The sequence below is a fragment of the Macrotis lagotis genome, chromosome 4 (genome assembly GCF_037893015.1).
Source record: "Macrotis lagotis isolate mMagLag1 chromosome 4, bilby.v1.9.chrom.fasta, whole genome shotgun sequence".
Taxonomy (NCBI): Eukaryota; Metazoa; Chordata; class Mammalia; order Peramelemorphia; family Peramelidae; genus Macrotis; species Macrotis lagotis.
In genome coordinates, this window is record NC_133661.1 from 201,672,139 (window position 1) to 201,800,635 (window position 128,497).

Genomic DNA, 128,497 nt, shown 5'->3' on the forward strand with positions numbered 1-128,497 from the left:
ACACAGCTAGGTAATTATTAAGTATCTGAGGTCATATTTGAACTCAGGTACTCTTGATTCCAAGGCGGGTGCTCTATCCACTGACACCTAGCCTCCCCTCCCACTGGATAATTTTAATATTTGAATGCAAAGACACACCAGAATGTAAGCAACAAGTGAGTGCCTCAAATAACTTTACCTAATACACTTAGCCTAGAATTTAAGGCTATACATATTTTGACTATCAACTTACTATTTCCAAACTCATTTAAATGCATTTCCCTTGACTATTCACTGCACTCTAGCCAATTCTCAATGACTTCAACCTTCTAGACTGTTCATTTGCCCAAACTTTCCTTCATTCCTGGGAGGCTCTTCTTTCATTTTACTTCAGTTTTAAAATAATATAGCAATAATAGTTTAGATGTATGTAGTGCTTTAAGGTTTTCAAAGTGGGAACTGGTGGTCAAGGACCTTGATCCAAATTTTTTTTTAGGCTTTCTTTTTTACAAGGCAATGGGGTTAAGTGACTTACCCAAGGTTACACAGCTAGGTAATTATTAAGTGTCTGAGGCTGGATATGAACTCAGATCCTCCTGACTCCAGGACTGGTGTTCTATTTACTGTGCAACCTAGCTGCCCCCACACTTAATCCAAATTTCTGCCTCTAACCTTTATTATATTAAACTTTGATCAATACTACTACTAATAATAATATAATGTTTGTCCTTCATTCTCAAAAGACCATGACATCAGGGAGGTGATTCCATGACAAGCATGAGTTAGATTTAAGTGAGAGAGGGCTGTGCTAAGTCACCAGCCTCATTTTCTCCTCTAAAACCATCTGAGTCCAGTTGCCAGATATTAATCAGGAAGACTGAAGATAGCCCTGGATGTGAGGCAATCAGGGTTAAAGAAGCCAAGATCAAAGTGGAGGGAGTGTTGGTGCAAGATCTTCTGTTTTCAGATGATGGTGCACTCAATGCAACCTCTAAAGCTGAGATGCAACAGCTGAGATGCTGTTGTGCTAATTTTGGTCTAACAACACTAAGAAAACACAGATGCTCCATCAGCCAGCACCACACAATCCATATGTGGAACCATTAATTACAGCAAATGTGGACAAGTTCACTTACCTTGGTAGTGTTTTTTCCAGGGAAGTACACATTGACAAAGAGGTTGACATATGCATTGCCAGAGCTAGCTCAGTATTTGGGAAGATCAGAAAGTGTGGGAGAGAAGAGCTATTAGACTGACAACCAAACTAAAGGTCTACAGAGCCATACTGTGCTGATCTTGTTGCTATATTCCTGTGAAACCCAGACAGTTTACCAGCACCATTTAAGGAAACTGAATCGCTTCCACTTAAATTGTCCTGGGAAGATTCTGAAGATCACCTGGGAGAAGATAGCAGACTCTGAGGTCCTTTCTCCAGCTAAACTGCCCAGCATTCCACTATTACTAGAGAGTGCAACTACAATGGGCTGGACATGTTAGAATGCCAGATATACACTTGTCAAAAAACTATTTTATGGAGAATTCACACAGAGCAATCCCTCCCAAGGGGGTCAGAAGAAGCGATACCAAGACACTCTGAAGGTCTCATTGAAGAACTTTAGAATTGATTGTACAGCATGGGAGACACTGGCACAGGACTGCCCAGCATGGTGTGCCCTTATCAGTGAGGGTGCTGCACTCTATGAGGAAGACAGAATTGAAACAGCTCATAGGAAATGTGGCATACATAAGTCTAGAGTGTTCTCCAGGTGTTCACATGGACTATTTGTGCCCAACCTGTGGTAGAACATTCCAAGCTCCTATTGGTCTGATCAGCCATAGTTGGATACACTGTAATTTTTCTCAAACATAAGTGATGTCATTTTGGTCTTTGATAATGAAGGACAAGAACCAACTAGACTCTGGTCAAGTAACTTGACACCTTGGGACTTCAGTTTCCTTATTTGTAATATGAGAGAGGTGGGGGTAGATGGGTAGGTCAATTTGGTTCTGAATAGATCAGTCTATAATATTCATAGCAATCCTGTGAATTAGATGTTATTAGCCCCGTTTCAGAAAAGAAGAAAATAAGTCAAAGGAAAGTTAAAAGATTTACTCAGGCTTCAGAAAAGTCTGGAAAGACTTGCATGAATTAATAGTAAGTGAAGTGAGCAGAACCAGAAGAACATTATAGACATTAACAGCAATACTGTGTGGTGATTAACTATGAAGAACTTAACTCCTCAGCAATTCAATGATAAGGACAATTGTTTGCAAGGCAAATGGGGTTAAGTGGCTTGCCCAAGGCCATACAGCTAGGTAATTACTAAGTGTCTGAGACCGGATTTGAACCCAGGTACCCCTGACTCCAAGGCTGGTGCTTTATCCACTACGCTACCTAGCCGCACCAATTTTTTTTTTAAGAAAGATTTATTTATTTTGAGTTTTACAATTTTTCCCCATTCTTGCTTCCCTCCCCCCACCCCCCACAGAAGGTAATCTGTTAGTCTTTTCATTGTTTCCATGGTATTCATTGATCTAAATTGAGTGTGATGAGAGAGAAATTATATCCTTAAGGAAGAAAAATAAAGTATAAGAGATAGCAAAATTAAATAATAAGATAATATTCCCCCCACCCTAAATTGAAGGTAATAGTCTTTGGTCTTTGTTCAAACTCCACAATTCTTTCTCTGGATATAGATGGTATTCTCCATGGCAGAAAGCTCCAAATTATCCCTGATTGTTGCACTGATGGAATGAGCAAGTCTATCAAGGTTGATCATCACCCCCCATGCCGCTGTTAGGGTGTACAATGTTTTGCTGGTTCTGCTCATCTCGCTCAGCATCAGTTCATGCAGATAAGGACAACATGTTATCCACATCCAGAGGGGGGGGAAAAACATGGGGTCTGAATGAAGGCTAAAGGATACATACTATTTTCACTTATGAAAATGTGTTTTATATTTTTTATTTTTCTCATTTTTTTCCTTTTAGTTCTGATTCTTCTTTCACAACATGATCAATATGAAATATGTTGAACATGATTGTTTTTATATAACCTATATCAGATTGTGGAAAGGGGGAAGGGAAGGGAGAGTTAGAAAATGTGGAACTCAAAAGCTTTTAAAAAATGAATGTTGAAAACTATCTTTGCATGTAATCGAAAAAATAAAATAGCATTAAAAAAATTTACTCAAGCTCATAGACCTTATCTAAAGTACAACTTGGATGCAGATCTTCTTGATTTAAAATTAGTCTTCAATCTATTAGATTATGCTTCTATGGCTAGTTTCTTGTTTTGGGGTTTGTTTGGTTTTTTTTTTGGATAGAAGTAAGTGACTTGCTCAGGGACACTCACATAGCTAGTGTCACATTTGAACTCAAGTCTATCACTCTGGGCAATGCCCCTATGGTCAGTTATTGAAACTTTTCTCCTTCAACTTCCAATTCAGATGCTACCTCTCAATTAATCTTTCCTAGGTCCATTTGGCAAAAGTGATTCTTCTCTTCTAGAATCTCATCCTTCTGTTTGACTTTCCTCAGTGTTAATGATGAGGACAGGGGCTAAATCAGTGATTTAATTGTTAGAGGAGAATTCCTTCTTCCACTCCATGCCCCTCAAGCCAAGTAGTCTCTACCAGTGCCTGTTAACACCTAATGGCTAAAGACTATGAACAGTTTTGAGCCTGGAGTTCAGAAGACTGGAGTTTTTTATTAGCTGTATGACCTGAGGCAAAACTTAATTTCTGCCTGCTCAATTGTCCCAGTTATAAAATGGAGATAATAATAGCCTCTACCTCATCTAATAGTTGTGAGGATCAAATGAGATAACATATGTTAAGTACTTTACAAACCTTAAGGCACTTATCTAAATGCTAACACTGAAATAATTTCTCAGGTTTACCCAGTAAATATGAGTTTGAGATGGGCCTTGAACTTTGTCTCCTAGAAGGTTTCTAATCACCTACCCACCTGCCAGGCTTGCAGTCAAAAAGATTCATCTCCATGAGTTCAAATACAGCCTTGGACATTTCCTGGCTTTATGACCCTGGGCAAGTCAGGGTGACCCTATTTACCTCAGTTTCCTCATACTGGTATTTTTGTGTGAAAACTTCAGTTGGAGTCACAAAGAATCAGACAGGACTGAATTGGCTGAACACTTTGCCAAGAAAATGCCAAATGGAATCAGGAAGATTTGAAAAGTTGTTAAGTATTGTGCTAAATCTCTCCTCTCTCAAGTAGCTCACTTTCTTATTTGGTTGACTTCATATAGGAGTTCATGATTTTTCTGTCTGGTATTTTAATTATTTATATACCTCTCTCATCTCCATGCCCCCAAACACCTGAAGGATAAGATCCTTTAGGACTGAATCTCTCCTACTACAATAGAAGGATTTAGCAATTCCATAAATCTCTAAATAAATAAATATTGGATGAATTTGAATTGTTGAGAATTCCTGCACTGAACTGCAGGATCCTTTGAATACATTTGCTTTCACATATTACATTTCTAAACTTGTCCATGTCATCTTTTTAAATGTTCATATTTTGCTTTCCTTTAATTTGAGGTTGGTGTTTGTAACTGCCTATTTCCTGAATAGGTGATAGTGGAAAAAAAAAGGGGCAAGAAATAACAGAATATATTCAGAGAAGAGGGAAAGAAACAGACAGGGTAGGACAAGTAGGGCAGCTAGTGGTCCAATGGATAAAACCTTGAACTTGGAGTCAGAAATCCTAAATTCAAATCCTGACTGAGACCTCTAGATACTTACTAGATGCATGAACTTGGGCAAGTCCCTTAACTTCCCTTAGCCTTATGGTTAAGAGAGTTGGATTAGATGGCCTCCAAAGTTCCTTCTAGCTCTAAATCTAAGCTATAAGAATGAAAAAAAAAGTAGATATGAGAAAGTTGAAAAGTAATGTGATAGAAGGAAGAGGGAGGAGGAATAGAAAAGAAAGGCTTTTCTTCAATCCCATTTGCCCCTGGGGTAGAACTATGATACTCCACTTATATTTACGCTCTCTGGATTGAATACTAAGCCCTAAAAATTTTCCTTCCCCTTACCTGTCAATCCTTCAATGGGAAAGACCATTGGACAAAATGCCTTCAATTCCAATCAGGGTTTAACTGCTAGCTAACTGTGGGATCTTTGAGCAAGGCTCATTTATCTCACTAGGCCTCAGTTTCCTCCTCTATAAAACTAGAGGATTAGATCTGGGCTCTCTTCTGGCTCTAACATTAAAAGATTTCCAGCATAATAGCTAGGACTGTAGGATTAATCCTTACTATTAGAATTTCACTCTATACAGCAGAGATAGTTGAAGATAGGAGGGCTCAAAAGACAACAATTAGGAATTCCTATTTCTCCATCATTGTTTTAAGAACTGTCAAAGAGGGAAAAGGCTTGGGAGCAGGTAAGATTAATCCTTCCTATTAGAATTTGCCTCTACAAGGCAGAGATAACTGAATATAGGAGGACTCAAAAGGGAACAATTAGGACTTCCTACTTCTCCATCATTGTTTTAAGACTTGTGAAAGAGGGAAAAGGCTTGGAAAGAAAATGTAGAGAAAGAGAAGATTGAGAAATATTAGAAGACTATCACCCACCTTTCCAGTACCCTCAGGAAGATATATTGCCATTATAATGCTCCAAAGCCCTACCCACCTTCCTTATCCTAGGTATTATTTCCCTTTCTGCCTAGGATCCAACCCATTCCAGTCCCAGAGCTAACTTTATCTGGGAAAAACTATATCTGTGAATAATTACAATGTGACAATGGCTTTCATATATACATTTGAGAGGTACAAGCTAAATTAGGTGACAGTTCAAAGAAAGGGTTCATTGGGGCAGCTAGGTGGTATAGTGGATAAAGCACCAGCCTTGGAGTCAGGAGTAGCTGAGTTCAAATCCTGTCTCAGACACTTAATAATTACCTAGCTGTGTGGCCTTGGGTAAGCCACTTAACCCCATTTGCCTGGCAAAAAAAAAAACAACCCTAAAAAAAGGGTTCATCTTCCACTGATAAAATCATGAAGGAGAGCCAAAATCCTATCAAATTTTCCTCTCCACAGGTATGTTCCCTCCACATATGAATTCTTCCTTTGCATCTTCAAGAGGATTCAGTTTGGAGGGATGAAACAAAGGTCTGACTGGTGGCAGGGCTGGTCACCTGGGCTAGTCAGTTTCCAGTATCATATAAACTTCTTGTGAATTACCCCCACATTATCATTCAGAGGTAACTTTGTAACCAAAGACAAGTTTTCAACATGTTCCCAGGCCCTTGGGACCCACCTGTAGTCAATTACTTTCTATAAAGACTATGACAATGACCACAAAGGAGATATTTTGTTGCTATTTAGAAGTGTCTGATTCTTCATGACCTCAAGGACCTCATGGATTGTAGCACACAGGCCCTTCTAATTCCAGTAGTCTGTCTACCCTCATATTTGTTGTCTCCTTGACATAAATCCATTTCATCCTCTGCCATCACCTTCTCTTTTGCCTTCAATCTTTCCTAAAACTGAGGGCTTTTCCAATGAGTCTTGTCTTTTCATGATGTGGCCAAAGTATTTAAGTTTGAGCTTCAGTATTTGTCCTTTCGAAGAGTAGTTTGGGGCGGCTAGGTGACCCAGTGGATAGAGCACTGGCCATGGAGGCAGGAGTACCTGGGTTCAAATCTGGCCTCAGACACTTAATAATTGCCTAGCTGTGTGACCTTGGGCAAGTCACTTAATTCCATTGCCTTAAATAAATAAAATTTAAAAAATAATAACAAAGAATAGTTTGAATTTCTTTAAGTGTTCACTGATTTGAACTCTGATGTCCAAAGGACTCTCAAAAATCTATTCCAGCAACTCAACTTAGAGTGTCAATTCACCTCTGTCAGTAAAGTGTTGTCTCTGTTTTTTAGTAAGCTCAGATTTGCCATAGCTTTCCCTCTAAGGAGTAATTGTCTTTAATTTCATGGCTACAGTAGCCATATGCAGTGATCTTTGAATCCAAGAGTACAACATAAATAGCATAAATATAGATGAGGGTCAGTATAGTACTATGGAAAGAGAAATGGATTTATAGCCAAAAGACCTGGATTCAAACCCCTTCCCTATTTATAACATGACTTCAAATAAGTCCTCTGAGTCTCAGTTTCTTGTCTGTAAAATGAAGAGGTTAGACTGGATGCCTACAGGTGACAAGTCTGTTTGAGATTGGACTGGGAAGAGCCTGGCTGTTGGCAGCAGCAGCAATAGCAATAGATGGAGGCCTTGCAGCCAACATCTATGGACTTTTTCATGATGGACCCTACTCAGGCTAATCCTAATATATAGAAAACTTCCTGGGTAACAGAGTCACTCCTCTACTTTGACTTCACATAGACGCTCTAGGGTCTAGATATCTCTCTTGGGGAACTTGAGAAGTTGGCTAGTGTGGCAAGGCCACTATGAGTCAAGAGGATCATCCACCTAAGCAATCTCTTTGTTATTATGAACCCCAACTGGGCTACAGGAACTCCATCTGCCCGTGAGATTATGACTCAGTAATATGATGATCTAAGATAACGATGAAAGACTTGAGATGAAAAATGCAATCCATACCCAAAGAAAGAACTTATGGAGTCTGAATATTGATCAAAGCGTACCTTTTAATTTTATTTTTCTTGGATTTTTTGGTCTGTTTTCTTTTACAATATAACTTATATAGAAATATACTTTGCAAGACATGTATAACCTAAATAAATAAATATTCTTCTCTCCATCCATTACAACTCTGTGGCCACTTGCCTACTAACCAAAATTTCTCAGAAGTACTTTACATATTCACAAGAAAAATGGCAGTATTGAACACCTAGGGGAAAAAAGGCGGAATGATTTCAAAAAAGATTTTTCCATCTTCTTTCTTTTTTTTTTTTGCCAGTTATCAGATACTTAGATAAGTAGAATACCCTAAATATAGTCAAGTGATTGTCAAAGAAGTGGATCAGTGGTTCAGTGCTGGCCCTAGAGTCAGGAAGATCTGTGCTATTCAAATCTGACTTCAGAACCTGGTCAAGTCACTTAATCTGTTTGCCTTAATGCACTAGAGAAGGAAATGGCAAATCATCTCTATATCTTTGCAATGAAAAACCATACAAGGTCACAGAGAATTGAACACACATGTAGGACAGCAACACACATAGGCATGGTAGATAGAATGCTGGCTTTCAGTTTAGAAAAATTTAATATAAATACAAATAAAAACTTAATACAAATTCTGATTCAGGTACTTGTGGTCCTTCACAAGCCATTTAATTTCTCATTTGTAAAATGGGAATAATAGTAACCTTCACCTTATAGAGTTTTAAGAGTCGAATGAGATGATTCTTGTAAAATACTTAAAAATGTGTATAAATATTAGATATTATTATTTACATATCCTTTACCAAAGCTTTTGATGATGTTGGCAAAATGGACAAATTTGAGTTAGATCCAAGTACAATTAAATGGATTTGAAAATGGACCTAAATAGATAGCTACTAATGTTTACTTATCAACTACTGTATTCTAGGATTAGGGAGGTGATAGTTTAGATGTATTTTTGTCCTGGTCAGATCACATCTAGAATATTGTATTTAATTGTCATTTGGTCATTTTGGGAAGGATGAAAGGATCACTGATTTAGACTCAAATGGTTCTTGAAGTAATAAATCAATAAATGGAAAGAACTCACAAGTTGGATACCCAAAAAGCTATAAAACTGTGAATATTCTCTGACGCAGTGATACTAGTAGTAGTACTTCTATATCCCCAAAGAGATCATAAAAAAGGATAAAGGATCTACAGGTACAAAAGTATTTCTAGCAGCTCTTTTTGTGGTAACAAAAAATGGGAAATCGAAGGAATGCTTGCCATTTGCAGGGTGGTTGACCAGGTTGTGGAACATGAAGGTAACATTCACTAAGTGACCAGTGAGGTAGATTTCAGAAAAGCCTGGACAGAGGTGCATGAACTGATGCTGAGTGAAGGTGAGCAGAACCAGGAGAACATTGTAACAGTAACAGCAGCACTACCTGATGATCAAGTCATCAATGATAATTCCAAAAGACTTGTGATGGGAAAAGCCACCCACAGCCAGAGAAAGAATGATGGAGTCTGAATGCAGATCCAGGCATAGTATTTTCACTTTAAAAATTTTTTTTGTGGTTTTTTTCTTTCTCATGATTTTTCCCTTTCCTGATTTTTCTTTTACAACATGGCTAATATGGAAATATGTTTAACATGATTGTACATATATGGATATCTATATCAGATTACTTTCTGTCTTAGGGTGGGGGGAAGAAGGGAGGAAGAGAAAAAAATTGAAACTCAAAGTTTTATGAGAATGCATGTTGAAAACTATCTTTACACGTAACTGATAAAATACTAATAACTAAAAAAAAGAAAATTACATGTTGGCAAAAGGAAAGAAGATTTTTTGAAATCATTCTGCCTTTTTTTCTTGTTCAGCACTGCCATTTTTCTTCTGGAGAAGCAAAGTACTTCTGAGAAATTTTATTTAGAAGGCAGATGAACACAGAGTTGTAATAGATGGAGAGAAGAATATTTATTTATTTAGGTTATACATGTCTTACAAAGTATATTTCTATATAAGTTATATTGTAAAAGAAAACAGACCAAAAAAAATAAAATTAAAAAGTAAGCTTTGATCAATATTCAGACTCCATCAGTTCTTTCTTTGGGTATGGATTGCATTTTTCATCACAAGTCCTTCATCATTATTTTAGATCATCATATTACTGAGATTAATTAAGTCATTCACAATTGATCATGTAATATTGCCAATACTGTGTACATTGTTCACCTGGTTCTACTCATTTCAATTTGCAACATTTTATGTAAGTCCAGGTTTTTCTGAGAGCATCCTGCTCATCATTTCTTATAGCACAATAGTATTCCAATACAATCATATACTACAACTTGTTCAGCCACTTCCCATTTGATGGGCATCTGGAGAGGATATTTAGGGTGATATAGTGCATAACAGGTTGAACTTCTAATCAAGAGATATGAATTGGAATCCTGTCTTAGGTATGATTTGCTTTAGGAAATTCTATTAACTACTTTCAGACTTAGTTTCCCCTTATGTAAAACAGCAATTTACAGTGTTGGTTTGAGAACAAAATGAAACAATTCATAAGAGCTGAAATTGATATAGTGCTTTAAGATTTACAAAGCTTTTTACATCATCTCATTGGAAAATCACTTTGAAAAGGGCTTTGTAATTGAACTATCAATATCAGTTTGGAGTCAAGAGGAAAAGGACTCAGTAAACCAAGTCTGATAATTCTTTCTTACATTCCTTCAAGGGCATTGTAAAAACAGGTTAGATCAGAGAACTTCAATTCAGGTAGTGTGATCAAGGAGATTCAGCACTAAACTTGGAATGGACTTGAGTTCAACTATTACTTTCTGCCTTAGTTTCCTCATTTCGACAGTTGAAATAATATACTTGGACACCTGTCTCCTAAGAAAGTTGGTGACACCAGTTAAGCACTTTATAAATTTCAATTTGCTCTATAAATGTGCTAGGGGAAATGGGGAATGGGGTGGGGGAGGGGAGGAAAATGAATAAACCTGGATCCCTGTCCATGATCATCTTCCATCAACTGCTTTATTGCCCTGTAGATAAGAGCATATTAGTGTTAGTGTAGTTCTGGTCAAGATGTATATGGAATTGCCATTTTTTTTTTTTTTACAAAAATGTAGTTGTTAAATATCTAATGATGATTCGCAGAATGTGGGATCATCTTGTTGGAAATTAGAAATAATATCATAATTAGAAGGGACCATTTATGATTTGCCAATGTACCCTTGGATGAGATACTGAGTTCCTGGCTTCCTTTTCAAGTTAGGCAAAAGTATTGCTGTTGTTCAGTCATGTCTTACGCTTTGTTGACTCCATTTGGGCTTTTCCTGGCAGAGACACTGGAGTGATTTGCCATTTCTTTCTTCTGCTCCCTTTACAGGCATGGAAACTGTAGTAAAAAAGGGTTGCCCAGAGTCACACAGCTAGTAATTAAATGAAGCTATATTAGAACTCAGGTCTTCCAGACTTCCATGGTGTAAAATAAAGAGAATGAATTAGAGGGGAAAAAAAAAACCAGGGAAAGGACTCTAATACTACTCCCTCTATCTTTGGTCTTTCAGACCTTCAAAAGTAGAACGTGTTCAGAAAGATTACCTCAGTTCAAACTGTTGCAAAATGGTAAAACAAATTGTTTTATATGTATACAGTGGGAAGCTATTATGCCAAAAGATATAACTAGAAAATGAAGCTTGGAAAGGTTGAGGAAGTGATAAGAACTGAGAGCACAATCAAAACAAGCACATTTGGTAAAAATAACAGAAGCAGCAACAAACTTCTGGAAAAAATACAAAAGGGGAAGTTGGGGGTCGCTAGGTGGCGCGGTGGATAGATCTGCTGGCCCCGGAGTTAAGAGGATCCGAGTTCAAATTCGATCTCAGACACTTGATACTTAACTGACCTTGGGCAAATCTCTTTAATCCCATTGCCTTGAAAAAATACAAAGAATTGTGAGGGGAACTTTCTGGTTACCCTTCTTTTAGATATACACAGTTTTCAGTAACAGGTAAATAACGTGATTCCTAGTTTCGTGTAGAACTATTCACTGTATTTCTTATTTGCAGATGTTAATTTTTTTATTATTATTAAATTTGAAATAAATTGACAATTTCTGAGAACACCAGACAAGTGGAGTTGAGGGAGTAATCTCTATTCCGAGGATTGTGGTATTGATGATGATGATGATGATGAAGTAAGCACAGACGACATAACTTTAATATATGTAAGTATGTATCTACTTATTTTCTATACATGTTACTGTTAAGTGACTTGAGCACTTGTAGTGGGCCAGGCAACGTGCTAAGGGGGAGGGGAAGGGCAGAGCAGAGATACAAAGCACAAACTACTTTCTAAGAACAGACATTCTTAATGGGGGAAGCAAACTGCAAATGACTACGGACATACAAAATACAGAGGGTGAATGCAAAGCAAGCTCCGAGGGAAGACACTCCAAAGCGAGGGGCGGAAGGGCCTGGGGATGGGAGGAGTACTGGGCGGCCCAGCGAGTTCCGGCCTCACCCCGCCCCAAGGAGTTCACACGTGCATGGAGAGGCAGCTTTGCGCCCGCGGCTCGGGTTCACAGGTCTCCCTACCTAGTTTTCCCGAAACTCAAAGGGCTCTCCCCAGAATAGAAGGCGCCTGCGGAGCCTCTGGCTGCTTTTCTCCTTGGAGCGGCGGCCCGGAGGCGGCGGCACGCGGGAACGCCGGAGAGCCGACTGCCCAGGCCGCCAGTCCCGCCCCTCGCGCCCCGCGCCTCCTCGGGCTCGCCTCGCACCCCCCGCCGCGTTCCGTCCGGTGAAGGGGGTGGATCTCACGGCGACAGCGGGGCGGGGCGAACGGCGTGCCTCGGAGGGCGGGGGCGGGGCCTGGCGGCGGAGAGGAGCGCGCATGCGCGGTCGCCTTTGTGTGGGTCGAGCGGCGGCGGCGGCGGTGGCGGTCGCACTGGCTGGCGGGCAAGAGGGGAGTCCGGGCGGCGGCGTCCGGCGCGGGAGCCGGGGTGCCACCATGGTCAAGAAGCGGAAAGGCCGCGTCGTGATCGACTCGGACACGGAGGACAGCGGCAGTGACGAGAACCTGGATCAGGTAAAGGGGCAGGCCGCGGCGGGGGCGGGAAGGAAAGGGCTAAGCGGGGGGCGGCCGGGCCGGGGCCGGAGCCGGGCCGGGGCCGGGGCCTCCACCTCCGAGCGCCTGGCCCTCCCTCACTCCTGCCGTTTCTCCTCTTCTACCCGCCCGAGCCCGTCCCCAGAGCTCCCGGGCCCGGAGCAGCCCGACCCGGGCCTGAAACCGGAGTCCGCGAGTACTTGGCGCCTGGGTGGTGGGGCGGGGACGGGAGCGAAGCGCCCCGGGGCACCGGGGGCTGAGGGGACTGGGGGAGGGGTCTGTGCCCGGGGCACCGGGGGGCGGGAGGGGAGGCCGGCCCCCGGCCCTCCCGGGGGATTCTGTGTCTGGCCCGGAGGAGAGAGTTAGGAAGTAGCGCTGCCGCTTCCTCCCGAGGCAGGGAGGTTTCACGAGTGGGAGTGAGCGTGTAAGGATCGCGTTGGGCAGGCCGGGGACTGGGGGAGCTAAGGACACACTCCGGGCTGCTTCTGGGCCGGGGTGGGGGGTCGAGGTTGTCCCCGTGCGTGTTTGCCGGGCAGAGATGAGATGGGGTTGCTTGCGTTCCCGAGAGTTTTGGAGACCAAGTCCAGGTTGGGAAGGCCCCCAAATGGGATGTCAAAACAAAGTTAACAGTAGCAAGAGAAGGAAGCAGGTCAGATACTGTTGTACAAGCCCTGGACAGTTTTGTAAGGTGGCCTGGAGGGCCTGTGGCAGAGGCCTGATGGGAGGACCTTTTTACTCAGGCATCCCAGAATCCTTTCCTACTTGGGGTTTATGCAAGAGACATTAAAAAACAACTTTTAGCCTAATGGCTTGAGAGTTAACCTGGGCCCGTTCTGTCCTTTGGAAAGTGCTGTGGGGAGGAAGCAGCCTCCCCTTAGGCACAGCTAAGCTGTAGTAGGAAGAGCATTTTCTGTGTTTTATTCATACGTGCTTAGAAGGAAAGGGATGTTGTTTTCTCTAGTGTGTTACCAAAATGTACATTGTAGAAGCTGGTCTTGAAGTAGAGGTGAACAGTTTGTTTTGTTGAGGCCCAAAGTCTTCTGTATCCAGATATTAGGAGAGGGAAGCTCAGGACTTAACAGGGGCCATTAAAGAGAGGGAAGAAGGACTTTTTGAGAACTGAAAGTGAGGGAATGAGAAAAAAAAATGAAGATAATTTTATTTGGAGACATAAATGGAAGGGAATCTCATACAAATAGATAAGAAGTCCTGTTTTTTACAAATTTTAGTTGTCTGCAGAAATTTGAAAAATGTTAGAAGATAGAACTTTAATTGGGAATTAGGAGGATTAAAGTTGTAATATTCTCAAGTTATAAAATAAGACTATTTGGTGTAGTGTTGGTAAAAGATTTAAACTCTCTGGGTGAAAGTAGCATAAAAAATGAAAAAGATGGTCCTAAGACATCTAAGTCCAGATACATGTGCTAGAAATCTGCTCTTTTGGTGAATGATAAGAGATACTTGGCGTGGGAGGGAAGGGAAGGAGCAGCAGTGGTCTAAAAGTTCAGTTCTATCTCACACACACAAATACATTTTATTTATTTTGCAAAGTCTTGAAAAGTTATTTGAAAGAATTAAGAATGTTGTAGTGGTACTGGTAGAGAGGTAAGACTTGTCCAGGACACTCAAAGGGGGGGGGTGGAACTTCACTTGAGCCAAAGATAACTTCATGATTTAGAAATTGAAGAGGCTTTAGAAATCTAACCTTATCCCCTCATTTTACAAATGAGGAAACCAAGACCCAGATAAGTAAAATGACTTGTCCATTTAATTCAATCTTCTCTTCTTCCATCAGTATTAACTTTTTAAAGATCAGTGCAGAATAAAATAAAAATTCATTTTCCCAGTACATGTTTCCACTAATATAAGTGCTAATGAGCAGTAAATCACTGAATTTTTTACAGTGTACCCCACAAAACATTCTTCAGAAAGGCTTTCAGGAAGGAAAGAGTCTGAATAATTACTTAGAGGAGTCCTGTGCAGTGCAGTTCAGAATTAACTTTTTAGCAGTTTAGTACTTTTCCTTACTTTTTATATTTTTGGCATACTGATTTTATTTGCTAAGATAATAGTTGAAATCTGTGTCCTGAGTGGCAGTTGTTTTGTGTCCTGATCCTTGTGGAAAAGTGTCCTGATCCCTGTGGGGGAAAAAACATGAAATACCATCAAGGATCAGAAATCTATGCTTCTTGAGTTGAGGCCCCTTTAGGTGAATATACTACTTCCACTTGCCCTATCTGCTCATTGCTAGGGTCCTCCAGTGTCTCCAACCAGTAACTGAGTATTTAGTTTCAGAGAGGAATTGTAAGTAAATGGAATTAAGAGGGAAAACCCATTCAACTTCCTTTCTTAGCTTGGATACCCCAAGGAATATCAAGTGTGAACATAGAAGTAACCTCACAAATGATGTTTGAACTTCTGGAGTTGTTGGTCCTTCTGTTACATCTCTAAGGTCAATTGAAGCTAAAGGAAGTTCTTTAGATAGAATCACATAATTGTAAAGGAGCCATTTTTTACTTTTTTTTTTTTTTTTAGGTTTTTGCAGGGCAATGGGGTTAAGTGGCTTGCCCAAGGCCACACAGCTAGGTAATTATTAAGTGTCTGAGACCAGATTTGAACCCAGGTACTCCTGACTCCAAGGCCGGTGCTTTATCCACTACACCTAGCCGCCCCCTTACTTCAGTTTCATCTCTCCTGTCTATTTCAAAGTTTAGGATTAAGCCAAAATAATCTGAAAAAGCTAAGATATGGGAGGTATGGTTTTCAGAAATCATTTGAAAACACTGTAAGCACAGAAACTCTAGAATCTGCCTTAGTTAGCAGTAATCAAGTAGTTATGTAGCCACATTTAAAATTAAGCAAATCTGTAAACTCTCTAGTTAGATTCTTTCAAAGAACTTTCCCACTTTGAATAAAAACCCATGACCTTTTACCTCTAGCTTCTAGCTATACCAAAATGGTGTGCCTCCCTTTCTGGCATGGCATTTTGGTTCCATGTCATTATGAAATAAATAGCATCAGAGGAGCTAGAAAAAAAGAAACATCACTTATATATTTTAGAGATGAGGGCTGTTTTTTGGTGGTGTTTTTATACATATGCTAAAAAAGTCTTTCCCAATCTTTTTGACTATGTATGAGACCTAAATTTCATAGTTCTCTATACACATTCTTATACCACTTGCAATGACCTCTCTAGGGCCTGCCCACCCCTTTCCAGGAGTCTGAAGCCCACAGGATGGAAACCCTTCCTAGACTTGGATTCATAAGTTTCTTATTTTCTTTATGGTTTTATTTAGTCTGTTTTTCTATACTCTTTGCTGCTGCAATGTGCCAGGCACTCTTGGGGGATGGGGATATAGATACGAAAGAGATAGGACCCTTCCCTCAAGGAGTTTATAACTTTCTTTAACTTCAATTACATTTACCTTTGAATTGACTCTTGAGTTTTTTAAGGAAGTTTTTCTTGGATACAGATACAAAAGAATCTTCTTGTCCCCTAGGAGCTTATAACTTCTAATAGCATTAATTTTTCTTTGAGAGACTAGGCCCATAAATATTTTTAAGAAACTATCTTATGGGATTATATGTTAAAATTGTTATTAAACTGAGGAAAAAACTAGAATATTTTAAAGTCATATTTCTTATTAAATATCTTTTTACTTTTTTGGAGAGCACATTTTGAAATGCAGTCTTAACTTATGGATGAGAAGTGTCTTGTTAGAAGTTTTACATTATAGTCTTTTTAAGATTTTATTTATTTTGAGTTACATTTTAGTCTTAATGTTTCATTAGTGCAGCCTATTTGTTAATTTCATTTAGTTTTTCTTAATAACAGTGGAGAGGGAGAAGGCAACTTGGGTTTTGATAGATAAATATTTGTTTGCTGTTATGGCTGTTTCCTACCTGGTTTGATTTAAAGGTAATTTGGAGTAGAGATGAGAGAATATATAGTTCTGTTTTTAATTCATACTTAGACTTTATTTTAGTACATGATTCCTAAACAGATTATTCTTTAATTAGGCTATATATGGGAGAAAGAAGGGTAACCAAAAAATAAAAAAATGGTAGTTGTCACTTATTTTTGTGTTTTTTCTCTTGGAGTTGCTGAACTAGAGACTGAGGATATAAAGACAAAAAATAAAAAAGCCTCTTGCCCTTTTCCTAGTGGTACAACATTTGCTCATATAAATAAATACAAGAGAAAACACTAACCAACTGGGCATTATTAGAAACAGCAAGGTAGCACCTGAACTCTATTTTAAAGGAAGCTATCAGTTCTATCGGGCAAATTCTTAGAAGAGCTTGTATTATAGGGGGAGGAGGAGTTTATAAATTCCAACAACAGTTAATTATACCCAAAAAATCCTTCATCATTTTTTTTGTTTTGTTTTTGTAAGGCAATAATAGGGTGAAGTGACTTGCCCAAGGTCACACATGGCTAGGTATTAAGTGTCTGAAACTGGATTTGAACTCAGGTCCTCTTGACTCCAGGGCAGTGCTCTACCTGCTGCACCACCTAGCTGCCCCAAATCCTTCATAATCTGACTACCTGCAACTAACCATCACCCTTTCAACATCTGGAAGTGTTATTTTCAAATCTGAGAACTACATTGATAAACTCTAAGGCTTTCACAAGACAACCACCAGGATGGTGAGGGGGCTGAAAGAAATTTAGCTGAAAGAATTGGCAGTTTTTATTCAGGAAAATTGAAGATGGGCGGGGAGAGATGGACATAATAGTTGTCTTCAGGTATTTGAAATATTATCTCCTGAAAGAAGGAATAGATTGTTCTGTTGACTGATCCCTGATACACCTCCCCCACCACTAGCACCTTGCTTATTTACTGCCAGGAGCAACACCATCCTCTCCTTCTAGGCCTTCAGTCTCACAGGCACATCTTTAATTCTCAGTATTTTTTATATTATTAATTTAAGGCAATGGGGCTAAGTGACTTGCTCAAGGTCACACAGCTAGACAATTAAGTGTCTTAGGTCAAATTTGAACTCAAGTCCTCCTGACTCCAGAGCCAGTGCTCTATCCACTATGCCACCTAGCTGCCCCCTCCTCACACATCTTTAATTCTCACCACCAATCCAATACTCCGCCCCCCCCCCCATCCAATGTCTTGCTGGTCTATTAATTTCACCTTTGCAATAACATCTCTGGTATTTGCCCCTTCTCTCTTTGATACTGCTATTACTAGTTCATTGCCTCATGCTGTAATTATTGAAATAGCCTTCTGATGGGTTGACCTGTCTGAAACTACCCCACCCACCCATTCCAATCCGTCCTCCATTTAGCTACTGAAGTGATTTTTCTGAAAGTGCAGGTTTTATCATGCCACACATAACTTCACATTTCTGGGCCATCCCTCCCACCCCAAATCCATTAACTGCAGTGGCTCTCTATTGCTTCCAGGATCAAATATAAACATTGTTTTGTTTTGTTTTTCATAACCTAGCCTCCTTTTTTTCCCAGTCTTCTTATACCTGGCCTCCTGACTATTCCCCCATAACAAAATGCATTTGTTTCTCTTCCCCCCCCAATGCCTGCACTTTACTTCCTATACACTGATTTATTTCCTTTAAAACCCAACTAAAATGCCTTCCCCTTTCCCTCTTAATTCTAGTGCCTTTCCACTATGTAATAGCTTGTGTTGAATATTTGTTTGCTTATTGTCTCATTAAATTGTGAGTTTCTTGAGGGCAGGGACTATCTTTTGCCTCTTTGTATCCCCAGTGTTTAGCATTAATAGTACCTGGTATATAACAGTGCCTTAATAAAGGTTTGCTGTTTATTGTTCTATTTTCTAATCCACAATGAAAAAAAAGATTGCATATGAAACTGTATATGTGAATACACAAAGAAGACAAAAAGAATTGTGCACAAAAAAGATAGTAAAATTTTCATATCTATAGTTTGTTTTTAAAAGTGCATATTAAATTTTAGTGATAAGAAAATTTCCATTTGATTCTGTATCACCTTTTGAACTTCATTTTCTGTGTATTTTTTCTCTCTTTAAAAATGTCACTTCACAGTGACTCAATCTCTACTCTTATCTGACCAATACTTGGTACAAAAAAGGCAAAGCAAATCAGCACATTGACTTAATTTCTGAAGTCTTTGTTATTGCTTTGAGTAGAATTCTGAAGTCTCTTAAAGTTTTACTATTGTGGTTACTGTAGAAATTGTTCTCCTGGTTTCACTTATTTTGCTCTATGTTCAGTTAAGTCTTAAGTATTGCTAAATTGTTCATATTTATCATTTCTTAAAGTACATTAATATTCCATTACATTTGTATGTCACTGTTTGGATACTTCCCAGTTGATGGGCATTTGTTTCCACTTTGCTGCTATCTCTTACTTTACTAGCTCCTTTAGTGTGAATTCTTTCTTTTTCTCAGAATTCCTTTTGATAACTTCTATTCTAAGTCACATAATTTAACTCTAAATTACTTACTATCTTGTTTCATGTATGTTCATTTGACTCACCAACAAGATTGTAAATACTTGAAAGTTTACAATTTGTTCAGTGTCAGGTCTAAATATTCTTGAGAAACCTTGTTTCCATAGAGACATTCATAGTGAATATATTTTAAAATACTGTTTTCTTTAGTGGTTAAAAGTGGTTTGTGTTTGAAATAGTAGAACCCACATCCCACTTTTTTATAGTCATGAAAAATTTGGGATGAAATTTGAAATTGTTTTGGGACCAAGAAATAAGTGGCTGCTAAGTATGGGAGATTGTTTGTAAATTAAATGTTTAAGTTACTTGCAAAAGATGAATAGAGGGGTGGCTAGGTGGTGCAGTGGATAAAGCACAGGCCCTGGAGTCAGGAGTACCTGGGTTCAAATGTGGTCTCAGACACTTTATAATTACCTAGCTGTGTGGCCTTGGGCAAGCCACTTAACCCCATTTGCCTTGCAAAAACCTTAAAAAAAAAGATGAATAGAAGACCTTGTAAAGTAAGGATGTTAAAATTTCATGTCTTCATATGCTTGAAGCTAAAGATTCTAAAAGATAAAAATGAGAAAGAAGTGTATTCTGAGCACAGAGGAGGGCTTTTTTCAAGGATACAGAAATGGGAGATGGCCTGCAAAAATTCAGAGAGCAATATATAGGCTAATTTGACTGACAAGCCTGAAAAAGGTGGTAAGAGATGACAGGGAAAACAGCACTTTGCTGTAAGTAGACTTCTTTCTGTCTTCATTGGTAGTCTTCTTGTCTTGCCATTTAATGATGAATGTGATTCATTAGTAATACTCAAGAAGCTGAGTGTGACCCCCTAGTCCACATCTTACTCCTTAGACTACTTAGCTAGAAAGAAGTTCCTGCACTTTCTTTAGAGCTTTAGTTTTTCTGTATGTTGTCTGTCTCTTAAAGACATGAATAAATCTTTGTAGATAAGGGATAGCCTGCTGCTGTTGGGTAAACCCAAGTGAGGGAAGTGCAAGGAGAACCCCTGAAGCACTATATGATTATGTCAGTTGAGAACTTCCTGGTACAGGAACTCCATCTGCCTGTGAGATTATGACCCATCTATGACTTAAAAGATAAAATCGGAGGGAATTGCATGGAGCCTGTAGAGATTCCGACTTGCCACCCTTTGGTAACTTGATTTTTAATATTTAAATGGAACCTCTTTGTAGCATGGAAGTGGGAGACATTTCTCTATTGGTGGCTAACCAGTAACAAATGTTTAGGGTATGTTAATATTTCAGAGGGAAATAAATTTAAAATAGAACTAGTGTTTCTTAAGAGACTATTGAAGTTTTGTGCTTGGAGCTCGGAGAAATAAAAGATGAAGATCATCTAAATCATGATAGATTTTTATCACATTTGTATATGCCTCCTGGGAAGGATAATTAACTGGTTGTCTTTTTTTCCTACTTTGTTTTCCAAGTTACTTGAATTATTTAGTTTAGCTGCTCATTTGTCAGTAATATTGAAAATTACTGAGAGAGCTAGGTCTGGAGTCAAGAAGACCTGAATTCAGATTCAGTCTCAGATAATTTGTGATGCCAAGCAAGTCACTTAATCATATGTCTGCCTCAGTTTCGTTACCTCAATTAAAGCAGGTATATGGTGAGAATATTTAGATGACTAATTTGGATCTGCAAAATAATGAACCATAGAACTTCAAAATTGAGAAAAACTTCATAAGCCATCTACTTCATGTTAATTTTATTTTTTTCAATTACATGCAAAGATAGTTTTGTAAGCTTTTGAGTTCCACATTTTTCTACCTACCTCCCTTCTGCCCCCCCTTTTCATAAAAGCAAGTAATCTGGTATAGGTTGTACATGTACAATTATGTTTAACACATTTCCATATTGGTCATGTTGTGAAAGAAGAATCAGAACTAAAGGGGGGAAAATACATGAAAACAAGATATAAAACAAGTTTTTAAAAGTGAAAATAGTATGCTTTGGTCTGCATTCAGATTCCATAGTTTTTTCTGTGGATATGAATGGCATTTTCTATAACAAGTTTTGTAGAATTATCTTTGGTCACTAAAGTTTAGTGACTGAGAGAAACTAAGTCCATCAGAGTTGATCATCTCACTGTGTTGCTGTTAATGTGTTCCATGTTCTCCTGATTTTGCTTACTTTACATCAGTTTATCCAAATCTTTCCAGACTTTCTTTTAAGGCAATGGGGACTTGCCCAAGGTCACGCAGCTTGGCAGTTATTAAGTGTCTGAGGGCAGATTTGAACTCAGGTCCTCCTGACTCCAGGACCCGTGCTCTATCCACTGCGCTACCTAGCTGCCCCCTTTCCAGACTTTTTGAAAAATATTGTAAATGTTAACTCCTGTTCTTAAAATTACCTTCATTTTAAAATATCTTTTCCTCTTCCTGTGCACATAAGGAGAGTCAACTGTTGTAGCAAAACATAAAAGAATAGAAAAAAATGAAACAATTCAGTAAAATTAAGCAAAACATTGAACTGATTACAATTAGTGTTCCATACCATGGTTCCCTACCTCTGCCGAGAAAATAGGGAGGTGCCTTTTCCTACCTCTTTGGGGCCAAGTTTCTCTTCATGATTCTACTGCCTTTTCAAGTATTTACACTATTCGTTTTCATTGTGGCCATTGTGTATGTTTTTTGTTTGTTCATGCCATACTTTGCATCAGTTCACATGTTTTCTGTTGCCTCTTCCAGTTCTTCTTAGTTGTTTTTTACAGCTTAGTTATATTCCATTAAATTTACATGCCACATTCTGTTTTACCTACTTTGTTCTAGTTCTTTGAACAAAGAGATGTTAGGGATATTTTAAGATATGGGGGGTGTGTGTTTCTTTTCTTTTTTGTAATTTACATCTAGGACACCACTGACACTTGCAGACTCCATGCCATCAAGGTGGCTTGGAGGCTCCAGTGAAAAGAAATCCACACCCCTTGAGCAGTCAGTCCGCTTTGGGATACTTCTTAATTGTTTGGAAGTTTTTCCTTATACCAGTCCTAACATTGCTCTTCTTTCTGCTCTCTGTGGCCAAACAGAACCAATATAATTCCTCTTCCAACAGACGAGCTTTCATATATTCTAAGATATCATGTATCACTTCTCTTCTACCAACACACCTCCTCTCTTCTCCAGGTTAAACTTTCAATTGATACTTAAGTGGCATGAACTTAAGGCCTAATGTCTTTGTGTGGTGCCTAGAACTGAATACAAGATTATTTGTTATCTAGTCAAAGCAGAGTAAAATGGCACTAATCTCCTTATTCCTGAAAGCTGTACATCTCCTAAAATCACTTGAAATGGGTTTAAGCTTTTTTGACTGCCATACCATTATTGATATATATTGATACCTTATAATCCACTAAACAATTAGGTATTTCTTAAATAAATTACTGTTTAACTTTGCTTCATCTTGTAAATTCCGTTTCTCAAGCCCCCACATGCAAGATTTACATATAGGGATAGGAACTAGTCTTGTGATTTCCCTAGCATGAGAAATTCCCCAAGTGAGCAATGTTTGGACATTCTCACAACTTTGAAAACAATGTCTAGATTCTTCATGTATATTCCTATTAAATTTACTCTTATTAGAATTAGCCTACGTTTTTAGTCTGTCACTTTGAACTTAACTCTGTTAACTCACCTTGATAGCTCTCCTCTCTCCACCTCCACGCCCCCCAGCTTTGTGCCATGTGCAAATTGGATAAAATTCCACATATGTCTTCATCCAAATCATTGATAAAAGTATTAAATAAGAGTCAATCATAGATCCCTGGGGAACACCACTGAAAAGAAACTTTGAAAATTGACATTGAATCATTCACGAATAATATTTGAATTCCACCATTCAGCCATTTCTAAATCCTAATTGTATTAATATCTAGCTTATATCACTTTTATATGATAATAATATGAGATATTTTATCAGACAGTTGCTATAATCTGTCTAACTTTCTTTTAGTCTAGCATGAAATCCTGTAGGGAGGAAAAAAAAGAAAATGGGTTTATTAAATGTTTTTGATAAGGTCTTTTCTAGATAGTCACTTTCTCTTTTATATGACTTTTCCCAGGAATTAAAGTCAAATCTATTGGCATATTGTTTGTAGTTTTCATTCTCTTCTCTTTTGTGCAAATGCATGGAGAGCGACTAAGTTCTCTTTTACTGTCTCCTTATCTTGGGTATCAATTCCCTTTTGACCATTTTGTTTTGTCCTTTATAGTCAAAAGTTATTTCCCGGGGCAGCTAGGTGGCACAGTGGATAGAGCACGGGCCCTGGAGTCAAGAGTACCTGGGTTCAAATCTGACCTCAGACAGTTAATAATTACCAAGCTGTGTGGCCTTGGGCAAGCCACTTAACCCCAATGCCTTGCAAAAACTACCCCCCCCCCCAAAAATGTTATTTCCCTTGATTGAGAAACAGAAGCAAAGTAAGAATCAAATAGCCTTATCCCTTCTTTGGTTCTTTTTTTTTTTCAATATACCTTAAAATGAACCCCTCCCCAAACTTCTTTTCCCTGTCTTCCTTTGCTGTCATATTGAGTTTCATCATTCTGTTTCTTTCCTTACAGGATCAAGTCATGCTTTATGTTTCTCCTTCTCTTAACTTTTATTTTCAATAAAAGATCAGATCATGAACACTAATAAATAAATTCATCAGTTTACTAAACAACCTAGTATTTGTGACATTGGAAAGAAGAGAATCTTGAAATCCTGTTTAATTAGTAGAAAAATAAAGTAGCTTCAAACTTTGATTTGTCAGTAAAGATAGCCCATTTGAAATGGAACTGACAGTTTATGAATCTCAAGTGTAGGACTTTATATGCCATGGGAATTTTTCTGACACAAGAAAACAAGAATTCATCTAAATCTGAAGCTCATGGTAGTTCTAGTTTGCTAAAGTTTCAGGTTGTGATAAGATTACCAGTCTTGGAGTCATAGTGACAGTTCTACTTAGACCAATGAGAGCAGTTTATTGTAAAGTTTGCTCTCCAGTAAGATGTTGTTTTATGGTTCTCAGAAGAGGTAGCTACTTATTTGGAGTAACTTCAGTTTGATTTACCCACTGCTTTTTCTTTTTTAAATATATAAGGATATACAAATAATTTAAGAGAAACTTGATAGAAAGTATTTCCAATAATTTGAAAACCCAAGAGCTCTGACATCATAGTTAGGTAGCACTTTCTATATTATATTCTTGGATTAGAAGTATTTAAATATGAATAGTTCAGGTAATGAATATATTTTGCCATTCAGAAATATTTTTTCTCTATTGAACAAAACTTATCATTCTTTTTTATTCCATCTAGGAGCTCTTATCCCTAGCCAAACGGAAACGTAGTGACTCCGAAGAGAAGGAGCAACCTGTTAGTCAGCCTGCGGCTTCTTCAGACTCTGAAACATCTGATAGTGATGATGAGGTAGGTTACAATGGTTGTGGTGGCAATGGAATCTATTAATTTTCACACAGTTCTTACTATCTGAGGTGTTTTTTTTTATAGTCATGTAATATATTCCTAAAATGGGAAGCATATTCTTAGAACTAGTAGAGTACTTTGGCAGAAAAGTTGACTGACTTGCTTATAAAGCAGGAAAGGAGGGATTTGAATCTGCATCCTCTGGCTTTGAAAATCTTCTGATTTGAAATTCCTGCAAATTTTTCCTAAGTATTCTCTTCTCCAGTTTAAACATTTCTAATTCCTTTAGCTTGTCCTCATGGGGGATTATCTAAAGGATAATTATTCTAGAATTCTTCCTCTAAACCCTATAGTTTATTCTTTTTAAAAGACAATACTAGAACTCTTCTATAAAACAGTGAATCCAAAACCCTGATAATACCATTCAGTATTATTTAGGCATACAGTATTTCACTAAGAAATAAATGATAACTTTTTTTTGAATCATTTTTTTTTAAGATTTTTTTGCAAGGCAAATGGGGTTAAGTGGCTTACTCAAGGCCACACAGCTAGGTAATTATTAAGTGTCTGAGACAGGATTTGAACCCAGGTACTCCTGACTCCAAGGCCAGTGTTTTATCCACTACGCCACCTAGCCACCCCTGAATCATCTTTTTTTTACTGAACCTCTCAGATCACTTTGGAGGAAGGAGGGGATAGAATTCTTTGGAGGAAGGAGGGGATAGAATTGCTTAAACGATACTTCCTATTTTCCCCTATAAAACTTCAAGCAGTTCTTTTTATTAGTTCATTTCCTGAAAGCTGTTTTAACTCTAGGCCCCAGAGATTGGAACAATATACTTTTTTATTTTAAAAATTCCATTAGAACAAGGTATTTGAAAGTATTTAGAATTTGTTATAATGGGATTTTACAATCAGTCCTATGTATATTCAGATAAAAACTGCATTCTGCTTCATTATAGTGTTCCATAATTTTGAATCATTTAACAAATAAAATTGTTTTTTATAGCAGTGAATGTTTCCTAAACTTAAATAAGAGTTATATCCTTTAAATTATTGTAATGGGGGCGGCTAGGGGGCATAGTGGATAAAGCACTGGCCTTGGAGTCAGGAATACCTGGGTTCAAATCTGGTCTCAGGCACTTAATAGGCCTCAGACACTTAATAATTACCTAGCTGTGTGGCCTTTAGCAAGCTACTTAACCCCATCTGCCTTGCAAAAAAAAAAAAACTAAAAAAAAAAAGAAAGATAATGAGATTTGAAAAATCAAATGTCATTATATTTTAATTCTATGGTAGTGGTTTTTTCTTGATATTTTTGCATGACATATTTGAAGTCTTTTTTAAAAAGTTATTTAAAAATACAATTTAGCAAACTATATTACCAAAGGAAAAGTGTAATTACCAAGGCAGGGTCTCCCTGGAAACTGTGACAGGGGCAAGGTAAAGCATCTAGCATGAACTCTACCTCTCATGTGTCTTATCTCCCGAAAAGCCTTATAGCTACCACACAAATGATGCTTGTGTGGTCTGTTTCTGTGTTTATTGTCAGTAGGAGGTGGGATTTTTTTCATCCCTTTAAGTTATAGGTGAACCAGTTAAAATCAGCACCCTTGGTTTGACCTCCACCAAAACAGGAAATGAAACTTCTTTTACTCTTTGGTCATATCAGACCTCTGACTTTGCTGAATTGTTTTTTTTTTTGTAGTAAAGATGTTGTCTGACCTGACCAGCCCTGCTTCTGTGTGACCTTGGGCAAGTCACTTAACCTTATTGCCCCCACCACCACCAAAAAAAGGAAAATTCATAACTAGGAAATGGAGTGACTTCTTAAAGGAATTTCAGGGAAATCCATGTTACCAGATCATGGTAAAGATCATCATCATGTAAGACCATCATGAGAAAGATCATTATGTAAGACTTGGAAATATTGGAAGGGATCAGGTTATATAGGGTTTTAAAAGCCAGACAATGAGTTTTATATTTTATAGTGAAGGCAATATGAAGTCACTGGAATTTATTGATTTATTGTGTTTGTGTGTGTTACTTAGACCAGCATCCTGTACCAAACCCTACTATGTCACTTTTTGAAAGGTTGCTTACCTTTGATCTAAGCCATTTACCTCTGATCTAATAGCTACTGATTTAACAAGCATATTTCAAAAATCAAGGATGTGTCTCAGTCTCTTAAACTATAAAATAAGAAAGATAACTCAAGAATTATTTTTTATTTAAGGTAATGGGGTTAAGCGACTTGCCCAGGGTCACACAGCTAGGCAACTATTAAATGTCTGAGGTCACATTTGAACTCCTCAGGTACTCCTGACTTCAGGGCTGGTGCTCTATCCACTGAGCCACCTAGCTGCCCCCAAGAATGACTTTTTACAGCCCTTTACAACTAGTGAGGTGCTAAATTATCTTTTTTAACACAAATTCTCCACATCCTTGGAAACTTTCTGGGAGGGAAACTTGGCTTCAAAAAGATTTAAAGTGATCTCTATCAGGAATCTATATACAGCAGAAACCTGGTTTCCAGATTTGAAAGCAGACAAGTTACCTACTAAAGTTCTCCTTTATACCTCTCGTTTGTGTATTCTAATTTATCTTCAAACCATCTTAGAAGAGTAGTTAGGCGTCAAAGGGTTAATGAATACTTTAGTGATTTCTTGCTATAGCATACAATAGTTAGATAATCATGGTTAGAATGGGCAATGAAGGGGAAAAGCAAAAATTGTTCAACATTCTTTGAGGATGAGTAGATGCAAAGGAAGCAAATGAAAATATATTTCAAAAGCATTAAGGCCTTAGTGTGTGCATGCATGCATGTGTGTGTCACAATATGCATAGATATTTTCAAGGAGGAAAGTTTGAGGATAATTATGAGAATTGACGTTAGAGAATGATAAATTTTTGTCTTGCTTTAGGTTCATTAGGCTATGTTTTTTTGTAAACATCTGAAAATACAAAATAGGAGTTCTAAGAAAGCCCCAAATCTCCCAAAATTTGTTTGTAACTAGTAAAGGTGGGGTCCTGGAGGCCACAATATTAGGCAGTTTGCTTAACTTTTTTATGGGAAGATTCTATAGGGGAGTCACTGGGAAGTGACTGTGCTACAACAAAATTTATCAGTTAAAACAATAGTGTAAGTGACAAGGAGGAAAAGAAAAAGTACAGGAGGATATACACTATTGTGGCTGAAAGGAAACTTGAAGCCTTCTCGTTCAGGGCTGAGAGAGAGAGAGAGAGAGAGAGAGAGAGAGAGAGAAGAGAGAGAGAGAGAGAGAGAGGCAGGCTGGCAGAGGTGGGTGACTGACCTAAGGAGCAGCCTGCTGATTTGTAGGCTCCAGTCCATGCAATATGTTGAAACTAAATTTACTTGGCATTAAAATACCAACCTCTTATGACTTCTTTTAAGCTGTGGTTCTTTGTCTTGTGAGCTAAAATAGGTGGATAAAGAACCAAACCTAGACTCTACTTTCATGCCCCTGGGACTTTCTATCAATTTCGACAATTTTAACTAAACAGTAAATAAAATTGAAAATATAAGCAGGGTGGACTCTAGGCAAAATGGCTCCCAGTATCTTATTTGAAGGGAAGAGAAATATAAAGAGACACTTTGATAGCAGAATCCTGTGATGGAAGCAACTGGCGAGATCTCTTTAATTTTTCTTCTTTTATGTCTTTGCTTCCTTATGGCCTTCTAGGCCCTTTCTTTTCTTTAGTTTTTTCCTCAGTTTTACATCTCCCAGAATCTGCCTTTTCCTCCTAATTGATTTACTATTATATTTCTGTCATCCATATCAGTTACAGGTGTCTACTAGTATTTGTGTTTTCTCTTTGTTATTGGCCTCAACATTTTTAGATTCAGTAAATCCTCAGTAATGTGACCTAATATGGAATGGGGTTAGGGGATAGTATGGAGTGTAATTGATGATAATTATAAGTAATAGATCATTATTTTAGCTTTGTAATAATTACAGTAACAATAACGTTGACCAAGGCAATATACTATAAAGTATAAGAATCTTCTAAGTACTTTAACACCCAGAACATTTATATTAACAGATTGAATGCAAATACAGCTCCAAAAAAGCATTTAGTGTAAAGTTTATCATTTATCCAGTTCCTATGAATGAGATAAGCCATATACATTTTTTTTAAATAGCTGATGGGGCAGCTAGGTAGCAGTGGATAAAACACCTGCCCTGGAGTCAGGAGTACCTGGGTTCAAATCCAGTCTCAGACACTTAATAATTACCTAGCTGTGTGGCCTCGGGCAAACCACTTAATCCCATTTGCCTTGCAAAAACCTAAAATAAAATAAAATAGCTGATGCTCCTTTAAGTATAGAAACTTTTGTTTCCATTGTTTCAAGAGTAAATATTGAGACTATAAAGCTTTTTGCCCCAGACTTGAAATAGCCATGAATTGGGGTACTTTTCCAGTTTTTACATCTAACTTTTATGTTTTTAACTATCTCTTTTCCACTGGCATGGCTTGCTATTATTGGTATGCTTGCCTCCCCTCAAATTTGTGAATCTCTTTATAGTCTGAAAGACAGATAATGAAGCTTATTAAAAAATATATAAAATAAGGGTGAATAACCTGATTGAAAATTTAGTCTTTCTTGATTAAAAAAGGGATATGCTAGAGTATCCAAATTCTGACAAAAATCTTATAAGTGTTTTGCATAATAGACTGCTTTATAGACCTCCTTAATGCTGTTAGTCTTGTTACAACAAATTCTAAACTGCTAAATCATATTTATGGTCTATACCAACCAGTTTAGCATTTAATGGGTTTTTAATCACTTGGGTTTCATTTACATTTGTCTTTTTCTCCAAATCTGTTATAGGTGTCTTCTAAAGGCTGATTTCATTACTTGTACTTTTCAGCTACTTCTGCCCTTTCAGAGCTCTGACCCATCCCTCCCAACCATAATTAAATTTCTATAAGTAGAATCAATAAATAATTATACTCTCTTTATTACCTTTGTAGGTAATAACATTTATCTATTAACTCCTTAGGACCTCCTCTAATTGAACACCCATTTTAGAGAAAGAAAAATTTTAAAGCACCAATAATGAACAAACCCAGAATTTGAAAGAGTAAACCATTAAGGGTGGCTATGGATAGAATTTTTTAAAATTTATTTTTATTAAAAATATTATTTGAGTTTTACAATTTCCCCCCCAATCTTACTTCCCCCCCCCCCCACTCCCCTACGGAAAGCAGTCTGTCAGTCTTTACTTTGTTTCCATGTTGTACCTTGATCCAAATTGAGTGTGATGAAAGAGAAATCATATCCTTAAAGAAGAGACAAGAAGTCTAAGAGGTAACAAGATCAGACAATAAGATATGTTTTTTCCTAAATTAAAGGGAATAGTCCTTGAACTTTGTTCAAACTCCACAGCTCCTTGTCTGGATACAGATGGCACTCTCCTTTGCAGACAGCCCAAAATTGTCCCTGATTGTTGCATTGATGGAATGAGCCAGTCCTTCAAGGCTGATCATCACTCCCATGTTGCTGTTAGGGTATACAATGTTTTTCTGGTTCTGCTCATCTCACTCAGCATCAGTTCACCCAAAATCCCTCCAGGCTTCCCTGAATTTCCATCCCTCCTGGTTTCTAATAGAACAATAGTGTTCCATGACATACATATACCACAGTTTGCTAAGCCATTCCCCAACTGAAGGACATTTACTGGATTTCCAATTCTTTGCCACCACAAACAGGGCTGCTATAAATATTTTTGTACAAGTGATGTTTTTACCCTTTTTCCTCATCTCTTCAGGGTATAGACCCAATAGTGGTATTGCTGGGTCAAAGGGTATGCACATTTTTGTTGCCCTTTGGGCGTAGTTCCAAGTAGCACTCCAGAAAGGTTGGATGAGTTCACAGCTCCCACCAACAGTGTAATAGTGTCCCAGATTTCCCACAACCCTTCCAACAATGATCATTATCCTTTCTGGTCATATTGGCCAATCTGAGAGGTGTGAGGTGGTACCTTAGAGAAGCTTTAATTTGCATTTCTCTAATAATTAATGATTTAGAGCAATTTTTCATATGGCTATGGATTGCTTTGATCTCCTCATCTGTAAATTGTTTTTGCATATCCTTTGACCATTTGTCAATTGGGGAATGGTTTTTTGTTTTTAAATATGACTCAGTTCTCTGTGTATTTTAGAAATGAGTCCTTTGTCAGAATTATTAGTTGTAAAGATTGTTTCCCAATTTATTACATTTCTTTTAATCTTGGTTACAGTGGTTTTTATCTGTGCAAAAGCTTTTTAATTTAATGTAATTGAAATCATCTAATTGGTTTTTGGTGATGTTCTCCAACTCTTCCTTAGTCATAAACTGTTCCCCTTTCCATAGATCTGAGAGGTAAACTAGTCCTTGATCTTCTAATTTGCTTACAGTATTGTTTTTTATAACCATTTGGATCTTATCTTGGTAAAGGGTGTTAGTCTAATCTAATTTTCTTCCATACTAACTTCCAATTATATGAATAGAATTTTTTAAGGACTTAAGTGTCCGAGACTGGATTTGAACCCAGGTACTCCTGACTCCAAGGCCAGTGCTTTATCCACTGTGCCATCTAGCTGTCCAGTAGTTTTTAATCTCAGATGATGTGAATGAGATAATTATAGTTTTGTTAAAAAAAATTCTGCAATATTCACAGTATGACTCTTTTTCATGATTACATGCACACACTGTGTATGTATAAACATGTATCATATTGTATACCCTCTTAGGAAGGAAGGAACAAAATTTATAACTCAAAATTTTTAAAAGTGAATGTTAAAATTTGTCTTTACATGGAAAAATAAGGAAAAATATAAATATAAAATATAAATATAAGGAATATTATATATAAATATATAAAATATAAATATATATATAATATATATAATATAATAATATAATATATATATAAATATATATATAAATATATAAAATATAAATATAAATATAAAAATAAGGAAAAAAAAGGAAGAAATCCTGCCAATACTGAGATACATGCCTTGAGAATGAAGTTTTAATCCAAAATGAACTGCCATTATATACCAAAACTGATAAACTTGGGGCACTAGGTGGCACAGTGGATAGAGCACCTGCCCTGGAGTCAGGAGTACCTGAGTTCAAATCCAGCCTCAGACACTTAATAATTATCTAGCTGTGTGGCCTTGGGCAAGCCACTTAACCCCACTGCCTTGCAAAAATCTTTTTAAAAAAACCTGACAAACTGATAGTTTTTATCCTGAGGTAGACATTTTGAAAATACAGATATAGGGTTGAAAGTGGTAGATACTAGTCATGAAATAAATCCATAACATTTTATTAAGGGATTTTTAGGGGATGTCTGAAGAATGTCCTTTTTGGTTATATTGTAGTAGAAAGCAGCTGTGATCTCTCATTGAATTCAGTCAGTCAGTCACTTAACATTTATTAAATCTTTCCTGTGTTCCAAGTACTTTGCTAAGCACTGGAAATACAAAGATAGGTATGCATGAGTACACTGGCAACTAGGAAGTACAGAGAGAAAAGAGAAGAGGACCCTACAGTCCTAGTGTGGACATTGAATCAGCAAAGGACATTAAAAGGAGCTGTTGGACTTGGAAAGAGTCTTTTCTCAAAAACCTGGAGAAGAGAGGTATTCAAGGAGAAGGAAAGGTGGACCACAGTATCCAAATCAGCAGAAAGATCAAAAGATAAGGATTGCCAAGTGACTATTAATAAGGATCTTTATGCAGAATATTTGTAATTTTGGTTTGTTTAAATACATACTTTATCTCTTCTTATGATTAGCTTCTCTCTTTTCCCTCCAGTTTTGTATGAGTTCTTCTTTTCAATTGCTAACAAAGCACTATTGAGTAAGTAGGCCACTTTCTGTTTCTTTCGAGGTCCTTCAGACTGGAAATGCAGTGCCTCTTGCCCAGTGATGGCAGGTTCCTTTCTAGATTGATTTCCCACCCTCTCACCTCAGGCTATCTTGGGCAAGGAAAACCTTCAAAACAGTGTTGTGCCATGTGACTTGCCCTTCACCTCAGAAGAAGAAAAGGTGGTAACCTTAATGGGTAGACAGCTGTTAGGACTGTCTCATGAGTTCAGGGAGCTATTTTAATGTTTCACTCCCAATCCTAATTATGCTTTTGGATTATACCAAACACAAACAGGAAGTTGGTGGGGAAAAGGAAGGAAAAGAGGGAGAAGTTGGCCTTGATAGTATGTGCACCAGTGTCCCCAACTGCTGTCTTTTTACTGTTTTTTCACTTGATCCTGCAGTATACTTGAGCTGCCATAGCTTCTATCTTTCTTGCCTTTTAATCATAGCCAGAATCTTCAGAAAAATAGCATACACCCTTTGACCCAGCAATACCACTACTGGGTCTATACCCTGAAGAGATGATGAAAAAGGGTAAAAACACCACTTGTACAAAAATATCCATAGCAGCCCTGTTTGTGGTGGCAAAGAATTGAAAATCAAGTAAATGTCCTTCAATTGGGGAATGGCTTAGCAAACTGTGGTATGTATATGTCATGGAACACTGTTTTTCTATTAGAAACCAGGGACAGGAATTCAGGGAAGCCTGGAGGGATTTGCATGAACTAATGCTGAATGAGATGAGCAGAACCAGAAAAACACTGTTACACCCTAACAGAAACATGGGGGTGATGATCAACCTTGATGGACTCACTCGTTCCATCAGAAAAAAAAAACAGATTTGTTATCTCTTAGATTTTTTATCTCTTAAAGATATGATTTCTCTCTCATCATACTCAATTTGGATCATGTACAACATGGAAACAAAAAAGAAAAAGAAAAATAGCATACAGTGCCTGCTCCCAATTCTTTAATATCATTTAATTTTTAAACCCCTTATAATTTATCTTCCAAAACCACTGCTCTAAAAACTCTTCTAGAAGTGATCTCTTAAATGCCAAACCCAGTGATCTTCTCTTCCCTCCTCCTCTTCTTTTTGAACCTTTGAACCTTTGACTATTCTGTCCTCTCTTGGACACTGTTTTCTACTAGTTCTGTTTGCCTATATGCTCATTCCTTCTTAACCATCTTTGCTAAACAACAACAACAATAATAATAATAATAAATATAGCTATCATTTAAATAATGTTTACCATGTTCCCAGTACTATGTAAGGTCTTTACAATTATTGCTTCATTTGAACCCTTGGAGCTAAGTGCTGTAATGATTCTCATTTTGCAGATGAGGAAACTGAGGGAAGCAGAGTTTGAGTGACTTTTCCAGGATCACACTGTAATTGAGGGAGGATGTGAATTCAGATCTTCTGAGTTCCAGGTTCAGTATTTTTATCCACTGTGCCACCTAGCTACCATCTAGATCAACATTCATCTCGTACTCCAAACATGGGTGTCTCTTAAGATTCTGTACTGAGCAGTGGATAGATAGAGCACTGACTCCAGAGTCAGGATGACCTGAGTTCAAATTTGGCCTCAGACAGTTAATAATTACCTAGCTGTGTGACCTTGGGCAAGTCACTCACCTCATTGCCTTGCAAAAAACCCCAAAATTCCTGTACTGAGACCTTTTTTTCGCCTCTTACTTATTCATTTATTAACCCCTTAATATATCTTTGCTAGGAAAATTATTATTTATATATACACAGTGCTAGTCACTCTTCTGAATTTAATTTTGAATGCTTTTTTTTTTTTTTTTTTTTGCAAGGCAGATGGGGTTAAGTGGCTTGCCCAAGGCCACACAGCTAGGTAATTATTAAGTTGAATGCTCTTTTTTAGCCAGGTATCCCATTAGTAGTTGGATCACACATCATATCCAAAACAGTCATCTTTTTCCCAAACTTCCATATTTCTTGTACCATCACTAAGGGCAGCTAGGTTGGCACAGTGAATAGAGCACTAGTCTTGAAACCAGGAGGATGGGAGTTCAAATCCAGCCTCAGACACTGAACATTTACTGACTGGGCAAGTCACTTAACTCTGATTACCTTTCATCCAGGGCCATCTCCAGTCCTCCAGTTTCATATCTGGCCACTGGACCCAGATGGCTATGGAGGAGAAAGTGAGGCCTGTGACTTTGCATAGACACACACACACACACACACACACACACACACACACACACATACATATCCAGTTCATGTGCTTGTCATGGTCTTCTTCAATAATGAAGGGCAAACATAATTCATCATTCTTCATTTATATTATTCACTCTTGTATTTTATCTTCCATACTCTGCATTTAGTTGTTGCTAAGTCATAACTCTCATGGTTATCATCAACTTGATGATTGTTGTCCTTCATAATTGAGGACCATGACATCATATGAATGATGACATAACTTGCATGTTATGTTGATTCATAATGAGAGAAGTTTTGCACAAAGACATCCTCTCACTGCCTCTTCCAGAACTGTCTTCACCCCATGCCCTGTAATAGGAAATAGGGTTTATGGTGATGACCTGGAATACAGTGGGAGACTTCAGCCTTTTAGATGGGGCTTTTCCCATATTATTGAGGTACCATGGCATTACCGTAATGCCAGGCAGTACAGTGAAGCTAAATTGTCTCTTGATGGCAGGGCGATTTTTTTTTTTTATGGCTCAGCCTTAATTCAGCTCTCATCATCCATTCCCTGAAATAAAAATGACTTCTTAATTGGCCTCCAATCTCCTCTTTCTAACCCTTCCACTTAGTTACCAAAATAATCTTTTTTTTTTTTTGGCAAGGCAAATAGGGTTAAGTGGCTTGCCTAAGGCCACACGGCTAGGTAATTATTATTAAGTGTCTGAGACCGGATTTGAACCCAGGTACTCCTGACTCCAGGGCCGGTGCTTTATCCACTGCGCCACCTAGCCACCCCCAAAATAATCTTCTTAAGGCAGAGAAATGACTGGGTACACATCACTGCTCAGAAACCTTGAGAGGCTCCCTGTTTGTTCTAAGATAATATACAGTTCCTTTCACTTTATATTCAAAGTCCTCCAAGGGGTTATCTCTACCTCTCCCATTTCAGCCTTATTTCACATTGTTCCTCTTCACAAACTCTGTTCTGACCGAACGGGACTACTAGTTGTTACCTGTTCTCAATATTCATTTCTACAGACTATGGTCTTGAAAATATATTTTTTTTTAGGTTTTTTGCAAGGCAAATGGGGTTAAGTGGCTTGCCCAAGGCCACACAGCTAGGTAATTATTAAATGTCTGAGACCAGATTTGAACCCAGGTACTCCTGACTCCAAGGCTGGTGCTTTATCCACTACGCCACCTAGCCGCCCCTTGAAAAATATTCTTGAAAAACATCCACTTCTCTTTCTGAGTATTTATCCTTCTTCAAAGATTAGCTCAAGTGCCAGCATCTTCCATGAAACCCTTCATAATCTTCCTACATAGAATCATAGGATTTAGAGCTGGATGGGGCCTTCTTGTTAGTCAGTTGTGTTTGACTTTTTGTGACCCTTGGATATGGCATACCAGTACTTTTCATAGGATTTTCCTTCTTTAGTGAATAAAGACAAAATGGATGAGTACTAGCCTTGGAATTAGGAGGGTCTGAGGGTCTGAGTTCATATTTGACCTCAAGCACTTACTAGCTGTGTGACCCTGGGCAAGTCACTTAACCCTTGCACCCAGGTACTATCTTCAATCACCCTGATTCTTATCTGACCACTGAACCCAGATGGCTCCAGAGGAGAAAGTGAGGCTGATGACTTAGCACAGCCCTATTCACTGAAATCCAGGTCCTCCTGACTCTAGGGCAGGTGCTCTGTCTACTGATCAATAAGCCTCTTGACCCTCAATTTTTTCATCTGCAGAACTGAAGTGATCCTGCCTTTTCCTTTTAAGGTTCTTGTGAGAATTAAATGAAATAATGCTTGTGAAAGTACTATTCCTCTGTAAAGCTGCAGAAGTAGTAGTAGTAGTAGTAGTCGTTGTCGTCGTCGTCCTGGGGCTTTCTTCATCAGTGAATACCCAGAATATTAAGATGACAAATCACTTTTGGTTTCTCAGTTCAGAACTTTACAGCCAAACTGTTCTAGGTGTTTATTTAGTATCAGTAAATACCAGTGTGCAATAGGTCAACTTGTGGAAATGCTTCATGATAATTGTTCTCACTTTCTCAGGCTAAGCCTGACCAACCACTCTTCAGTAGTCCTCTTCTCATTTACCTCTTAGCTTTTATTTTGGGGCCAGGTATGAAATGCAAAATGTTTTACCTATGTTGGACATCCAACCAGTCTTCATTTGGGCTACATGTTCTCAAATCAACAACAGAAGAGAATGTTAAAGGCACACAGCATCCTCAGTAGTTCAGGATTGCTGTTTCTCTTCCTAAAATTCCCTCCAGGATAGGAAGAAAAGAGCTTCCCTTCAGCCCAGCTTTTCCACTTGGGCTGCTGCTGAATTTTGAGTAAAACTTTATCATAAGTGACTTCAGTTTGTGCTAAGTATGACCTTGTCCTTCTTCATTCCTTCCTCTTTGCATTGCTGTCCCTATGCCCAGCAGGCACTCTCTTCTCCCTTTTTCTTAAAATCCCTGGTTTCTTTCAAAACTCAGCTCAGGTACCATCTTCTAAACCAGGCCTTCCTGAACTTTCTCACTTTCTCTACCCCTTTCCTCCCCAGCTTCCCTCTCAAATTATCCTGTATTTGTTTTAAATATATTGTGCACTTTTATGTATTTCATGTCTCCTCCAAAACAATGTCAGTTTCTTGAGAAAAGGGATTGTTTTATTTCTTTCTTCTACATCCTCAGGGTCTAGTACAGTGTTTGGCACACTGCAGGTACTTAATTCATGTTTTGTTCTCTTGGTTGAAACCATGCAACATTTTCTTTCTTCCTTTGGAAATTTGAATCCTTCTTTCATTTTTTCCCCCTCCTCCTTGCAGTGGACTGTTGGAGGCTCAAAAAATAAGAAAAAAGGAAAAACTGGGAAGATAGAGAAGAAGGGAACCATGAAAAAACAGACAAACAAAGCTGCTTCCTCGGGTAGTTCCGACAAAGATAGCTCAGCTGAGAGTTCAGCCCCTGAAGAAGGTAAGAGAAGATTCTCCAGGTCTAGTGGGTAAATTCGCTTCTCCACCTCAGTGTACTATAATTTCCACATTTTGTTATCTGTAGATGCTGAGTAAGTATGGTAGCAGAGCTCTCCTTTTCTTGATTACTCAAGACATGATAGGAAAAGTTCCCAAGGCTTCTCCCCCTTCTGTCCCTCTCCCCCCCCCCCCCCCCACTAAGCCAATCCCAGGAATTGCTCTAACTAGATTTTAATATGAAATTGCCAAGCTAGAATAATAATCTAAAATTTGCTTCAAAATACATTGCATTTTATAACTGATCCACAGACTTCATCTTGATAAATTGCTATTTAATGTATGCCTTTTTAAAATATCTACACATTGGTTAATTATTTTCTCTCTTCCTTTTCTATGCCACTCCTCTCCTGTTATGTTTTATTGTCTTTTAACTATGACTCATTGAGAATTCAAGTTTATTCTTTTGTGTTTAAATTTTCTTAACAGCAAATGGACAATCCTATACAGTGTCTGTGGTTTTATCAACTTCATTCAAATACATTATACTCTTTACATCTAGGATTTTGTTTCAGGTGAAGTGTCTGACTCCGACAGTAACAGCTCCTCCTCCAGCTCAGATTCGGATTCTTCCTCTGAGGATGAGGAATTCCATGATGGATATGGAGAAGACCTCATGGGAGATGAAGAAGATAGGGCCCGTTTAGAACAAATGACTGAAAAGGAGAGGGAACAGGAGCTGTTTAACAGGATAGAGAAGAGAGAGGTGCTGAAAAGAAGGTAAAAACCATGGTCTTGATTTTCTTTTGTTTTTCTCCTTCTCTTCCCCTGCCTTCAAACCCTACCTCCAAAGAGAAAGTAATTTTGGGAAATGTGACGGTTGCTATAGATTGTTTAGTCTGTGTACTAGTGATACTTTGAATTAGCTCTAACTCATAGGTTAGTTATGTTCTGGACCCTTGTCCTGCCAAGTCTGGGATAAAGACAAAGTGACATTCTTTCTGCATGGAATATGTCATAGCAATCTTTGATTTGTTCCTTATCTTCCCCTTGGACTTTTACTTTATTATAAATAATGTTCATCAAGATTCTTACACAATATTCTGTTTGGGATAGAAACTGATAGATATATTTGATTTGCTAAAGACAGTCATAAAATAATAAAACATATCTTTAATATTTCCAGATATCAGAAAAATTTAAAGCCCATTATTATATTATGGGACTCTTCTTGCTTTTGTAGCATTTACCAATTTTATCAATGACAGTGAATATATAGATGATCTGCTTATCAGATTTACAGATAACATAGAACTTTAAGCAGGAGTTGATGTACCCCACCCCACAAGTGATTCATGAATAGATTTCAAGGAGTTTGTAAACTTTTATGAGAGAGAAAAAAATAGATCCTTAATTTCAGTCTTTTCTAACTGGAATTTATCATTTCTTTTCATTATGATTGTGTGCAACAAGCATTATTCTGAGAAACCATCCATAGACTTCACTAGACTGCTGAAAAAGGGGTCTATGATACAAAAAAGAGATACCTAACAGGATAGATGAGTGTCATCTGAATCTTATTACTGTGATCATTTAATAGGAATAGATGCAACATTGTTTACTTAGGTTCTAAAAAGTCATCTTCAAGTACAAACTAAATGAGACCTGGTTAGAAAATAACATTCAATCAGGAATGACTTGGGGCAGCACTTTAATGAGCTCCATGTTCAGAATTGCATCCAAAAAAGCTATTGTATTGTTAAGCTACATTGGGAGACATAATGTCCAAGACTAAGAAAATGATCCCTCTCTACAAGTTTGAGCTTATCTATTATCTTGTGTTTAGTTATGCTCATTTTAGGAATGATGTTGACAAGCTGGAAATTATCCAGAGAAGGGCAGTAAGATGATGAAGATCCTTAAGACTGTACCATATGAAAATCTGTTGACCTGATTAGGAGTGTTTAACCCAGAAAAGATAAGACTATTATAGCTGTCTGAGAATAATTGACAAAAGTTGTTAAAAAAAAAAAAAAGGAAGACTTATGCTTGATAATAGGAAAAAGTTCTTATCAAGGTTATTAAGAAATGAAATGACTGTCCCAGGAAATATTAGTTTCTCCCTCATAGTTAGTTACAAGTAAAGGTCAGGTTTATTATGGAAGAGATTTGTGTTCAGGAACTGTATGAGCTGGAGAGATTTTTTACAACTTTTGAGATTTTCTGAGATTATTTAAAATGAACAAAATGATTCACAGTAGTTTGGTTTTACAATTTGACTTTTGAAATGCTTGCATTCTGAGGTTCAGTTAACAGTATTTTATTTTTTTTCCAGTTACAGGTAAAGATAGTTTTCAACATTCATTTTTATAAGATTTTAATTCCAAATTTTTCTCCCCTTCTTTTTCCTTCCCCCTTCCCAAGACAGCAAGTAATCTAAGATAGGTTATACATGTACAGTCATTTTCATTCTAAGCTGTAAGTGTATTCTTTCTCAAAAATTAAGTGTTTACCCTGATACTTTCCTGTTGTTTATCTATGGAATAGCTGACTGCCCTCTTGGCCCACTTTTCAGTATATTTAAGAGCCAGGGTGAAGTGTTTTTTATGTTAATTGAAAACTGATTGCAAATGCTTAGTTGATTCCATGTCCCCATTTTTGAATTTGAAAATATTTCTTTTCTCCTAGCAGGATGTTAAGACAAAATTAGATAATAATGAGATCATGGACTTAAAATAAATATAAGGAACTTCAAAAACTCATTTAGTTCATTTTAAGGGTGGCTAGGTGGCGCAATGGATAGAGCACCAGCCCTGGAGTCAGGAGTACCTGAGTTCAAATCTAGCTTCAGACACTTAATAATTACCTAGCTGTGTGGCCTTGGGCAAGCCACTTTTAACCCCATTGCCTTGCAAAAACCTAAAAGAAAAAAACCAAACAACTCATTTAGTTCATTTTAAGTACAGCTCTCTTATTTACTAATTTGAATAGAGCACAAGTCTTTTTCCACAGGTCTCCTTCCTATATCAAAATTTGAATTTCAGTCCATGAACATGTTTTATTAACTTTTATCTCTGTTTCATAGATTCTTTAAAATTCTTGAATTTTTTTACTAGGTTTGAAATAAAGAAGAAATTGAAAACAGCCAAGAAAAAGGAAAAGAAAGAAAAAAAGAAAAAACAAGAAGAAGAACAAGAGAAGAAAAAACTCACACAGATTCAAGAGTCCCAGGTAGGAAATTCATATATATTCTATGTCTATATTGTCATAGAAAGACAGTTGCTGAGAAACTTTTATTTAACAAGATTAATATTATGCTTGTGATATGTTCCATTTGGACCTGTTAAAATATTTTACATCAATTCTGTCTGGAGATATTTGTGGAGTTTTCTCTGGTGGTGGTGGTAGTGGTAGTTGTTTTCATCCCTATACATTATTATTTCTGACTTTGAAACTGTCCTTTAGGTTTCCCAGGATAAATCTAGGTATTGAGAAAGTATCATCAGAAGTCAAACATTTTTAAGTAATTTTTTAGGGGTGTGGAGAACATAGACACACATATTCTCATTGGTTTATTCTTTGTAGCTGCTTTTGCACTACAATGACAGGGTTGAGTAGTTGTGACAGATTATATGTGCGACTCTCATTGTATCACACTGCTGCTCAGTGTATTACAAATCCAAGTGACACAGTTATAACTCAACTGTGTTTCAATGTTATGAGGATTGTCATTCCATGACATTTTACTTTAATTTCTAATCCATATTCATCATGTCAAAACAGGAAAAGAAATGGAGGGCAATTTTTGTTGTTTTTTAAGTATATGGCCAATATTGAAATTTATATGGATGAGAAGAATCACTCTCAGTCACTATCACTAAATCCTGACTGGCTTTGGAAATTAGTTTTTGCTTCAAACTTGATGTATCTTAATGAATTAAATCTAAAATTAAACATCAGGGGCAGCTAGGTGGTGCAGTGAATAGAGCACTGGCCTTGGAGTCAGGAGTACTTGGGTTCAAATCCGACCTCAAGACACTTAATAATTACCTAGCCATGTGGCCTTGGGCAGGCCACTCAACCCCATTGCCTTGAAAAATCTAAAATAAAAAAATTAAATTAAACATCAAAATAATACAGTTATCCCTTCTACATTGCAACTTTCCCCATTGATGATGATATTTGCCCTTCATTCTCGAAGAAGACCATGACATCAGGGGGTGTGATACCATGACAAGCATATGAATTATATTTGAGTGGGGTGGGGGATGAGTGCTAAGTTACTGACCTCAGTTTCTCCTCCAGTGATCAGATGTGAATCAGGATGACTAGAGTTGGCTCTCCATGTAAGGCAGTCAGGGTTAAGTGACAAGTCCACAGGCACACAGTAACTGACTAGTGTCTGAGGCTGGGGTCAAACTCCTGGTCTCCTTGCTCCAAAGCCAGTGCTCTGTGCACTATATCACCTAGCTGCCCTTCCCCATTGTGGTTTGATATGTCATGAGTCAATCTGTGAAATGAAATGAAAATTTTGGAAAGTTTGTTAGAAGTTGCAGACAACACAGAAAATGTTTAGAAACTCAGAAATACATAAAACATAATGTATGGTGTTGTATAATATCAACATAGTTTATCTTTTAATACCATAATAATTCATATTCCTTCTCTAGTAAAAAAGGGAAGGTCAAAGAATTTTAAACAGATTTTCTGGAGCAAGGGGGTAATGCACCAATAAGCCCTGTGATATGGAAAGGATAACTGTAAACATGCAAAATTTTTGTTGAGGTAAAGTGAATTCAAAGAGAACTAATATTTGAATCAAAAGCAATGTTTTGAATTGCTTTTATACATTTCCCCGAGTGTCAAAAGTCAAAACAAAAAAGGCACTTCATTCTCACACAAATTTTCAATGAATATATTTTTTAAACTCAAACTGCAGTTCTAGCTGCAATTTTTGGACTTCAGGGCAAATGCAAAAGAAATTTCCACATTTCAAAATCCCTTTAACTGTGTAATTGAGGATTTTTTGCCTAATTTTCAATTGAAAATTATTCATCTGAGATGTAATGACTTGATAAGAGGCAAATATCAAAAAATCTAATAGCAACCTTTACATGCCTTTCAAAGTGAATATGCTTTATAAAATTATATGCTTATGGGTTGATATCAATATTTGACAATACTTGTCTCTTTGGAAAGATCTTTTTTAAGTTGAAGTATGTAAAAAATCTCTTTATGAATCAATATTGACATGAACTTTTGCAATCAGTTTTGATGATGGGAAACATTAATTTTGAACTACAAATAATTGGTTATTCCCAAATAAAGAATTCTGTCCTCCTTAGTATATCTGTATTGCAAATAAAAATAATAATGTTATTGTTATTATATTTTTTATTTTCTTAATAAACACTGAAAATTTGTTTTATCTCATACAAGTACCCATGTAGTTATCCTCCATTTTTCCTCTTGACTTGCAAAGCCTAAAATATTTACCAAATGACCCTTTATTCATTGAATCCTGACACAGATCTATTTTTCCATTCACTATAATAGTGAACATTATTGACACTCAGAAAGTCAGAACTAAACTAGCTTTCTGATTCAAGTTTCTGTTTGATTCTAGCTGTTTAGAAATCAGGAACACAAAAATGGCTTGTGAAATGCAAAAGAAATATTTATTACTCTACCTTGTTTGTTTACTTGGAGATGTGCTTTCCATTCAGATAAATTTTAAATTAAAAAAATAATAAATATAATTTATATAGTTTATAGTCTATAATTTCAAATACTATATATATTTTAAAGTAAAGGAATATGATTAATGCTATGTATGTGGAAATTATCCAATGAGATACTGATTTAAAAGCAAAAGACATGCTTATTTATCCCATCAATCTCCTAGGTCATGTCCCATAACAAGGAGCGTCGTTCAAAGCGGGATGAAAAACTAGACAAAAAGTCTCAGGCCATGGAAGAACTGAAAGCAGAGAGAGAAAAACGGAAGAATAGAACAGGTGAGACAGAATCATAGATGACTTTGAGCTTGATTTGACTGTTGGGTATGGCATCTAATATAATTTTCCATCAGTGCATCATTTCTAAGAGTCTAGTTAATTTCCCTTAGGTCCCCCAGATCCCAGATGAGATCCCAGCTATGGCCTTGAGACGCTTTGAAATGCTTACCTTACCTCATCTGTTGGTGCATTTCAAGTGTCTTGATTTCATCAAAAATAATGAGAAGAATACTAGTATGAGATGATCCATTTAAATTGTGTTACACAGAAACTTATTTTTTTATGACATTCATTAATGTAGATAATCCTCAATGCCTAGCACAATACCATAGAATCCTGAGAAAATAGGATCTGGACAATTTTGAGAATCTGCCTCTTACTTTAATTATGACATACTGCCCAAAACAGACATCTCTGCTCCCTTTCCCACTATGGTTTTCCATGAGTGACATTTCAGCCTCCAGTTATTATCAAGAACTAAGCCAACAATTCTCTTTTTCAGCTGAGCTGCTTGCCAAAAAACAGCCATTAAAAACAAGTGAAGTTTACTCTGATGATGAAGAGGAAGAAGAGGATGATAAGTCCAGTGAGAAGACTGATCGCTCATCTAGGACAACATCATCTGATGAAGAAGAGGAGTAAGTGGACAATATCTTAGTTTGATGGGCTCTAGTCAAGTGTGGCTGATAATGAGGAAGACCTACATGAACTTCCCAGTATGATGGAAATCTCTTGTTCCTGTGAATTTCCTATTTGAACTTCCTTAGTACATCTGAGCTGAGGTCTGCCCTTGGTCCTGGCATTCATACCCAAGGCACTTTGCCATCTGGCTACAGTAAATAAGATAACAGATTCTAAATCATTTTAAAAGTTTCTGTACTTTTCTGAGTCTATCATACCAACTTAGCACCTTCTTTTTCTCTTTTATGTTGGGGGGAGGTGGGTCCCTACCAGTGCTATGTATGGCAACTTATTCTTTCTTTACAACTCTTAATCAGGGATCCTTTTCCTAAAGCTTGCATTTTGGGGAAGAATTGCAGTTGTGTTTTTTTATTATTAGGCTAATAATCCTGAGCATATATTCTATTAAATTGAATTTATCTATTAGCACATTTTAACTTTTTTTGCACTTAATATATTATATTATATATTACATGTTATTTAATATATTATAGTTTGCATTATAATCTTGTCTCCCTTATTCTGTAATAAATTCCTTGAGGACAAGGACTATGCATATTTCAGTCTAGGTATCTCTGATGTCTAGTAAGGTGACTTAGATAGCATTGAACTGGAGTCAAAAAGATCTTAGTTCAAATCCAGTCTCAGATTGTATGACCTTGGGCATATCACTTCCACCCCTACTTGCCTCATTTTTGTCATCTGTAAAAATGGAGAAATTAAAACCTACCTCATAGTATTGTTATAAAATTCAGATTAGATAAATTTGTAAAGCACTTTGCAAAACTTAGTGTTACATCAATGCTAATTAGCTATTATTTTTAACAGTGCTTTTTGCATAATAGGCACTTTTTTCTTTGATTAAATTTAGGGATTTTGTATTCCTCAATTCTTTGTAATATATGATTAGAATGAATGCTTTTATCCATCCCAGGAAGGAAGAGGTCCCTCCAAAGTCACAGCCAGTTTCTCTGCCTGAAGAATTGAACCGAGTGCGGTTATCAAGGCATAAGCTGGAACGGTGGTGTCACATGCCTTTTTTCTCTAAGACAGTCACCGGATGCTTTGTACGAATTGGCATTGGGAACCACAACAGTAAACCTGTCTATCGGGTGAGCATTTGTTTCCTTGACTTCATGGGATCAAAAAGTAATATCAATATTCAGTGCCTGAAGAAAGTTGGGGCTTGTACAATGGTGATTTCTGAGAATAAGAGCTATACAGAATTATCCCAGTAACTGCTGTTACTGGATCAGAAGCTGTTCCAACATTTGTGCCTTAGTTGGAATGGATCTTTTTATTCCTTTGTTGTAATCATAAAATAGATTTCAGAGTTGTTTTATGCTGTAATGCCTTATGTTCCCTTCTATTGTTTAACCTTACATGTGAGCACAATAGAAAAAAATTGGCTTTAGATGTGTTCATAAATAAACTATAATAATATAAAATTATTGGGTATCCAAGAGAGATACCTCGGGACCTCTTGCTCTCTTGTTTTAACCCATGCAATCATTGAGGAAATCCCTCTCTGCTAGCCTAGGTACCACATATGACCCAAGGATAAATTCTTTAGAAATGTTTCTTTATCTTGAGGGCAAAGAAGAGGTTTATCTGAAGTGGACAATGACAATTTTGGCCTGGAAGGAAATAGAAATTTTTTTTTTCTTACTCAAAAACACTTGGAAGAGCAATGTACCGTAATGACTAGATGTCTGACTTTATAGTCAAAAAGACTGCATCTGTCCTTTAACATGTACAAAACTGTCACTACCCCATAAGTCATCTCTCTTAAGACTACATTTCAGACGAATTGCCACTCTGCATTAGTGAAGGCAGTTTTTATATAGTTTCCAATGAAATCATCAAAACTAAAATAATGAAAAATTTCCATATGATATAGATTGGGTGTCTGAGGCACCAAATGAATCACATCAGGAAAATAAAAATAGCATTAAATCTGAAATACTTGAGTCTCTAGAATTTGATACATTGGCCTAATTAGGTCCATTTCCCTTAAGTTTGTTTTCTGTTCATAATAATTTAGGGATCTAGCTCTATTTTGTTCCTGTCAGAATGCAATCAAGTTTCCTCTTTCTTAGTTTTATACATTAGAGAAATTACGTATCTAGAAATCTAGTTTATGTTTTTGACTGGTGCTTCCTTTGCTTAGGTTGCTGAAATCACTGGTGTTGTGGAGACAGCCAAGGTTTACCAGCTGGGAGGCACTAGGACTAACAAAGGATTGCAGTTGAGGTAAGGGAAAAAGGATTCTTTAAGGGGTTTCCTTCCCTTGTCACATTATACCTTCTGTCATTTGTTATGTTCAAACTGTTTAATGTTAGGGGCTAGAATTCAAGATAAGGTAATGAATAGTGTTAATATAGGCAAATGTTCGTATATGGGTGTGGTAGACGGCTTCTACTTTTCCTTGTCTATCATTCTAGAGATACATAAGAAAGTGCTTATCTACAGGTAGGGAAACTGAGAAATAGAGAAAAACTTGACTCATGGTGGCCAGCAAGTCATTAGTAAAGATTAGAAGTGATCCTCCCATTGCTTAGCTCAAAATCTTAATGTATTCTTATTTCCCTGACTGCATAAAAAGGACTAATATGGAGTGGGGTGAAGGAAATTTAGAACTTTAAGGAAAATGGTAGAATAATTCATCTTAAGAGAATCAAAACCAGTCAAGACTCCACAGGGTGGTCTCATTTGGCTGATGGATAAAGACAGGTACGGTAGGAGGATATTGTTCTTACTTCATTACCTATTTTAAAATGAGAAAAACAAGTATTGTCAACTTCTGCAGTATGCATCCAAGGAAGTACTTCACTTGAATTGATCTGAGTTTTTAATAATGAGGAATGGATTACTCTGCTGCTTCCCTTCTCTAACATACACATTAAGTATAAATCACAAGCCATATAAGACTGTTCATGTTATTTTTGGCCAGGTTTCACTGTAAATTTTCTTCCACTGGGGTGTACATACAACATGGAGGGGGAACTTCTTTACATCACATGAATGAATAAATGTTTGAAAGGAAAACGCACTTAATTGTGCTAGCTTCTGTCCTAAGTAAGGGCTGGGGGTGCCTGTTACATTCTGAGGCAGCTAGGTGGCACACTGGCCATGGAACAGGAGGGCCTGAATTCAAATTTAGCTTCAGATACTTAATAACTTACTTAGGTATGTGACCTTGGACAAGTCACACTTAACCCCATTGCCTTGCAAAAATCCAAAAGAAAAAGTTTATATTCTAATAAGATAACACATAATGACATTGTAGTTACATCTGATATAGGTTAGGTATGTGTAACATATTTCCATACTGATCATGTTGTGAAAGAAGAATCAGAATAAGGGGGCGGGGATCAAGAGAAGGAAAGAACAAGATAAATTTTAAAAAGTAAAAATAGTATGCTTTAGTCTACATTTGGACTATAGCTCTTTCTCTGAACCATCATTCAGTCTTAACTACTCTTTCTTTGTTCTTTTTTTTGTAATGTTATTTTGTTTTTTCAATTACATGCAAAGATGGTTTTAAACATTCATCTTCTTGTAAGTTTTTGAGTTTAACATTTTTCAGTGACAATAGTATGTTTTGGCTTGCATTCAGAGCATAGCTTTTTTTGTTTTTAGATTTTTACAAGGCAAACGGGGTTAAGTGGCTTGCCCAAGGCCACACAGCTAGGTAATTACTAAGTGTCTGAGATCGGATTTGAACCCAGGTAGTCCTGACTCCAGGGCCGGTGCTTTATCCACTGCGCCACCTAGCCACCGGAGCATAGCTTTTTCTACGGATGTGGATGGCATTTTCCATCACAAGTCTTTTAGAATTGTCTTTTATCACTAAAATGCTAAGCAAGCTAAGTCCATCATAGTTGATCTCTTACTCATGTTCAGGATATAAACAATTATACATGTACCCACATTCTGGTATTTTACTATTTGATACCCATTCCAACCTCCCTGTACCCTCCCAAAAGAAAATTCCTTTTCTGATATTAACATATTAAGTAATAACTTAATCATTCTGCTTGTTTCTGTGACTTTTTGAACTTCTTTTCTGTTTAATTGCTTTTATGGCATTTTTTTTTCACATTTTTCTGGTTAGTATAATTCTACTTCCTTTATGGACTTTATAAAAAAAATTGTTATTCTTTGAAATGCTTTATATTCGGGGCGGCTAGGTGGCGCAGTGGATAAAGCACCGGCCCTGGAGTCAGGAGTACCTGGGTTCAAATCTAGCTTCAGACATTTGATAATTATCTAGCTTGTGGCTTTGGGCAAGCCACTTAACCTCATTTGCTTTGCAAAAAAAACCCTAAAAAAATAAAAAAGATTTCTTGAAATAGGATGTCAAAACTTTTTTCAGTCATAGTATTCCATTAGTTCAATGATTCTTTTTATTTATTTGTTTATTTTGAATTAAAGATTTTATTTATTTTGACTTAACAATTTTTCCCCTAATCTTACTTCCCTCCCCCCCACCCCCACCCCCCACAGAAGGCAATTTGCCAGTCTTTACATTGTTTCCATGGTATAGTTCAGTGATTCTTAATATTTTTCTCCTTGATCTATTTTATAGGTGAGTTGTTTTTGCTATATTTTGCTGCTTTTTTCCCCAACTGTTCTTCATTTTAATATCTTGACTGCCTCCAGGACTCATTGATTTCTATTTGATCCATTTTCATTTTCAGGGAGTTTGTTGCTTGGACTAGATTTTTGTGCCAACCTACTAATTCCCTTTTCCCATTCTTTCTTCCATAGCTCTCATTTCTTTTCCAATTTTTTTCTTCAAGCACTCTCATTCCATTTATAAAACATCTTTTTTTTAAAAAACTTCATCTCTACAAGGAATCGTACTTGAGTATATGCTCAATCTATGGTTTTTCTCTGATATTTTGGAGACATTTTTGTCTTGAGGTTTCCTGCCATTATGATAGCTTATTATATGATTCTCTTTTTGTTCTTCCATCCTACTTCCTGTCTTTGGACCTGATAGATTCTGTGGAACTTCTGAAGAAAAGTTCTGAGCTGGTCTCAGTGTTGTTTTCTGAGTTATCAAGTATTTTGTTATTCCAGAATCTCAGGGACAGGCTGGAAAGCTTTCAGTCAGAGCCTACTCTGATTTGTTGTTCCCTGATCTGAGCTCTAGAAGTTCCTGACTTGTGTTTGGGTCTGAGCAAGCTTGATTTCACCCCCTTATCAGCCAGGTGGAAAGTCAGGTTGATTCACAGTGGCAGAATTGCAGACTTCCCTTTAGTCTGGAATTCTTGCCCTGGTTATTCCTTTACATGCAGAGATAGATTCTGGAAGTGATGCCCTGCTTCTCCTCAGTTTTATTGCTGATTTGGTATAGTTAGAAGAGGACTGGAATTAGAGTCCCTAGAATCTGGCTCACAATCCCAGAATTGACCCTTGTCACAATCAGTCTCTGAATCTTTATTTCCTTATCCTTAAAAGGAGGTGTTGAACTTGAATGCTAGTGATCCAGTTCTTAAATGATCTTGCTGTACATCAAATGCATTAGTAACCTGCCACAACTTGTCTCCATTTTCTTTGGATTCTTCAAAGTTTATGATGTTCCATAATTCACGGCTCTTTAGCATCACCAGAAAAATAGTAGATGTTAAAAAATGGGGTTTTGTGTCTAGAAATATTTTGCTATCAATAATAATAAAACCCCTTGCATTTAACTGGTTTGGTTTTTAAACACAAAACACATATTTCTTCGCTTGTCTTTTGCTTTCCTTTTCAGATTGCCAGTGCTTTCCTCAGTGGCACCTCCTCAGCCTAAGGCATTGTGTTAGGACTTTAGTGAAGCTATCTCTATCCTCTTATCTATCTGTGACTTTCTACCAACATCTATCTTTCTACTCAGAAATAAACGCATATACAATACAATCATTCTGTGCTGGTTGGGGAATGAATGAATAAATTGTAATTTACTAATGTAGTGGGGTATTGCTACACTATTAAAAATACTAGTAAAGGGGCAGCTAGGTGGCATAATGGATAGAGTAGCCAATAGAGCACCAGCCCTGGAGTCAGAAGGACCTGAGTTCAAATTTTACCTCAGACACTTAAATAACCTAGCTGTGTGACCTTGGGCAAGTCACTTAACCTGTTTGCCTTGCAAAAACAAACAAAAAACCCACTTTGTGGTAAAGAATAAGAAATTAGGAAAAAATACAAAATAAATAAGTTCTTGCTTTTTAGTGTAAGTATCTTATTTGAGTTTGATAATTTGACTTTTTCCCCTCCTATTTTTATTTGTTGAGATTATCATACCCCCCAACTGGGGGGTCTAACAAGAGACAAAACCACTTTCTTCTCCATTGTTTGTCCCATTCTGAAGGCAGGAAGGTACTAGGACTCTTTGTTCCACATTGACTGATAGAATTTGTCGGAGATTATATTAGGGCGACACGATCACCATTTATATTATGAATAGAGCTTTATTATTATTATTATTGTTATTGTTACTATTGTTGTTATTATTATTATTATTATTATTATTATTATTATTTGGTCTTAGGCATGGCAATGACCAGCGAGTGTTCCGCCTCGAGTTTGTTTCAAACCAAGAGTTCACAGAAAGTGAATTCATGAAATGGAAAGAAGCGGTAAGTTGATAGACTTTAGGTAACTCAAGATGTAACAGTCAAATTTAGAACCTTTCTTGACATTTTGTCTTTTTTTTCCCCTGGGGGCAATATTCAGATGTTTTCTGCTGGCATGCAACTGCCTACTTTGGATGAAATCAACAAGAAGGAAATGTCTATTAAAGAAGCTTTGAATTATAAATTCAATGATCAGGATATTGAAGAGGTGAGAAGCTGATAACCCCAGGGACTGGCAGTTCATCAGGGACCAATGTCTAATAAGGGTTAAGATTTTAGACTCTGCTCGATTTTGAGGTCTGACACTTAGCTATTTGTTTTCTTAATGAATGGGGGGAAGACCAAAAAGAAAGTCGAAGCCAAATTAAACAAACCCAGGGTTTGGGGGTGATCTGAGTGCCTGACTATTCTGCCATGATTTTCCATCTCCAAAGCATTTCCTGAAGTTCAATCCCATCATCTGCTCCCTATAGTTCTGCAGAGGTTTTTTTTTGTCATCTTCAGTTTTTGTAGTTTTCTCTTAGGCAGCAGCTAGCATTACAATCCTAGACCCACAGGATACTGCAGAGCTTATTGGTATACACTCCTTTTTCAGACTGTCCCTGAAACTTCTCCATAGCTCAGTCAGCACCAGCCTAACCCTTGGAATGAACTCTTTTTTCTGTGGGGCCTGGCTCAGCCCTAGGAAGAGAAGCTGCTTCCAGAAAGGACATTGTTTATCTCATCTGCAAAGATAATTTTAAAATAACAAGACTCTTACCTCATTCCTGATGTCTCCTCCTCTCCGGTACAGATTGTAAAAGAGAAAGAGAGATTCAGAAAAGCTCCACCCAACTATGCCATGAAAAAAACGCAGCTTCTGAAGGAGAAGGTAAGGGATAATTCTTAGGCTGAACCTTGGACTTCCAAGGTGTGTTAAGATACTATGGAGACAGAAACTACTGATGTTTTGTGGAATAAGGGGCTTGGGAAAGGTTCTGAATTTATTTGCTAAGCATTTAGCATATCCTGACTGCAAATGTAGATTCAGCTGAGTCCCTTTCACCTCCACAAATTAATCAAGGTCATTTTATCTATAAACATGTGTTCCTTCTCCTTTGCTCTGTTGAAATTCTGTACTCTCAAGTTTCATGCCTATGAAATCAACTCCTGAACTAGTTGGAGGTAATGCTGATCATTAGAACTAGCAACATAAAGTAGTATTGGCAAGCAGGGATAAATTGGATTTTCTTTATGTTTTCCAGTGGTAACATTAAAATCGTATGTGTGTCTGTCTGCTTGGCATTTCATCCTCCTTAAGAATTCGCTATAGGGATGTTGTTAACCATCTTGATCACTAGGTGGCCCCAAAGAGCCAAACATTTTTCAAAGTACTTCCGCTTTTGATTTTTAGATTGATAACACCCATCCTCCAATAGGTATTATTCTCTTGAATGTGCCTAAAGTGAGATAACATAATTTTTAATCTACCATAAATGAGGACTGTCAGACAATTGTGACTTTGTGTTTGCAGGCCATGGCAGAAGACTTGGGAGACCAAGACAAGGCAAAACAAATCCAAGATCAACTGAATGAGCTGGAGGAAAGGGCAGAAGCCCTAGATAGACAACGAACAAAGAATATTTCTGCCATCAGGTTAGTTCATGAATTAGTTACTACCTTTCCAAGGTCCCATAGGCCTTTGAGCCCAGAACAGAATCTTTAAAAGAATAATTTCCTCCTCCTTCTGCACACTATCTGGTTCTTTTTCTGAATCCAACACTTAGCTTTTGCTCACCATATTCTGATTTCTCCACAGCTACATCAACCAACGAAATCGAGAATGGAACATTGTCGAGTCTGAGAAAGCCCTTGTAGTGAGTATGGATAAGATGATGAATTTCATTTTTGCGATGCAGGTTCTTTTTGTCACTAGATACCTTGAGTGAGGAAATTCATGATAAAAGGAACCTTGGACCTTAGGGAACATAATTGGTATTTCTGACTCTTCTCAAACCAACATAAACTTAATGTGGGTAACAAGGGAAGGCCACAAGTTATTCTGCTTTGGTAATTATTGCTCTCCATTTCAGGCTGAAAGTCATAGCATGAAAAATCAACAGATGGACCCCTTCACCAGGCGGCAGTGCAAACCAACTATTGTCTCCAATGTAAGTGTAGGAGTCAAAGTCAAAGAAAGCTTTTCTTAGGATTTCAGTGCCCCTTGAAGATTAAAGGAGAGCAAGCCAGTTAGCATTTGTTTTTTTCTAAGAATCAGTATTTAAACATTTTCTACTATCTCTTAAGCCAAGGCTTCTGAAAGTCTATAGTAGAAGCAAAAGGGGTAGTTCCTCTGGGAATTAGTTAGAACTGGAATGTCAAGTTAGAACTAGAATGACAGTATAAGGTCTGGAAATCCTGTAGATTCAGTTATTTAGAACCTGATAGAATGTGACTTTGACCAAAAAAACTGATTTCTGCTGGGGGGGGCGGGGTTCCATTGAGGAAAACTCCAGGGTGTTGTGTTGGTGGTGGGTCATATAGAGTAAGGGAGTTGGAAGGGAGTGAGTGCTGAAGAACCTTAAATGTAATTTATTTTTGTCCTCAGTCCAGAGACCCTGCTGTTCAAGCTGCCATCCTGGCTCAGCTGAATGCAAAGTATGGCTCTGGTGCATTACCAGATGCTCCAAAGGAGATGAACAAGGCAAGTACTACCCGAGCAGCCTTCTGGTCAAGCAACTAGCTTAGACACACACATTTCCACCTAGTTTCCTATTTTAGTCACTACCTGGAGGAAAAGACTTTTGTTGAAGCTTCAAACTTGCCATCCTACCCATTGTTTTTGAAGTTAGTTTATTTTTCACTCCCTTTCTCAGTGCAGTCATTCCAGTTGAAGGAACAATTGAAATGCTGAATGTTGAGAGGAAGATACTTAAGAGTACTCTTGTCTGGAGTTCACTTACATGCCTCTCCTTTAAAGCTTCAGAGAAGTGACTTTCATGTCATTTCCCTGTATACACACACACACACACACACACACACATCTTGGCATTTCATCCTCCTTAAGAATTGGCTATGGGAGGGGTGGCTAGGTGGTGGCACAGTGGACAGAGCACCTGCCCTGGTGTCAGGAGGACCTGAGTTTAAATCCAGCCTCAGACACTTAATAATAATTACCTAGCTGTGGTGCCTTGGGCAAACCACTAAAACCCCATTGCCTTTCAACTATGGGGTCTCCCATATGCTGTCCTTTGAGAATGGGTAACTATCTGGGGAAGCATTGTGATTAAGCCAATCTTCTAGAGTACTTGAGTTAGAGCTGCTTTTCTCCTGCATGTCTTGCCAGAGGTCTTCAGTTTTTCTTTAGCCCTGTTCAATCTTCAGCCATCTGTCTACATTACAGGGTCAAGGAAAGGACAAAGACATCAATTCTAAGTCAGCCAGTGACCTCTCAGAGGACCTGTTCAAAGTACATGACTTTGATGTAAAGATTGACTTGCAAGTTCCCAGTTCAGGTAAGCCAGAGTGATGGACCTGGAGACCACCAGAATCTCAGCAAGCCTGTTTTAAGAGGGGGGGTGAGAGGGAGGGCCTAGTGGCAATGCTTAAAGACCTAAATGTATAGAACGTTTTGAATGGATGTAAGAAGGCAGCATATTTTTCTCATCTTAAAACTGTTTCCAAATCTGGAAAGACTTACTCATATGATCTCATGTAAAGTGAGGTGAGCAGAACCAGAAGAACATTGCAGTAACAGCAGTAAAGATGATTAACTGTGAAAGACTTGGCTCCTCTAATCAAGACAATGATACAAGATGGTTCCAAAAGACCTATGATGAAAAATGCTATACCTCCAAAGAGGGAACTGATTAACTCTGAATGCAGATTGAAGCATACTTTTTAAATCTTTTTTTAAAATTTTATTTTGTTTTCTTTTCCAACATGTTTGTTTTTATGACCTCACATGTATAGTCAAAATCAAAGTGCTTAACTTCTCAGAGGAGGGAGAGAGTAGGAAGCCAAAAACTTAAAAAGCAATTGTTTAAAACAAATTTTCACCATGTAATTAGGAATTATTTAATAAAATTTTAAAAATTTTAAGAGGGAAACTTTCCAGTCACTGAAAATTCTCATGATGTTCTCTCTGCACAGAATCAAAGACACTAGCCATCACCTCAAAGGCTCCCCCAGCCAAGGATGGTGCTCCGAGAAGGTCTCTGAACTTAGAAGATTATAAGAAAAGACGAGGACTTATTTGAGCAAGCCCAGCCTGCTGCTTCTGACCCTGCATGCACCATGATGATGTTCCTCTTCTCCTCTTCTCCCTTGGTTTGCCCTCTTTGGGCTGGAGCAGCAGGGGTGCTGGGAAGAGACTCTTTAAACTGCCAGTCATCTGTAACATAAAACCATTTACTGTATAGATCTCCCTCATCTGCCCACCCCCCTTCCCCCCTACTACCCCACACCTGTATGGATTCAAGCTCTCTTGGGTTTTATCCATATCTTTCAGTTTGCATTTTGCTTTTTTTTTTTATTTTGTCATCACCACAGTTCATTGGGCCACTCTGCCTATATTCAGTATTATAGCAGAGTCTGGATTTCTGCCAGAGCCTGTGGGTGGCAGCAGCAGCAGCCCTGGGCAAGCTTCTCCCTGCACCACCTTGGGTATGGCCATTGAGCTTGGCACCTGGCCCATGTTGGCAGGGATAGGGACTGGTCACCCACAGTCTTCCTTCTCTCTTCTACATCTTTATCCACCTCTGCAGAAGGGAGTTTTTGAAAACTGGTTTAGTTTCCAAAAAGTGTACATTTTAAGAGGGAGGTGTGTATGTTTTGTGTGTGTGTGTGTGTGTGTGTGTGTGTGTGTGTGTGTGTGTGTTTGCATATGTGTGTGTGGATTTTTTCCAGGTGTTTTTTTATCATTTTTAAGATGCAGTACTCTTTGTATCAGTCTGTTATGGTTCTTTACGGCTGTTTCAATTTCTATCAGCTGTATTTGAGCATCTGAAACTACAAGAAAGAAACTTATTAAATGTGATTCTTCTTATTAAACAGGCCTGGCTACTATAGCTGTGTGACTCCCTCCCTGATTCCCTGTCATCTCTATGAACTCAGAAGAATTCCCTAGTAAAGTTCTTACCCAGTGGATGGGGGAGGGATTGAAGTTGGGGGCAGAGTCCCAAGCCAGGGTTCAGGGGAGGGCAGTGAGACTTAATCCTTCACTGATCCATGGAATGCTGGATGTGGCTTCGTTGCCCTCAACCCCGTGCACACGTCTACTCTTTCTACACCCCATAACCCAAAGCTCCTAAAAACTGTTTTGCTTTTTGAGCAATTCTAATGTTAGCTTTTTAAAAAAAATGAAAAAATTATTTAACGTGAGTGGAAAGGACACAGAAGAGCAAATTGAAAAATATTACAAGCATGTGCATTACACATAAACGATATATATCAGATATACATATATGTGTACATGCATATATCTGTATCTCTTATGTATATCACATACATACGTGTGTACATATCTGATATATGTCGTGTGTGTGTGTTTGTCTTTATATAGTTGGTGCAGCTAATGTGATGCCAGCACAGGTGTGTGTGTGTGTCTGTGTGTCTGTGTGTCTGTCTTTATAGAATGTTTGAAAAGAGAGAAGCCGACTGCTTGATAATCATTCTCAGGTGTAAAGCTCCAAATGTAAATAAAAGTGGCATTTAACAAATTTTTCAGAACAAAGTACAGCTAAATATACTAAACCAATAACTAAGCTAAAGGAACAACTGAGGGCTTGATGATTTCTTTGGAGGGAATGGGTGGGGAGGGAGGGGAGATTGGTCATTCTGCTTTTCACCTCTCCAATCCCTGATTATCAACAGGGAGTTGGAGGAGGGACAGATGAAGAAAAGATCAGGGTTAAGTTATATTTAATCTTAAAAATGAAATGGATAGTTTTCCTGAGTTTATCAGATCCTCAGTGTTGTTTTAACTTAGTTTACATTTTTCCTTTTAAAAAAAAAATAAGCAGAGGATAATTTTAGAGTCCATTGCAATTGTGCAAAATTAGCAAATGGACTGTGTAAAACAGGGCTGCAAGCAGCCAGCAGCTCTGCTCTATTGTGTGAAGGAGAATTGATGGGTGTATTAAAAAAAAAAACCCAACTTATTTACTTGAATAGTCCATTGACTGAAACCCTTTGTGGACTATTGTGTAAATATGAATCACAGACTGTTAAACATTTTCTGGACTCTGTGCCTGAGTCACTGAGGCAACCGTGGCCTCCCATATAACTATGTATTTGGACTTTTTTTGTTTTTGTTTTTAAAAGAAGTGAATTTACAGAATCAACCAGAATTGCTGGAGTCATTTTGATCCACCATGTAGATCTGTATTTAGCAACATTTGGATTTGGAGAAGTGCGCCGATGATGTTACAGCTGTGTAATAAAATTTGTATTAAAAAAAAATAATTGCTATTTGCATCACAGTGTAGCTGGTTTGCCATCACCTCCCCACTTATCTACAGATGAAACCTTCAGCCAGAGACATTGAAGCACAGAGGGGCTCCTGTTTGGACTGACTGTAATATAGTTAGGAAAAAAAAAATCAACCAAAGAAGACTCGAGGGTGAACTCCACTAATCACCTGAATAGCCCACCTCTAGCCACCTCGGAATAGTTCAACCTCCCACCCGGAGACTGCTAACTCTTCTCCAGGCTCCTAACGAAGCAGGTGTATCACTTGATTCCAAAAAAACTGGCGTCACTGTCACAAAGCTGTGGTCTCAGGGGCTGTTCCCAGTTGTATTGGCCAGAGTGAGAAGCAATGGGGTCTGGCTCAGTTTGCACTGTGGTGCTTCTATGTTGATGGGAATGTTGGCTGAGGGGCTGGTTTACCCAAATTTTGTTTCTTCCAGGAAAGGTAACACCTTCCCTTCTGACCATGTGCTGAACTCATGATGTACAGATCTGAATGTCTGTCCGTCTTGCTTTTCCTCTTCTGACAGGTGTGGGGTAAAGCCTGGTTTCCCTTCAGAAGGGATGATTTTATTTGCTTTTGTTTGTGTGGAGTCCTGACTTGTCACTCAAACTGTACAGATATCTGTAAATAAACTTTATGCCCTGTTTTAACAAGGGGATCAGATTTAATCCGATGATTATATCCAAGTAACCAAGTCCATCACAGAGTTGGATCCTAAAAGCCTAAGAATTTGCCTCCCTTTTCATCTGTTGCCTCACTTCCCTTTGCTCTTGAGTCAAAGATAAGGGGCCTAGACCCTTTCCCATTCTTCTACCCGTAAGCTAAGAGCCACCCCAACTCTTTCCTCCTTCTCAAAACAGTAAGGTAGCTAGTTGACTTGGAAAATAGAATTGACTTTAGTCTGCAAAGGCTCTTCCTGGTGTAATGAGAGAGCATAAATATTGCTCCAGAAAGTCTAAGCCTTACAGGAAATGGCTCTCCAACTAAAATGTGCTGCCTTCCTCCTATGCTATGAGAGGACTCCAGTCCTACTAGCACACCTGTTTGCAGGGCCTCCATTTGAAAGAGGACAGCCCTTCCAGCCTTCAGGTGAACTAAGCACCAAGAAAGGCCAGTTGGCTACCAGCCATTACCTAGAGCTTACAGGATTTTGGCAAGTGCTACATGTAGCTTCAAAGAAGCCCTTGGAGGGAAGGACTTAGGCAGTAGTTCTAAAGACCCAATCCTATCTTAAAAGTAATAGTTTTGATACAATTCTACAGAATCCACTTAGTCTGAATTTATCCAGGAAGGGAGAGAATGGGGTTTCACCAACAGCCCTGGTGAGAGGTGAGTTAAGGTCACAGTGCCAGGGTCCCACCTAGCACTAGTATTGTTTCAATTACCTTCAGCTATATGAATTTAATTGATTACATTTCTTGGTATCAGGTTTTGTGTGCAAAAGTTCCTAGCCAGAGGGAAGGAATCCTTAGTCCAGGATTGAGACCTGTCTTGTGCTTTACCATCTTGCTCCAAAAAGAGCCCAGACAATTTTATAAGTTCCTGAAACCTTATTTTCTCTTTGGTGGACTCTTCCCTCCCATATATCTCTATCCTCAGCCCAAATGGGATAAGGAAGCTCGAGTCGATCCCTTCCCCTCCCTCTCTTGAAAAGGCTTGGCACTGCCCATCAGTGGAGGAGGAAGTTGGCAGAGCTGGGGGCCGAAGGTTACTTTTCCCAAGCATTGTTTTCAGCAGGGGTTCTGTAAACTTGGACCGGATCTGATTAATTTTAAGATGGGGTGGGGTGGAATGAAGATGGGAAGGGAGCAAGCTTCCCAGGTCCATGGGAGAGCTAGGCAGGCCCCCAATGTTAGTTCAGGTAGAAATAAAGATGAGAAGGGGAGACTGGTTCTGGACTAGACCCTATGCATAGAAGCAGCCCATGTTGCTGGTCCACACCTAGGAAAGTACACCATTAATCAAATCCAAGGGACCAAATTTTTAACATCCCAGAGGAATATGTAAGTAAGAAATAGAAAAATCAAAGTCAAAAATTTTAAAAATCCTTGGTAAGAATTCCTGTTCCTACTATGAAGATTAGGATTCCAGGGGCAGATAAAAAAGATCTAACTCAGAGACTCTGAAAACCAGAAGGAAGTCAAAAGTGGTTGGGGGTGGGGCGGCTAGGTGGCGAAGTGGATAAAGCACCAGCTCTGGAGTCAGGAGTACCTGGGTTCCCAATCCAGTCTCAGACACTTAATAATTACCTAGCTGTGTGGCCTTGGGCAAGTCACTTAACCCCATTTGCCTTGCAAAAAACGGGAAAAAAATGGTTGGGGGAATAGAAGGAAGAAATGTTGGGTTGAACATCTCAGAACAGGCTAATAGGTAGAAAGAACCTCCAAACATCTTGCCCAGCCCTTTCAGGTTTTGTTTTTTGTTTTTCCTTCAAGATAAGAAAGTGGCTTACCCAAAGTCACGTAGCATATAGTCACAGCTATACCTGGTTTTCATTTTGTTTACTTGTACTTCTCATCTCATCCCATCCCACTGACCTCACTGGCAGGATTGCTGGGAAGTGATTTATTTGGCTGCAGGCTAAAAAGACAAGTGTGTTGTAGGGGAAAGCTCTAGAGTTGGATTCAGATGCCCCCCTCTTGGGTTGAGTTTCATTTCTTTTTTTTTTTTTTTTGGCAAGACCATGGGATTAAGTGACTTACTTGCCCAAGATCACAGAGTTAAGTAAGTATGAGTATCTCAAGTCAAATTTGAACTCAGGTCCCGATTCCAGGGCCAATTCTCTATCCATTTGAGTTCCATTTCTACCACTTACTCTGTGACTTGAGAAGAATCACAATCTCTCTAGGTTTATTTCCTTATCTATCAAGTCATTTAACCCCGACTGCCTCAAACCTAGGGCCATCTCCGAGTCATCCTGGTCCATATCTAGTCACTGGCCCCAGATGGCTCTGGAGGAGAAAGTGAGGCTGGTGATTTAGCACAGTAAACCCTCACTCAAATCTTTTTCATTTGTTAATGGCATCACCTCCCTGGTGTCATAGTCTTCAAGAACGAAGGTCAAACTTCATAAAAAAAATGTTAGGGTCAAAGATCATAGATTCAGAGTTAGGATGGACTTCATTGTTATCTATTCCAAATTCCACCTCCTCATTTTTACATAGAAGGAAATGAGGGTCCAAATAAATTAAGCAATTTGGGAAAGGCTGAGGAGGGAGCTGAAAGCATGTCTCCCTATGCCACTACCTTAGGCTACCCCTTTTCGCTACTTCTATAAAAGAAATAGGCTAGATAATCTCTAAGGAGAAGCTGAAGCAGCTTATAACTAGGAGGATGGGGAGAGCTCTAGGAGACAAAAAAAGAAATCAATGAAGTTTCCCTTCCTGCCCAGATAGCTTGGACTGATAAATTTGAGGATTTGCACTGCATATGAGAGAGCAGAGTGGTAACCCTACCTAGCCCTGGAATAAATGCCAGCTTAGTGGGGAAGGGAAGCAGAGGGGCTGAACTGGCTGGGGAAGGCGGTGCTCAGCCAACTCCCAGGGAACTCATCCCATAATTTACTCCACGTTTTCAGGGGAGGCTTCCTTTTTGATTCCCGGATCACTTTTACTCACTAGCCTGATCCAAGAGCTTCCTCATCTTCTCTCTTGAGAATTTTCTTCTGCAGCTACTCTGACACCCTTTCAGGTGAGACTTGGGAAAGCTTCAGAAATTCTTTCCTGGGGATATCTGAACCTAGAGCTGTGACTGGGCTTTTTTTCCTCCTATCTGGGGCAAAAACAATTTGGAGAGAAGGATGGGAAAGGAGTCAGAGCATGAAGTCTTAAACTGCCCATGTAACTTAACTGGGAAGAGGGGGCATCCTGTTCTTCCTCATCTTCCAACTTCATCCTCTTCTGGTCCAAAATCTCACTCCTTCACTGTCTTCTGAACCACCTTTACCCTCACACTCCCCATCCTTTCCTTCTCACGCGGGGTGGGGGGGGGTGCTAAGACCTTGAATGCAGACACCAAAATCTCTTGCCATCTCCATATAGAAGCCAGGAGTCACAGCCCTCAGCATCTTTATCCCAGCTATGATTCTGCCTAGGCCCAAGGTTTAACCTTCATGCACTGCCCCTACTGAGGGGAGCAAGGGAAGGAAGGTGCTTAAGGGAAAGGAAATTAAGCCCTTGGGCTGAAATCCAGAAGGCAAGGATACAGCTATTAGATTTAATCTAGCCATGCTGTATGTTCCGTCTGTCCTTGGAACAATAACTAAGTCCTGAAGTCAACCCCAGCAGCCTGGAGAACCTGGCTTTCAAATTGGCCAAGAGTAAGGTGGGGTCTTGAGTGAAAGCTGGAATGCAAATGTGTATGTCAGAGCTTCCCAGTAAGATGTCAGCAATTTTTTTTTAGGTTTTTTGCAAGGCAAATGGGGTTAAGTGGCTTGCCCAAGGCCACACAACTAGGTAATTATCAAGTGTCTGAGACCGGATTTGAACCCAGGTACTCCTGACTCCAGGGCTGGTGCTTTATCCATTTCGCCACCTAGCTGCCCCAAGATTGTCTTTGAGGACAAGTCCTTATATCTCTAGCACTTAGCGTGAAATAAGTGGTTTGGTTTTTGCTTTTTATTTTTGTATTCCTAGGGAACAGTGTTGTATTCATAGATGTTTATTGATTTATTAATCAAGGCTGTTTGGATTGGATTGGATGGTGTACTCCCCGTGGTTGCCATTTGCCACCACACTTAGCCTCTAGGGAACTACTCTCTACTCCTCCAAACTGAGTGGGGTCTAAAAACTCCTCCTATCTTCAACTCAATGGCAATAAGAAGATTGACATTTGAGAGAGTCAGAAAGACAGACAGGAAAAGAGAGGAGCAGAGAAGAAAAGAGGAAAAATAAGAGTAAGAAGAGAAAAGAGAAAGGAGAGTGGGGAGAGAGAAGAAGAGAAAGAGGGAGAAGAGAAGAGGAAAGAGAAAGAGAAAATGAGGAGTGAAGAAGGAAAAGAAACAGAGAATATGAATGAGAAAATGAACAGGATAGCTTTTCAGAGCACTAGAACTTTATGTTGGGTAGTCACAGCTTGTCTTGGCAGTCAATTTGAGGAGGCTGTCTCTTATAATTCACCCCCCCAAAAAATCTACTGCTTCAGGACTACCCTCAATCCCCCCCAAATAAAGAATCAAACCCTCAAGATAATAAAACTTACTCAGTGATCTTGGGTTGTTGTGTGACCCTGATCAGGTCTGGTTTGAATTTCTCTTATGTAAAATGGGGATAACAATTCTTAGTGGACAGAGTTGTTGTAAAGATAAAATGAGATGTTGGGGAAGCTTTTAGAAACCTTAAAGAGCTATATAAATGTTAACTATTAGCTATAATTACTCTGTCCTTTCCCAGGTCATCATATTAAATTCACAGCAAACACCAAGCAGCCTTATTGCCCCCCACCATAGTAAAATGTAGATTAGATTGCAACTCTCCATATGTTCCTATAAAGCCTTATCGAATTAATATAGTGGTAAATGGGGGTGAAAGGTATGGGAAGGAAGGAGAAAAGAAAGTGACAAACTGCATCTGTTCTGAGCCAATGGACACCTCCCTCTGAAGGAGGGCAATGGACAGCCCTCTGAAGAAAGCATGAGGGAGTGGAGTGCTTGGGGCATGCATTGGTGGAGGAGTACCTGCCAATGAGGCATCTGTGCCAAGATGGATTTCAAATGCCAGATTCACCATTTAGTTCCTGTGTTACCTCATGTAAATCCATAACCTCTCTGAGTCTCAATTTCCTTATCTCTAAAATGAGGGAAATTGGCCTAGATAAGGTTCTTTCCTGTTCCCAACTGCAATTCCCCCTACCTGGAAAAAAAAAAAGAAGCCCCTAGACATCTGCCTGAGTTAGATAGCAGAAACTCTAGGGCACAAGGGATTGGGAGACAGTGGGGAGGGAAGGAAAGGGTAAGAATGGAAGCCCTGGAATTCCTGCAGCTCCATGGGAGTAGGGAGGGAAGGAGAATGCATGGAACTGACTCCCCAACTCTGGTCTTCCCAATTCCATCCTGTAGGCTTCCCAGAGCTCCTGAAAGCCAGGATGAACAAATTGTCCTATAAACTGTTCTTTGTTTTTGGCCTTTGTCTTCTGTTTCTCTGGACCTACTATTGCCAGATGGAGCCCCTCAATACTGGTAAGCAACTCGGGCAAAGGTGCAGTGGAGGGAAATGAGGGTCTAAAGTTGTATGTATAGCAACATATCTTTCTTTTCTTTTTTTGGAGGGATTGGGGTGAGGTGGTGTTTGGAATGGTAGATAATTGAACTCTTTTGTAAGAAAACCCCTTCTACTAATCAACCTATTTTTCTTTTTCTTTTTTAATTTATATTTTATTTTTTCCAATTACATGTAGTTTTCAACATTCATTTGTTCCACATTTTCCCTCCCTCCCTTCTCTCCCTCTTCCTCAAATAATCTCATAAAAATTATACATTATGTATATATTGGTTGAACATATCTCCATATTAGTCATATTGAGAAAGAAGAATCAGAACAAAAGGGGGAAAGAAAGAAAAAAGTAAAAGCGATTTTTAAAAAGTGAAAATGGTGTGCTTTGGTCTGCATTCAGACCAAAATACTTTCTCAGATTGTAGATGGCATTTTCCATCACAAGTCTTTTAGAATTTTCTTTTATCACTGAACTTCTGAGAAGAGCTAAATCTATCAGAGCTGATCATCTCACAATGTTGCTGTTAAAGTTTACACGTTCTGGTTCTGCTCACTTTGCTCAGCCTCAGTTTATGTTAAGTCTTTCTGAATTTTTCTGAAATCCAGTTGCTCATTTTTTTCTTACAAAATAGGACTCCATCACATTCATGTACCACAATGTGTTCGTCCCCTCGATTTCCAATTCTCTATCACTACAAAAAAGAACTGCTTTCAATATTTTTGTGCAAGTGGGCCTTTTCCCCTTTCCTTTTTTTATGAGACTATGAACTTCAATTACTTTCCCTTTTTTAGTGATTTCTTTAGATAGAGATATTGCTGAAACAAAGGTATGCACAGTTTTATGGCGGTTTGGTCATTGTTCTAAATTGCTGTTAATCGATTTACAATATTATAGTAGCTTGGAACTTAGTTACGGAGAAGTTAGTTGAGTGACTAGTCCAAGTGTCGCCCTGAGGATAGGAATGGGGGGTAAGGAGGGTTACACCTCCAAGATTCTGCAGCAAGATTGCTCAGTGATAAAGGAACTGTATTGGCCTCTGGTAAAAGCTGAAGGGTGTGGAATAATCCGGTTCTAGCTCACCCCCGCCCCCCATAAAAAGAGTAGCAGCCAGCGTTTATATAAGGCTTTCTTTTGGATTTTTTTTTTTTTTGCAAGGCAATGGGGTTAAATGGCTTGCCCAAGGCCACACAGCTAGGTCTTTATAAGTGTCTGGGGTGGGATTTGGACTCCTGACTCCAGGGCCGGTGCTGCCTTTCTATTATGGCGCTTTCAGAGGTTTTGCGGTGTTTTTAACTCGACAGCCCTGGGACCTGGGTGCGCGGGGAGGTTTGCTTCCTTGGCCGGGGCCGCCCGGCCGGCCGGGGTCCGGACTCACTCGGGCCGCCCGGACTCGGGCCGCGGTCCGGACTCGGGCCGCCCGGGCTCGGGCCGCGGCCCCTGACGCCCGCTTCCCTCCCCTCGCAGACGGCCCCGACGCCTGGGTGCGCTCGCAGCAGCGGCGGCGCGAGCGGCTGGCGGAGGCCTGCAGGAAGCTCGGGCTCGGGTCCAACCGCAGCGCCCCCCTGGCCGAGCCGGTGGCCCGGCAGCTGCTGCTGGAGCCCAACCACCGCCTGCTGTACTGCGAGGTGCCCAAGGCGGGCTGCTCCAACTGGCGGCGCGTGCTGCTGCTGCTGACCCTCAACCGCAGCCGGGCCGACCCGCGCGAGGTGCGGCCCGACCTGCTGCACCGCACCGGCCTGCTGCGGCGGCTCAACTCGGTCCGGCCGCAGGAGCGCGGCCTCGTGCTCGGCCGCTACCGGTCGCTGCTGGTCAGCCGCCACCCGCTGGAGCGCCTGGTCTCCGCCTACCGCGACAAGCTGCTGCACTCCGAGCCCTACTACAGGCACGTGGCGGCCGTCATGCGCGCGGCCGTCCGCGGGCGGCGGGCCCAGGACCAGCGCGGCAACCTCACCTTCTCCGAGTTCGTGACCTTCGTGCTGAGGCAGAAGCCCGAGGCCCTGGACGTGCACTGGAGGCCCGTGGAGCGGCTGTGCTCGCCCTGCCGCGTGGGCTACGGCCTGCTGCTGCACCACGAGAGCCTGAGCGCCGAGGCGGGGCGCGCGCTGGGCTCCCTGGGCATCTCCCTGCCCGGCAGCTTCCCCTCGGCCAAGGAGCACGCGCGCGAGCGGCGCACGGACCCCGGCCTCACCCGCCTCTACCTGCGCCAGCTCAGCCCGCAGCAGCTGAGCGGCCTCCACAGGCTCTACCACCTGGACTTCGCGCTCTTCGGGTACGAGCCCCTGGACCTGACGGCCCCCGGCGCCACGGGCCCTGGGGCCGCTCCCTAACCGGCTTTAGGCTTCCGCAAGGCCGTGGGGTTAAGTGGCTGCCCAGGGCCACACGGCTAGGTCATTATGAAGTGTCTGAGGCCGCCTTCGAACCCGGGTCCCCCTGACTCCAGGGTCCACCTAGCCGCCCCGAGTTTTTAGTATTTTTGATGTTAGTTTGCTAAGTTCCAGGCCCGGGCTGAGGGAGGGAGGAGGGGTGCAGAGCTAAAAGAAACCTCCCCCCAGAAGCCTACATGCGCCCGAGTATAAAAGAATAGGGACTCAGATGTAACTACGAAGTCAATGGGAAATAAAGGAAAAGCAAGTTTCATTGAGCAAAAACACTAAAAAAACAGGGGACGGGGGAATCTGGAAAGTCCTTTGTAGCAAGTAGAGTGCGAGCCTCCGTGATCCTGGTAGGAAGCTAGCGATACAAAGTAACAAGACCGGGAAGGTCATTCTTCCTGTGGAGGAGCAGCCAGGAGGCCCCTGAGGCTGGGCCACGAAGCCCACCTCCAAGGGCTGGAGCGCCCCCCTCACGTGGGGGAATTGCTTTTCTGTGATTCAGTCAGTGACTCAAATCACTTAACACAGGTTTGTAAATCTGCTCGGGTGGGGACCGCAGGGAGGAGTCTTAAAACCCTCAATGATGTCACACACCCCTTTCTCCAGGCTGTTATAATCCTGTTCGGTCCACGTTTGTAGAGAAAAGTTTATTTACTATCCATTGCAGGAATGTCCTCTGGGAGGAGTAAAGAGTTTCTGTCAGCTTTCTTGGGTTAGCTTCCTTCCTTCCTTCCCTCTCTCTCTCCTCCATTCCTTCCTTCTGTTCCTCCTTTCTTTCTCCCCTCCCTCCCTCTGTCCTTTCTTCCTCATTTTTTCCTTCACTCTCTCCTTCTCTCCTTCCTCCCTCCTTCTTTCCTTCTTTCTTTCCTTCCACTCTTCCTTCCCAAACCTTGCTTTTGGGTTACCAATTATGTCTTTACATCCCGTTCCTTTGGTAACTTCTCACCTGAACTTTCACTGGCCCGGCTGATTTTTTTTTTTTCAAGGCAATGGAGTTAAATGGCTTGCCCAAGGCCACGCAGCTAGGTAATTAATTATTAAGTGTCTGAGGTCGAATTGGAATTCAGGTACTCCTGACTCCAGGGCCGGTGCTCTATCCACTGCGCCACCTAGCTGCCCCCAGCACGACTGATTTTGCCAAAGATTCTTTCCAATTCCCAACTCCTTTTGGCTTCTGGGAAACTTGCACCTGAGCGAATTACTAAATTTTTTTTAACCGTGTCATGTTCTTATTTTGCTTCCATAGAAGCAAACACATTTTGTTCATTATAACTGAGAGTGACAGGGTCCTCAGAAATATTACTTTCAGACAGATGCATCTTCCTAGAGCAAGACCTCATGCTATCCTGTTCTCACTCTATGCCCTCTTCCCATTCTATGTGAAGAAGATCCCTGTTTGGCATTAGAAAGGTTAAAGTATTCCAGAGAAGGAAAAAAAAAGCATTTGAGTGTCAGAGACTGATAGATATCCTTAGATGTGAAGAGAGGGGGAGACCTAGGTGGCAAAATGGCAGAGCACTGACTCTGGAGTCAGGAAGGCCTGAGTTCAAAATCAAACTCAGACACTTAATACTAGCTATGTGACTTTGGGCAACACCATTGCCCCCTCCCCCCATCCCCAAAATGAGATCAGAAGAGAGGGAGAGGGGAGGATTTCAGAATGTTTTTATCATTTCACTTTTTAAATTTTATTTAAGGTGGGCTGCTCGGTGGCGCAGTGGATAAAGCACCGGCCCTGGAGTCAGGAGTACCTGGGTTCAAATCTGGTCTCAGACACTTAATAATTACCTAGCTGTGTGGCCTTGGGCAAGCCACTTAACCCCACTTGCCTTGCAAAAAAAAAATTATTTAAGGCAATGGGGTTAAGAATGACTTGCCTAAAGTCAGGAAGCTAGGCAATTATTAAGTGTCTGAGGGCAGATTTGAACCCAGATCCTCCTGACTCCAGGGCTGGTGTTCTATCCACTGAACCACCTAGCTGCCCCCCTTAGAATGTTTTTAAATGGAAAAAATGAAATCTGTAAAATTACAAGAGAAACCAATGATATGTGTATATATATATGTATATGGTTTGATCACGTAGACAGGTTTAGGCCTTGAACTTGCATTGAAGGGTGTTGGGGAAAGTAGTTTTAGAAGGGACTTCCAGTCAGGATATAGAAATATTACTGAGGGCTTACAAAGTTAATAGCTCTATAACAGCATATTTACTGAGATCCTAATGCTTTTATTGTTTAGAAGAATCCTGAGTAATTCCCTGAATTTTTTCTAGCAAACACAGCTGCCTTGGATAAATGGATTGTCACAAATACTTATCACAGAGGAACTTCTACATCAGTAATGGAGATAGGTCTGTGTCTGGCACCACACAAGTAAGGGAAAGTTTACTTCTGTATTCCCTTTATAGAAGGGAGCAGAAAGTTTCCTCCAGCCTTCTCCTGTGTTAGTTTGCATCCTCCCTTCCCTCCCTCACAAATTCTAACTTCTGGGTTATCAATAATGTTCCTTTCCAACTCCCAATTCGAATTGTACTCTTAATTCAGCTTGTAAAGTGCAGGGATACTCCAAGATTGGGGAATAGCTGAAAGTAACTGGAAGGCCTGGCAGGATTCTGGCTGTATTTTGGCTATAACTACCTAAAGTGGCTTTAGAGAAGATATTCGACTTTATGCCCTCAAAAGTGTATTCTTTGCTCTCGCCCCCTCTCCCTCACCCATACCACCTAGGAGGGCTAGGTAGCAAAATCAATACAGTTTTGGACCTAGAGCCAGGACCTGAATTCAAATCCGGTCCCAGACATTTACTAGCTCTGTGATCCTGGGTAAATACTTAGCCTGCTTCAATTTCTTCATCTGTAAAATGGAGATAATAATAGCAACTACTTCCCAGGACCATTGTTAAAATTAAATGAGATAAGGAGCAGCTAGGTGGTGAAATGGATTTAGCACTGGCCCTGGAGTCAGGAGTACCTGAGTTCAAATTCAGCCTCAGACACTTAATAATTACCTAGCTATGTGGCCTTGGGCAACCCACTTAACCCCATTTGCCTTGCAAAAACCTAAAAAAAAATTAAATGAGATAATACTTGTAAAGTGCTTTAACAGAGTGCCTTCATAAATAGTAGGCACTTCATAAATGCTTGTCTCCTTCATTCTTTCCTTTCTTCTTTCCAGCCCTCCTTCCTTCCTTTCTGTCTTCTTCCATATCCTCCCTAACCCTGCCCCCTCTGCCAGAGAAATAAACTTCAGAAAGTGCTTAGAAAGACTGGAACTCCATTCCCACTTGCATCTTTTCATCCCTTACCTTAAGAATCATATATTCAATCATTCAACAAACTTTTTTAAAGACTTTGTATGCCAAGTTAAGGAGTTTGGATCTTATTCTGTAATTAACTGAGGAGTAATCAAAAGTTTCACACCAATACATTAATGAAATCTAACAATTGATGCTGAGATGAAATGGCAAGAAAAGACTGAAGATGGGGAAATCAGGAGGCTACTGCAATAGTTGCATGTGACAAGTAAGTGATAAGTATAAGAGTTATTGTGGAATTAGTGAAAAGGAGACAAAAATGACCCCAATGTTACAACCAAAATGAGAACTAGGGCAGTCAAGTTTCAGGTGGAAATGCTAATTCAGTTTTCAATTTTTGTAGCTTGAGCTAAACATACAACCCTGTTTACTTCAGTTTCCTTATCTATAAAATGAACCCGAGAAGGAAAAAAAAATGGCAAACCACTCCAGTATCCTCTAACAAGAAAACCTAAATGGGGTCCTAGAGAGTCAGACATGACTAAAGAACAACAACAACAAACATATGGTGGATGTATAGAAAGTTGGAGGGGCAGCTAGGTGGCGAACTAGATAGAGCACTGACCCTGGGGTCAGGAGTACCTGAGTTCAAATGAGGCCTCAGACACTTAATAATTACCTAGCTGTGTGGCCTTGGGCAAGCCACTTAACTCCATTGCCTTGTTAAAAAAAAGAATATAGTCTCTATGACTATATCGCACTTGAATGGGATAAAAGTCACATCTTTATTTTCACTAACCATTGACTAAATTTAGTATTTCCTTTAGCACTTAATGATGTTTGTCTCCCCCCCTTTTTTTTTTTAACGTTTTTTCTTTTTGGAGGCATTGAGGTTAAGTGACTTGCCCAAAGCCACACAACTAGGTAATTGTTAAGTGTCTGAGGCCGAATTTGAACTCAGGTACTCCTGACTCCAGGGCTGGTGCTCTATTCACTGTACCACCTAGCCGACCCTTGTCCTTTGTTTTTTGAAGAAGAATTTGACATCAGGGAGGTAACTCCCATAATGTTCATGTGAATTGGATTTGAGTGAAAGGAGGTGCAGTGCTAAGTCACCATCTTCACTTTCTCCTCCAGAGTCATTTGGGCCCAGTGGCCAGATACGAATCAGAATGACTGAAGATGGCCCTCAGTTCAAGGCAATTAGGTTAAGTGATTGTCCAAAGTCACACAGCTAGTAAGTGTCAAGTGTCTGAGACTGGATTTGAACTCAGTCCTGACTTTAAGGGCCAGATCTCTTTACCACTTAGCTGCCTGCCAAAGGAGTTTATCATGTTTCAAAAAGTAAAGAATTCCAGGTACAGAATTTGGAAGAGAGGTTCAGATGAAGGCATAGATGTGATCATTTGTGTAGAGGGAATAGTTGAGAGTGGATAAATGAAGACAAAGAAAAGAATATGAAAAAAGGACAGAAGAAATTCAACATTAAAGTCTTGCAGAAAGCCTACAAAGTTAACCAGAGAGAGTATCTAGGAGGAAGACAAAGAAGGAGCAGTGAAAGAGGTAAAAGAGCCCCAGGTGGAGTGAAGCCATGAAAGGAAAAATTGGCAAATGGTACTGCAGGAATACTGAGGAGGATGAGGATTGAACACAAGAACAACCACATTAGAGCTGGCCCTTGGAGAAAATTTCAGTAGAGCTATGTGGGTGGGAAGCATTGCATAGGGTTAAATAGCAAGTGGAGGCAGCAAATGTCAAACTTGTGTCATGTTTGGTTATGAAAGAACTTGGAAAGGAGACACATAATAGTATCTCAATGAAATAATAGGACTAAGAGAATGGTTTTTTAGAAGGGGAGAATCTATATCAGATTCTCTGATGTCTTAAGGAGGGGGGAAGAAGGGAAGAGAAGGAGAAAAATTTGGAACTCTTACAAAAATGATTGTCGAAAACTATCTTTACACATAATTGGAAAAAAATAGAATAATATGTTAAAATACAAATAGAGGGTTAGGGGAAAAACAAACAACACCAAAAAGAAGCAGAAATGGAGGGATTTTAACATATACGGGATACAGCCAGTAGAGAAGTAAAGATTGAAGATAAGAGAGAGAGGAAGGATGTGGTCCTGGAGGAAATGGGATGGACCAAAGGCACAGGTAGAATAGTTACCAGAAGGAACTCCATCTCTTCCTTAGATATGGAAAGGAAAGAGGAGAAGACAGTTAAAAAGAGAGCTTTGAGGTAAATAAATTGGGGGCAATCCCATCAGCTATATAGAATTTTCTCATTTCCACATTTTTTCAGAATCCTCTTCTTTAGATCCAGTGTGCCAACCCATTTCTAGCATAGGATGTTATTCATGAGGTGGGAGAGGGAGAGTGAGATAAAGTTGGAGTGCTTAACTCGTTAACACTTATTAACACCTTAAGGTATAAATACAAGGTAATACAAGGGTATTCTGGTCTAATGTCTTCCAAGGAAAAGGTATCCATCTCCTTGAAGGATGAAGTAATCCACTGTGCTAACCCATCACAAGGGAAAAAAAAACTTCCCAATCTTTACCCTTCCCAAGTATTTGCTTGTTAGAGATCACAGTCCAGGGACTGAAGTAGTAATCCCTTCCTTTGGCTGGAAAGACCAATGAGTCAGTTCTCTAGGGGTAACAGGACCTTCCTGACAATCATTTTGGGGTATCAAATTCTATCCAAGTCATTCTGTATTCTCCCCTCCTGTGTCCCTCTCCCTGTGTATTTAGGACAGAAAGGAAGCAAACAACAAACAACTTTGCATCCTCTCTTCTGAGTAGGACTCGGGGCCTAGTACTTAGCTCTGACTTTTGGCTAGAAGAACGGTTTGCTTAGTTCTCAACTTACTTTTTTTTTCATTATCTCACCTATTCCCAGACCCCACAGTTTGCGAAAGTATTCAGATGCTGCTTGGTTATTTAGTGGCAAAACTCAAACTTAGAAGGGCATGCATAATTCATGTCAATTCCTTTAATCAGGAGCTAAACTATTACATATTAGTGCACAAAACATTGGACTAGGAATCAGGAGTACTGGGTTATCTAATTCAATTCCTCTGCCATCAGTTAGCCTCAGGAAATTCAATATTTATTTGAGGAAAGCCATTGATGAAGTAGGTAGGGAGCACAGTGGATGGAATGGTTGACCTGAGGACAGGATGCCCCCCAATTTAAATTCTTGCTGTTATGTGTTCCCCATCTCTCTCAGCTTTCCTCCTCCTCCCCCCTACCCTGCCCATAGATTTTAAGCAAGACATTTAATCTCTCTGAACTTCAGTTTCTTTATCTTTAAAATAAGAAAATTGGATTGGATGATTTCTAGGATCCTTTCCACTTCTAATATGCTGTGCCTAAACAGTGTGAAAGGCTTTTCCTTGCTTATTTGATAATAGGTTTTGTGGTTCTGCAGCTGAACCTTTTGGGTAAGTCCCCCTAGAGACAATGAGAGACTTCCATCTTTTTCACTTTCTCTTGGCTAGCAGGTTTCCTGCCCATACATCCTGTCCATTTATCTTCCATTCCAAGTTTCTCCAGGCTTTATTTCCAGGTCTTCTCAACTCCAACCCTTGCTGAGCAACTGATGGTCTCCTGATCTAGCTTACCTGCCTGTCCAAAGAAGCATGAGTTGTTTGGGCCAGGAGCAGGATCAGGTTTTCTTTAGTTAAATGAAGAAGGAAATTCAAAACAGAAAATTTGTTTGTCTCTAGATTTCCAGAAGGAGAAAGCCCCCATTATACCACAAAATCTAATAATTTCTTGGTTAAAATCTTTCTAATAATTAAAAGATCATTACAACTCTATGTAATTTTTTATATGTTTAAAATTCATCCATCATGGCCCATAATTACCCTGTTTTTCATAGATGGAGTCAAGGTCAAAATTTCTATTCCTTTTCTCTTGATTTCTTCTTCAAAGCACTAGCTCCCTCTTTGTGTCCTCTCTTTCATCTTTCTTCTCTTTCAGTATTTGTTTTTTCTTCCCATAAATTTCCATATCTTTCTTTCTGTTTTGTCTCTTTCCTCTTACTCTCTGAGACTTCATTGTTCACTATGGTTTTATCTTCTCTCTAATCAAGCTGATAAAATGAGGGAACTTTCTTATCAGCATCTCTAAGGCCTCCTCTAAAATCAGAAGCAGTATCCTTTTTATTCCCTTTAATTCTATCCACTTACATAGACAGTTAATCTTTACATGTTGACATGTGTGTATGGGTGGTGGTGGCTAAGAATAAGGTAAAAGATGTGATCTTTGCCCTTGAGGAACCTACAATATATTTGTATTTATGGGACTAGAATTAGGTACTGGATCTGTGATTTCATTGGTATTGTGAACTGCCCTGAGAGGAATTTCCCTCTATACCAATGAAGACTAACATCTTCTGTGCACCTTTCAGTCTTGGGAGTTTCCTAGAACTCTGAAAAGTTAAGGAACTTGACCATAATCTTTACATAGATCCCTACTGAATTGCGTCTTATTAGAACCAGCCCAGTTTGGTTGTAACACACACACACACACACACACACACACACACACACACACACACACACACAAGACCCCGAACACTTCCAAAGTGGTTCTGCTGCTGAACCTTTTGGGTAAGTCCCCGTGGAGACAATGAGAGATTCCTTGGGCAAGTCACTTAACTTGCCTCAGTTTCTTCATCTTTAAAATGGATGATACTTGTATGTACCTCACAGGGAAAGTGATTTGTCAATAGTAAAGCTCTCTATAAATATGTTATTTTAGAGATGAGGACACTCAGACCCGAAGGGTTTAATCTGTAAAATTAGATTTTCTAAGGTCAGTTCCAGCACTATCATATTCCATGTAATAACAGCTCACATTTCTAGAGAGCCTTATGATTTGCAAATTGGTTACATGCATTATCTCAACTGATCCTCACAACAATGCTATTGAGTGATTCTCATTTTATAGAATAGGAAAAGGAGGCTCACAGAGCCTTGCCCAGGGTCACCCACGAAGAACCGGCATGAAGCCTGGTTAACCCCCTCTATCTCCTCTGCCAAGTATCCCTTAACGTTGGCAATGCGTGAACTAGATGCAGTATCTGTAGTGCGATTTCTTTGATAGATGAGAAAACTCCGTTAAGTGAGTGACTTGCCTCGGGGGCCACGTTGAGTTAATGGGACATTTGAGACAAGAATCTGGTCTCTTAACTCCCCGGGACGAGCCCCTATATTGAGGGTCTTTGGATTTAAGGAGCAGTCAGCGGGTGTGCTTCCTCCCCTCCCCCAGCAGTCTGCCAGGGTCTCGGGCAGGAAGGCCAGGGTGACGCTCCTGGTACCTGGGGAGGTAAGGTTTCCGCCCCCTGACCTTGTTCTTTGCCAGAGGGAGGAGAAAGCCAGCTGAAAGAGAAACCTGGGTTTAGGTAGGAGCCCGGCTCCTTCTCCCGGGCAGAGTCCTCGGGTTTCCTGCCCACGCCCACAGGGTGGGAGCCCCGAAAGGGAGTCGGGAGGCAAAGGAACAAGGGGAGGCGGCGAGGCGGCCTCAGAGCCCGGAAAAGCGCTGAAGACACGGGGAGTGGGACACGATTTTCGCGAGGACGAGCCGAGGAATGCGAGAGCCGAGGCGGCTAAGGGGATGATGGGCGTCCGGACCGACGGACGGACGGACGGAGCAAGGTGTGTGCCGCCGCCGCCCCGCCTCTCCCCGGCCAGGAGGTGAAGGCGCGCGGCCTGGGGCCGAGGGTCCGCACCCCCCCGGAGCCGCCCCGGCCCGGAGCTGGGACCAGGCTGGCTCGCAGGTAACCTGGGCCAGACACCGGGGCGGAGCCCGAGCGGCGGGAGGAGGGGGCGGGGCCGGCCCGGGTTTCGCGCCTCCTCCTGGGCCCCGCCCGCAGCCCCCCGCGGGGGTTCCCGGGGCGCGGGTGGAGCTGGGCCCCGCCCTGTGCCCGCCCTCCGCCGCCGCCGCCGCCGCCCCGCCCCAGGCTCCTCCGAAAATGAAAGGAGCGGGCAGGGGGCGGGGCCCGCGCGGCCCCGCCCCGCCCCCACGCAGCCCCGCCCCCCGGGGCGGCCGGAGCCGCGAGCGCCCAGAGTCCCCAGTCCCCGCGGCGCCGCGGGCTGGTGGGCTCGGCTTCCGCTGCTCCGCCCGGGACATGACCCTCCCCGCTGGCCCGGCGGGCATGGCGCAGCCGGGGGACCCCGGGCACGGCAGCCCGGCGCTGGCTCGGGCCCCGCGGCGGAGCGTCGGGGAGCTGCGCCTGCTCTTCGAGGCTCGGTGCGCCGCGGCGGCGGCGGCGGCGGCGGCCGGGGGCCCTCGGGCTCCCCGGGGCAAGCGGCGCGGGGGGCCGGGTCCCCAACGGGCTGTCGCGCCCGGCCCCGGCCCCGGCCCCGGCCCCGGCCCCGGCCCCGGTGATGATCCCCCAGCTGACGGTGACGCCCGAGGAGCCGGACGGGACCCCGGCCAGCCCCGGGCCGCCCGAGCCGGAGGGGCGCTGCCTCCGCACGGCGGGCCCCGCGCTCCTGCAGCAGCCCCGCCGCCTCTCCACCTCGTCCGTCTCCTCCACCGGGTCCTCGTCGCTGCCGGAGGACTCCGAGGACGATCTGCTGAGCGACAGCGAGAGCCGGAGCCGCGGCAACGTGCAGCTGGAGCAGAGCGAAGAGGTGGTTCAGGTACGGGCAGGGGGCGGGGGCGGGGCAGGGCCGGCCTGGGGGGCGGGGTGGGGCGAGAAGAGGCGCGGGCGCGGGGGGCTGCGCCCTCGGGACCTGTCCCCCGCCCCTGGAGGGGACCCCCGGAGCGTCCGAGCAAAGACAGGAAGCCGAATGCCGGGGCTGCCCAGGAGGGGTCTCCGGCGCCCCCGCCTCTCCAGCCCGACTGCACTCTCGGGGCATCTGCCGCTCGCGCGCCCCAGACGCCTGTCGGTTAAACCAGGAGAAAATTAGAGCTGAGCTTCCCCACCCGGGAGTGGGCGGGCCAGGCCGGGCCGACTGGTCCCTCTAGGTTTTGAGGGAGGACCCCAGAGCCCCCGGGAATGTCAGAACGGGCTAGGTCTCAGAAACTTCTTCAAGGGACGGGCCACCCTGGCAGCGCCTCAGCTGCAGGCGGAGTATTGGGAGAATGAGTAGGGGGTCAGCAGCCCCAGCCCCCCCAAGTTTGATTCTCTCCCCCGCCACAAGTGACTGTAAGCTCTGGAAAGAAGAACTTGAATTTGGAGCTACATCCTCAACGCCTAACACAGGGCCTGGCACACAGTAGGCGTTTAATAAATATTTATTGCATTGAAGTGAATGGTGGAGAAGCGCGATATAATATTCCAGCAGTTCAGGCTCTCAGAGGGAGGGGTCCCGGGTACTGGAGAGGCTCACTTTGTCCTATTCATGCCAGGGTTCAGGAGCTCTTGGAATGGAGGGTGCTACCCCCCACCCCCACCCCAGGACGTTGCCTTAACCATCCTCCGCTGTTGCTACGGTTTCTCTCTCCCGAGTGGGTGTGGAGTGGCTCTCCTGGCTTCTGCACTCAGAACCGCCACCGTCTGCTCTGGGTTCCCGGCAGGCAGCTTATTCCCTGACGTGGGAACAAGGGACCATTTGGGTTGGGGGAGGACTAAGTGAGGTGACTCCCCTTTCCCTGGCCCAGTCCAGGCCTTGGGATTCGACTTGCAAAAGTCCTCCGGTGACTCAAAACCCTATTTCGCTGGAGGGGAGGGGATCGTTCTACAAAGAGGTAAATTGAGGCGAAGCACCTTCTCTCTAGCTTCTGCTTTGGCTGGAGTCTTCTGGAAATGGGAAAACAGGAATCAGAGCTCCCCATCCCTGCCACTACTTGAAACACATTCGACCCTTCCACACATGCAGATCTTGCCTTTTGGTAAGCAGGCCTAGGGATTTGATCACAGATGGGGGTTCAGTCTTACTCTGCTCTCATGGACTGGTTGGGCGGAGCCCACCTCCTCCTAGTGTCATTGCTCGTGTGTGGGTGCCGGACTCTGCATTCACGCGTGTGGACCCCAAATGGGGAGAGGTCTCTCCTGTCCTTTTCTCTTTCTGACCAAAGCACCATAGAATACTTAAAATAGGTGCCCAGGTTTCATAACTAAGATCAGAATGAGGGAGCTGATCCATCTTCGAGCTTACATAAGAGTCCCAGGCGGTGGGGTTAGGGTGGAGGAAGAAGAGGAGAGAAGTCGGGGGCACTCACTTGAACTCGAGAGGAGAGAGAGAGGTTAGGATCCTTCGGTTCAAAGCAGGCTTCTTTCTCAGCACCTGGTCTTTCTGGCTCTTCTGGCCCAGGTGTCTCCTGGCCTACCCTGAGAGTGTGTGTGTGTGTGTGTGTGTGTGTGTGTGTGCTTCTCTGGCGATTGGCGATTTAGAAGCAAGAGTTCAGGAGCCGGGCTGAGGGATAGGGCAGGGGGTAGGAATGGTGGGGTGCAGAGGCAGACCTAGCCACGGAGTCCTATGCTTAAAACATTCCAGGTCCTGTGCCTGAGTTTGTGGCAAACTTGGTGTACGTTGTTGATCAAGTCACGTAATCTCTCCGTGACTCAATTCCCCAGCATCCAGGGCTAAAAATACCAGTCTCCTGGGAATTTTGAGGGGGTTAATGACAAAAGGAATATAAATCTTCTTAGAGGGATGCGCGTGCGCCTGAATAGACACACACACACACACACACACACACACACACACACACACACACACACTTTGCCAAGGTGTGCCTGAGCACGACAGGTTGCTCTAGGAACTGAGGTACAGCCAAAAGCCTGGAAAGGCCTCATGTCGCCTGGTCGCATAGGAAACTAGAAACTAGGAGACCACAGGAGGAATGTGTATGGGTGGACGACCTCGGAATGGGACCATTGGACCCTTTAGGTCTTCTTCCCTCCAGGTCTTACTCATCTCCCCTTTCTGCTCCCATCCCCCCTCCTCGAAATGCAGTAGCAGCAGTTCGGGGGCGGCCGCTGTGCCACTCAAACCCGACAGCTGAGAGGCAGGCGGGGGCGCAGCCGGTGGGTGCTCGAGGTTCGAGGAGGGTCTCACGGGGGCAGCCACTCGCTGTTCCCCCTCCCTCACCTGCCTCCTTCCTACCTGGACTCGAGGACACGGTACTGCGGAAGTGTGGGTCATGAAGAAGCCAGAGAGCTGGACTAGTGGTGGTGGTGGTGGGGTGCCTTTGGCTCGGATCCCTCTCAGTCCTGCCGGGTGAGGCACAGAGAGGTCTTTTAATGGTCCCGGGCCTTGGGAGCTCTAGGCTCTCCCCAATCTCCTACCATCCCCCAGCCTCGCAGTGGGCCTCCCCGAAGGCAAACAGCGGTGGCGGGAGATAAGGGAGCTGGGGACTGTTGACCGAAGCTGCCTGGGGGACGGGGGAGGGACACAGGCGGACTTTGCCTTCCCGCTCGGGAGTTTCGAGGCCTTGCTCCTGCCCCCTGGCTTGAGTCGAGACTGTGGGGATCCCTTCTACCTTTTCTCACACCACGGTTTACCCTGGGACCCGACGGCGCTGAACTCGACTCAACATCACCCTGGCCACAGGCAGGAAACTGCGCCCGGAGAGGATGCACCTGCCGGGGGAAGGGGCCGGATGCGCTGGGAGGCGGGGCCCCCAGGTTCGGCCCGGCTTCCCCAACACCAGAAGGGTACGGGCTCCCCTGTTGACTCTAGCCCAGTCTTGTTCGGGCTCCCAGCATAGCTGTACCTGCCCAGCCTGGGCCGGACTGGAGCTGGCTTCTGCTGTTCATGGGCTTTGATGCAGGCTGGGGTTACCAACAACAGTCAGCTCAGGTCCCCCCGCCCCTTCCTTGTCCCAACTTGGGTTGTGCCAGGAAACTACTTTCAGGAGGGCGGGGAGCAGACGTGCAAGGGCGAGGGCTTGCACAGGAACAGGGGTGTAGGTTTGTTTCTTTGTGTATCTGTACCAGCCAAGGAGCATACCCCTATCTATACCTACGGCTCCTGATCCTGGAAGCCTAGTGTCTTGAAAGCTGGACACATCTCTGACCTTTCGTACAATCTTGCTGAGCCTAAAAGTTGCGATGCAAAGCCATCCTGGAAGAGGAGAAGGTCTTGGTGTGAGGGGAGTTGGGATTTGACCAATTTGCAGTCTTTTCCTAAACTTTGTGACTGTCTGAAGACTATGGTGAAGGATTAGGAACTGGGACTTGGATGAAGTCAGAGTAATGGAGCAAGGACCAAGAGCTGGAAAGGAGATTGAAGATCACCTCCTGAAATCCCCCCCTTTTATAAATGGAATTAGGAGGAAGTGACTTGCCCAAGGTCATATCACCAGAAGTGGCAGAAGAACTTGAACCGAATCTCACCATGCAGTCTTCTGCTTGAATCTCTCCTTCCACCCCTACTTACTTATGGAAGAGCAATCAGTCATGTGAGGAATCTTCATATGCTTAGAAGTGCCTGTATGATTCTGCTCGGTACTGACTTGGGATGGATTAGGGGAGCACAGAGCTAGTGAAGAGGCAGGGGGCTTTCCTGGCTCAAAACTATATCCATATTATTTTCTGCTGATTCCCCCCCCCCCCACTTCTTTAGAGGTAATTGTAGTTAGGTGTTTTGCCTGAGGCTCACACAACTAGTGTCAGAGGCTGGATTTGAATTCAAGTCTCAATTCAAGTCTGGTGCTTTATCCACTGCACACCATCACCGCTACTCTTTCCCTTTTTTTTAGCTCCCTCTATAAATGCAGAAAGTGCCTGGGGCATTAGGGTCTTGAATGACTTGCCCTAGGTCACATCATCTTTTCTGGGTTGTGGAAAGACTATAAAATCCAGGTCTTCTAGATTCCACTATGTGCTTTCTTAGTCCCTGGGCCACCTTCCATCTCCACACTTTCCCCACTTCCTAACAACTAGAGATTCATCTGAATAGTCCAAAAGCTCCTTTTTTCAAATGCAAATACCCTCAAGGGAGGGTTAGGTCTGTGAAAAGTGAATTACTTGATCTGATTAGGCAAATTGCTTTCTCCTTACCTGTGGGAATGGAGACTTTGATTTGATGGCACAGTGGAAATGCAGGTAATTTTAGAATAGTGGGGGATGGAAAGGAAAGGAGGAAGGGCTGATCCTGGTGGAGGCCTAACTGGCCAATAAAGTCAGTGAAGAACTGGAGCACTTAGAGGCTGCAAAGGGGAAGGGATCCAGAGAGGTGGGAGGGGACCATGAGACAAACTACATCCATTTGCTGTTGTGGAGAGGAAAGTGACTTGTAGTCACTTCCTTCTGGGTCTGAAAATTCTCTCCAGGCAAAAGTGCAATACCTGACCCACATAATTGAGGGAACACTTAGAAGGGGTTCGTTTTTTATCTGATAGCAATGGAGTTAACCTAACTTGGCTTTTTTCTTGCAGTATTTCTTTTGATCCCCACCCTAAGCATGTAAGATAGGTAAGGCAGGTATGTTGTTAACCCCATTTTGCAGGTGAGGAAATAAAAATAGTCTCCGTGAGATTAAATGGCATGCCTAAGGTCACAAACTAGTAAATTAAAAGAATGAGTAGAAGTTAATTCTTAGGATCTTAAATTTAGAGATAGAAAGACTTGAAGAGGTAATGTAGCCTAGCCCCCACATTTTTCAGGTGAGGAACCTCTGAGGCTCAGAGAGGAAAAGATACTTGCCCAAGATCACACAGGAAGCAAGTGAACTGAGTAAAGAGTGGAAATCAGCTTCTTTGAACCTAAAGCTCCTGTGCTTTCCTTCTGTGTCACCAAGATTCCCACTGACTTCTGTGTGTTTTTATGCCTATGTATTCCCCAGTCCTGGAAAACATCACTGATCAATCATCATGAATAGGTTGAATAGAGTCCCTAAGAAGTACTGGTTTTTTTTAGGTTTCTGCAAGGCAGTGGGGTTAAATGACTTGCCCAAGGTCACACAGCTGGGTAATTATTAAGTGTTTGAGGCTGGATTTGAACTCAGGTCCTCCTGACTGCAGGGTCAGTGATTGATTCACTGCACCACCCAGCTGCCAAGAAGGACTATTTTCACCAAATTTTAGTGGTTAGAACTTTTCCTCTGGTCAGTCCATAAGAATTTACCTTCTATATGTCAGTACAAAATAATGAAGATACAAAGTAAGGCAAAAGGCAGTCCTTGCCCTTGAGAAGCAGGTCAAATGGGGGAGACAACATATAAATAAGCTGCATACAAGATAAATAAGAAATAATCAGCAGAGAATTAAGTATTAGAATTGGGGACTTGAGAAAAACTTCCCATAGAAGCTGGGATTTTAGCTGGGACTTGAAGGTAGCCCTAAAATCCTGAAAACAGAGATGGAGGGCAACTAGTAGGGGGTATATCTTTGCCAGTGAAATTGCCCACTATTGTATCAGGAACAGTAAAGAAAGAGGTCAGTGTCACTAAATCAAAAAGTACATGGAGTGGGGTGGTAGAGCTTTGTTTAAGGTGTAAGAAGATTGGAGAGGTGAGGCAACACCTCTGTTTCAATGCCAAACAAAAGACTTTTAAAAATATTTAATCCAAGAGATGATAGGATACCATTGGACTTTAATTGAGCAGGGGTTGGGGGTTGTGATGAGGAAGGACTTGTGCTTTAGGAAAATCTCTGGTGACTGAATGGAGAGAGGATGAATTGAAATGCAGACCAACCAGCAGGCTATTTGAATTGAGAAAACGAGGGCCTGTATCAGGATGGTGGCAATATAAGAGGAGGGGGGGTTGTATTGGAGAGGGATTACAAAGGTGACATCAGTTCATAGACTGTGAGGAGTGGCTAGGTTGCTAGCCTCCTGAGACTGAATGATAGAGATTCCCTACCCAAAGGTCTATTGAAACTGCTCCTTCTACCCCAGATCAGCCCCTGGAACAGTTGAATTCAGTACTCTCCTCAAGAGAAACACATTCTCATATGTTTTGCCTGGTTTTGTATGTATAATCAATATCATATTGCTTGCCTTCTCAACGAGTAGGAAAGGGACTCTGGAGGAAGAGAGAATTTTAATATTTTTAAATGAATGCTAACATCAATAAATTTATTTTTTTAAAGAAAATATAGAATAGAGCACCAGTCCTGAAATTGGCTGGACCGGAGTTCAAATACATCCTCAGACACTTAATAATTACCTAGCTGTGTGATGTTGGACAAGTCACTTAACCCCATTGCCTTGCAAAAGTAAATGAATGAATGAATGAACAAACAAGCAAATAAATGAATGAAATGCATTTCTTTAGATGAGGCAGTGATCCCTAGCCAGTAAATTGATTATTCATCCCTCTTTGATCTCAGAGTATTATTTGATAAATGTCTGTCTGGTCTGATTGCTGATGCCAGCAATCATTTGCCAAGATTCTCACAAGGAGATGATGGAACCTCCTCCTCTAAACAATGCACCCCAGGTTCTACTTTCAACCTCCCAAAACTGATATTTAATTAAAAAAACCCAACAAAATTAGAATTGTTCAGGACCTTAGTCCAACTCTATTATTTTACAGATAGAAGCCCAGAGGTTTTTAAGTGATTTCTCTTTGATCACTTAGGCAGCAAATGACAGAGTGGGGATAAAGAGCACAGGTCATCGGCTCCAGATAATAAATGACATTTTAAGATTGATAAAGCATTAACATAATCATCTCATTTGATCTTTTCAACCGTTGTCATGTAAGATATCCTCCTCTTTCAGTGGTGTCCGGCTGTTGTGACTCTGTGGTTTTTCTTGACAAAGATACTAGAGTTGTTTGCCATTTCTATCTCTGTGAACACGATTAGTGAGGATCAGAGGCTGAATTTGAGTTCATATCTTCCCGACTTTAGGCCCAGAGCTCTATCCACTTAGCCACCTAGATGCTTGTAAGATAGCTTAAATAGGTATATGATCATGCTTTTAAAGTTTAAAAAGCACTTGATATAATCATGTCAAAACTGGGCAGTTTAAGGGGAGGGATCTGACCACTAAGATGGTCATTTGATAGTAATAGCCTTATTTCAAAGATGAGGAAACCGAGGTCACACAGCTCATGTGCGGAGTCCAGTTCGAATTCAGGTCTTTCTGGGCTGCAGTTCCAGTACTCTTTCCTGTACTTCAGGCTGCTGATAAATCAAAACTCATTTTCAGACTCTAAACTCACTTTTTTAAAAAGCCTATATCGGGGAAGAGAACACCATTTACTTTCTCACCCTCTACTTTTCCAATTAAACAAACCTACTTTACTGTTGCCAGTGAATGCCCTACCATTTTCCCTTGTTTTTGTATTTTCGGTACCCCGGGCCAGGAAAGCCCTCCTTCGGGAGGAGAGCTCCGCTCCTCAGAATTCTAGCTTCCTTCAAACCTTAGCTCAAGCGCCAGCATAGTACTCCCAATTACCTCCCCCCCCCCCCCAAAGAGACACACATCGCATTACATTGTAACTGTGTAACCCTGGGCCACGCACTTAAACCTCTCAGTGATTAGATAATATATAGATAGCTCTTTGCAAATTTTATTTTTTGTATAAACACTATTAGCCATTATCAACGCCCCAAGCAACTCTCTAGGACTAAAATGGAGAGATGAGGCCAGTCTGTAGCCATGCAGAAAATCTTTCTATGCCGATAGACTCATGGGTCTGTTAAATGTGTCTGTATCTTTCTACATATTTGTAGTAATTACTCGTATGTCTTTACTTCTTGTCGACACCCCCCCCCCCACACACACATTGTAGGAGCTTCATAAAATGATTGTTGATTGATTAATTAGGTCACTTTATAAACGCCCTTAGAGACCGGGATCCTACGTTTTTATGGAGGGAAGATGTAGAGGTGTGGTGGATGGGGTGGGGAAGGAGACTGATCCTTCCTTGGGCTTCAGGAAGGTAAGATCTGGAGCGGGGTGAGTGGAAGGAGCAGGAATGGGGGAAGGACAGTTGAAACTGGGACCTGAGTGTATGTATCCACAAACATCCCCTTTCCTTCATTTTGTTCAGCCCCTGGGGCTGCTCCAGCTCTGATGCCAATCCTATCCAGGCTGGCTATGGGACGCTGGGTGGTTTGGTCTCTCTTACTGCCCTATGGTCCCTAGCCACGTGGCAGAACTCCAATGCCCACGACCGCTTTCAGATAAGAAAGAGCCAAGGCCTACACCGGATGCTAAAGTGGAAAAGAGGACACAAGGAGAGTAGGACCCAGGGCCCAAGGTGTAGTTGTGCCGGGAGTCCTGCCTCCCTCCCTCCTAATCTCCACCGCAGCACTAAAACGTGTAGGGTGGGTAGCATGAGACCTTCTCTCCTGGTGTCCCGGCCGAGCTGGAAAGCTCTCTGACTTGTGGATGGAAGGGGTCGGGAATCTGACCCCAGGGGAGAGGCCAGGAGGCATGGCATTTAAGTGTGGAAGGCTGAGAGCTCCATCCACCAGGACCAGACCTCACTCCTATCCCCTTGTCTTCCTCAGAGAAACCCCTGGCAGAAGATCCGGACTATGGTGAACCTGCCGGTGATCAGCCCTTTCAGAAAGCGCTACGCCTGGGTGCAGCTGGCGGGTCACACGGGTGAGGAGCCGCAATGGAGCAGAAGCGGGCATTGAGTAGAGGAGGGCACTGGCTGCCTCTTGGCCGCCGGGATGGCGCGTGGGTCAGGGATGGAGGTCAAGCTGGGCGCTGGAGGCCTGCCAGGCCTCGCCTCCCCCACCCTGCTGACTGGGCGGAGGCCTGATCCACGACCCTCTCTCCCTTCCCAGGAAGCTTCAAGGCTGCAGGCACCAATGGGATGATCCTGAAGCGCTGCTCTGAGCCGGAGCGCAGCTGCTTGGCGCGGCTCATGGGCGACGCGCTCCGGGGCTGTGTGCCCACGTTCCACGGCGTGGTGGAGCGCGACGGCGAGAGCTACCTGCAGCTTCAGGACCTGCTGGCAGGCTTCGATGGGCCCTGTGTGCTGGACTGCAAGATGGGCGTCAGGTGAGCGCCCGCCGAGTGGCCAGAGCACCGCGGGGAGGGCACGGGGCTGAGGGAGGGGCCGTGCCCGGCGGGCGCCCAGCTCAGACCCCGCCGGCTCCTGCCCGTCGCCTCCCGCCTGCCGCCTCACGGCCCCTCTACGGCAGGACCTACCTGGAAGAAGAGCTGACCAAGGCGCGGGAGCGGCCCAAGCTTCGCAAGGACATGTACAAGAAGATGGTGGCTGTGGACCCCGAGGCCCCGACGGAGGAGGAGCACGCGCAGCGCGCCGTCACCAAGCCGCGCTACATGCAGTGGCGGGAGGGCATCAGCTCCAGCACCACGCTGGGCTTCCGCATCGAGGGCATCAAGGTGAGCCTCGCACCTGCGCCGCCCCCAGACCCCCCCCCCCGGCCTCGCCAGCCCTTCCACTTCTCACCCTTAGGCCCAGCTGAGCCCACTCCCCTCCCCTTCCCTTCCCACTCGCTTTAGAAAGCCGACGGCTCCTGCAGCACCGACTTCAAGACGACCCGAAGCCGGGAGCAGGTGGTTCGCGTATTCGCTGAGTTTGTCGAAGAGGATGCCGAGGTCTTGGTGAGACCCGGGGGTGGGCGGGGCTGGGGGGGCAGCAGCTGGCGTCTCCTCTGCTCTCTCCCCTTCCCTCTTTTCGACCCGGACCCTTCCTTCCCCTGTCCAGAGAAAATATCTGAACCGTCTGCAGCAGATCCGAGACACTCTCGGCGTGTCAGAGTTCTTCCGGAGACACGAGGTGAGGAGCCGGGGCTCGGGTGGGCTGCAGCGGGTGGGAGCGGAGCCGGGGTGGGAGTGGGGGGGGGTCGGGGTGGAGCCGGGCCGCCCCCGGCGGCGCTGAGCGTCCTCCCTTTCAGGTCATCGGCAGCTCCCTTCTCTTCGTGCACGACCACAGCCGTCGCACGGGCGTGTGGCTCATTGACTTCGGCAAAACCACTCAGCTGCCGGACGGCCAGTACCTGGACCACAGGCGGCCCTGGGAAGAAGGCAATCGAGAGGACGGATACCTCTTGGGGCTGGACAATCTCATCAGCATCCTGGCGAGCCTGGCTGAGAGATGAGGCTGGTCCCGCCCTGGAGCTCCTCGGGCCGCCGTCGGACAGACCTCGGGCTCCCGCTGCCCGCTGGTCTTGCATGCACAGGACTTAAGGAATCCGGGTTTGCCGTGCCAGGATTCCGAGACCCTGCGGTGCTGCCGGCCTCCCCTGGGATAGGAGCCTGCAGCTAGACTGACGGCCGGGAATGCTCATCTGCCAGAGCTCCGGCCCTCCTAAAGAGGAACGACACTAATCGGGAGGAAGGAGCAAACGTTTCTTTTCCTTCCTCCTTTCCCTTGCCCTTCCCTGGGAGAGAGGGACTGCAGCTGAGCCCTTTGGGTCTGGGGGGGCGGGGAGGAAGGCAGTCGATTTGGGAGTTTTATTTCACAACCGACCTATATGGTCCAGCCTTTCAACACTAGCGGGGAGGCACGAGGTGCCAGGTGCCCCTCCTTTCCCTTCCCTTTCCCATAAAACTCCCTGTTGTGGGATCCCGTGTCTCCTTGCCCCACTCGACTCCTGTTGAATCCAAAAATTTAGGATTTGAAAGGATCCTTGGCTATTATCAAACCCTGATATGACCAGCGGCATGATATAATACAAAGACTAAAGGTGATGGCGTTATAGGTCCAATCTTGTCTCAGAGACTCATTCCTTGGGGCAGCTAGGTGGCGCAGTGGCTAGAGAACACCAACCGTGTGGACTCAGGAGGACTCAGGAGGACCTGAGTTCAAATACATCCTGGGACATTTAATAATTACCTGTATGTCCTTGGACAAGTCACCTAACCCATTGTCTTGCAAAAACTGAAAGAAAAAAACAACTTTTTTTGTGTGTAACCCAGAGCAAGTGAACCCTAGGCCTCAGTTTCCTCATCTGTAAATCGGAGAGGGGTCTTTGTAATCTGTAATCTTTATAACCCTATCATCCCTTTCTCTCCAATACTGTCTGTCCAAGACTAGAAGCAAGGGCGAAGTCTTTGAAGGAGGAAAAGGATGGTGAGGTCTAAAGCCATCCTGAAGCAGCCAGATGGGAACAGCAACTGTTGAAACTGTAGCTGTACACCCAAACTTGTCTTTTCTAGTCCAGACTGTAGCCATTCACTTGGGCAAGAAGCAATGTAGTCTAGCTGATAAATTGACTCTACCCAATCCTTCCAAGACAATAACCTAGTTTTTTATTCTGGTGCACTATAGATACAAGTTCAGAGCAGAATCAGCAAAGGTAAAAGAACCCCCAGTTTGGAGTACCAGGCCTGCCATACCTTCAGGAAAGAAGAGCTGCAGCAAGGACTGGGAGCTGCTGCTCTGGCCCACAGGTCATTGGGGAAGGTATGAGTGAGGGAAGAAGTGGGGGGCATTTCTCACCGAAGCAGGGTCAAGCTGTCTTATGATGGACTAGGTCCCTCCATGGCAGCCTGAGAGACTCCCCATTTGTCTCCCAGCTCCCACCCTGATAAGCCACTTAACCCATCAATGCGTGTTTCGGGTCGGTGAGTCAGGGGCAAGAGGGCATTTCGATTTGGGTGACCCGGAAAGGTAGGGGAGGGACTGGGAGAGGAAGTGCTGCTCTCTTCAATGCCTGAGTCTTCACCCTCAGCACCTGGGGAGGCCCAGGACCCATAGGTGGGATTCCATAGACTCTGCCGCTTGTCCAGCAGCTGGAGCCCCCTAGGTTTAAGGGGCTTGAAACTAGGGAGACTCATTCCCCAAGCCTCAAGATTGTCAACCTGTAGCTCTGGAAGTTGGGGAGTGTTCATGCTGCTGTTGGTAGCAGTTAGGGGATGTGGGAAACCATTCCCCAGCACAGAGGTCCCCTCTTCTTCTGGGGTTGAACCTAGGTCCACTGGCAGAGGTGTGGTCAGCACATCTGGGTCCTGGAATGGAAGGGGATGGTTGAGTCTAACTTCATTGTTATGGAGAAAGTGGCTAAGTGTTACTTGGGGATTCAGGAAGCCTCTTTTGCATTATATGTGACCCAAGACTTCCATAGGCGATGTATCACAGTGTAGTGGAAAGAGCATTCATTGGCTATGGTATCAGAGAACCTTGGTTTGAATCCCACTAGTGTGATGAGCAAATCACATGACTGAGTCTTGCTTTCCTTATCTGGTCTGGGAGGGGGGTTGGATTTAGTGGTTTCCCAGGTCCTGTCAAGCTTTAAAGTCTATAATCCTAGTACCCCAGAGAATAAGCAGTAGAAAGCCATCCAACCTGGGTACAATACTGGAGCCGTTCCAAGATACTAGCAAAGTTGGGCCTGTGGTCAGGCTGATGTTGCCAGCACTGGGTCATGATCCGGTACCTAGAGTGAAGCTAGGTATTACTGCCCTGATGCACTGCTTGGCTAAGGACTCCCCCACCCCCACCTCTCTGGACATCATTCACTTGATGGCAGCACCCATTACTCACACAGGACCAGGACAACTCCGAGGTGGGTCCATCCTGCCTCCTCCAATGACAAAGTCCAGCACCTCCTGATTGGTTCGACCAGGGTAAGGCATGTAGCCCAGTGAAAAGATCTCCCATAATAGGATCCCAAAAGACCTGTGCCACAGTCAGGAATCAGCCTGACACCACCTTGGGCTACACACCTTCAGACTTTCCTCTTCAAGCTACTGGATTCCATTGCTCTCCCCAAACCCCCTCAACTCCAGGTCATGTTCAGACCTAGATGGGCACCAGCTCGGGCTGCATTTCAATAAGCCCATCTGTGAAGCAAAGGAAAAGCCCAGCCCCCAAATGCCTCTTCCTAGGGATGGGCTGATAGGATACTGTTACCAGGAGTCAGTCTTAGAGGTGAATATGCCCTCCAGGAAAGCCTCAGGGGGCATCCACTTGACAGGTAGCATAGCACGGCCTCCCTTTCGATAATAACTTGCTCTATAAAAAGGAAGCATGAAATTGGTGCCAGCACATCCTCCGCAGGACATGTGATCCCCGCTGTTCCTGCTATCCCAACCATTTATAAGTACATCCTCTTTCCCTCCTTTAGGCATCATCCAACTACTCTCACCGGTAGATGTCCCGAGCCATCCCGAAGTCACCAATCTTAGCTACTCGGTCAGGCCCACTGCAGGTCAGGAGGCAGTTCCGGGCTGCAATATCCCTGTAGAGCCATTGCCTCAGTTTCCAGGGTAGGAAGTACCTGATAGATATCCCCAACCTCCCTACCCTTTTTTAGTCCCTGGAATACAAGGATGCCTTGTTCCTCCTTCCTAATAAATTTCCTTCCTCTTGAACTGCCTTCCCCAACCTGCGATGTATACAGTCAGACTTGAAGGTTCCATGGGGCCTGAGGCTAAGATGCTGTGTCCCTCTGAGCCAGTATTCCCTCCCCTTAGTCTCCCCAACCTGTGGATGAAGTGATTTTCTTCCAGATAGTGGCAGCCCTGGGCCACATCACGGGCAAGATGAAGTAGATCTTGTATGGTCAGAGGGGAAGGTTGGCCCTAGAACCAAGGGAGGATGGAGGGTCACTCCATCTAAGGATCCAAAGGTTAGAGAGATGGGGCCTTAGGATGGATCCAAAGATGAATTAGATATTAATTGAGCTGGATAGGGAATTTAGTGTTTCCAAGTGGGAGTTAGTGGGTAGGAAGGGGGGGTGACTCAGAAGATATCACGGTTACAGATATTTTGGGGAGGGATGCTCACCAGGTGAGGCCGGCTGTGCCTCAGGAAGGTCTTCATGTCCCCACCGGCCATCAGCTCCAACAGGATGAGTCGAGGTGTAGCCCGAAGGCTAAGCCCCACACACCGCACAATGTTCTGGTGGCTGAACTTACTGAGAGCACACACAAACCCACACGCAAGTGTACAAACCAAACCAACCACACAGAATCAGACACAAAACTAGTTACTTGCAGAGAAAGAGATGTGTGTGCCAATATACCCATACACACAAGTAACACAACTTTCTAGGTACTAGAGAGGATGGGCTGAGGGGTGCCCCTTCTATGGGTCCCCCAGATACTGGCAATTAACCTCTGGAACCAATAGAGTCAAGTGTGTCACTGCCTCCCCTTAGGTCTTTCTCTCTCAATCAGGTCATGCCCTAGGGGATACCTGATAATAAGAGCTTCCATCAGGAAATCCATTTCATCTTGTTGGGAGCAAAGTTCAGGGAGGGTCTAAGGAGAAGGGGAAAGAGAAAAAAGATTGAATGAGGGAGACACCATCACTTTGTGATCTTCCTGGAGAAGGCAGTGTCAACATCACCTAAGAGAAGCAGGTCTCCAAATCCTCCTTTCTAGACCCTAATTCCCCATATATGGCACCGCCCTTGCTCCTTTGTTGTTATGCTTGAATGTGATATTTGTAAAGTGCTTAGCACAGTGGCTGATAGAAAATAGACCCTTCATTAAAACCTTTCTTTGATAGTAGATCCTGTAATGGAAAGACCACTATCAAACACTGTATAGTGTGGGTGATCCTGGGCCAGTTTGGGCTTTGATTTCTTTTCTTTCTTTTTCTTTCTTTCTTTCTTTCTTTCTTTCTTTCTTTCTTTCTTTCTTTCTTTCTTTCTTTCTTTCCTTCCTTCCTTCCTTCCTTCCTTCCTTCTTTCTTTCTTTCTTTTTTTTTTTTGAAAGGTAATGGGGTTAAGTGACAAGCCCAAGATCACACAGCTGGGTAATTATTAAATGTCTGAGTCCAGATTTGAACTCAGGTCCTCCTGATTTCAGGGCCAGTGCTCTATCTATGGCGATACCTAGCTGCCCTAGTTTCTTAAAGTATAGTATGATTGGATTGGAGTCAAAAGCTTCTAGTATTCCTACCAACTCCATAGGTAATCTTATGAGCATCCTAAGTGTAGATGAGACTTCTCACCTTGACAGCCACCTGAAGTGGGCTGGGGCCACCAGCAATGCCTAGCACCAACCCCTCATACACCTCACCAAAGGCACCGTGTCCCAATGCTCTGTAGGAAAACAAGTCAGAATCAGGGGAAAGCCTGGGAGTCTGGGAAGAATCTCAAAGGATCTGCAACTGAGCAGAATGAACATGAACCAGATGTTTGTTTATTGAGCACTGACTGCATATTCAGCTGGGTGGACCTGGGGTAGCTTTTCTCTCAATGGCCCCATGAAACCTTCCCAATTCTTTAAAACTCAAGTCCTGGAAAATAAAATTCTGTCTGATGAGGAAAATGAGTAGTGAAGGGTTTGAAGGAAGGATAAGGGGGGTGGGGAAGCAGGTTTGAGGAGTCTCACCTGAGCAGAGTGATGTTGCCTCTAGGAACCTCAAGAAGCCCTGGTGGGAGTGGCAAGGGCAGGGGTGGACAAAGCCCAACCTGGCAGTAATTGGGGTTGGGGGCAGTTCTGATGGCTGAGGTGCGAAGTTTACTGAGAGAGAACTCGGAGCCTGGCAGCCTTGGCCCCCCAAAGCCCCACCACTTCTGCTGGTTTGCTGTAGATGGCAAGCATGGGGATGTACACACATTTACACTCCCAAACCCATCACCTCATTCTTCCCTCCTCCACCAAGAATGCTACTTCTTCCTGAAACTTCTGACCCCCTTGCCCTGCCCACTTGGGGTTAGCCCCCTTGGGCTCTTCTGCCTTCTAACGGCCCAGCTAGAATATAATGAAATCTTATGTGAGCAGTCCAATGGGTGCTCCTTACCTACTATCAGACCTCCACAGATTAAGAGAAGGCTCAGGATGGAAGCCACCATCACCACCATGGTCAGAATCAGAGGGCTCAGAGGAGTGGACAGTTCTATGAAGAGAAAGCCAATTATGGAGAGATTTCCCCTCCCACCCCCATCTATATGAGAAACACCCAGAAAGGAAGAGTTCCCTTCCCTGGAAACTGGACTTGTTCTTCCTAACCAGAAGGTTATTCAAGGTTAGGTACTTTGCAACCATAAACAGCAGTTTCTAGCACTTTGGGGTAGTTGGCACAAAGTGTCACTTAAGGTGGTGAGTATGGAGAACATGGCTAAGATCCTGGGACACTATAAAAGCCTTGAATTAAGGCAGGGCCAGGTTGGAGAAGAGCTTGCCTTGTGTGTCTGAGGGGTGGGGGCAAGGGGGGCCAACTTGGCAGCTGGGTTCTAAGTATGTTTGTTTCTGTGTTGCTTAAGGACTAAAAGTGTTAGCACCCTTCTTCAAAATTTGGGTAGCTTGGGGCAAAGTCCCAGTCATCCTGCCAGAGTTAAGCTTTTGGTCCATCTAATCATTAATGGATTGTGCCTCCCCACAGCTGGAAGGAAACAATGAGGAAATGCAGTTTTTTTTACCACCTTTCCTGTACCCTAGCATACCCTACCTCAGACTGTGTGTGCTCCTGTCTGAAAGCTCTTAGAGGAGGGATTGGGATGAGGTGATCTACCTGGAGGAGAGGTAGGGAAGGGGATGGGTGGTACCTATGCAAGTTATGTTATCTCCAAGCAACACAGTGCCTTCTGGGCACATGCAAACAGCTTCTTCGAGTTCATCCTTCCAATGGCATTCTTTCAAAGGACAGTGGCTGCAGTTGGGGTGCAGCCTGATATGGACCTCACCATGGCTCTCTGTGACTGTTGAGCACCAGAACAAGAGATGTCAACATAAGATGGAGTTAAGGGTAGGGGAGGAGTCCAAGGAAACCTCATCACAAGGTAGGGGAGAAGCAGAAAGAGAGCCCTTCTTGCCATTCCCATTAGATAATACTCATGAGTCTAATGTGTGTCAAATTTCTGTCAAAATTGCAGGCAAAATAAGAGGTTATCAGAACAGTCCTGAGAATGGCGCAGCCTTGAAGTTCCCAACCTCAGTTAGCAAACAGCCTACATCCCAGCAGCAAAGCACTTTTCAGATCCAAATGGATTTTGCTCTTTGGCTCACAGATCAAATATTTCTGATGGGAGTACAGTGTGGCATAAGGGATGCGGCAAAGGACCTGAAGTCAGTCAAACCTGTCTTAGATGCATATTCAATGAATAGCCCTTTCTCTATCTCAAAGGTGATGAACAAATGAAACAATCTATGTAAAGTTTTTTAATTGCAGAAGTAGCTAGGTGTAGCTAGGTGATACAGAGAGATGCCTGGAATCAGGGAGACCTGAATTCAAATCCAGCCTCAGACATGTACTAGCAATGTGATCCTGGTCAAGTCCCATAAACCAGCTTGCTTCAGGTTCCTCATCTGTAAAAATGAGCTGGAGAAGGAAATGGGCAAACCATTCCATTATCTTTGCCCCCCAAAAAGGGTCACAGAGTCAGAAATGAACACAAATGCAGCTGTTATCACATTGAGCATGCTAAGGACTTCCAAGAAAAGTTAGGAATATGAGGAGAGGGGAGCCTTTTACCTTTCAAAGGATGCAAGTAGAGTTCACTGTAGGGATGTACAAAGGAAACACCATCTTCCCCATCTGTCCAGAGATCATCTATCTCTGAAGTATCACCCCCTGGAGAGGGAAGGAGGAAGGAATGGAGAAACAGACTGATAAAGATCATATGATTTAAGCCATTAAGGACAGTCATTTTGCAAATGAGAATACTCAGACCCAGGGAATTTAAGTGACATTACCAACATCATATCTGGAATGCCAACCCAGATCATTTGCCTGCAAATGTGTGACTATGCATATTAAATTCCCCCCACCCCATGCATCTCATACTTCTAAAGAATGGGTCTCTTCTTACTACGCTTATAATAAGATGTAGTGTGAATTCAGGGTTTGCCAGGAAAAACCCTGCCATATTCAAATAAATATCGAGCATAGGGATGAATTTGATAAATCAAAGGACTGTATATCAGGATTCTATTGGCTGCAGGAGATGTCCTTTGCTTGGTAGATCCCAGAGCAGGGTCCTCGAAAAGAAAGCAGGGAAAATGGAAGCGTTTACAAGCTACAGAAAAATTTTTCTTTTTAACATTTTTACGATTGTATTTCAATATAATCGTTTTCTTTTGCAATCCTGTTTATTTTATGCATTTAAAAACATGATTCTCAGAAGAGGACCATAGGCTTTATTAGACTGCCAAAGGGGGAGTCCATGATATATGAATGTTAACCAGTAATCTCCTGGAACGACTGATTACCGACAGCATAATAATTAGATCCCCTTAAACCACTCATGAAGAATTAAATCAGGCACAAGAATTTTACTCAAGTGAATACCTTAGGACAGAAGATGAACTTTAGTAAAATAAGCCAAGGGGTGGATTCCATTTAACCCGATCAAGCCATGAGTGGGTGCTTCTGTGTCCCACTCGGTGCAAGGTACCGTGGATGCAATTCTTACAAATCAAATCCTATCTCGATGAATTTTTTTTACGGGCTTCAGGTTTTATTATTTTTGTCATATTCTTAGCAACTTTTATTAAGTAAACACTACTATAACTGAAGACGTCCAATAAATGAGAAGATGCTGTGCTGTTCATTTTGCTGTTTGGTCGCCGTCTCCTCCTCCCCTCACCCCGCAGCCCCAAATCAACGGGGTGCTCGTCCTTTATGCCACAAGTCCTAGGTGTCCCGGGACAGGGCGAGTCGCCCCTTCCCCCCTCGCTGGGGCGTCACCTACCCCGGTAGCCTCCGCCGCCGCCTCCCGCGGTGCAGGGCCCGCCCCCGCCCCCGAAGCCGCCGGCGGGAGCCCAGCGCAGCGCGGCCCTGGCTCCGGGACAGCCCGGGCCGCCCTCCGCCCCCTCCAGCAGCGCGCGGCCGCCCTGCGGCGAGGGCGCCCCGGAGGTCCATCCGCCGCCTCCACCTGCGGGCGCACAAGGGCCGGGGCTGGAGCGCGCGGCTCCGGGCTGCGGCCCGCCCCGGCCCGGGCCCCGGCGCCTCTCACCTGCGGCCCCGCCCCGCCCGCCCCCCGCGGGCGCCGAGGTCCGGTTCTCCAGCTTCTCGGGGCTCGGCCCCGGTCCGCCTCTCTTCCGCGGCCTCCTCAGGTAGGCTCGGCCCCCGCCGCCCGCGGCCACCAGCAGCGGCTCCAGCTCCCCGGACTGCAGGCGCTGAGGAGGGCAGGAGAGCCGTCAGGGAGCTGGCTCACCGGGGGCCCCTTCCCCTGGAGCCGGGAGCACGAGGGGCCCTACCCGAAAGACGTAGGAGGCGCCGCCGCCGCCGCCGCCCCCTCCAGCCCAGCGCCCGGGCGCCGCGGCCCCCGGAGCTCCCGCCGCCGCCGCCGCCGCCGCCTCCTCCTCCGCTGCCGCAGCCGTCCCGAGGCAGACGTCCCGGCTCTCCGGGCTCCCCTGCCGGCACGGAGGCGCAGGACCGGGAGGGAACGGACGGGGGCTTCCGACGGCTGCCCGCTGCCGGGCCCCGCCGCCTCCGGCCCACCCCGGCCCTCCCCACTGCCGGGCCCCGCCGCCTCCGGCCCACCCCGGCCCTCCCCGCTGCCGGGCCCCGCCGCCTCCGGCCCACCCCGGCCCTCCCCGCTGCCGGGCCCCGCCGCCTCCGGCCCACCCCGGCCCTCCCCGCTGCCCGGCCCCGGCCCCGGACCACTCCGTCCCCAGCCCCGGCCCACCCCGGCCCTCCCCGCCGCCTCCGGCCCACCCCGGCCCTCCCCGCCGCCTCCGGCCCACCCCGGCCCTCCCCGCTGCCCGGCCCCGGCCCCGGACCACTCCGTCCCCGGCCCCGGCCCCGGACCACTCCGTCCCCAGCCCCGGACCACCCCGGCCCTCCCCGCTGCCGGGCCCCGGCCCACCCCGACCCTCCCCGCTGCCGGGCCCCGGCCCCGGCCCACTCCGGCCCTCCCCGGCCCTCCCCGCTGCCCGGCCCCGGGCCCGCGGTGCTCACCCCGGGGCAGGCGTCCCCTCCCTGCTGCCCCACCAGGATGTAGAGCGGCTCCCCTCGGCCCAAGGTAAAGAGAGATGAGACGAAGACCCCGTGCGCCCGGGAGCTGGGGTTCTGGGCGCCCGTGCCCCCGGCGGCGCCGTAGGCAGAGATCCTGTGGGAAGCCAGCCTCGGCCCCTTAGCCGCCCCGCCTGGGGCCCGGCCCCTCCCCGCGGCAAAGTCGGGGTTCGGCCGCCCCGGGGACTTTGGGGGAGCTCTCCCGACGTGAGCCCGGCTCCCTAAAGTTTGGGATCGGGAGCAGGGTGTGTGAGCGGGGAGGAGGGCGCGAGGGGGCCGGGGGCGCAAGGGGGGCCGGGGGCTCGAGGGGGCCGGGGGCGCGAGGGGGGCCGGGGGCGCGAGGGGGGCCGGGGGCTCGAGGGGGCCGGGGGCACGAGGGGGGCCGGGGCTCTAGGTTCGACGGCCGCCGAGCTCTCAGCCCCGCGGCTCTGCTGCTCCCCTCTCCGTCACTCGGGCGGCCACTTACAGATAGCGGTCCGAGGCCGGCGCCCTCCAGAGCTGCACTCCCCTCAGGGCGCCCTCCGCTCCCACCGTCACCGCCACGTTGCTCCCGGCGTACGCCCCGTCGCATTGCGCCTGCGTGGGGCCGCGCCTCCCGCTCGCCCCGCAGGTGGAGAACTGCCACTGCCGGTCTAGTGGGGCGGGGGGCAGGGGAAAGGGAGGGTCCTGAGGGCCCGCAGGCTTCGCGCCGCCCACCCACGCCCTCTCACCGCTGATGTCTGGAAAAGCCTAGGGCGTTTCTTTTGGGGGTCCCCGGGAGTTAGGAGACCCAACTGGGGTATGGGGGCCAGACGCGCCAGGGCCTGGGGGGAGAACGGCTGGGAGGCCTGGGGAGGGCCAGCCGAGACCTCACCGGAACGACCGGGGGGAGCTGCCGGCTCCTGGGTGCCCGCAGGCCGCTCCAGCCTGGGGTCGGGAGGCCGCCGGGCCGGGCCCGGCGGGGAGGGGAGCGGAGGCTCGGGGCTCGAGGAGCAGACCACGGCGCCTGCAGAAGAAATCCAGAAAGGGGGTGTCCCCTGGGGGGCAGCGTGACCCTGAACCTCGTCTGTAAGATCGGGTCTAGATCAGAGATGCTTAGCCGCCGCCTTGTCGCTGTCCTTTAAACTCTTTGACAGTCCCGTGAGGCCTGTGAAGGCCTTCCCCAAATAAAATGAAATACAGCGGATTACAGAAAACCAGTGATGATGAGATAAAGATGTGATTTCCTTTTTCCTCCTCCTCCTCGGCAGAGGAGAAGGTATACAGATATTAGTTGGACCCCAGGAAATCTAGCCGGGGGTTGTGGATTCCAGGTTAAGAACCCTGGTCTAGAGGAGCTCCAAGATTCGTTCTGGCTCAAAAATTCGATAATCCTTGAGGATTCTAATGAGCGTGGTCAGATCCCTTGGGTTTGACCCCTAATATTCCTGATCTTGAAGTACAGAGTGGCCTCCCTTCCCAAAGCAAGGTGCGGAATCGGGAGAAATCTACTCAGAAAGAAGAATGCGGGGTTGGGAAATTCCCCACGGCATGGGCAAAAGCATCGGGACCTCACCACAGGCGAACAAACACCTCAGCCTTTGACCCCTCCTCAGGCCCCCCCCCTTCCTCTCCAGCCCCCGAATTGGTTGACTCACCTGTTGCTCCAGGTGGGCAGGATGCAGACGTGCCATCCCAATAGCTCAGTGACCACTAGGCTGGACCCTCTCCCTACCAGTCCTCAGTTCCCATTCACATCATTCTTCCCAGCCCCCTCCCCCCTCCCTCAGGTTCTCATCAGGGTCCATTCCGAGTGAAAGGCCCGGATCCCTCCGGGGCCCTGAGATATCCCAGGAGAGTGTCTCGGGCCACTGTAGGCCTCCCTATTGTGAACACGGGAGGTGTTCACCCTGCCCAACGACCCCCTCCCCCCGTCTGCTGCTTCCACCCTGGCAGGTTGCAGGAAAGTAGATGCTTCTGGGCTTGGGAGCAGGCCAGCCCCGATCTCCTGAAGGGTGGGCGAGGTCAGGTGGGTCCCCTCAGGTGAGTCGGTGGTCGGCGACAGTACTTACCCCCCGAGGTGAGCCACAGCAGCAAGTGCACCAGGCCTTCCATCACCCCGCCCGCCCGGGCCAGTCAGGTGCGGGCAAGCACTCCACAGCAGCTGGACTGGACTGTCAGACGGCCTGTGGCTTATAGGAGTGTCCAGCCGCCCCAGGGTACCCCAGGGTCCTAGAGCCCGCCCCAGCCACACCCGTCTGACCCGTGACCGGAGCCGCTCAGGAGCTGGGCAAGCGGAGGGGGCAGTGAGTCTGCACCAGACTCCTGCATATGACTCTAACCAGGTCCTCAGAAGAATGAACCAGTTCCACTTTTTTTTTTAAAGATTTTTGCTAGGCGGCCATCTAGCCGCCCCAGTTCCCACTTCTGACCAAAAATCACCGTAGACGCTGACCACTGACGGGTCTTTGGATGCCTCGGATTATTGGGTTAAGAATGGGGAGAGGCTTTGTGTCCCAGTTGCAGGGGTGCCGAGTGACCTATGGGAGGAAATTCAGAGGCAGAGCAGTTAGACAAGAGTCTCTGAGTCTGTCCTCGTCTCATCGATATCAGGAGTGACGTCTGGTGGAATTTCATCAGGGATGGCCATGGTGAGATGGAGTGGTGGTTTTTTTATGTTCCCTGAGATGTAATTTTTTTTTAAGGTTTTTGCAAGGCAATGGGGTCAAGTGACTTGCCCAAGGCCACACAATTAGGTAATTATTAAGTGTCTGAGGCCAGACTTGAACTCAGGTACTCCTGACTCCAGGGCTGGTGCTTTATCCACTGTGCCACCTAGCCACCCCTGTAATTTTTTTTTAACTTTGTGACTATCCTATCCAGTTTCTGGATTAAGAGTTGGTGGCCCCAAACTGACACTGCATATCACCTGCTCCTACACACCCACCCCATACACCCCTTTGCTCATGTTCATTTCATATAAAAGGATTTGCACCCTGATCAAATGACCTGAGTTCGAGTTTCTCCTGGTATGAACTTGGGTAAATTCTTTCTCTGAATCTTGTTTCAACTCTAAAATGAGGGTACTACCTGTCTTGCTTATCTCTCAAGGTTGAGTTTGAAAGTTTTGTAAGACATGAAATGGGGAGTCAGGAAGACTAGTTTAAGCCCTGCCTCAAACACTTAGTAGCTATGTGAACCTCAGCAAGTCATTAACCTCTTTCAGTCTCAGTTTCCTCATCTGTAATGGTCTAATAGATAATAACAGTACTTCCCCAACAGAGGTGTGTCCTGAGAATCAAAAGAGAAAACAATCTTAAAGCAAATCTTAAAGCATTGTAAAAATACTAATTACTATTGTTATTGTATTGTGTTCCAAATTATTATTGTAAACTCTTAAGAGAGTCAGGATTATTTGGTGCACTTAACTTCAGAAAGTCAAAAATATTCAAATAATATAAGCCTTGTCACTGTTTACTAGTGTGTGGGGAGGTGTAGTTTGATTGACTAGGAAGGGCAGCTAGCTAGTTGATGGGTTGAAGACCTAAAAAAACTAATCCTGAATATATGGGGAAAAAAGACTGCAAATCACTATTAGAAAAATTAAAAATTTCCCCTGGAGTCATGAGGACCTGAGTTCAAATCTGGCCTCAGACACTTAATAATTATCTAGCTGTGTGAGCTTGGGCAAGTCACTTGATCCCATTGCCTTAAATAAAAACTTTAAAAAAATGAAAATTATAAGTAACTCTGAGGTTCCTCTTCATACCCATCAGATTGGCAAAAATTGACCCCCCCCCCAAAAAAAACCCAATGTTGAATAGGCTTTGGGAAAACAGATCCATTAATGTACTTTTGGAGTGAAAATGGTATAAGCTATTCTGGAAAGCCATTTGGAACTCGGTCCAAAAAATTACTTAGTTCTGCATGCTCTTTGACCTAAGCTTATACCCAAAGAACAAGAACTTAAGGATTTATATGTCCATAGGCACAACTCTTTATATAGTGGTAAAAAGTTGGAAGTTAAAGGTGTGTTCATTATTTGGGGGAATGGTTCAAATAAATCATGGTATTTGAATATAAAGGAAGACTATTGTGTTATAATAAAAACCAAAAGGGATGGTTTCAGAGAAACCTGGGAAGATTTATATGAATTGATGCAGGGTAACATGAACAAAACCAGGAAATCAATTTATATGATAGCAACAACAGATGTAAAGATGAACATCTTTGCAGGACTTGAAAACTAATGGATACTATAACTGGCCATCATTCCAGGAAATGGACAAAAATTGTAGACTGATACATATTTTTGGATAGAGTCAATGTGGGAATTAGTTTTGCTTTTCTATTTGTGTTCACAAAAATTTTGCTTTTTTTTTAATGGGGAAAGGAAAGAAAAATAAATGCTTCGTAATAGAAAAATTAAAAAAAAAAGTCATTTAAACAAAACAAAAAAAAAGATTAAGCCTGCCAAGCCCTGAAGACTGATTTAATGTGAGGTCTTGGAGGCAGGGAATGGTTTTGTGGAATATGTCTCTGAGCTATTGTTTTTCCTCACCAAACTCATCATCATCCATGTTGTCTAGCCTTGGTTCAGTGGTTCAAAGCAAAGAATAGAAACACCTGTACCCCAGATAGTCATAGACAGAGAAGCACATTCAAGACAGTAATTAGCTGAGAGCAGAGCCAATTTTGAATTCCATCAAGAAAGAACTAGCCCTGGTAATAGAGACAGCAGTCCTAGGGATTCCAAGTAAACATCTTACCCAGCAGAGATGTACCTTTCTTCATGAAGGTTTTGTAGTATCCAAAGGCATAAGACATCCTGATGATGGTGCCTAAATTTGTTTCTCCTCTTTGCAGTGACATGTATATTCATTTGGGTAATTGTACCCTAGGTTTATGGGGGAGGGAGAATATTTTGTAGCTACAATTCTTACTATGGTATATAGTCTGCTTTGAGCTGTGTCTATTGGCTCTTCAACTCACTAGATGACTCTTGTTTTAGGAGACCCCTATCCTATCCTAAGAATTGGTGAAAGTAGGTATTATAAGCTAGAAGCAGCCTGCAAATTTGAGTCTGTGGAGTCTGAGAGGTAGACTGGAGACCAAAACGTGCCTCATATATATATGTATGTATATGCTGTTTCCCCCAATAGAAATAGAATGTAAGTTCCTGTAATGCAGGGAAGCCTATTTGTGTTCCTATCTTCAGAACTTAATATGGTTATAATTTTAATTCTTTCTCATTTATTCATTCATTCATTTAAATTTTTTAATACCTCAAAGCAATCATTTGAAATAAATACTTTTACATAGAAGAGGGCTGAAGCCCAGTTTCTTGGAAGAAAGGGATAAGCTTTCATTGTCTATGCTCAGTACTTTACAAATCTAATCACGTTTGATCCCCACAATCCTGGGAGGGAGGTGCCATTATTACCTACAAAGAGGTTCAGTGACTTGCCTAGGGTCACACAGCTAGGAAGTGACTCAGGCTAAATTTGAATTCAGGTCTTCTAGGCTCTAAGCCCACTGCTCAGGCTACTGCCAGTCTACATATGTTAGTATCAAGTCAACCCGAGTCTGCTGTTTTCCTGACTCAGTCCAACACTCCACCTCCTCATGTGATCATAAACTTCAATGAAGACTGCATGGTGGTGTGACTGGAGCTGGTCTTGGAAAGGATTTAGGGTCAAGTCTTTGGACTACACTTGACAAGGTGGCCATGGGCAAGATATTCAAGCACCTCTCTAAGGTTAGAAGTTATAGTGAAAGGAATTGCCTAAGCCGATGAAATAAAACATTTCTTCCTCCACCAAAACCCCCTTAAAAAGAACTTAAACATGTTTTACAGGGTGATTGGGCACTCTGTCCAAAGGCACAGGAGGGATGGGATGGGCATGTTTTTCCTGTATATCTGCCCAGAAAAAGGAATGTGTGTTGTTCAGTGCTCTAATATTATCACAGCTGTGCAAGGAGAGGGGCCTTGCTTTACACTGCATTTATTGTTTTTGCTAACAAACCATTAGGTGTCTTGAGCCTTGATTTTACAGGACAGAAAGTTCAAAGTTAAAATGGAAACCAAGGAAGGATATGAAAAACCTGAGAACACTGATTATATTTGTACATGCAGATGGTAAGATATGTCCTATGACTGCCTCTGAACCAATTTCCTTCCCTCTACTTCCAATCTCTGGCTTAGCAGTTGATGGAGGCACATGGTGACCAATTATTACTAAGGGGGTCGTTGGTAACTACAATTGGGGGGCCAAGATGGCTAATTCCATGTGGGATTGAGGAAAAGATCCAGAAGCATGATGTACACTTCTGTGATCATCACACTCAGCACTGATCAGGACTGTTTTCCAATCAATCTGCTGCATGTTCTCCTCATTCCAGAAATGGTCTCAGTAACCCCACTGCCCACCCCCTGAGCAATCCTTAATCTTCATTTATATGGTTCCTAATATAATCCAAATGCTTCTTAGTACAACTCATCCTGTATTACCCATTACAACCTCCCACTACATGCTTGTACTTATCCTTTCACCACCTCTCTAGGGAGAAATAGGTCCTGATATGGTATCTACTTGAAAAAGAGGAGGGTGGAGATGAAAAACAGGAAATCTAAAAGAAGGGGGTCAACAGACAGGGCAATCCCCAAACCCAGTCCCTCAGCACTTAGCACAGGCTCATCTGACTGTGGTTGACTGAGCCAAGTCATCTGTATCCATCCTTAACTCTGAAATGATACTACCATGTATTATGGGCATCAATGATCAACACAAGAAGAAATCATATGGCTAGAGGAGTAGAAAAGAAGAAAACTATTTATTTTTGGCACCCAGCTACTGAGCTATCAGCTCTGGTCTTAGAGGAGAAGGTACAAGCAGGTTGGCCTAGCCCTCACTGCTGCCCCAGGGCAGAGAAAAAGATGAATGAGACCAAGTCTGTGGAAGAGAATTAAATGCCTCAGTCCATTAGGCTCCCAGCAGGGTCTGCTCTTGTCTCTGCAGGACAAGTTTATCTGTTGGACTGACTCTTGGAGCTGCAACTCTTTAGGACATCTGTACATACTTAGGAGAGCGAATCCCTTTCTGGTTCCCCAGGAGAACATGGTCATCTGTTCCTCTGCTGGCTGAGGCACTAAGACCCTGGCACCCCATCCTTGAGTAGTCCACTGGTTACTTCCTGAAGGCGGTTTTGGCGCAAGGTAGGCAACTGAGGGTACAACTCAAAGCCCTCAGGCAAGGCCACATTGGGAAGCTTGTAGTAGAGAAGGTGCTGCTTCAGACACTAAAGAAAATGACAGAGGGAGCCCCATGAGCAGAAGCAGTCAACAGCCTCATTGGCCCCTCCCTCCAAAAACCTTGTTCTCCCTCTAAATTGCTTCCTGGTTCTCTTGCCCCCAGCTCTGGCTCACTTACCTCATTGGTCAGCAGCCAAGTCTTCTGCAGCATCCACTTGCTGGTGGCTCCCATCATGTCCTACAAGTATAAAGTCACAGACCGAGCTGAGGAGGACCCCATTAGGATCCAGGAAGGTACTTCTCCTAAATCCTTTTTAGCCACCTAGCACTGCTCTTCCTCATCACACCTCCCACCTGAAATGGGGGTAACCTACTGAGTTCTTTGGATCCTGGGAGAAGATGAAGTTATTAACATGGGCCACAGCCACCGCATACAGCACAGGGCACCAGTGTGGGCACAGAGTGCCTGTCACCAAGGCTTGAAAGTAGAGCTTTAGGAGCTCCAGGTTGTCTTCAGGGGGCGCTGTGTAGTTTTCCAGGGACACAGGCAACTATAAGGGACAAAGAAAACACTTCTATGCAGCTGACCCCAATCCCTTCTCCCCTTCTGAAGGGAAACCCTTGAAAAGGGAACTGTACTTTTGCTGGGTTCACCAAGTGCTAAGACAAGAAAGTGAACAGTCACATGAAGCCCCCTCCCCAAGCTGTTCTACCAGAAGCAGTCACAATTACACTCCTCCTAAACGGAATACTCCCATGCTAAGGAACATTCAATTGGCTCCCTTGCTGCCTGCAGGAGGGATCAACTCAATTCAAGGCCCTTCAGACCCTGGCCCGTATTCCTTAACTGTTCTTCGACCTTTGAACTTTGTTCTGGGCAGGCTAGGACCCTCACTGTGCTCCCTTGTACATTTTTCCAGTCCTACTCATTCTTCCAGGTCCAGCTCAAAACCACGCTCCATAATCTCTAGATAAAGTGTCTCAAAAGTCTCAGTGGGTTTTTGTTTTCTGAGTTTTAGTAAATTAAGTCTGCACCAAAATTTCTGGAACACTCAGTGTGAAGAAGTGGGACTCCTTGCCTACTCCAGTTTACATTCATTTTTTACTCTGTAATTGTAAAGCTGTTATTTATAATTTAGTGGCACTGGATTATATAGTGTATTCCATTGGCCTTTTTGTTGCATACTGTGTTCACACTAATTGTAAGCTCCTCGTGGGTAGGACTGTGGATTTTTATGCTTCTTAGGACTTCATACAATGTTCAAAAGAATTCAAGCATAACAGAGTCACTCAAACCATTGTTGGTGATTGCCTACCTGGGCAAGGGGTAATCCAAGGGCTCGAAGGGCTGCCATGTGTTCCCCAAAAAGGGAAAGACGTAAGGTGACACTGTATCGGCGCTGTAAAGGAAGCAGAACCAGCATGCCAAAGAGAGAGTCCCCGAAGGAGACAGCTTCAAAATGTTCAAGGAAGCTGGTGTAGAGATCCGGAAAGGAGGCCAGGCCAGGCAAGGGACAATCCAGCTTTAGGAGAGACAATGCCTGGGGCTGGCAAAGCTGGGCAAGGAGAGCTGTGATGTACTGTTGGATGGGAACCTCACGAAACAGGTCACTGTCCATCAGGAATACACACATGAGCCTTGCCAGACGGGCAGCAGGAGGCACTGCCTGGAGGCTGGAAGGGCGCCAGCTTTCCAGGATTAGCACCCACTGTAGGACACGGGTGGCTGTGCCCAAGGAGCTGGGTGGTAGGGCCCTAGAGATAGGACCAGAGGCCTGGTGGTAGAGGTGAATGAGAGGGAGGAAAGGCCAGTCTGCAGGTAGCAGTGGCTCCTTTGGCATGGGAAGTAGCAAAGAAGGAATGTGAAGAGGTTCTCCTTGATATAGGGCCTGGGAATGCAGGAGGGCAGGGCGGGGCAGTGTGCAATGCAACAGGTAGCAGCCACGAATGCTGGGGAGGTCCCGGCAGGCTTCTGCCAGCAGGGTCCCTCGTCCTGATCCAGGTCTCCTGCTGCTCCCCAGGTTTAGCTTGTCAGAAAAGTCAGCTGCCTCAGGTCCCCCTGAAGCTCCTTCCCTGCAGTACAATGAATCAAGGAGAGAAAAGAAGGGTGGCTACTTCTTCATCATCAGTCCCAACTATCCTTGAGCTAAGACACAGAGGAACAGTTTCCTAAAAGGCTGTCCCAACTCCAGTCCTAGACATGCTCCCCAACTGAGCCTCAGACTTACGGGAGAAATTCTGGCCGGAAGACAGAGCCCAGCAGCAGCTCATGGGCCAGGTACTCACTGCCTGGCAGCAGGTGACTCACAAGTGTCAGTGCCACGGTGTGATAGAGAATGGCATCTGGGAGTGGATCCGACCTGAGCCCAGCCTATAGAACAAAAGACAAGGAAAGAAGAGGGCCAGAGGTACCTCAAGGGAGGCAAGGCTGCTGATACAAACTTGGGGATTTGGTTTCATGCTGGACAGAGGACAGAGTAATGGTTTGATTGGACTGGAGTAGGGTAGGGAAGATTCTGGTAAGGCTGGGGAAAGGGAAGGCTGCAAAGAGGAACCAATGAAAATAGAAAAGTAAGTAGAGGTAGCAGGAAGATTAAACTCAAAGGTACAATAAAGGTAAGAAAGGAGAAAGGACAGAAATAAAAAACAGACCTACCACTCTCTGTGCCAGTATGAGTATCAGGTACTGCAGGTGGAATTCATGTCTCAGAGCCCATGCAAGGAATGGGGTGAGTCGGGGGACATGAGAGGGAGCTCCACAATGAAGTAAATAATCTTGGAGCCCTGGGGTAGCCAATACCAAAGCAAGCTGCAGAAGAAACCTGCTCAGTTTCTGGGACCCAGCTTCTATCCCTTCCCAAGGCTTCCTGGTATATACTACTCCCTCTATCTAATCCCTCCTGTCTAAACCCAAGGAAAGCAAGACAGAAGTGGAATCTGTCTGACTTGCCCACTTGCTCTCTTCTTTTTCCCTTACTTTCATCTACTAAGGTCAAGATCCAAAGCCCCATCCAAAACCTCACCATCCAAGGACTTGCCTGGCCACAGAGCCCCTTGTGAATTCGGGTCAGGGTGTTGAGAAGATAGAGGAGGGAGGTAAGGAAAGGGAAGGCTGAAGATGACCCAGCCAGACTCAGCGGGGGACAGCCTCCCACACAGCCCAGAGACATGAGGTTAGGGGTGGATTCCGGAGCTGGGGCACAGGACAGGGGATTGCAGAGTGGGGAGCAGGGCCTGCAAAGAGTAGAACAAAGACCAATATTAGCCTCCATCAAAGCACTCTACATAATGGTGCCCTATCAGCCTCCATAGACACGTGACTCTCAGTTCTATAACTTCAAAATCTAATTGCTCTCCTGAACTCCAGCCTGGTATAACCAGAAGCCTGTTGGACAGCCCCCTCTGGACAGCCTGTAGGCATCTCAAAATTTCCCATGACCAAAAGGAAACTGATGTATCTTCTCTCAACTGCGCCCTCTTGCTGAGTTCCCTTTCTCTGAGGAGGGCACCACCAATCTCTAAGGTACTTCCCAACTTCTGATTTATTAATTGTTCTCTCACTTCCCACACTGAACCAGTTACCAATATGTGCTCAACCTTGGAGCCTCCCTTACATTCACCCCCTTTTCACACACACTTCCCTCATATGAATTCAGGTCTTCACCACCTGTCATCCAGACAATATTGAAATAGTATTGCAACAGCTTCCCAACTCTTCTTCCTGATAACAATTTCTCCACTCTCTATTCCATCCTCCATACAACTACCCCCAAAAAGCCTTCCTCAGGCCCTGGTCTGACCATGTCACTCTCCTGATCCAGAAATCTTCACCGCTTTCCAATGCTTCTCTAAAAATGTCTTTAAAGACCTTCCCCAGGATAGCTACCAAATACCTTGCCAACCAATTTCACACTATTCTCATTTTGCAATATTCCCAATATTACACCTAACCTGAACTACAGGCTGTCCCCCAAACTAGACTTCTCTCTACTCCCTATGATCTATCAAGGCTGTGTTCCATATGCTTGCAAAGTACTCTCTCCTCCCCATCTTTGCCTTCAGAATCCTTCTCTTTCAGGTTCAGCTCAGATGCCACTTTTATACATTCCCCCTCCTCCCAATATGAGTCCCTCATGGTTTTGGTGTTGTATTCTCACCATTCAGTATGGTTCCTTGGGCTTAATAAATTTGTGTGTAAATGAAATGAACTGAAAAAAGCCAGACATGAGAAAAGAAAGGGTTTCTTTTGTTTTTCCGAGTCTCTTCCCTTGAGAAGGGCTGGACCAAGACAATGGCTAAACAAGGAGCTCCTGTGAAAGAGGGCCATTCCTTCATGGACTTATGATTAAGATTTATTGGAGGGCCATGGGGACTCTATTGAGATACGAAAGAGACTAAAGTCTAGGTCTCCTCCCAAAAGCACACCAAGCTCCCTAGAGCTAGAACTCAGACTTCTTTCCAGAAGGCCTGGGCACTTCTCTAGAATTTTACTACTGTCAAAGGCAGGATAGGTGACATAGGTGAGAGATACCACAAGGGAGATGTGGCCTGGTCCCAGCAATAATACCTGAGTGAATCCCACAAGCCCTGAAAGGTAGGCTGACTCAGCAGGGGCAATAACAATTCCTTTGAAAGTCGCTCCACATCCTGAAGACACTCTCCAGGACACAAATTTGGCTGGAAGCAAGAGGTACTAAAATTAGTTGAATTAGAGAGAAAGTTATCAATTCTGCTGAAAAAGTTGATGTCCAAAGCTCCTTCTTCACCCTCAGTTCTATCTCCACTCCTCCCTGGATTGACTGGTTGGTTGGTTAATTGGAGAGGATGGGAATTAACCCTCCTCAACAAAACAAAGCAAAGGAGGGAAGAGTTCAAGGCTCTTCGCCCTGAGAATGAAATATCCAGGAGTCTTTCTTGGTCCCAAGTCCCAAATATTCATGGGGCTTTGGAAGGGGCTAAATAGCTAGGAAGGATAAGGTAGAGCTCCTCTTTGGATGATTCTGGTCTTTTGTGAATACTCAAGCATACTCATTTGGTATAGGGAAGACAGAAAGAGGCAAGGGGGGCGGGGGAAGGTGCACTACTCCAGGTAGTATATCGAGTTTGGAACAGGTAGGGGCTCACCTGCTGACTCCAAGCCTGATAGTGGGCTGTTAGGTAGAGCAGGCAGGCTGTGGGCAGTGGGGCCAAGGTCTTCCAAGTCTCAGGCTGGGGCAGCTCCTTCAGGACTTGCTGAAGAATTGGTTCTAATAGAGGACGGAGCCCAGATACCTGCACCCAAGTGACTGAGGGAGGGACAGGTGACAGCTTGGACTCAGTAGGGCTACTGTAAGGACAAAGGGAATAGATGGAAAGTGAGGGCTCATAGTTCCCTTCTTCTTCTCTATTCAAGTGCTCCAGGAAGCTGGAAGTACTGGAGGAATGCAGGTTCAGGGTGGAGCCATAATTTTCCTGAGGCAATGCACTGTGGATAGCCCAGGGTCAGAGTACCCAGCCCTGGAATAGGCCCACATGGGCAGACTCACTTGCTGGCCCAGGTATGGAGTTCTGGGATGCTGCTGCTTGATGCCTGGGTCAAGTGTGTGAGCAGGGTGATTAAGGCTGAGATTCGCAGCACGACAAGTCGACTGCAGGGCCGGATGCTCAACTCCTGGGGCAGGGCCTGAAGGGTCCGAATCAGCACTGGGTAAAGTTCTCTGTTAAAAGAAAGAAGGGGAGAAGACACTATTTAATATTTCCAAATGCCTATTGTGTGAAAGACCCTGGTCTTAGTGCTGGAAATACAAACTGGCAAAAGACCCAATACTTGTCTTCAAAAGGTTTGCTATCCAGCTGGAGGGACATGAGCTATAATCAGCACAGTGCAGGCTAAGCACCAAGGAGGTCTTACAGAGTAAGCTCTGCAGGATTTGAGGGAGGGAGGGAGGGAGGGAAAGCCAAGGAATGTTCCAAAAAGAGGTGAGTCTTCAGACGACCCCAAAGAAGGGCAGGAAGTAACGGGAGAAGAGAGTGCACTGCACCATCCCCTTCAGGCTGTACTTAGCCTTTTCCATGCCTTCTTTCTCAAGACTTCCCCTCAACACTTCAGACACCAGAAATGCTCTGACATGGCCAACCCTAGATGGTGACTTGCCCTGGGGAGTAGCATCTCCACAGGGCAGAGTGTCCCCAGTTCAAAGCCTGACTTTCCTGGGGGCCATAAAGGAAGCTCTTTCTCTTCTCTGGTACTTCCATTCCTCACCTATAAAAGGGAGATGAACTATCAATAATAGCTAGCTGGGGTTTGTAGAGTCCTTTAAGGTGCACTATACATTTTACAGAGATTATCTCTTGAACCTCACAACAATTCTGCGAGGGAGCTGCTATTGTTAGCCCTATTTTACAAGTGGGAAAACTAATCAAAAGGTAAAATGACTTGTCCAGGGTCACACAATTAAAGGCTGGATCTGAACTCAGATCTTCCTATTCACTGTACTACCAAGTCAACTCTAGGGTCTTCTCTGATTCGAATTCTCAGGATCACTGCTATACTTACACAAATAATTTCCCCAAGGTTAACGCATACACAAACTCACACCAGGGGTGTATGGGAAGAATCAAAGAAGATGCTAGCTGCTAGAAGCAGAGTCTTTGTTTCTCAAAGCCCTTCTCACCGGTAAAGGTCTCCCCCCTGGCCATAAGCAGCAGCTACTGCCCAGAGCCTGAAGGACTCCGTGTTCAACTGCTCAGCCTCCTGGATAGGCAAGGCCAGGTCCCGGGGAGCCTCAGACACAAAGCGACACAGGCGACTTCGGAGATCAAACCCACTCATCTAAGAAAAAGTAGGTAGAGACCAGAAGGCAGATCAGAACTCCAGTCTCTCCCTATCTTTGGACAACACACCCTTTGTTCTCAGACAACATCTGTGGTTCATGGAGGGCTAGTTTAATTTTATGGATTTTCTGTTCAGGTCCACAGAGAGCCTTGACCTTTTTTGTCCTCTCCTCTGGTATGACATTTCATGTGCGGAGGCAAGGATTAATTAATAAATTCACTCATTCACATTGGTAAGGCTCCTACTATATGAAAAACATGCAGTATGTTTTTGTACTGTATGGACAGTACAAAGATCTATGCAAAGGAGTCCGGGACGGGGAAGGACACTGGCAGGACCTCTAAGTGAGAGCTGAGTATATATATTTCTAAGTACCTGACTTGACAGCAAAGAACTGGAAATAAAACAGATGACCACTGGTTGGAAGATGGCTCAACAAATTGTGATACTTGACTGTAACTCAGCTATAAGAAATGACATGTGTGATGAATACAGAGATTCATGGAAAGAGCTAAATGAACTAAGAGAGTAAATAAGCAGAATCAAGCAGAATTCATTTACAATAATGTAAATGAAAGGAATAAACCCAAAAATCAAAAGTGAGCATAAGGAAATTATAGAGATCAAGCAGAATTTGAAGAGATAAGAGGGAAAAAACTCCCAAACAGGTACACAAATGTCAAAAAATTACAAGTTTTGGGTCTTTTTCAATGTATTAGTCAATTATGCTGTCATATGGGACAGTTCTCTGGGAGGAGAAGGAGAAAGGATACTGGGGATAAATATGACTAAAAGAACAGAAGACATAAATAAATACTTATTTTAAAGATTAAGGAAGGTCTGCACCCTTCTGATCTAGGTACCCACTGGAAAGAGTTTCTGGAAGTCACTGAAATCCACTCAAATTCTGACCATGCAAGATGGGCAGCCTGAGAAAAGCTTTAGAATCTACTTCCTACTCTGAATACTTTCAAGTTTTCTAAGTAGTAGGAAGAGAGCAAGAGGTGTGAGAGACAGAGAGAGAGACAAGACAGAAAGGGAATGGGATCTGGACCATGGTTTAAATGACGGGGATGACTCTTATACTTGAACTGCTACACCCAGATGGGCTTTCTCAATCTTGATTTTTTAGTGACCTATTCCCTGCTGTCTGTTCCCAGTTTTGGCTTTCATGCCCTGCTCACCAGACGGGCAGAAATATTCCTGCCAGCTGATGCCAGGACCCGGAGCAGCTTCATGGCAGCAGCACAAGGCACGCCATGTAGGTGGGAAATTGGTCCTTCTCCTACTGGTGACCAGTTTGAGGGTAAGAACTCTCGAACCAGAGTATCTATGAGTCGAGGGCACTCTAGGACCTAGAGCAGAGAGGAAAAAGACACTGGGGATCAAGGCATAGGTTCTGATGATGCCCCTTACTCTCCCTGTGTTGCCCCCCCATCTATTCATCACCTTTGTGGCTGACTCCAGAGAGTGCCGTGCCACTCGGATCAGTACAGCAAGAATGTCCTGGACCACAGGAGGAGAAGGGCAGGTCACCTCCAGTATGTATCGAAGTCTAGGCAGCAACTGAGTAGCCAGGAGACCCTAGGTGGGGTCAAAGGAGAAATACTGACAAAAACATGTAATTCAAGGAAGTCAAAGCTTCCTACATCCAGGAACAACTGTCCCTTTCTTAGCTCTTTACTGATGCATGCATCTAGATCTAACCAGGTCTGGTTAGATGCCTTTGCACAGATACCAATCTGGTACCCAGCCAGCTATACCTTGATAACATCATGTCGGGCCAGGTCTGGTGGGGGCCGGGTCTCTGGGGGGTTCTTCTTTTTTGCTTTTTCTGCTGGGATTTCTTCATCTTCTTCCTCCTCTTCTTCTCCTTGGCATGGCATCAAGGGAAATACAGCTGTTCCTTGATACCAAGAAAAGGAGTTGTCCAGGAGTTCCTGCCAGAAGAGGAAGAATCTGGAGATGAGAGCAGACCTTCTAATCTGTTCTCTGGAGCAAGGCTACTGTCCTGCGTTTCCCAGGGATATCTGCACTCAATGACTACTTTGTAGGGGACTTTTTACAAAGAAAGGGAAGCACAAGGCAAGGAACCTGGAATGAGGCAAGTCCATGTTGGAAAGAGCTATGTCCCATTGCTCTAATGGAGGGGCTCAACTCAGCTCTTCAGTCCCAGGACCACAGGTATCTCCTTGCTACCTCCCATCTATATCTGACCCTTCACCATGCACCTCTACCAAGTGAGGAGGAAGTGTTCCTATAAGAAAAGATTACCTCATCTCCAGGAGCCACCAATAGGGCCCGTAGTGCCCACACAGCAGCTGCAATAACACTGTCCACACTGTCATCTAGTGAAAAACGCAGTAGGAAGAGGAAACCAGCATCCAATAGGAGGCGCAGGACACTGCCTGTCAGCTGATTCCCAAATTCACCTGCCTGGGCCTTGAAAGAGTTAGAGAAAGGAGGAGAGGAGAAGAATTTTCAGAAAGGACTTCTTTGAGAAGACAATAGGTTTTTCAGTCTTTCCTTTCACCCCCTGCTCCCTGCATTTCTCACACTAACTCACATGAAGGAATTTTTTCTGAATTAGTGCAACAGAATTTTAAAAAGGCAGTAAGGGAGAGAAAAGAGCTGAGAGAGAAAAGAAGTAGCAGGGGAAGGGAGAGAAGGCTCACTTACTTTAGAGATGATTCGGGCCAACACCTGCAGGGCCAGTGCTCTCTGCTGAGAGATCTGGCTTCGAGCCAAATGGAATATCTCTTGAAGGGAGTATCCTGCTCTCTGGGAGGAAATGAGTTAATGAGATTGGTGCTTAGGCTCTGCCTGGAGCTTCTTGATATCCCTGATGGGTCCATGATGGCAAAGAACCAGAGGGTGCTTTCCCCTATACTAGCAATGTTAAAAATCTTTGGCAAGGTTCCCCTAGGCACATCACCAGCATAATTATCATAACTCCACATCCCTGGGCCCAAGGCTTCACCTCTGCCTCTTCGCCATGATGATGCAGGCCTAGATGAGTGGGCAGGTCAGCATCAGGAGCCAGCAGTTCTCCTTGGAGACCAAAACGTGCCTGTTGCATCCCCTAATCCAAAGAAAGAAGGGGTTGTAATCCTAGGTAGTAGCACCCTCCTCCTCTTCCTAACATCTAATACAGTCTAAGCTTCCACCTTCATCCTCTCAGTTAAGTTAGGGCTCAAACTCCCCTTCCAGGTCAGAGCTCAAGCAAGGGTGATGACAGGAGAAGAGACAAGAAACTAATCTTCACCCCAGAAGAAGCAGAAGCTAATTGTAGATATTTCCATTTACCTTATTGAAAAACTTCTTGGGCCCTCCCTCCTCACCTCCTGGGTTTTCTGCCGCCGGACTGGAGGCAGATCCTGTGTCCACTGAAGTTTTTCCAACTCCACAGTGTCCATATGAAGCCATTCTTTGTGAGGGGTCACAGGCAATTCTGGAGCTAGAGAGGAACACATGGTTAGATCATCTCTTTAGAGTGCTGGGGACCAGACTTCAAGATTTACCTTACTCAAGGGACTGAATCAAAAGCTGAAAGTTGCTTCATCCAGTCTTCCAACTCAAAACAGACAGTTAGTGACGGTCAGCTGCTAGACAACTTGGTCTAGAGCCCTAGGGATCTTGAGATAGCCTCACAGAAGAGCAAACACTGAGCTAAACAGCATTTCTTGCCGACTTCACTCTAAAGAGGGATCTAGCAATCCTTATAAAAAAAGAGGAATAAAAAGTGCTTGCCAAGCCCTGCCCAGAAGTAAGAGGGTTGGGGTGATAGGAAAGGAAGAAATTATACCCAAAGAGGCAGGATCATCACTCCCCTCCTCCACTCCCAACCCACAGAGACATAATCTTTCTTTTCTCCATCCCTCAACCTCCTGCCAGATCTGCCCAGATGCTCTTGAGCTGTCCTAGGGGCAAGAGGTTCCCAGCGCCAATAATTAGTTTTGTTCTTTTGCTAATCACTAATGAAATCATCCTGTTCCTGGAAAATGATTGCTCCCACTGGCCCCTCTGCTTCTGGTATAGTATACATGCACAGATCCAAGTCAGGCTTATGATGAACACATCCTTTCCCCACCCCCACCCCCATCCCCACCAAAAACAAGGGCAGAAAGGACCACAGGGGGTGGAATCAATCCAGGCATCCAGTTCTAATGGGTATTAAAGACCTCCCAAAAGACTGGATCCTTTGGTCAGTGTCTTGGTGAATCTTCCCAAGAAACTACAAAGAGTAAAGCAGGAGAGACCCCAAAAAGAGGCAAAAGGAAGAGAAGAACATGCACACTTACTAAGGACATTCTGTGGTGGAGCTGGGGGGTTCAACCCCCAGGATGGATATGTTTTCTTTTTGCCCCTCTGATAAGTTGGGATAAAGGGTGCCCTTTCCCTCACTCCTCCAAACCTGAAGTGGCTATCTCCAGCTGTTTCCATTTGTCCCCAGTAGGAGGTGGTGGCCCCACTGGCTCTTCTTTGGGGGTCTCATGAATAATAGTCCCCAACTTCTCTTCTTCCATATTTCCCACTCTCGCCTGACCATTGGTGCTGCGCCGAGACTTCAGGAAAGCAATCAAGTTGGGATCTGGGAGGCATAGGTAGGAAGAATGAAGAGAGCCCACATCCCAGGCTGACCTCTCCTAAATGACATGGCCTTTTGTGTCTCTACCCTTGAGTGCTTAGAATAAAATAATTCTCCATACAGCAGTACTCTCCAATTTCTTATATTATGTGTTCTCCCTGTTCTTCCCCCATTTAGCAAACAATCCTACACAAATCATTAGCAGGGACAAAGAAAAGGGCTTTATGGAAGAAGTCATCATTAAGAGGACAAATGTCCTTCTCACTTCCTCTCAACTAAGCAATGGTGATCAACATTATGAAAGTTGAGGTTTCAGGAAGGCTCTTGCCAAGAAGGCCCAGATCCTCCTACCTAGCTGGGCCAGCAGCTTCTGCTGCTCCTGAAGGATCTCCTCTGGGCCCAAGGCATGCAGCTTTGCCAAGTTCTCCTCATGGATGGTCTGGATTTCATGCTTGGCATCCTGACTCTGGAGGCCCTCTCCAGTAATTAGTAAGGGCCCCTGGGAACTCTTTCCAGTCTCTGGAACGCAGGAGCCCTGCTCCCTAAGATCAAGAGTCTCAGATGTCGGAGATCCTGAAAAAGGTTGATAGTTCAATTCAATTCAATAAGCATATATTAATTGAAATTTTATTTTATTTTCCCAATTATGCAAAGGAAATTTTCAACATTCATCCATCTGCTAATTTATGAGTCTCACATTTTTCTCCTACCCTCCCTTCCTTCCTCCCTTCCCCATGGTGGTGAACGATCTGGTAAAAGTTGTACACGTACAATTGTGAATAAGCATATATTAAGCACCTACTACATGCCAGACTCTGTACTAGGTATTGGGGTTACAAGGACAAAAAGAAAAACAATTCCCATCTTCAAAAAAGCTTGCATTCTACTAGGAGGAAACAACATGTGAACAAATAAATAAATATAAAACAAATACAAATTAATTGGGGGGGGGACAGATAAGAAATGGAAACCAAGAGTTCAAAAATATCTTCTGCAAGAGGCAGTATCTGAGGCTCTAAGAGGCATCACTTAAGAGGGTCAGCATTGGTATAAAGCCCTCATGAGTTCACTCACTTCTATGAAACTACTGCATCCTTACCCTTGTCCATCACTACTTTTCTCCCTCTCACCATGTGTCTCATTAGACACAGGGCATCCTAGAAGCTGGGACCTCATAATACCTGCCCTTTTTACAGTGCATAAAATGTGCTTAGTCCTCAATGGGCCTATACATACTTTTCTTTCTTTCTTTTTTTTAGGTTTTTTTTTTTTTGCAAGGCAAATGGGGTTAAGTGGCTTGCCCAAGGCCACACAGATAGGTAATTAAGTGTCTGAGACTGGATTTGAACCCAGGTACTCCTGACTCCAGGGCCAGTGCTTTATCCACTGTGCCACCTAGCCACCCCCATTCTTTCTTTAAAAAAAAATGAATTGATGCCTTTCTTCCTAACATTCTGCTCACTTTTGAATTTTTATTCCCTTTTTTTTTTTAGGTTTTTGCCAGGCAAATGGGGTTAAGTGGCTTGCCCAAGGCCACACAGCTAGGTAATTATTAAGTGTCTGAGACCGGATTTGAACCCAGGTACTCCTGACTCCAGGGCTGGTGCTTTATCCACTGCACCACCTAGCTGCCCCTATTCCCTCTTTCAAGGGGTACAAACTGTAGTAAATTTTACCTTGTGGCAAAGATTAAAAAAAAAACAAACAGGAAATTCAAAGAAAATGACAACTGTGTCTGCAATCTAAAGCACAATTCCACACCCATCTCTCCTAGGCTGGGCTAGCACATCACTCAGTTTCATCTTATTGTATTTACACTGGCATCATTGGCTTCCTTCACTTTCTATCAGTCCATTTTGTTGTTCCATATCCATCTCCCCCTCCTTTCAGTGCTGCCACACTGGTTGGCTCTCAGCTCACTCTGTCTCCTTCACCTTTGAGGCTGCTGCTGTGGGGGGATGAAGGAAGGGATCCTTCTCCCACATAACTATCACTACAATTCTGAAACCACTTATTCCCTTAATTTTCTTGAATAGTCAGAAAATTTCTTGCTTCTTCTCCTTTATCAAGAGTTACTATATCCCTTTTGCATGGGAGTTGAAGTGGGAATATGGAGTAAATTCCTCCTGAGATCTAGCCCTTTACCCCAGTGCTGTTTTTCTATACTGGGTAGATTCAACCATCCTTAAGCAGCCTGCTGGTCCTCTGCTTCCAGGCACATACCATATTTATGTCAACTTAGTGCAGAAACCTGATTTTCTGTAAGCCCTGCTAAGGCTCAGAGCTCCCAAATTCAAGTGATCCATCCTCCTCATACCATAATAAAGGTTATGGACATATACCACATGGTCTCAAAGCACTTCTGAAATGGAAAAAATTAGTCACAAGTCTGTCCCTGAAAATTCTCATTCTAAAGAGACTCATTCATCAGTCTAAGCCCATCTGATGGGAGCTCACCTCCCTCTTGGCCCTGGGTAGTTCCAGTCATCTCTATTGGAATACTATTTGCCTCAGCATTCCTCCTTGCTGCAATCTCCTGGGCAAAAATGCTTCTCTTTCCAGATGTTATTTTCCCCTGGAAAACAGGGAAATAAAGCTGGGTTAACAGTGACTACAATTTTATCATGCATCCATTAAGATCTCTAGGACATAATATAAGAAGCCAAACTCAGCCTTTGAGGACCATAACAACTATAGCTTTTGGAAAAGGAAAGGCAGTCTGAAGAAATGTCTTCCTAGCTTCCCACAGAGATTCAACCACCTCACTTACCTATTTCCACCACATGCCTGGGATCCTACCTTTGTTTACCTGAGTACCTTTCTGTGAGCGATGGAAAGCATGTGGAAAAGCCACTCCACTGGGAAGAGGCAGAGTCACAGCCATTGTACTGGTATCACGTTCCTAGGGAAACAAAAAAAAATGTATTAAAGTCTCCACTAATGATTTCTAATCTCACTCTGATCCCACTGAAAAACAGAGGACCTGCAGGTCCTCAGATGAGAAGCAAATTCTCACCCTTCACCCTTCCAAATAGAGCAGTGCCTACCCCATATCCTGATTGCCAGGAGGGGGAAAAAATATATGTAAAATATGTGTGTGTGTGTGTGTGTGTGTGTGTGTGTGTATATATATATATATATGTATATATATGTGTGTGTGTGTGTGTGTGTGTGTGTGTGTGTATATATATATATATATGTATATACTTCTTAAAAAGATTCTCCCTCCCTTCCTTTAACAAAGAGCACTAAAGACTTCCAGCATTGTCCCCAGTCTACATTCTTTTTCCCACAAGTTATTGCAAGACACACAATAATTTTAGTGAAGACAGCTGTGATGTGCTGGTCATGCAGATCCAGTCTCTCCTCAGGGTCCTGGTCCTCTGGGAGACTGAAGCGTGGACCGGGCCTGGCCCTTTTTGGAGGAGCAGGGACTAGAGTGGGGGGCAAATCTGGAAACTCTGACAAGACAAAAAAAACAAACAAACATGAGGTCACCCAATCTTTCCCAAGAAGTCAGGGCTAAGAGGAGACTACAATGAAAATAAACAAACTAAGAGTTCAGAGGAAGAAAGGGAGAGTTGTCTGTAGTAGTAAGAAGCACTAGGTGACCCAAAAGGAAAAAAATTTATAGCAAGAAAAGACATGTATGATGTAAGGGAGTGAGAGGAGGGCAAAGGAGAAGAAAGGGAAAAAAAGAGAGAGGGGAGAGACAGAGGAGAAGAGATGAAATAAAAAGTAGAGAGAACAGAGAAGTATTCAGGAAATAGAGTCCCAAGGGATGAATGCTAAGGTCCTCCATCCCATCCCTGTGACAAGACAACTTACCATCTAATGTTACTACATCCCGCTGATCTTGCAGAATGGGTGGTTCCTCATCAGTACGTCTGTCCTTCTTGACTTTCTTTACTATCCGTACAGCTGGGGTAACCCCTGATGAAAGGAACTGATTCTGGAATCGCAACAAATCTACTTCGGACTCTCCTGGCTTTGGTCTTGAGAGCATTTTGTCACTGCAGAGTCCTCCCAGTGGAGATCTGCTTCAGGCTCTGGGGTTCTCTTCTTATACCCATTCAGGAACACACAAAAGTCCCTGGGAGAATTTCAGCAAAATGGATATAATTTTAGCCAGCTTCCTCAAGGTCCACTTCACTTGACCCTTGACCCAGCTAACAGATATCTTATTCCCATTTCCCAGAGTTTCAAGGCCATGCCCATGGTTGTAGGACTTCTGACTTGAATGGGAGTTGGACCCTTCTGCTTTTTTATGTTTGTTGTTATTTTAAGTTATATAATTTTGCCTTTATCATTATTCAACAAGTGTTTACTGAAGCCCTCATATCTTCAGAACTACGAAGATTATAAGAAACACATAAGCCACAGTTTCCATGCTTAAGGAGATGAAAATCTGCAAAGAAAAAACTAAAATACATGAAATAACTGGGGAACAATTGTATGGTGTTGAAAAGAAGTGTAACAGGTAAATAATCAAATTTTCCAAATCAAAGAATTGGGACATGGAACTTGACAAAGGATCCTCTTCTTGCAAAGCCTCACTAAAAGTATACTTTCTTTTTGGAATTAGGTCTGTCCTGGAAAATTCAGGGCATGTACCTGCTAAAGATAGAAATTCAAAGAAGGAAGAGATCAGAGCAGGTTCAGAGCAGAAGGTACTACTTGAAGGATAAAGTAACAAGTAAGGCAATGAAGGATCATGGAAGGGGGTACAAGATAAAATTTTTCCTCATTTCTGGGCAGACAATAATAATAATAATAATAATAATAATAATAATAATAATAATAATAATAATCACAGTTAACACTTACTATGTGGAAGGTACTTTACAACTAGTATTTTTTTTAAGGTTTTTGCAAGGCAAATGGGGTTAAGTGGCTTGCCCAAGGCTACACAACTAGGTAATTATTAAGTATTTGAGACTGGATTTGAACCCAGGTACTCCTGACTTCAGGGCCAGTGCTTTATCTACTGTGCCATCTAGCCGCCCCACAACCAGTATTTCTTTTGATTTTCACAAAACCCTCTTGAAAGATGACTTTCAGATCTAAACACAGTCCTAATCTCTCTCCTGAGTGCCAATCTCTCATCACTTACTGCCTACTTGAACAACTCCAACTGGATGTCCCATTGACACTTCAAACCAACAATCAAACGTAGAACTTCCAATTTTGTTCTTTCAGTTCAGGGTACTACCATCCTTTCAGTCACATGGATTTGCAAACCTCCATGTTGTCTCCCTCAAACTCTTCTCTAGGTCTGATTTCATGATATTGTTCTTTCCTGATTCTTTTAACCCCACTGCCTTACAACAATATGTGTTCTGTTTCTTTTGATGGTTCTCCATATATACCATGCTCATTAACAGAGCATCCATAAAGCTCTTTTTGCCTTATAATTTGCTATTTGATCTGAACAATGCCTATAGGGTCCAATTACTATCTTTATATAGATGATCCCCAGATCTATATGTCTAGTCCTAATTTTTCTTCCTAATTATAATTGTGTATTATCACTTGCCTTCTGAACATCTCGAAATGGATGAAATGTCTGTCCCATAAACATCTGAAATGCAACATGCTCAAAGCCAAATTTATCTTTTCCCCAAAATCCTCCCCTCTTCTAAACTTTCTCATAACTCTTACAAGTATCACGATCTGACTAAATTTGTGAGGCATGTGAAGCTGGAGATGAGATCCTGAGGATGAATTTCAGATCAGATAAGATATGGCTAGGCAGTCCTGAAAGATTATTATTATTATTATTTTTTTTTTTTTAGATTTTTGCAAGGTAATGGTTAAGTGGCTTGCCCAAGGCCACACAGCTAGGTAATTATTAAGTGTCTGAGGCCGGATTTGAACCCAGGTACTCCTGACTCCGGGGCCGGTGCTCTATCCACTGCGCCACCTAGCTGCCCCTAGTCCTGAAAGATTATTAAGGAAATCCAGCATTTGTTGGCATAATTAGTCATTGGAATAAAAGCAAAACCAAATGAAAGCAATTCATGTTATTTTCATGTTTGTAGGTATAGAGGATTCCTCCTTTGAGGAAAGGACTTTTTACAAATTTAATTTATTTTAAATTTTATTTATTTAAGACAATGGATTGAGTGACTTGCCCATGGTCACAAAGCTAGGCAATTATTAAGTGAGGTCTGACTCCAGGGCTGGTGCTCTATCCACTGTGCCACCTAGCTGCCCTGAGGAAAGGACTTTTAACTTGAACTATTTCTTCTAAAAGAATAACAGCTCCCAAAATAAATTTCATAACCAAAATTTATCTCTCTAGTGTAGACAAGTTGGGAAGAATATGGTCTCTATCATTGCAGATCCATGGAGAGCTGCTGCTGATACAAGTTTTGTTAAATGTTCCCAATCCAAAAGATCCATTAGCAAATGATATAGCAGAACAATGGAAGAGCTAAGAAGCTCAAATCATAGAAACAGTCAAAGAATGGACTAGATCATATGCCACGAATAATATTTAAATTCAATCTCAACATGAAGTGTGCATCACTTCTGTTAAGATCTCTGCCCTTTTTGTTTGCATTTAATGGGGAGGGAGTCTTAGGAACAAAATGCAGTCCTTTGGTCATTAAAAGCATATAAAGGGGCGGCTAGGTGGCGCAGTGGATAGAACACCGGCCCCGGAGTCAGGAGTACCTGGGTTCAAATCCGGCCTCAGACACTTAATAATTACCTAGCTGTGTGGCCTTGGACAAGCCATTTACTTTGCAAAAACCTAAAAAATAAAAAAAGCATATAAGAAAATTTATGTCTTATCCAGATTCAATGTTGTAACACTTGAAAAGAGGCTAGAAGTATGATTTGGATTATTGTGAAAACATCCACACTGTAAAAAACAGCAATAAGCTCTGCTTTTATTGATTTCTCCTATGATGATGAATGAACAGAAATGTCAATTAGCTGCTGGGAATGTCTCTTTTTTCTTCTAGCTTTTCCCTTTTAATGATGCTAATTGCATTAGTTAAAGTAGCTAACATGTTGAACTTAGAATCTACCCTCTAGTCAAGTCTAACCCTTTAGATGCTGTAGACGGACAAGCTTGGTGATTTAAACATATTGATTCTGCTATCAAGTGTAGAAGTGTAACTACATGAAAAGTTTGTGGCCATTTTTGTATAGTTTGTCTGGAAATTTCCATAAATCCTGTGTTTTAGTAAAGTATCTTTTGTTATTAAAAAAAAAGTTATTCCTGATTACTCAGGCTTTCTAACTGGGCATCATTCTCAACTTCTTACTCCACAATTACTTGACTTATTTATTGCCCGATCTTGTCATTTCTCCCTTTATATCATCTCACATAGATATAACACTTGCCCAGCTCACACAGCTAACATTCTAATTCAGGTCATGATCATCTTCTTCCTGATTTGCTGCAATAGCTTTCCTGCTGAAGCATCTCCTCCCCTCCAGCTAGAGCACCCTTTTCTGTGACTCTATGCTCCTTAATGTAGAATTATCCTTATATGAATTATGTTATGCCTGAATTATGTCTTATAATGAAGTTTTGCATTGGGCTGATTCCTATTGATTTTAGATGCTGTTCTCAGCACCTGAGCTCATTAAAGGTTTGTTTCCTCCAATGTCTCTGTCTGGTCCATGGACCTTTTCTTAATAAACTGGGTATCCAGACAAGGAGTTAACCTATTGTCAGTATCACATCTACTGGTAGAGGAGGGGCACTGAGAATCTAAATATAGAAAGGGATGGCCAACAGGGGAGTTCTTTCTCTCCCCAGGAGGGACTCCCTTATGCCAGAGGTCTGTCACAAAACATATCTCTACCTCTTCCATATCTCTACCTCTCTATTTCTCTATAAGCTAGAATCTCTCTCTCTAGTTTCTGTATAAGCTATAAGTTTCATTCAAGGTTCAGGGTATTTGCTACCACCTAATCCTAGTTATTGTGTTTTTTCTCCTCTCAAATTATCATTTATGTATTTATACATGTTATATTCCTCTGTAGATGTCTTTTCTTCTTGTCTTTGCATCCCCAGCAACTCATTCAATGCTTTTCACATAACTGGCACTTAATACACCTTTGATTAGACTGAATACAAAATGAACAAAGATTTACTGACAGAACTGAGCATGGCTAATTATAAGCAATAGTGAGGAGATTTGCCTTAATAGAGCAGAGATATAATTGGAAAGGATTTAGGAAAGGCCATTACATAAGTAGGATGGAGGGAAATTTAGAAAGTCAGGCAAAAGAATAAGGCTCTTCTTCACAATGCCTAATCCTTATTACTTCTGCTCTCTATAAAACCAAAATCAGAACCAGAGCCTTAGGAAATTTTTTAAAAGGGAAAAAAATACCAAACTAAGTTCGGGGGATGAGAAAAAAAGGTTTTATGGTCAAGGTGATAGAAGAAATACATAAGAAATACATAAAGCAAAGAAAACAGTAGAGATTAAAATTATTATTTTTGGGGGGCAAGGCAATGTGTTAAGTGACTTGCCCAAGGTCACATAGCTAGGTAATTGTTAAGTGTCTGGAATTAATTTGAACTCAGATCCTCCTGGCTCCAGGGCCAGTGCTCCCTCCACCTAGCTGGCTCAGATTAAAATTATTTTAAAGAATCAGTACAGATTCTAACACCAGTCTCAAGATGAGTTTAGAGAGGAGGTAGAAATAGCATTGTAAGGGAACAAAGCTGAGAAAACCAGTCAAATCTGACCAAGTGCTCATAAAGGAGAACTGTACTGAAGGCGACACCATAGAATCATAGAATCATAAAGTATCTGGAGGAGGAAACACCAATGGTATGGAAAAAATCTTGTTAATTCAGCTTCACGAATTTGCGTGTATCCTTGCACAGGGGCCATGCTACTCTTCTCTGTATCATTCCAATTTTAGTATATGTGCTGCCGAAGCAAGCACAAAATCTTGTTAATACAGAAAAAAATATAAGAGAGAGAACACCAACAACTATGAACCTAACTGTCTGTCCTATTTTCCCTTCTTTTTAAAATTTTTTTAAAATGGGTAAGTTAGTTTTTGTACAAATGATGGACCGCATCCTTACCACTATACAATTACCCAAAAGATCTAGGGAACACAAGATCTCATTGCTTTGAATACTTGTTAGGTAAAAAGCATTTGATTCAGTAGAACAAAATACTGCCCTTTACTCTCACTGCCTAAACTTGTTTTGTTAATTTTTCCCCCGTTTAAAAAGCTTTTTTGGTTGTTTTCTGGCCTTGGTTTGATGAAAAACAGAATAAGATTTTTTGAAAGATATAACAGTAGAGGGGCAGCTAGGTGGCGCAGTGGATAAAGCACTGGCCCTGGAGTCAGGAGTACCTGGGTTCAAATTCGGTCTCACACTTAATAATTACCTAGTTGTGTGACCTTGGGTAAGCCACTTAACCCCATTTGCCTTGCAAAAAATCTAAAAAAAAATATATAACAGCAGAGAAATATTAAAAAATTCCCTAATCATTAATATATTAATCGGGAAATAATATATGATGAAGATATAGCATAGAGTCCATGATGAAGGATGGTGACACTTTTATAAGCAAAGGTTCTTTACTTGGGGTTCTATGAGAGAGAAACACACTAGGGGTCTATAGACTTCACCAGACTGCCAAAGGTATACATGAAACCAAAAAAGTTAAAAAATCTGTGTGCTAGAGGTTCCTGTTTTCATACTGGTGCATCAAGTTCGAGAACAATACAGAGCCTCCTGGTAGAGAGGTACTCAAAAGTTCCTGGACTGACCATCTAGAAAGGACATCAAATCCAGAATTCTTTTCATTACTACAACATGTTTCTGGGAGAGAAATGGGGGCAGGAGCTGGGGGAAGGTTGGGAGGGGAAGTAATTAGCAATACTTCACAAGGCTTTCAATATCAGAAAAAAAAACTCGTATTGACTACTCTGACCTATCCATTTGGTCCAAAATATATAGGGTTTGGGTCTCTAACTTCTCATTTGGTGGAGACCCTATCTTTTTAGGCTTGCATTTTGTAAAGCAGCTTGCTCACTGTAAGCATTAAATGAATATTTATAGATGAACTGAACAAAACACCCACAGGTAGGTAGGCTGCTCACTTCAGAAAAGGCAGGCATTCCAAGCTGGTCCTACATAAGTGGGAAAAAAGGTACTGTTTCCTATTATATAACTGAATGGTACAGTAAAAAAAAAACACCTACTTTCCAACCATCTTCATACCATGCCTCCTTGCCTCTGACCTGGCTCTTCAATTTGCACCCTGGGGCTCTTCAATGTTGTTTGGTTAAAATTCTCCATAGCTATATAGACCCATAATGCTGCTGCTCACTGGATATCTTCATAGAATGCTGCTTGGTGGATACTCTTTCTCCCTCTCTACCTCCCCCATTACAGTTAATGTCCCAAGTCAATCAACTGCTCCAAGCTCTATTCATCAGTCTGATGACTTTCTTAACCAAAACAACCATCCATACCCCAACTCATAGATTAAAATGCTCCGCCATATTCCACATTGTGCTACTGAAGTTGAAAGGATTAAATGTAACATACCTGCTTGTAACTCTGGCCTTTGTTCCAAAAGAGTTGTGCTGATTGATTTAATAGAAAATTTTCATTGTTCTGTGAGTTGCCAAAATGACAAACACAAAAGGAAAAAGGAGAGGGACTTGTTACATGTTTTCTAGGCCCTTTCGAAAACATGGTGTCGTCCCTCTGGCTGCATATATGTGCATATACAAGAAAGGTGATGTTGTAGATATCAAGGGTATGGGCACAGTTCAGCAAGGAATGCCCCACAAATGTTACCATGGCAAGACTGGACGAGCCTATAATGTTACACAGCATGCTGTAGGCATTGTTGTAAACAGACAGGTTAAGGGCAAGATTCTAGCCAAGAGAATTAATGTGCGTATTGAGCATATTAAGCATTCTAAGAGCAGAGATAGCTTCCTGAAGAGAGTAAAGGAAAATGATCAAAAGAAAGAAGCCAAAGAAAAAGGCACTTGGGTTCAACTAAAACGTCAGCCTGCTCCACCCAGAGAAGCACACTTTGAGAACCAATGGCAAGGAACCTGAGCTGTTGGAACCAATCCCCTATGAATTCATGGCATAAATGACTTAAAAAATAACCAATAAAAGATTTCTTGAATTTTGAAAAAAAAAAAATATAAGCAAACTGAGAGTAGGGTCTTTCTTTTTGTAATTGTATCCCCAGCAGTTAGAGGGGGCTCAGTGATGTCTAGATTCAGAAGACTGTCCCAAGTTCAAATGCGGTCTCAATCACTTGCTAGTTGTGTGAGAAAGTCACTTAATCTTGCTTGCCTAAATTTCCTACTTTGTAAAATAAACCAGAGAAGGAAATGGCAAACTCCACTATCTTGCCAAGAAAATCCTAAATGACTCTCAACATGAGTTGGACAGGACTGAAACAACAGAATAACAACCCCCCCCCCCAGGATTTTGTATATTCCTGCACATGGTAAACACAACCAATTTATATTGCTGGGACAAATTACAAATGTAAATACTATATATATATATATATATATATATATATATATATATATATACATTACATACACACACACCCCCCAAAAACCCAAGTGCTGGCAAATCTTGGGTGTATCTTTCCCTATAAAGGAACAAATCTAACTAGAGAAATTTAAATCAGAAGATATGTTAAATCTCGAAGAGACCAGAGAGATCAAAGTATCATTTCTCTCCAACTGTCATTCTGCTGTGAAGCTGAAGCTCAGACAAGTCAGAGCTTAACTAGATTAAGATCACATGGCTTAGAAATGCCAGAGCAGAATCTCATCCCAATAATCCAATGCCCACGACATCATACTACAATAACATAAGTTATTTTCCTTAATTTTCAAAGGTGCTACATAAGGTTTGGCTCATGGATAAAAAGAATGACAGTCGATTCCTAGAGGAAGAGGACTCTCACTTTTTTATGGGCATCTTCACACCTAGCCAATGCGGGCACAGGGTAGACTCAGGCAACAGGCAGGTGGGAGCAGTAAAATGGTAGGTTTTTAGTTAGAAGTCCTGGGTTCCAGCTTGACTTCAGGCACTAACTAGCTCCGAGATCAGCTCTAAAATGGAACTAATGACTAATATCTGTAAAACCCATTTACAAATTAGGCTCCTATTTGTATTAGTACAGAATGTGGCACCTTGTGAGACATTAAAAATGGTTCCTTGTGAATCAATGTTTCTCCATTAGGTGTTAAAAATCACTTTTCTTTCTTTGTTCAAGTCGTTTTTCAAAGAAGTAAGAGCTCTTCCGGACCCAGCGATTGATCGTTATGAACTGTAAGTCATCCAACAAATACTATAAAGCGTTTCGTATTTGGCACCGTGCTAAGTGCAAAGGCACGGGGAAGCCAAAAAAACCCAAAAAAACAAAAAACAAAACACAGTCCCTATCCTCTCTAGGGGCCACGTATGCAGCAGGCGCTCACTAAATATTGAATTGAACCGAATTGTACTGAAAAAGATCAACTCTCGGCGGCGTAGACGCGGGAACTTCAAAGGAAATAATGGGACTAATGTACATTCCGGAGAGAGGAAGGAACCTTGGAGTGAGGTCCCGGGAACCCCACTTGCTCTCCACGCACCTGGGGCGGAGAAGACGTTCTCTCCCACGCGGGACACGCAAGTCTCCCAAAAAGAAGGCACCAGAATTGGCAAACTGAACCAAGAAGGAGCCTTATCTCTGCACCGAGGACTATGAGTTCCACCCGGAAACAGCCCACGAGAGACCCTCCCCACCTAACCTGCTCTAGGCCTCGCTGGGCGCCGCCATCTTGCCCCGCAGTAGCAATCACTTCCGCTGCCGAAGGAGTACTTCCGGCCCCTCATCCGCGGGCTCCTCCTCTCTGGGAAGCAGGACCCACCCAGGGGGCGGGGCGAGGCCGCGGATGACGCCAGGGTGGGCGGGGTCGGGGGTTGTGCTGCGGCCGCCAGGCTGGAGTGGGCGGCGCCCGTGCTCCGCCTCTTCCGCGCGCTGGGAACCAATCAGGAGGGAGCGGGAGCCGCCCAGATGTGTTGCGCCCGGGCACACACGAGTGCCATCCCCCTCCTGCCCCCGTCCTGGCTTCGGCCGGGGCACCCAGCCAGCCTGGCCCTGACTTCGGCTTTCACGCTCACCTGCCATCTCTCGCCTCCATTCTTTTGCATGAGTCGAGGCTGGCACCTGGAAGGCATTCTCCTCCTCTCCTCACCAAGCAGTCTCAGGCATCATCTCCTGCTGAAAGCCCTTCCTGATCCCTCCCAACTGCTAGTTAGATGTTGCAGGGGATAGAACCCTGGGCTTGCAGTGAGAAAAATCTGAGTTCAAAGCTAGCCGCAGACATTTATGAGCTGAGTGAGTTAGCTGGTGAAGTCCCTTAACTTCTGTCTGCCTCAATTTCCTCAGGTGTTATTATTATTAATAATAATAGTACCTATTCCCCATGGTTGTTTTCTGGATCAAATAAGATATTTTTAAAACCCTTCATTTAGTGACTTAGTTTCCTTCTGGGGATAATAAGACTCTCCATTGAATCTTAAATCTTGGATTGGATTCTGCTCACAGTCAGATCTTCCAGGGAAATTCTCTATACCATGACACCACAGGTCTAGCATCCCAACACTCTCTATTCCAAATGCACTAGAGACAAAAAAACACCAAGATGATACAATCCTGGCTCTATGATGTATCTATCTGTGCATTCTCATCATTTCTGTTTGTTGTTTGTTTTTTGTTTTTGCAAGGCAATGGGGTTAAGTGACTTGATCAAGGTCACACAGTGCAAGTCTTCCAGACTCCAAGGTTGGTATTCTATCCACTGCTCCACCTAACTGCTCCCATTCTCATCATTTCTATTCACCCATTGATAACAATACCAGTTACACCAAATCTATATCTGTACTCACAAAGGTCATCTCCAGCCATCCTGATCCAAAT

At 43.1% G+C, this 128,497-nt stretch overlaps 5 protein-coding genes and 1 non-coding gene across 8 annotated transcripts; 3 read left to right on the top strand and 3 right to left on the bottom strand.

The window, feature by feature from the left end:
- Window positions 1–11,941: 11,941 nt before the first annotated feature.
- On the top strand, window positions 11,942–55,985 carry RTF1 (RTF1 homolog, Paf1/RNA polymerase II complex component). The gene is made up of 18 exons (XM_074235136.1): window positions 11,942–12,677; window positions 24,470–24,580; window positions 37,469–37,616; window positions 38,188–38,392; window positions 40,729–40,843; window positions 43,518–43,629; window positions 44,132–44,267; window positions 45,245–45,422; window positions 46,481–46,563; window positions 50,855–50,942; window positions 51,040–51,147; window positions 51,733–51,810; window positions 52,453–52,574; window positions 52,738–52,795; window positions 53,012–53,089; window positions 53,527–53,622; window positions 54,322–54,433; window positions 55,071–55,985. The coding sequence occupies exons 1-18, from the start codon at window positions 12,483–12,485 to the stop codon at window positions 55,175–55,177; spliced, it is 2,130 nt and encodes a 709-aa protein (XP_074091237.1). The 5' UTR covers window positions 11,942–12,482; the 3' UTR covers window positions 55,178–55,985.
- Window positions 55,986–65,039: 9,054 nt separating this feature from the next.
- On the top strand, window positions 65,040–66,545 carry LOC141522843 (carbohydrate sulfotransferase 8-like; the record flags this gene model as incomplete). The annotated part of the gene is made up of 1 exon (XM_074236265.1): window positions 65,040–66,545. A coding segment is annotated over one exon (891 nt), but the record flags the coding sequence as incomplete, so codon positions are not given.
- Window positions 66,546–75,370: 8,825 nt separating this feature from the next.
- ITPKA (inositol-trisphosphate 3-kinase A) lies at window positions 75,371–92,199 on the top strand. Its single transcript, XM_074235138.1, is given in 8 exon segments — window positions 75,371–75,556; window positions 75,558–75,887; window positions 84,607–84,703; window positions 84,892–85,108; window positions 85,252–85,456; window positions 85,577–85,678; window positions 85,782–85,853; window positions 85,972–92,199. Coding segments are annotated over 8 exon segments (1,413 nt in total). The 3' UTR covers window positions 86,176–92,199.
- Window positions 87,312–98,003, bottom strand: LTK (leukocyte receptor tyrosine kinase). The gene is made up of 20 exons (XM_074235137.1): window positions 97,961–98,003; window positions 96,779–96,915; window positions 96,397–96,554; window positions 95,877–96,027; window positions 95,174–95,329; window positions 94,930–95,092; window positions 94,666–94,848; window positions 93,447–93,545; window positions 92,521–92,673; window positions 91,776–91,871; window positions 91,364–91,559; window positions 90,981–91,071; window positions 90,219–90,283; window positions 89,808–89,937; window positions 89,505–89,602; window positions 89,167–89,259; window positions 88,932–89,033; window positions 88,563–88,697; window positions 88,365–88,455; window positions 87,312–88,027 (listed from the first exon to the last, which is right to left on the bottom strand). The coding sequence occupies exons 1-20, from the start codon at window positions 98,001–98,003 to the stop codon at window positions 87,539–87,541; spliced, it is 2,829 nt and encodes a 942-aa protein (XP_074091238.1). The 3' UTR covers window positions 87,312–87,538.
- Window positions 98,004–102,703: 4,700 nt separating this feature from the next.
- On the bottom strand, window positions 102,704–127,384 carry RPAP1 (RNA polymerase II associated protein 1). 3 transcript variants are annotated; one of them, XM_074235141.1, is made up of 25 exons: window positions 127,326–127,384; window positions 118,371–118,635; window positions 117,855–118,003; window positions 117,352–117,444; window positions 117,000–117,117; window positions 114,894–115,115; window positions 114,369–114,545; window positions 113,296–113,411; window positions 112,935–113,036; window positions 112,634–112,735; window positions 112,229–112,396; window positions 111,718–111,894; window positions 111,404–111,538; window positions 111,139–111,309; window positions 109,794–109,951; window positions 108,666–108,836; window positions 108,265–108,466; window positions 107,708–107,817; window positions 106,179–106,374; window positions 105,797–105,949; window positions 105,369–105,511; window positions 104,457–105,213; window positions 103,515–103,691; window positions 103,319–103,378; window positions 102,704–103,187 (listed from the first exon to the last, which is right to left on the bottom strand). In XM_074235141.1, the coding sequence occupies exons 2-25, from the start codon at window positions 118,546–118,548 to the stop codon at window positions 103,038–103,040; spliced, it is 4,185 nt and encodes a 1,394-aa protein (XP_074091242.1). In that variant the 5' UTR covers window positions 118,549–118,635; window positions 127,326–127,384; the 3' UTR covers window positions 102,704–103,037. The 3 variants fall into 3 exon arrangements, with proteins under 3 accessions (XP_074091242.1, XP_074091240.1, XP_074091241.1); XM_074235139.1 differs by having other exon boundaries at window positions 106,164–106,374; XM_074235140.1 differs by lacking the exon at window positions 127,326–127,384 and adding an exon at window positions 127,167–127,312 and having other exon boundaries at window positions 106,164–106,374.
- LOC141523113 (U6 spliceosomal RNA) lies at window positions 123,354–123,464 on the bottom strand. The gene has a single exon (XR_012478330.1). It is a non-coding gene; the product is annotated as a U6 spliceosomal RNA (small nuclear RNA).
- Window positions 127,385–128,497: the final 1,113 nt, after the last annotated feature.

Bases quoted from the DNA above. Each gene is read 5' to 3' on its own strand.
- LTK (XM_074235137.1), bottom strand. From the start codon at position 98,003: ATGGAAGGCCTGGTGCACTTGCTGCTGTGGCTCACCTCGGGGG. The intron at 93,546-94,665 runs GTAGGTGACGCC...TTCCCTCTCCAG, and splicing joins CGGCGGCGGAGGCTACCGGG to GGGGTGATACTTCAGAGATA. The intron at 89,034-89,166 runs GTGAGAGTAGTT...TCCTTTTTATAG, and splicing joins ATGGCTCGGGACATCTACCG to AGCAAGTTATTATCGAAAGG.
- RPAP1 (XM_074235139.1), bottom strand. From the start codon at position 118,548: ATGCTCTCAAGACCAAAGCCAGGAGAGTCCGAAGTAGATTTGTTGCGA. The intron at 115,116-116,999 runs GTGAGCTCCCAT...AACCTTTTTCAG, and splicing joins TACCCAGGGCCAAGAGGGAG to GATCTCCGACATCTGAGACT. The intron at 108,837-109,793 runs GTGAGAAGGGCT...TTCTTTTAACAG, and splicing joins CAGGGGGGAGACCTTTACCG to AGAACTTTACCCAGTGCTGA.
- RTF1 (XM_074235136.1), top strand. From the start codon at position 12,483: ATGCGCGGTCGCCTTTGTGTGGGTCGAGCGGCGGCGGCGGCGGTGGCG. The intron at 37,617-38,187 runs GTAAGAGAAGAT...ATTTTGTTTCAG, and splicing joins GAGTTCAGCCCCTGAAGAAG to GTGAAGTGTCTGACTCCGAC. The intron at 45,423-46,480 runs GTGAGCATTTGT...TCCTTTGCTTAG, and splicing joins ACAGTAAACCTGTCTATCGG to GTTGCTGAAATCACTGGTGT.